The 129556-nt window shown below is 43.2% G+C and overlaps 3 protein-coding genes and 2 long non-coding RNA genes across 6 annotated transcripts; 3 read left to right on the top strand and 2 right to left on the bottom strand.

Annotated features, from left to right (window-relative positions):
* Positions 1 to 20972: 20972 nt before the first annotated feature.
* tmem70 (transmembrane protein 70) lies at positions 20973 to 27740 on the top strand. The gene is made up of 3 exons (XM_074652402.1): positions 20973 to 21233; positions 23586 to 23679; positions 27069 to 27740. Exons 1-3 carry the CDS (start codon positions 21069 to 21071, stop codon positions 27512 to 27514), a joined length of 705 nt encoding a protein of 234 aa, XP_074508503.1. The 5' UTR covers positions 20973 to 21068; the 3' UTR covers positions 27515 to 27740.
* Positions 27741 to 31467: 3727 nt separating this feature from the next.
* On the bottom strand, positions 31468 to 108417 carry LOC141777811 (contactin-associated protein-like 2). The gene is made up of 25 exons (XM_074652397.1): positions 107936 to 108417; positions 94775 to 94885; positions 90559 to 90752; positions 86924 to 87071; positions 84758 to 84961; positions 84456 to 84640; positions 79438 to 79581; positions 62279 to 62537; positions 62013 to 62162; positions 58839 to 59001; positions 58553 to 58659; positions 58362 to 58481; positions 57955 to 58070; positions 54107 to 54191; positions 53273 to 53429; positions 51085 to 51212; positions 50730 to 50900; positions 49304 to 49522; positions 42269 to 42505; positions 41877 to 42110; positions 41623 to 41756; positions 40796 to 40889; positions 34106 to 34336; positions 33915 to 33989; positions 31468 to 32686 (listed from the first exon to the last, which is right to left on the bottom strand). Exons 1-25 carry the CDS (start codon positions 108018 to 108020, stop codon positions 32487 to 32489), a joined length of 3951 nt encoding a protein of 1316 aa, XP_074508498.1. The 5' UTR covers positions 108021 to 108417; the 3' UTR covers positions 31468 to 32486.
* Positions 43258 to 43742, top strand: LOC141777819 (uncharacterized). 2 transcript variants are annotated; one of them, XR_012595982.1, is made up of 2 exons: positions 43258 to 43489; positions 43595 to 43742. It is a non-coding gene; the product is annotated as an uncharacterized LOC141777819 (long non-coding RNA). The 2 variants fall into 2 exon arrangements; XR_012595981.1 differs by having other exon boundaries at positions 43258 to 43493.
* LOC141777820 (uncharacterized) lies at positions 47914 to 48644 on the top strand. Its single transcript, XR_012595983.1, has 2 exons — positions 47914 to 48395; positions 48497 to 48644. It is a non-coding gene; the product is annotated as an uncharacterized LOC141777820 (long non-coding RNA).
* Positions 108418 to 115651: 7234 nt separating the features above from the next.
* Positions 115652 to 123581, bottom strand: ccr12a (chemokine (C-C motif) receptor 12a). The gene is made up of 2 exons (XM_074652396.1): positions 123462 to 123581; positions 115652 to 116799 (listed from the first exon to the last, which is right to left on the bottom strand). Exon 2 carries the CDS (start codon positions 116783 to 116785, stop codon positions 115706 to 115708), a length of 1080 nt encoding a protein of 359 aa, XP_074508497.1. The 5' UTR covers positions 116786 to 116799; positions 123462 to 123581; the 3' UTR covers positions 115652 to 115705.
* Between the last annotated feature and the right edge of the window lie 5975 nt (positions 123582 to 129556).

Raw genomic sequence — 129556 nt, 5'->3', positions numbered from 1 at the left:
GAAGAGTAGAGTAGAGAAGGGTAGAGTATAGTAGAGTAGAGTAGAGAAGGGTAGAGAAGGGTAGAGTAGAGAAGGGTAGAGTAGAGTAGAGTAGAGTAGGTGTAGAGCAGAGAAGGGTAGAGTAGAGTAGAGTAGAATAGAGAAGGGTAGAGTAGAGTAGAGTAGAGTAGAGAAGGGTAGAGTAGAGTAGAGTAGAGAAGGGTAGAGTACAGTAGAGTAGAGTAGAGTAGAGAAGAGTAGAGTAGGGGTAGAGTAGAGTAGAGAAGGGTAGAGTAGAGTAGAGAAGAGAAGAGTAGAGTAGAGCAGGGTAGTGTAGAGTAGTGAAGGGTAGAGTAGAGTAGAGTAAAGTAGAGTAGAGTAGAGTAGAGTAGAGTAGAGTAGAGAAAGGTAGAGTAGAGTAGAGTAGAGAAGGATAGAGTACAGTAGAGTAGAGTAGATAAGGGTAGAGTACAGTAGAGTACAGTAGAGTAGAGAAGGGTAGAGTAGAGTAGAGTAGAGTAGGGTAGGGTAGAGTAGAGTAGAGGAGGGTAGAGTACAGTAGATTAGAGTAGAGTAGAGAAGGGTAGAGTACAGTAGAGTAGAGAAGAGAAGGATAGAGTAGAGTAGAGTAGAGTAGAGTAGTGAAGGGTAGAGTAGAGTAGAGTAGAGTCGAGTAGAGTAGGGTAGAGTAGAGTAGAGAAAGGTAGAGTAGAGTAGAGTAGAGAAGAGTAGAGTAGAGAAGGGTAGAGTATAGTAGAGTAGAGTAGAGAAGGGTAGAGAAGGGTAGAGTAGAGTAGAGTAGGGTAGAGTACAGTAGAGAAGGGTAGAGTACAGTAGAGTAGAGTAGAGAAGGGTAGAGTACAGTAGAGAAGGGTAGAGTAGAGTAGAGTAGAGTAGGTGTAGAGCAGAGAAGGGTAGAGTAGAGTAGAGTAGAGTAGAATAGAGAAGGGTAGAGTAGAGTAGAGTAGAGAAGGGTAGAGTAGAGTAGAGTAGAGAAGGGTAGAGTACAGTAGAGTAGAGTAGAGTAGAGAAGAGTAGAGTAGGGGTAGAGTAGAGTAGAGAAGGGTAGAGTAGAGTAGAGAAGAGAAGAGTAGAGTAGAGCAGGGTAGTGTAGAGTAGTGAAGGGTAGAGTAGAGTAGAGTAAAGTAGAGTAGAGTAGAGTAGAGTAGAGTAGAGTAGAGTAGAGTAGGGTAGAGTAGAGTAGAGAAAGGTAGAGTAGAGTAGAGTACAGTAGAGTAGAGTAGAGAAGAGTAGAGTAGAGAAGGGTAGAGTATAGTACAGTAGAGTAGAGAAGGGTAGAGTACAGTAGAGTACGGTAGAGTAGAGTAGAGAAGGGTAGAGTAGAGTAGAGAAGGGTAGAGTAGAGTAGAGTAGAGTACAGTAGAGTAGAGAAGAGAAGGATAGAGTACAGTAGAGTAGAGTAGAGTAGAGAAGGGTAGAGTAGAGTACAGTAGAGTAGAGTAGAGAAGGGTAGAGTAGAGTAGAGTAGAGTAGGGTAGAGTAGATGAGGGTAGAGTACAGTAGAGTAGAGTAGAGTAGAGAAGGGTAGAGTAGAGTAGAGTAAAGAAGGGTAGAGTAGAGTAGAGTAGAGAAGAGTAGAGTAGGGGTAGTGTAGAGTAGAGAAGGGTAGAGTAGAGTAGAGAAGAGTAGAGTAGAGTAGAGAAGGGTAGAGTAGAGTAGAGTAGAGTAGGGGTAGAGTAGAGAAGGGTAGAGTAGAGTAGAGTAGAGAAGGGGTAGAGTAGAGTAGAGTAGAATAGAGAAGGGTAGAGTAGAGTAGAGTAGAGTAGAGAAGGGTAGAGAAGGGTAGAGTAGAGTAGAGTAGAGTAGAGTAGAGTAGAGTAGAGTAGAGTAGAGTAGAGAAGGGTATAGTAGAGTAGAGTAGGGGTAGAGTAGAGAAGGGTAGAGTAGAGTAGAGTAGAATAGAGTAGAGTAGAGTAGAGTAGAGAAGGGTAGAGTAGAGTAGAATAGAGAAGGGTAGAGTAAAGTAGAGTAGAGTACAGTAGAGTAGAGAAGGGTAGAGTAGAGTAGAGTAGGGTAGGGTAGAGTAGAATAGAGAAGGGTAGAGTAGAGTAGAGTAGAGTAGAGTAGAGTAGAGTAGAGTACAGTAGAGTAGAGAAGGGTAGAGTAGAGTAGAGTAGAGTAGGGTAGGGTAGAGTAGAGTAGAGGAGGGTAGAGTACAGTAGATTAGAGTAGAGTAGAGAAGGGTAGAGTACAGTAGAGTAGAGAAGAGAAGGATAGAGTAGAGTAGAGTAGAGTAGAGTAGTGAAGGGTAGAGTAGAGTAGAGTAGAGTCGAGTAGAGTAGGGTAGAGTAGAGAAAGGTAGAGTAGAGTAGAGTAGAGAAGAGTAGAGTAGAGAAGGGTAGAGTATAGTAGAGAAGGGTAGAGAAGGGTAGAGTAGAGTAGAGTAGGGTAGAGTACAGTAGAGAAGGGTAGAGTACAGTAGAGTAGAGTAGAGAAGGGTAGAGTAGAGTAGAGTAGAGTAGGTGTAGAGCAGAGAAGGGTAGAGTAGAGTAGAGTAGAGTAGAATAGAGAAGGGTAGAGTAGAGTAGAGTAGAGAAGGGTAGAGTAGAGTAGAGTAGAGAAGGGTAGAGTACAGTAGAGTAGAGTAGAGTAGAGAAGAGTAGAGTAGGGGTAGAGTAGAGTAGAGAAGGGTAGAGTAGAGTAGAGAAGAGAAGAGTAGAGTAGAGCAGGGTAGTGTGGAGTAGTGAAGGGTAGAGTAGAGTAGAGTAAAGTAGAGTAGAGTAGAGTAGAGTAGAGTAGGGTAGAGTAGAGTAGAGAAAGGTAGAGTAGAGTAGAGAAGAGTAGAGTAGAGAAGGGTAGAGTATAGTACAGTAGAGTAGAGAAGGGTAGAGTACAGTAGAGTACGGTAGAGTAGAGTAGAGAAGGGTAGAGTAGAGTAGAGAAGGGTAGAGTAGAGTAGAGTAGAGTACAGTAGAGTAGAGAAGAGAAGGATAGAGTACAGTAGAGTAGAGTAGAGTAGAGAAGGGTAGAGTAGAGTACAGTAGAGTAGAGTAGAGAAGGGTAGAGTAGAGTAGAGTAGAGTAGGGTAGAGTAGATGAGGGTAGAGTACAGTAGAGTAGAGTAGAGTAGAGAAGGGTAGAGTAGAGTAGAGTAAAGAAGGGTAGAGTAGAGTAGAGTAGAGAAGAGTAGAGTAGGGGTAGTGTAGAGTAGAGAAGGGTGTAGAGTAGAGAAGGGTAGAGTAGAGTAGAGAAGGGTAGAGTAGAGTAGAGAAGAGTAGAGTAGAGTAGAGCAGGGTAGTGTAGAGTAGTGAAGGGTAGAGTAGAGTAGAGTAGAGTAGAGTAGAGTAGAGTAGAGTAGAGTAGAGTAGAGTAGGGTAGAGTAGAGTAGAGAAAGGTAGAGTAGAGTAGAGTAGAGTAGAGTAGAGTAGAGTAGAGTAGAGTAGAGTAGAGTAGAGAAGGGTATAGTAGAGTAGAGTAGGGGTAGAGTAGAGAAGGGTAGAGTAGAGTAGAGTAGAATAGAGTAGAGTAGAGTAGAGTAGAGAAGGGTAGAGTAGAGTAGAATAGAGAAGGGTAGAGTAAAGTAGAGTAGAGTACAGTAGAGTAGAGAAGGGTAGAGTAGAGTAGAGTAGGGTAGGGTAGAGTAGAATAGAGAAGGGTAGAGTAGAGTAGAGTAGAGTAGAGTAGAGTAGAGTAGAGTACAGTAGAGTAGAGAAGGGTAGAGTAGAGTAGAGTAGAGTAGGGTAGGGTAGAGTAGAGTAGAGGAGGGTAGAGTACAGTAGATTAGAGTAGAGTAGAGAAGGGTAGAGTACAGTAGAGTAGAGAAGAGAAGGATAGAGTAGAGTAGAGTAGAGTAGAGTAGTGAAGGGTAGAGTAGAGTAGAGTAGAGTCGAGTAGAGTAGAGTAGGGTAGAGTAGAGAAAGGTAGAGTAGAGTAGAGTAGAGAAGAGTAGAGTAGAGAAGGGTAGAGTATAGTAGAGAAGGGTAGAGAAGGGTAGAGTAGAGTAGAGTAGGGTAGAGTACAGTAGAGAAGGGTAGAGTACAGTAGAGTAGAGTAGAGAAGGGTAGAGTAGAGTAGAGTAGAGTAGGTGTAGAGCAGAGAAGGGTAGAGTAGAGTAGAGTAGAGTAGAATAGAGAAGGGTAGAGTAGAGTAGAGTAGAGAAGGGTAGAGTAGAGTAGAGTAGAGAAGGGTAGAGTACAGTAGAGTAGAGTAGAGTAGAGAAGAGTAGAGTAGGGGTAGAGTAGAGTAGAGAAGGGTAGAGTAGAGTAGAGAAGAGAAGAGTAGAGTAGAGCAGGGTAGTGTAGAGTAGTGAAGGGTAGAGTAGAGTAGAGTAAAGTAGAGTAGAGTAGAGTAGAGTAGAGTAGGGTAGAGTAGAGTAGAGAAAGGTAGAGTAGAGTAGAGTAGAGAAGGATAGAGTGCAGTAGAGTAGAGTAGATAAGGGTAGAGTAGAGTACAGTAGAGTACAGTAGAGTAGAGAAGGGTAGAGTAGAGTAGAGTAGAGTAGGGTAGGGTAGAGTAGAGTAGAGGAGGGTAGAGTACAGTAGATTAGAGTAGAGTAGAGAAGGGTAGAGTACAGTAGAGTAGAGAAGAGAAGGATAGAGTAGAGTAGAGTAGAGTAGAGTAGTGAAGGGTAGAGTAGAGTAGAGTAGAGTCGAGTAGAGTAGGGTAGAGTAGAGTAGAGAAAGGTAGAGTAGAGTAGAGTAGAGAAGAGTAGAGTAGAGAAGGGTAGAGTATAGTAGAGTAGAGTAGAGAAGGGTAGAGAAGGGTAGAGTAGAGTAGAGTAGGGTAGAGTACAGTAGAGAAGGGTAGAGTACAGTAGAGTAGAGTAGAGAAGGGTAGAGTAGAGAAGGGTAGAGTAGAGTAGAGTAGAGTAGGTGTAGAGCAGAGAAGGGTAGAGTAGAGTAGAGTAGAGTAGAATAGAGAAGGGTAGAGTAGAGTAGAGTAGAGAAGGGTAGAGTAGAGTAGAGTAGAGAAGGGTAGAGTACAGTAGAGTAGAGTAGAGTAGAGAAGAGTAGAGTAGGGGTAGAGTAGAGTAGAGAAGGGTAGAGTAGAGTAGAGAAGAGAAGAGTAGAGTAGAGCAGGGTAGTGTAGAGTAGTGAAGGGTAGAGTAGAGTAGAGTAAAGTAGAGTAGAGTAGAGTAGAGTAGAGTAGAGTAGAGTAGGGTAGAGTAGAGTAGAGAAAGGTAGAGTAGAGTAGAGTACAGTAGAGTAGAGTAGAGAAGAGTAGAGTAGAGAAGGGTAGAGTATAGTACAGTAGAGTAGAGAAGGGTAGAGTACAGTAGAGTACGGTAGAGTAGAGTAGAGAAGGGTAGAGTAGAGTAGAGAAGGGTAGAGTAGAGTAGAGTAGAGTACAGTAGAGTAGAGAAGAGAAGGATAGAGTACAGTAGAGTAGAGTAGAGTAGAGAAGGGTAGAGTAGAGTACAGTAGAGTAGAGTAGAGAAGGGTAGAGTAGAGTAGAGTAGAGTAGGGTAGAGTAGATGAGGGTAGAGTACAGTAGAGTAGAGTAGAGTAGAGAAGGGTAGAGTAGAGTAGAGTAAAGAAGGGTAGAGTAGAGTAGAGTAGAGAAGAGTAGAGTAGGGGTAGTGTAGAGTAGAGAAGGGTAGAGTAGAGTAGAGAAGGGTAGAGTAGAGTAGAGTAGAGTAGGGTAGAGTAGATGAGGGTAGAGTACAGTAGAGTAGAGTAGAGTAGAGAAGGGTAGAGTAGAGTAGAGTAGAGAAGAGTAGAGTAGGGGTAGTGTAGAGTAGAGAAGGGTAGAGTAGAGAAGAGTAGAGTAGAGTAGAGAAGGGTAGAGTAGAGTAGAGTAGAGTAGGGGTAGAGTAGAGAAGGGTAGAGTAGAGTAGAGTAGAGAAGGGGTAGAGTAGAGTAGAGTAGAGAAGGGTAGAGTACAGTAGAGTACAGTAGAGTAGAGAAGAGAAGGATAGAGTACAGTAGAGTAGAGTAGATAAGGGTAGAGTAGAGTACAGTAGAGAAGGGTAGAGTACAGTAGAGTACAGTAGAGTAGAGAAGAGAAGGATAGAGTACAGTAGAGTAGAGTAGATAAGGGTAGAGTAGAGTACAGTAGAGTACAGTAGAGTAGAGAAGGGTAGAGTAGAGTAGAGTAGGGTAGGGTAGAGTAGAGTAGAGGAGGGTAGAGTACAGTAGATTAGAGTAGAGTAGAGAAGGGTAGAGTACAGTAGAGTAGAGAAGAGAAGGATAGAGTAGAGTAGAGTAGAGTAGAGTAGAGAAGAGTAGAGTAGGGGTAGAGTAGAGTAGAGTAGAGAAGAGAAGAGTAGAGTAGAGCAGGGTAGTGTAGAGTAGTGAAGGGTAGAGTAGAGTAGAGTAAAGTAGAGTAGAGTAGAGTAGAGTAGAGTAGAGTAGAGTAGGGTAGAGTAGAGTAGAGAAAGGTAGAGTAGAGTAGAGTACAGTAGAGTAGAGTAGAGAAGAGTAGAGTAGAGAAGGGTAGAGTATAGTACAGTAGAGTAGAGAAGGGTAGAGTACAGTAGAGTACGGTAGAGTAGAGTAGAGAAGGGTAGAGTAGAGTAGAGAAGGGTAGAGTAGAGTAGAGTAGAGTACAGTAGAGTAGAGAAGAGAAGGATAGAGTACAGTAGAGTAGAGTAGAGTAGAGAAGGGTAGAGTAGAGTACAGTAGAGTAGAGTAGAGAAGGGTAGAGTAGAGTAGAGTAGAGTAGGGTAGAGTAGATGAGGGTAGAGTACAGTAGAGTAGAGTAGAGTAGAGAAGGGTAGAGTAGAGTAGAGTAAAGAAGGGTAGAGTAGAGTAGAGTAGAGAAGAGTAGAGTAGGGGTAGTGTAGAGTAGAGAAGGGTAGAGTAGAGTAGAGAAGAGTAGAGTAGAGTAGAGAAGGGTAGAGTAGAGTAGAGTAGAGTAGGGGTAGAGTAGAGAAGGGTAGAGTAGAGTAGAGTAGAGAAGGGGTAGAGTAGAGTAGAGTAGAATAGAGAAGGGTAGAGTAGAGTAGAGTAGAGTAGAGAAGGGTAGAGAAGGGTAGAGTAGAGTAGAGTAGAGTAGAGTAGAGTAGAGTAGAGTAGAGTAGAGTAGAGAAGGGTATAGTAGAGTAGAGTAGGGGTAGAGTAGAGAAGGGTAGAGTAGAGTAGAGTAGAATAGAGTAGAGTAGAGTAGAGTAGAGAAGGGTAGAGTAGAGTAGAATAGAGAAGGGTAGAGTAAAGTAGAGTAGAGTACAGTAGAGTAGAGAAGGGTAGAGTAGAGTAGAGTAGGGTAGGGTAGAGTAGAATAGAGAAGGGTAGAGTAGAGTAGAGTAGAGTAGAGTAGAGTACAGTAGAGTAGAGAAGGGTAGAGTAGAGTAGAGTAGAGTAGGGTAGGGTAGAGTAGAGTAGAGGAGGGTAGAGTACAGTAGATTAGAGTAGAGTAGAGAAGGGTAGAGTACAGTAGAGTAGAGAAGAGAAGGATAGAGTAGAGTAGAGTAGAGTAGAGTAGTGAAGGGTAGAGTAGAGTAGAGTAGAGTCGAGTAGAGTAGGGTAGAGTAGAGAAAGGTAGAGTAGAGTAGAGTAGAGAAGAGTAGAGTAGAGAAGGGTAGAGTATAGTAGAGTAGAGTAGAGAAGGGTAGAGAAGGGTAGAGTAGAGTAGAGTAGGGTAGAGTACAGTAGAGAAGGGTAGAGTACAGTAGAGTAGAGTAGAGAAGGGTAGAGTAGAGTAGAGTAGAGTAGGTGTAGAGCAGAGAAGGGTAGAGTAGAGTAGAGTAGAGTAGAATAGAGAAGGGTAGAGTAGAGTAGAGTAGAGAAGGGTAGAGTAGAGTAGAGTAGAGAAGGGTAGAGTACAGTAGAGTAGAGTAGAGTAGAGAAGAGTAGAGTAGGGGTAGAGTAGAGTAGAGAAGGGTAGAGTAGAGTAGAGAAGAGAAGAGTAGAGTAGAGCAGGGTAGTGTAGAGTAGTGAAGGGTAGAGTAGAGTAGAGTAAAGTAGAGTAGAGTAGAGTAGAGTAGAGTAGAGTAGGGTAGAGTAGAGTAGAGAAAGGTAGAGTAGAGTAGAGTAGAGTAGAGAAGGATAGAGTACAGTAGAGTAGAGTAGATAAGGGTAGAGTAGAGTACAGTAGAGTACAGTAGAGTAGAGAAGGGTAGAGTAGAGTAGAGTAGAGTAGGGTAGGGTAGAGTAGAGTAGAGGAGGGTAGAGTACAGTAGATTAGAGTAGAGTAGAGAAGGGTAGAGTACAGTAGAGTAGAGAAGAGAAGGATAGAGTAGAGTAGAGTAGAGTAGAGTAGTGAAGGGTAGAGTAGAGTAGAGTAGAGTCGAGTAGAGTAGGGTAGAGTAGAGTAGAGAAAGGTAGAGTAGAGTAGAGTAGAGAAGAGTAGAGTAGAGAAGGGTAGAGTATAGTAGAGTAGAGTAGAGAAGGGTAGAGAAGGGTAGAGTAGAGTAGAGTAGGGTAGAGTACAGTAGAGAAGGGTAGAGTACAGTAGAGTAGAGTAGAGAAGGGTAGAGTAGAGTAGAGAAGGGTAGAGTAGAGTAGAGTAGAGTAGGTGTAGAGCAGAGAAGGGTAGAGTAGAGTAGAGTAGAGTAGAATAGAGAAGGGTAGAGTAGAGTAGAGTAGAGAAGGGTAGAGTAGAGTAGAGTAGAGAAGGGTAGAGTACAGTAGAGTAGAGTAGAGTAGAGAAGAGTAGAGTAGGGGTAGAGTAGAGTAGAGAAGGGTAGAGTAGAGTAGAGAAGAGAAGAGTAGAGTAGAGCAGGGTAGTGTAGAGTAGTGAAGGGTAGAGTAGAGTAGAGTAAAGTAGAGTAGAGTAGAGTAGAGTAGAGTAGAGTAGGGTAGAGTAGAGTAGAGAAAGGTAGAGTAGAGTAGAGTACAGTAGAGTAGAGTAGAGAAGAGTAGAGTAGAGAAGGGTAGAGTATAGTACAGTAGAGTAGAGAAGGGTAGAGTACAGTAGAGTACGGTAGAGTAGAGTAGAGAAGGGTAGAGTAGAGTAGAGAAGGGTAGAGTAGAGTAGAGTAGAGTACAGTAGAGTAGAGAAGAGAAGGATAGAGTACAGTAGAGTAGAGTAGAGTAGAGAAGGGTAGAGTAGAGTACAGTAGAGTAGAGTAGAGAAGGGTAGAGTAGAGTAGAGTAGAGTAGAGTAGGGTAGAGTAGATGAGGGTAGAGTACAGTAGATTAGAGTAGAGTAGAGAAGGGTAGAGTACAGTAGAGTAGAGAAGAGAAGGATAGAGTAGAGTAGAGTAGAGTAGAGTAGAGAAGAGTAGAGTAGGGGTAGAGTAGAGTAGAGAAGGGTAGAGTAGAGTAGAGAAGAGAAGAGTAGAGTAGAGCAGGGTAGTGTAGAGTAGTGAAGGGTAGAGTAGAGTAGAGTAAAGTAGAGTAGAGTAGAGTAGAGTAGAGTAGAGTAGAGTAGAGTAGGGTAGAGTAGAGTAGAGAAAGGTAGAGTAGAGTAGAGTACAGTAGAGTAGAGTAGAGAAGAGTAGAGTAGAGAAGGGTAGAGTATAGTACAGTAGAGTAGAGAAGGGTAGAGTACAGTAGAGTACGGTAGAGTAGAGTAGAGAAGGGTAGAGTAGAGTAGAGAAGGGTAGAGTAGAGTAGAGTAGAGTACAGTAGAGTAGAGAAGAGAAGGATAGAGTACAGTAGAGTAGAGTAGAGTAGAGAAGGGTAGAGTAGAGTACAGTAGAGTAGAGTAGAGAAGGGTAGAGTAGAGTAGAGTAGAGTAGGGTAGAGTAGATGAGGGTAGAGTACAGTAGAGTAGAGTAGAGTAGAGAAGGGTAGAGTAGAGTAGAGTAAAGAAGGGTAGAGTAGAGTAGAGTAGAGAAGAGTAGAGTAGGGGTAGTGTAGAGTAGAGAAGGGTAGAGTAGAGTAGAGAAGAGTAGAGTAGAGTAGAGAAGGGTAGAGTAGAGTAGAGTAGAGTAGGGGTAGAGTAGAGAAGGGTAGAGTAGAGTAGAGTAGAGAAGGGGTAGAGTAGAGTAGAGTAGAATAGAGAAGGGTAGAGTAGAGTAGAGTAGAGTAGAGAAGGGTAGAGAAGGGTAGAGTAGAGTAGAGTAGAGTAGAGTAGAGTAGAGTAGAGAAGGGTATAGTAGAGTAGAGTAGGGGTAGAGTAGAGAAGGGTAGAGTAGAGTAGAGTAGAATAGAGTAGAGTAGAGTAGAGTAGAGAAGGGTAGAGTAGAGTAGAATAGAGAAGGGTAGAGTAAAGTAGAGTAGAGTACAGTAGAGTAGAGAAGGGTAGAGTAGAGTAGAGTAGGGTAGGGTAGAGTAGAATAGAGAAGGGTAGAGTAGAGTAGAGTAGAGTAGAGTAGAGTACAGTAGAGTAGAGAAGGGTAGAGTAGAGTAGAGTAGGGTAGGGTAGAGTAGAGTAGAGGAGGGTAGAGTACAGTAGATTAGAGTAGAGTAGAGAAGGGTAGAGTACAGTAGAGTAGAGAAGAGAAGGATAGAGTAGAGTAGAGTAGAGTAGAGTAGTGAAGGGTAGAGTAGAGTAGAGTAGAGTCGAGTAGAGTAGGGTAGAGTAGAGAAAGGTAGAGTAGAGTAGAGTAGAGAAGAGTAGAGTAGAGAAGGGTAGAGTATAGTAGAGTAGAGTAGAGAAGGGTAGAGAAGGGTAGAGTAGAGTAGAGTAGGGTAGAGTACAGTAGAGAAGGGTAGAGTACAGTAGAGTAGAGTAGAGAAGGGTAGAGTAGAGTAGAGTAGAGTAGGTGTAGAGCAGAGAAGGGTAGAGTAGAGTAGAGTAGAGTAGAATAGAGAAGGGTAGAGTAGAGTAGAGTAGAGAAGGGTAGAGTAGAGTAGAGTAGAGAAGGGTAGAGTACAGTAGAGTAGAGTAGAGTAGAGAAGAGTAGAGTAGGGGTAGAGTAGAGTAGAGAAGGGTAGAGTAGAGTAGAGAAGAGAAGAGTAGAGTAGAGCAGGGTAGTGTAGAGTAGTGAAGGGTAGAGTAGAGTAGAGTAAAGTAGAGTAGAGTAGAGTAGAGTAGAGTAGAGTAGGGTAGAGTAGAGTAGAGAAAGGTAGAGTAGAGTAGAGTAGAGTAGAGAAGGATAGAGTACAGTAGAGTAGAGTAGATAAGGGTAGAGTAGAGTACAGTAGAGTACAGTAGAGTAGAGAAGGGTAGAGTAGAGTAGAGTAGAGTAGGGTAGGGTAGAGTAGAGTAGAGGAGGGTAGAGTACAGTAGATTAGAGTAGAGTAGAGAAGGGTAGAGTACAGTAGAGTAGAGAAGAGAAGGATAGAGTAGAGTAGAGTAGAGTAGAGTAGTGAAGGGTAGAGTAGAGTAGAGTAGAGTCGAGTAGAGTAGGGTAGAGTAGAGTAGAGAAAGGTAGAGTAGAGTAGAGTAGAGAAGAGTAGAGTAGAGAAGGGTAGAGTATAGTAGAGTAGAGTAGAGAAGGGTAGAGAAGGGTAGAGTAGAGTAGAGTAGGGTAGAGTACAGTAGAGAAGGGTAGAGTACAGTAGAGTAGAGTAGAGAAGGGTAGAGTAGAGTAGAGAAGGGTAGAGTAGAGTAGAGTAGAGTAGGTGTAGAGCAGAGAAGGGTAGAGTAGAGTAGAGTAGAGTAGAATAGAGAAGGGTAGAGTAGAGTAGAGTAGAGAAGGGTAGAGTAGAGTAGAGTAGAGAAGGGTAGAGTACAGTAGAGTAGAGTAGAGTAGAGAAGAGTAGAGTAGGGGTAGAGTAGAGTAGAGAAGGGTAGAGTAGAGTAGAGAAGAGAAGAGTAGAGTAGAGCAGGGTAGTGTAGAGTAGTGAAGGGTAGAGTAGAGTAGAGTAAAGTAGAGTAGAGTAGAGTAGAGTAGAGTAGAGTAGGGTAGAGTAGAGTAGAGAAAGGTAGAGTAGAGTAGAGTACAGTAGAGTAGAGTAGAGAAGAGTAGAGTAGAGAAGGGTAGAGTATAGTACAGTAGAGTAGAGAAGGGTAGAGTACAGTAGAGTACGGTAGAGTAGAGTAGAGAAGGGTAGAGTAGAGTAGAGAAGGGTAGAGTAGAGTAGAGTAGAGTACAGTAGAGTAGAGAAGAGAAGGATAGAGTACAGTAGAGTAGAGTAGAGTAGAGAAGGGTAGAGTAGAGTACAGTAGAGTAGAGTAGAGAAGGGTAGAGTAGAGTAGAGTAGAGTAGGGTAGAGTAGATGAGGGTAGAGTACAGTAGAGTAGAGTAGAGTAGAGAAGGGTAGAGTAGAGTAGAGTAAAGAAGGGTAGAGTAGAGTAGAGTAGAGAAGAGTAGAGTAGGGGTAGTGTAGAGTAGAGAAGGGTAGAGTAGAGTAGAGAAGGGTAGAGTAGAGTAGAGTAGAGTAGAGTAGATGAGGGTAGAGTACAGTAGAGTAGAGTAGAGTAGAGAAGGGTAGAGTAGAGTAGAGTAGAGAAGAGTAGAGTAGGGGTAGTGTAGAGTAGAGAAGGGTAGAGTAGAGTAGAGAAGAGTAGAGTAGAGTAGAGAAGGGTAGAGTAGAGTAGAGTAGAGTAGGGGTAGAGTAGAGAAGGGTAGAGTAGAGTAGAGTAGAGAAGGGGTAGAGTAGAGTAGAGTAGAGAAGGGTAGAGTACAGTAGAGTACAGTAGAGTAGGGAAGAGAAGGATAGAGTACAGTAGAGTAGAGTAGATAAGGGTAGAGTAGAGTACAGTAGAGAAGGGTAGAGTACAGTAGAGTACAGTAGAGTAGAGAAGAGAAGGATAGAGTACAGTAGAGTAGAGTAGATAAGGGTAGAGTAGAGTACAGTAGAGTACAGTAGAGTAGAGAAGGGTAGAGTAGAGTAGAGTAGGGTAGGGTAGAGTAGAGTAGAGGAGGGTAGAGTACAGTAGATTAGAGTAGAGTAGAGAAGGGTAGAGTACAGTAGAGTAGAGAAGAGAAGGATAGAGTAGAGTAGAGTAGAGTAGAGTAGTGAAGGGTAGAGTAGAGTAGAGTAGAGTCGAGTAGAGTAGGGTAGAGTAGAGTAGAGAAAGGTAGAGTAGAGTAGAGTGGAGAAGAGTAGAGTAGAGAAGGGTAGAGTATAGTAGAGTAGAGTAGAGAAGGGTAGAGAAGGGTAGAGTAGAGTAGGGTAGAGTACAGTAGAGAAGGGTAGAATACAGTAGAGTAGAGTAGAGAAGGGTAGAGTAGAGTAGAGAAGGGTAGAGTAGAGTAGAGTAGAGTAGGTGTAGAGCAGAGAAGGGTAGAGTAGAGTAGAGTAGAGTAGAGTAGAATAGAGAAGGGTAGAGTAGAGTAGAGTAGAGAAGGGTAGAGTAGAGTAGAGTAGAGAAGGGTAGAGTACAGTAGAGTAGAGTAGAGTAGAGAAGAGTAGAGTAGGGGTAGAGTAGAGTAGAGAAGGGTAGAGTAGAGTAGAGAAGAGAAGAGTAGAGTAGAGCAGGGTAGTGTAGAGTAGTGAAGGGTAGAGTAGAGTAGAGTAAAGTAGAGTAGAGTAGAGTAGGGTAGAGTAGAGTAGAGAAAGGTAGAGTAGAGTAGAGTACAGTAGAGTAGAGTAGAGTAGAGAAGAGTAGAGTAGAGAAGGGTAGAGTATAGTACAGTAGAGTAGAGAAGGGTAGAGTACAGTAGAGTACGGTAGAGTAGAGTAGAGAAGGGTAGAGTAGAGTAGAGAAGGGTAGAGTAGAGTAGAGTAGAGTACAGTAGAGTAGAGAAGAGAAGGATAGAGTACAGTAGAGTAGAGTAGAGTAGAGAAGGGTAGAGTAGAGTACAGTAGAGTAGAGTAGAGAAGGGTAGAGTAGAGTAGAGTAGAGTAGGGTAGAGTAGATGAGGGTAGAGTACAGTAGAGTAGAGTAGAGTAGAGAAGGGTAGAGTAGAGTAGAGTAGAGAAGAGTAGAGTAGGGGTAGTGTAGAGTAGAGAAGGGTAGAGTAGAGTAGAGAAGAGTAGAGTAGAGTAGAGAAGGGTAGAGTAGAGTAGAGTAGAGTAGGGGTAGAGTAGAGAAGGGTAGAGTAGAGTAGAGAAGAGTAGAGTAGAGTAGAGAAGGGTAGAGTAGAGTAGAGTAGGGGTAGAGTAGATAAGGGTAGAGTAGAGTACAGTAGAGTACAGTAGAGTAGAGAAGGGTAGAGTAGAGTAGAGTAGAGTAGGGTAGGGTAGAGTAGAGTAGAGGAGGGTAGAGTACAGTAGATTAGAGTAGAGTAGAGAAGGGTAGAGTACAGTAGAGTAGAGAAGAGAAGGATAGAGTAGAGTAGAGTAGAGTAGAGTAGTGAAGGGTAGAGTAGAGTAGAGTAGAGTCGAGTAGAGTAGGGTAGAGTAGAGAAAGGTAGAGTAGAGTAGAGTAGAGAAGAGTAGAGTAGAGAAGGGTAGAGTATAGTAGAGTAGAGTAGAGAAGGGTAGAGAAGGGTAGAGTAGAGTAGAGTAGGGTAGAGTACAGTAGAGAAGGGTAGAGTACAGTAGAGTAGAGTAGAGAAGGGTAGAGTAGAGTAGAGAAGGGTAGAGTAGAGTAGAGTAGAGTAGGTGTAGAGCAGAGAAGGGTAGAGTAGAGTAGAGTAGAGTAGAATAGAGAAGGGTAGAGTAGAGTAGAGTAGAGAAGGGTAGAGTAGAGTAGAGTAGAGAAGGGTAGAGTAGAGTAGAGTAGAGAAGAGTAGAGTAGGGGTAGAGTAGAGTAGAGAAGGGTAGAGTAGAGTAGAGAAGAGAAGAGTAGAGTAGAGCAGGGTAGTGTAGAGTAGTGAAGGGTAGAGTAGAGTAGAGTAAAGTAGAGTAGAGTAGAGTAGAGTAGAGTAGAGTAGAGTAGGGTAGAGTAGAGTAGAGAAAGGTAGAGTAGAGTAGAGTACAGTAGAGTAGAGTAGAGAAGAGTAGAGTAGAGAAGGGTAGAGTATAGTACAGTAGAGTAGAGAAGGGTAGAGTACAGTAGAGAAGGGTAGAGTAGAGTAGAGAAGGGTAGAGTAGAGTAGAGTAGAGTACAGTAGAGTAGAGAAGAGAAGGATAGAGTACAGTAGAGTAGAGTAGAGTAGAGAAGGGTAGAGTAGAGTACAGTAGAGTAGAGTAGAGAAGGGTAGAGTAGAGTAGAGTAGAGTAGGGTAGAGTAGATGAGGGTAGAGTACAGTAGAGTAGAGTAGAGTAGAGAAGGGTAGAGTAGAGTAGAGTAAAGAAGGGTAGAGTAGAGTAGAGTAGAGAAGAGTAGAGTAGGGGTAGTGTAGAGTAGAGAAGGGTAGAGTAGAGTAGAGAAGAGTAGAGTAGAGTAGAGAAGGGTAGAGTAGAGTAGAGTAGAGTAGGGGTAGAGTAGAGAAGGGTAGAGTAGAGTAGAGTAGAGAAGGGGTAGAGTAGAGTAGAGTAGAATAGAGAAGGGTAGAGTAGAGTAGAGTAGAGTAGAGAAGGGTAGAGAAGGGTAGAGTAGAGTAGAGTAGAGTAGAGAAGGGTATAGTAGAGTAGAGTAGGGGTAGAGTAGAGAAGGGTAGAGTAGAGTAGAGTAGAATAGAGTAGAGTAGAGTAGAGAAGGGTAGAGTAGAGTAGAATAGAGAAGGGTAGAGTAAAGTAGAGTAGAGTACAGTAGAGTAGAGAAGGGTAGAGTAGAGTAGAGTAGGGTAGGGTAGAGTAGAGTAGAGGAGGGTAGAGTAGAGTAGAGTAGAGTAGAGTAGAGTAGAATAGAGAAGGGTAGAGTATAGTAGAGTAGAGTAGAGTAGAGTAGAGTAGAGTACAGTAGAGTAGAGAAGGGTAGAGTAGAGTAGAGTAGAGTAGGGTAGGGTAGAGTAGAGTAGAGGAGGGTAGAGTACAGTAGATTAGAGTAGAGTAGAGAAGGGTAGAGTACAGTAGAGTAGAGAAGAGAAGGATAGAGTAGAGTAGAGTAGAGTAGAGTAGTGAAGGGTAGAGTAGAGTAGAGTAGAGTCGAGTAGAGTAGGGTAGAGTAGAGAAAGGTAGAGTAGAGTAGAGTAGAGAAGAGTAGAGTAGAGAAGGGTAGAGTATAGTAGAGTAGAGTAGAGAAGGGTAGAGAAGGGTAGAGTAGAGTAGAGTAGGGTAGAGTACAGTAGAGAAGGGTAGAGTACAGTAGAGTAGAGTAGAGAAGGGTAGAGTAGAGTAGAGTAGAGTAGAATAGAGAAGGGTAGAGTAGAGTAGAGTAGAGAAGGGTAGAGTAGAGTAGAGTAGAGAAGGGTAGAGTACAGTAGAGTAGAGTAGAGTAGAGAAGAGTAGAGTAGGGGTAGAGTAGAGTAGAGAAGGGTAGAGTAGAGTAGAGAAGAGAAGAGTAGAGTAGAGCAGGGTAGTGTAGAGTAGTGAAGGGTAGAGTAGAGTAGAGTAAAGTAGAGTAGAGTAGAGTAGAGTAGAGTAGGGTAGAGTAGAGTAGAGAAAGGTAGAGTAGAGTAGAGTAGAGAAGGATAGAGTACAGTAGAGTAGAGTAGATAAGGGTAGAGTAGAGTACAGTAGAGTACAGTAGAGTAGAGAAGGGTAGAGTACAGTAGAGTAGAGAAGAGAAGGATAGAGTAGAGTAGAGTAGAGTAGTGAAGGGTAGAGTAGAGTAGAGTAGAGTCGAGTAGAGTAGGGTAGAGTAGAGTAGAGAAAGGTAGAGTAGAGTAGAGTAGAGAAGAGTAGAGTAGAGAAGGGTAGAGTATAGTAGAGTAGAGTAGAGAAGGGTAGAGAAGGGTAGAGTAGAGTAGAGTAGGGTAGAGTACAGTAGAGAAGGGTAGAGTACAGTAGAGTAGAGTAGAGAAGGGTAGAGTAGAGTAGAGAAGGGTAGAGTAGAGTAGAGTAGAGTAGGTGTAGAGCAGAGAAGGGTAGAGTAGAGTAGAGTAGAGTAGAATAGAGAAGGGTAGAGTAGAGTAGAGTAGAGAAGGGTAGAGTAGAGTAGAGTAGAGAAGGGTAGAGTACAGTAGAGTAGAGTAGAGTAGAGAAGAGTAGAGTAGGGGTAGAGTAGAGTAGAGAAGGGTAGAGTAGAGTAGAGAAGAGAAGAGTAGAGTAGAGCAGGGTAGTGTAGAGTAGTGAAGGGTAGAGTAGAGTAGAGTAAAGTAGAGTAGAGTAGAGTAGAGTAGAGTAGAGTAGGGTAGAGTAGAGTAGAGAAAGGTAGAGTAGAGTAGAGTACAGTAGAGTAGAGTAGAGAAGAGTAGAGTAGAGAAGGGTAGAGTATAGTACAGTAGAGTAGAGAAGGGTAGAGTACAGTAGAGTACGGTAGAGTAGAGTAGAGAAGGGTAGAGTAGAGTAGAGAAGGGTAGAGTAGAGTAGAGTAGAGTAGAGTACAGTAGAGTAGAGAAGAGAAGGATAGAGTACAGTAGAGTAGAGTAGAGTAGAGAAGGGTAGAGTAGAGTACAGTAGAGTAGAGTAGAGAAGGGTAGAGTAGAGTAGAGTAGAGTAGGGTAGAGTAGATGAGGGTAGAGTACAGTAGAGTAGAGTAGAGTAGAGAAGGGTAGAGTAGAGTAGAGTAAAGAAGGGTAGAGTAGAGTAGAGTAGAGAAGAGTAGAGTAGGGGTAGTGTAGAGTAGAGAAGGGTAGAGTAGAGTAGAGAAAGGTAGAGTAGAGTAGAGTAGAGAAGAGTAGAGTAGAGAAGGGTAGAGTATAGTAGAGTAGAGTAGAGAAGGGTAGAGAAGGGTAGAGTAGAGTAGAGTAGGGTAGAGTACAGTAGAGAAGGGTAGAGTACAGTAGAGTAGAGTAGAGAAGGGTAGAGTAGAGTAGAGAAGGGTAGAGTAGAGTAGAGTAGAGTAGGTGTAGAGCAGAGAAGGGTAGAGTAGAGTAGAGTAGAGTAGAATAGAGAAGGGTAGAGTAGAGTAGAGTAGAGAAGGGTAGAGTAGAGTAGAGTAGAGAAGGGTAGAGTACAGTAGAGTAGAGTAGAGTAGAGAAGAGTAGAGTAGGGGTAGAGTAGAGTAGAGAAGGGTAGAGTAGAGTAGAGAAGAGAAGAGTAGAGTACAGCAGGGTAGTGTAGAGTAGTGAAGGGTAGAGTAGAGTAGAGGAGGGTAGAGTACAGTAGATTAGAGTAGAGTAGAGAAGGGTAGAGTACAGTAGAGTAGAGAAGAGAAGGATAGAGTAGAGTAGAGTAGAGTAGAGTAGTGAAGGGTAGAGTAGAGTAGAGTAGAGTCGAGTAGAGTAGGGTAGAGTAGAGAAGAGTAGAGTAGAGAAGGGTAGAGTATAGTAGAGTAGAGTAGAGAAGGGTAGAGAAGGGTAGAGTAGAGTAGAGTAGGGTAGAGTACAGTAGAGAAGGGTAGAGTACAGTAGAGTAGAGTAGAGAAGGGTAGAGTAGAGTAGAGTAGAGTAGGTGTAGAGCAGAGAAGGGTAGAGTAGAGTAGAGTAGAGTAGAATAGAGAAGGGTAGAGTAGAGTAGAGTAGAGAAGGGTAGAGTAGAGTAGAGTAGAGTAGAGTAGAGAAGAGTAGAGTAGGGGTAGAGTAGAGTAGAGAAGGGTAGAGTAGAGTAGAGAAGAGAAGAGTAGAGTAGAGCAGGGTAGTGTAGAGTAGTGAAGGGTAGAGTAGAGTAGAGTAAAGTAGAGTAGAGTAGAGTAGAGTAGAGTAGAGTAGAGTAGAGTAGGGTAGAGTAGAGTAGAGAAAGGTAGAGTAGAGTAGAGTAGAGAAGGATAGAGTACAGTAGAGTAGAGTAGATAAGGGTAGAGTAGAGTACAGTAGAGTACAGTAGAGTAGACAAGGGTAGAGTAGAGTAGAGTAGAGTAGGGTAGGGTAGAGTAGAGTAGAGGAGGGTAGAGTACAGTAGATTAGAGTAGAGTAGAGAAGGGTAGAGTACAGTAGAGTAGAGAAGAGAAGGATAGAGTAGAGTAGAGTAGAGTAGAGTAGTGAAGGGTAGAGTAGAGTAGAGTAGAGTCGAGTAGAGTAGGGTAGAGTAGAGTAGAGAAAGGTAGAGTAGAGTAGAGTAGAGAAGAGTAGAGTAGAGAAGGGTAGAGTATAGTAGAGTAGAGTAGAGAAGGGTAGAGAAGGGTAGAGTAGAGTAGAGTAGGGTAGAGTACAGTAGAGAAGGGTAGAGTACAGTAGAGTAGAGTAGAGAAGGGTAGAGTAGAGTAGAGAAGGGTAGAGTAGAGTAGAGTAGAGTAGGTGTAGAGCAGAGAAGGGTAGAGTAGAGTAGAGTAGAGTAGAATAGAGAAGGGTAGAGTAGAGTAGAGTAGAGAAGGGTAGAGTAGAGTAGAGTAGAGAAGGGTAGAGTACAGTAGAGTAGAGTAGAGTAGAGTAGGGGTAGAGTAGAGTAGAGAAGGGTAGAGTAGAGTAGAGAAGAGAAGAGTAGAGTAGAGCAGGGTAGTGTAGAGTAGTGAAGGGTAGAGTAGAGTAGAGTAAAGTAGAGTAGAGTAGAGTAGAGTAGAGTAGAGTAGAGTAGAGTAGAGTAGGGTAGAGTAGAGTAGAGAAAGGTAGAGTAGAGTAGAGTACAGTAGAGTAGAGTAGAGAAGAGTAGAGTAGAGAAGGGTAGAGTATAGTACAGTAGAGTAGAGAAGGGTAGAGTACAGTAGAGTACGGTAGAGTAGAGTAGAGAAGGGTAGAGTAGAGTAGAGAAGGGTAGAGTAGAGTAGAGTAGAGTACAGTAGAGTACAGTAGAGAAGGGTAGAGTAGAGTAGAGTAGAGTAGGGTAGAGTAGATGAGGGTAGAGTACAGTAGAGTAGAGTAGAGTAGAGAAGGGTAGAGTAGAGTAGAGTAAAGAAGGGTAGAGTAGAGTAGAGTAGAGAAGAGTAGAGTAGGGGTAGTGTAGAGTAGAGAAGGGTAGAGTAGAGTAGAGAAAGGTAGAGTAGAGTAGAGTAGAGAAGAGTAGAGTAGAGAAGGGTAGAGTATAGTAGAGTAGAGTAGAGAAGGGTAGAGAAGGGTAGAGTAGAGTAGAGTAGGGTAGAGTACAGTAGAGAAGGGTAGAGTACAGTAGAGTAGAGTAGAGAAGGGTAGAGTAGAGTAGAGAAGGGTAGAGTAGAGTAGAGTAGGTGTAGAGCAGAGAAGGGTAGAGTAGAGTAGAGTAGAGTAGAATAGAGAAGGGTAGAGTAGAGTAGAGTAGAGAAGGGTAGAGTAGAGTAGAGTAGACAAGGGTAGAGTACAGTAGAGTAGAGTAGAGTAGAGAAGAGTAGAGTAGGGGTAGAGTAGAGTAGAGAAGGGTAGAGTAGAGTAGAGAAGAGAAGAGTAGAGTACAGCAGGGTAGTGTAGAGTAGTGAAGGGTAGAGTAGAGTAGAGTAAAGTAGAGTAGAGTAGAGTAGAGTAGAGTAGAGTAGAGTAGAGTAGAGTAGGGTAGAGTAGAGTAGAGAAAGGTAGAGTAGAGTAGAGTAGAGAAGAGTAGAGTAGAGAAGGGTAGAGTATAGTACAGTAGAGTAGAGAAGGGTAGAGTAAAGTAGAGTACGGTAGAGTAGAGTAGAGAAGGGTAGAGTAGAGTAGAGAAGGGTAGAGTAGAGTAGAGTACAGTAGAGTAGAGAAGAGAAGGATAGAGTACAGTAGAGTAGAGTAGAGTAGAGAAGGGTAGAGTAGAGTACAGTAGAGTAGAGTAGAGAAGGGTAGAGTAGAGTAGAGTAGAGTAGGGTAGAGTAGATGAGGGTAGAGTACAGTAGAGTAGAGTAGAGTAGAGAAGGGTAGAGTAGAGTAGAGTAAAGAAGGGTAGAGTAGAGTAGAGTAGAGAAGAGTAGAGTAGGGGTAGTGTAGAGTAGAGAAGGGTAGAGTAGAGTAGAGAAGAGTAGAGTAGAGTAGAGAAGGATAGAGTAGAGTAGAGTAGAGTAGGGGTAGAGTAGAGAAGGGTAGAGTAGAGTAGAGAAGGGGTAGAGTAGAGTAGAGTAGAGTAGAATAGAGAAGGGTAGAGTAGAGTAGAGTAGAGAAGGGTAGAGAAGGGTAGAGTAGAGTAGAGTAGAGTAGAGTAGAGTAGAGAAGGGTAGAGTAGAGTAGAGTAGAATAGAGAAGGGTAGAGTAGAGTAGAGTAGAGAAGGGTAGAGAAGGGTAGAGTAGAGTAGAGTAGAGTAGAGTAGAGTAGAGTAGAGTAGAGTAGAGTAGAGTAGAGAAGGGTATAGTAGAGTAGAGTAGAATAGAGTAGAGTAGAGTAGAGTAGAGAAGGGTAGAGTAGAGTAGAGTAGAATAGAGTAGAGTAGAGTAGAGTAGAGAAGGGTAGAGTAGAGTAGAGTAGAATAGAGAAGGGTAGAGTAGAGTAGAGTAGAGTAGAGAAGGGTAGAGTAGAGTAGAGTAGAGTAGAGTAGAGTAGAGTAGAGTAGAATAGAGAAGGGTAGAGTAGAGTAGAGTAGAGTAGGGTAGAGTAGAGTAGAGTAGAGAAGGGTAGAGTAGAGTAGAGTAGAGTAGAGTAGAGGTAGTGGACGGGTAAAACCAGAAGGAGGCAGCAATGCAACACAAAGGATGGCAGCTGCCGTAAACCCCAAAGAAGAAGAAGAAGCGGAAGCGGAAGTAGTTCAGCGTGTGTAAACTTCAATGACTGAATCAGCGTCGTTAACAAACCAACTATGTTGTCTGTGAATAAACTGCAGAGATTAGGACCCGGTGTTCTTTCTCAGTCCTTCCGGAACATTCACATTACGGCCGCGTTGTGTACCGTGTCCTGTCTGAGAGGAGAGAGTGGGAAGCGGCTCCGTGCTGACACCAGGTCGCTCCTCAACACACACAGCGAGGTAGTGAACGCACCACACACACAGCGAGGTAGTGAACGCACCACAGCCTCACAGCCGGGGCTCTCACACAGAGGGCTTATAGAGGGCTGCATGGCGCTGTCAACAAGTTCATATACGTTTAATTTACGGGATTACTCGACACACGCTCCAGAGCCTCGGGCACAGCCTTGGGCACAGCACGGCACGGCACTAAGACGCCAAACTAGAGATTAGCTCCACTAACTAGCAGCTAACATCAGCCTGTCTGTCATCACATGTTGATCTATTGTGAAGCGCAGAGACAACCTGTGGTTGAACACCCATCAGAACATGAACTAACTATATCTGACCTGTTTTAATAGAATAAACCATATTACTATATCTGACCTGTTTTATTAGAATAAACCATCTTACTGTATCTGATCTGTTTTATTAGAATAAACCATCTTACTGTATCTGATTTGTTTTAATAGAATAAACCATATTACTATATCTGACCTGTTTTATTAGAATAAACCATCTTACTGTATCTGATCTGTTTTAATAGAATAAACCATCTTACTATATCTGACTTGTTTTAATAGAATAAACCATCTTACTATATCTGACCTGTTTTATTAGAATAAACCATATTGTGGTTGTGTAGACTGCAGGAGGAACCACAGAGTGTAGCACAGCCTTCAGACAGGAATGTCTGCAAGATTACTTCAAGTCTTCTTTTCTTTCCTTTCAACATTAACAGTATAAAGACTAACAAAGGAGAAAAGTTGATTTATTTTCTGTGTGTTTTATATATATATATATATATATATATATATATACTGATCATCCATAACATTCAGACCACTGACAGGTGAAGTGAATATCATTGATTATCTGGTTACCATGGCACCTGGCAGGTAGGTGGGGGGGGGGGATATATTAGACGGCAGGTGAACATTTTGAACTTTGAACTTTGTGTTGGAAGCAGAAGAAATGGGCCAGCGTAAGGAGGACTTTGACAAGGGCCAGATAGTGCTGGCTAGACGACCGGGTCAGAGCATCTCCAGAACTGCAGCTCTTGTGGGATGTTCCCGGCCTGCAGTGGTCAGGACCTACCAAAAGTGGTCCAAGGAAGGAGAACCGGCGACAGGGTCAGACCCGAGGCTCAGTGATGCCCGTGGGGAGCGAAGCCTGGCCCGTGTTGTCTGATCCAATAGAAGTGAAGAGAAGAGAATCAAACTGATGAAAAAGTGAATGCTGGTTCTGATAGAAAGGTGTCAGAACACACAGTGAGGAGCAGTTTGTTGCGTATGGGGTTCGTAGCCGCAGACCGGTCAGGATGACCGTGCTGACCCTTGTCCACCGTCATAAAGCGCTTACAATGGACACGTGAGCATCAGAACTGGACCATGGAGCAATGGAAGAAGGTGGCCCGGTCTGATGAATCACGTTTTCTTTTACATCATGTGGATGGCAACAAGTTGGAGGTGTTGACTCGGCCTCCAAATTCTCCAGATCTCAATCCGATGGAGAATCTGTGGGATGTGCTGGACAAACAAGTCTGATTCATGGAGGCCTCCCCACCTCGCAACTTCTAGGACTTAAAGGATCTGCTACTGACGGCTTGGTGCCAGATACCACAGCAGACCTTCAGAGGTCTAGCAGAGTCCATGCCTCCACGGGTCAGACCTTCAGAGGTCTAGTGGAGTCCATGCCTCCACAGGTCAGACCTTCAGAGGTCTAGCGGAGTCCATGCCTCCACAGGTCAGACCTTCAGAGGTCTAGAGGAGTCCATGCCTCCACAGGTCAGACCTTCAGAGGTCTAGAGGAGTCCATGCCTCCACAGGTCAGACCTTCAGAGGTCTAGTGGAGTCCATGCCTCCACGGGTCAGACCTTCAGAGGTCTAGAGGAGTCCATGCCTCCGAGGGTCAGGAGGGGGACCTAATCAATATTAGGCAGGTGGTCATAATGTTATGGCTGATCGGTGTATATATATAACCAGAACATTATAGGCATTATAAAAGTAGACTTTTATGGTAGTACATACTCTCTAATCCCATTGCTTCACCATCACATACATGCAGACAGAAAAAAGGCGTTCTTGTGGTATGGAATTCAGAACCGATAAAACCTTTACTGAAATGTGCCTTTTTCCCTCTTAGTGTCCTGTATCTGCGACCTGATAGCAGTTTGTTTTTAGATAGATATATAGATGTATAGATAGATAGATAGATAGATAGACAGATTGGAAGCTATTTAGAATGATAATGTGTACCACATGTATACCTTACGGGACATCACAACGGACTTTTGGTCTAGACTTCTAACAGAGTAGCTAAACCCTGCTAAAGTAAACTTCTATTGTGTGTTTTTCTTCTGTTTCTTTGCAGTCCCACTGTTTGTCAAACCGCTGTCTTTCCACAGCGACCCACTCCGAGGATGGGAACCTCATTTACACTGGCAGCCTGGGCAGTGCTGTTCGAGGTGAGTCACGTTCATCTTGTTACATCTTTGTCTTTCTTTTCCTTTATCTAGTACTTTATCTAGCACTTTACTAGTTGTTATTAAGATACAATTCAGTAGTCAAAAGATTGCTAGGCTTTCCCACATAGTACCAGGTAAACAGTTTATGACATTATGTCATTAAAAGTAGTCACTGTCTGTTCCATTTTGTGTGGACACATTCCTGTGTACACCACAGAGCAGGACACACATTGTGCCGAAACTTGTATGTTTTCGCTCCCTCGCAGCTGGGAAAGACAGACACAGGAAGTTGTTGGGTCTTGAGGAGCTGCAGTGTTTATTCCTAAGGCAAACTGTAACCTACACTGTACATTTACTAGCACCACTCTACAACTTTACTGCTACTTTCTCCTCTGCTCTGATCACCAACAGCTGTCTGCTCTGAGCGCAGCCACCACGCCTCTCTCTCAACCACACACTACGTACTGGCCTGTTGAGCCACGCTACTCCTATGACACAATCATATGTGTCAGTGTTGATGGAAAATAGATCAGGAATACTACCTTTCAAAGGAAAACTGCACACTGCACAGAAAGTTTGGCTGCTCAGTAGGGGTGTAACGATGTGATTTCCATGGTTCCGATATGATTCAAGGACAGTATTTGGCTCATCTAGAGCGATACAATACGATTCAATGATTTGAAATCGATACAGTAACTTTTTTTGCCAAAACGTTCAGTCAGTGTGACTGTGAAATAAATATGTGATACTGGACTGTCAGGATTCCTCAAAGTTGTTCTAGTAAGGGAATCCGGGATAAATGAATTATGGATATAAACAAGTAGACAACGATTAATGGCAAATACATACAGCTTTTATTAGAAAATAATAAAAAGTGCAACTGCAGGACCTGCTGCTTCAGTTCTCAAGATACAAGGCAGTGCAATATTTAACACTACATATAATAAACCAACTTCTATTCAAGTTAAATGAACAGTGGTTTAACCTGCTGCTTCTGTCCTCATTTTCAATATAAACGGTAGATCAATAATACAGAGATCAAACAGCTGATAGTGATCAAACAGCTGATAGTGTTCAACCACTGATAGTGATCAACCGCTGATAGTGATCAAACAGCTGATAGTGATCAACAGCTGATAGTGATCAACAGCTGATAGTGATCAAACAGCTGATAGTGTTCAACCGCTGATGGTGATCAAACAGCTGATAGTGATCAACAGCTGATAGTGATCAAACAGCTGATAGTGATCAAAACAGCTGATAGTGATCAAAACAGCTGATAGTGTTCAACCAACTGATAATGATCAACAGCTGATAATGATCAAACAGCTGATAGTGATTAACAACTGATAGTGATCCAACAGCTGATAGTGATCAAACAGCTGATAGTGATCAAACAGCTTTGGACAGAATCATTCCTCTACAAACGCTGTTTAAATAATCTGCTGATAGTGATCCAGTAGTCCATTTACAGGGTTCATTTGGGCTCTTTTCATACATGAAAACATCTGGAACAACATGTTTTTTACTTTACTCCCATCGTGATAATCTGCCTCACGGACCGTCTGCTCTCCGGAAAGTCATTTTCTCTGAATGAAAAAACGCGCACGGGGAAATCTCTGGTGGAAGAAGCCGCCCCTCGTCAAGCGCCTGAAACTCTGCCGACCGGCTCCAGTGTGCCGTTTGTCTGCATGCACTCCATGGATGCGTGCTCGCGCTGCAGAGGGCGGAGCTGGCAAGCTTGCACATGTCTGGAGAGTGAACCGGAGTAACGTTTAACATTTCTTTACTAATAAAAGTGCTTAAAAACACTGTCATATAACGTTTGTCGTCCTTAAATACAAGGTGCAACTCCTTAGTATCCATACAATGGATTTCTGCATTTCAAATAGATTTTATATCGATATACGTCCCCCGTGAAGGAGAACTTGCCGAGTACCTATCGATGTAGTTGGATCGTAGGAATATAAATCGATCCATCGATGTAGTAGATGAATCGTTACACCCCTACTGCTCAGTCAGAGCGGAATATGTTGCACCTTCTTATCTCTTCATTTTAATACTTAATATACCATGTTGTTGAGAATAGTTAAATAAGTAAATGTTGCAGGATACATAGAAGGCTTCAAACAGACCCCGTGATCAGTATCGGCTGATACTGCTTCCAGAGATGATCTGTGATCGGCCCCAAAACTCCTGAACGGAGCATCCTGAGTCCCATTTAATGACTGTGTGGAAATCTGATGTTTCTGCATCACAGATGATGAACAAATAATAATAATAATAATAAATTCAACTTATTTTGCGCTTTTCAGGGACTCAAGGACGCTTTACACTATAGGGGGGAAACGGTGTGAGACGAACGGTGTGAGACAAACGGTGTGAGACAAACAGCAGACAAACAACACACACAGGCGCACTCTCATACATACACACGGACGAATGGGTAAGGGGCGGGGGGGTTAGGAGTAGGCAGAAGAGAAAAGATGGGTCTTGAGGCGGGACTGGAATAGGGGGAGGGAATCAGTCTCTAATGTGTTGTGGGAGGGAGTTCCAAAGCTTGGGAGCTGCCCTGGAGAATGCTCTGTCCCCAAAGCTGCGGAGGTGGATCTGAGGGACCGTGGGGGTTGGTAGGGGGAGAGGAGGTCAGAGAGGTGGGGGGGGGTGGGGCAAGGTGCTGGAGGGCTTTGTAGGTGAGGGTTAGGATTTTGTAGGAGATCCCATGGGAGACAGGGAGCCAGTGGAGATCTTTGAGGACTGGGGTGATGTGATGCCAGGATTTGGTGTGAATTAGGAGTCGGGCGGCTGCATTCTGGACCAGTTGTAGTCATAGTTCAGTAATAAAATCCTAGCACACCACAGAGTATCTCTCCTGCTGCTGACAGCCTTTTTTATACTTGCTCTCTCTATACACACACATTAGGCTGCAAAGTGACTGCATAAAACCAGAGCTTGCATATAGTGGACATCATGGCATTGGTTCAATTATGGAAAGAAAGTGAATGAAACAATGTAAACACAATTACTGTGTAGTATACACAATATGGCATGATACCGTGTAGTGTTGCAGTGATACTGTATGAACATGTGAAATCCACTGAACTATAAATGAGTTTGTATACCAGAGGCACCTAGTGGCACCCAAATATAAATCTATTTTTAGTGTCAAATAAGTACTTTAATTGTATATCATTTTTCAGTTTCTGCATCAAACTGCAGGTTTAGGGGAATTTGACTGTGCAGTGAGTGATGCATCAACTTAATGCTGAAGGACATGCGTACAATACTTGGTTAAATGGGATGTATGCCTGATGATAGCAGTGTGTGTGGACATGTGTAACCCAGGTTCACATCTGTAACCTGTGTTCTGTGAATCTTCTCTTCGTCAGGGGTGAAGCTGTTTTCTTACAGCACCAGCGGGGCCAGCCTCTTTCTCATGCCCCACATCCTCCTTAAGACTGGACTAGTAGTCCAGAGCTTCGCCGTGCAGGCCGCTTTCTGTGGAGTCATTGGATTCTTCACCTTCCTCACCCCTGTCCTCCTCCACTTCATCACCAAGGGCTACGTGATCCGCCTGTACCACAACTCAGACAGAGACACCTACACTGCCATCACCTACAGCGTCCTTCTCACTGAAAAAAAGAGTGTGTTCCACCAGAGGCAGGTTAGGATCCCAGCCGTCAGCCAGATGTTCACCACCTTCTATGCTGACAAAATGGGGCTGCTGGTAAACCCAGACATGTTCTCTATTCCACAAGACTACAACCACCTGATGGGCTACGATAAGCCCTTCAGCTTCGACACAGACGACATCGATAGACCTGATAAGAGCTGAACCATCGACTGCAAACAGGTTGAATGTGGTGTCAGTATATGAATTATTTCCACAACTCCAAACTGCACAGTACATACACTCACATGTCTGTCAGGGTGGAACATTCACAGAGGACCACAATATGCAGCCACAATCAATTCTCAACTAGATTTCCAGCTTTTTTTTTTCAATATTTTGATGGATGTTTCATATTAATAAATTATAACTCCATTATCATGACCTGTTATCTGTTTGAAACAGTTTCCTTTTGTTGGTCTTTGTAACTGTCATGACCGTGCACATGTCACTGCATGAGGAACATACAAATGTTTTTGTATAAACCCATTTTTCATTAAACAAAAGTAGCCAGATTTCACAAATGTTAAACACAAGCAGCTGTATAGATACGATACAGTCTAATAGTCTGATTAAAGAATATGCATCTGTGTCGTAAGATGGCGTAAAGTGGTGGTAAACTGGTTTTAGTCGGCCTCGTTCAAAACCTTTGAGTTGTACATAAATCTAATAAAAAGAGCTATCGGACTGTCTCCAGTGCGCTCTCCAGCGCTCAGGGTGTAATGGAGGCACTGCGGTGGCTGCCTCATACACCCAGCCTTCTCAAGTCACCTCAACCACCTGCACATACAGACTGTGGAAATAAAGCCAGTGACTTCTCTCCCACAGGCGTTACACTCCATGTCCTCATTATGAGTCCTATCAAAACTTCAATAATGAAACAAATTGTGTTCACCTAACAAACTTCCATTTTCAAATGATATCCAGTGTGGGGGATATTACTGATTGTAGTGACCATTTTGACGAGTTGCGAAGCGATCAGTCTGATTCCAGCAGTATTGCAGTAATGTGTAATGCTGCAGGATTCCCCGGCACTGTGAGGATACGTGAATGGTAGGATTAGGAGGGAGCAAGTGTTCAGGGACCTCCTCTCCTACAAGCTCCTCCATCTCTGTGTCAGAAGAATTCCTTTTCTTGGTCTTCCTCTCGGTAGTCACCGTGATTCACCGTGAGATCCACTGATCAACAGGCTGATTTCTATATAAAAACATTCATGAGGTGCTTTGCATCGACCATTTCTGGCTGAATGTAGGCGTGTAGAGGATATGAGGCTGATCCACGTGCGGACAATTCCAAGTTGATTTGGGATTTATAAAAAGAAATTGTGCACTAGCAGGAGTACGCATGGTTTTATAAATTGGAATATTTTTGGGGGTATGTACATTTCCTCATTTGTACGTACAGAGTTTTATAAATGAGGCCCCATGTCCGCCCGGTGTCGATGGCACTCGGCCCCGTCACCGGCCTCCAAACACCTTAAATCTGGAGTTTAAATAGATGCAATGCAACCAAACAGCACTATGCACCAATGGAGCAGAGTACATAGTACAATTTGAAATTTTTCTGTCCATGTCGGTGATGTCTACACAGCACAACAGGCGGTACCATGCTCACAGCTAGCATCCAGTCACAAGGACACATTGAGGTAGCTACATCAACTTCCCCGTACCTTTCAGTTGTGAAATTGGTGAACATGTTTTCTTAATCTGCAGTGCGTGGAGCTCTCGGGGCCACTGTGGGTATACAGTAAAATCAAGTTTATAGTATAATATGCAGGCAGATGCAGGTTGTATTTGTCTCTAGATGAGTGCATCATCAACATCAGCAGACAACAAATAACTTGACACATTCTAATCAGTACTAATCCATTTTTTCTGGGTGAATATTTAGTTTCTTCCATGAAATCTGGTGATTGACATCAACCAGCGTCTGTCTGCTTTTTCAGGGATGGATTGGACCGTCTTCCAAAGTCTTGATTTTGAATAATGTGTTCATGTTTTCAGATGTTATATGTAGCAAATATCTCCTTGTACTGATAATCTTTTTTCTGAAGTGTGTGAGATCTGTACTCATATTTTACTGCTCTTCCCAATAAGTGTCGTGGCAAAATAAAATTAGTTGCTGTCCAGGGTGATGAGATTGAGGCAACAAATTGCACAAACACAACATTTGTCTATCAGTTCTCTTACAGATCTTTACAGAAGCATACAATTTTTCAAGACAACGAGAAAAGCACAAAGAATGAGAAATCAGCTATAAAAAGAACAGTTAAGCTAAGTTTTATACATATAACATGAAGAAAAAGCAATGTGATGCTACGGTGGCTTATCAAACAGAAATACGTGTCATTCAGTGTCAAACAGCATGCCATTACACTGCAGCGCAGTCAAAGGAATACAAATGCAATACAATCAAATGTCAGGATGTATGCCATAGTTTTGCATGTGAAACATTCTTTTCCAGAAATGTCATCCTACTTCATAAAAAAGAAAGAAAGATCAGGTTTTTAAAGGACAGGTTTTAGAAGAACCCTGAACTAAGAGTCAGTTCAGTCCATCTGAAGAGTTGTTAGTGTAGGAAGAGACCTCAACATGGCCTCACACATACTGTACTAACCCCAACTTCACTAAACCCAAACAAATCAGTATCATTAACACTGGGGAATCATTCCAAAACACCATGTTCAATGGAAATAATAAAGACTTTCTCGGTAGCTGGGAAATGATAATTCCTAACATGCTGCCAGTAGAGGCTGATTACCTAGAGTAATATTGTGCTAGCATTTTGGCAAGTTACTTGTTTTGCTTGTTACTTGCCATCTTGGACAAGATGATCATTATCAGTTTCATCTGTCCTCCAGCAGAGAGATAGGTCAAGGACATGTTTAGCCCAGCATAACACAAAGGCTGGACGCAGAGGAAACTGCTAGTCTAGGTCAACTTCCAACCAGAGCTGTGGTACTCCAGATGTTTTATTCGGTTATCTCAGACTTGTCACAATCTTGAGGATGTTTCGATTTGGACTTGTCTCGATCTCAGCCTCCAGTCTCACCTTGTCTTTGGTCTGGACCGGGCCGAGACCAGCATGGCTGGCTGCTCTCTTAGCAGACTGGAGAGGCTGATCTGCTAACTGTCACATGTTCATAGTAAGCTTGTAACACTGCGCAAGAATATTTTGCTTCTAATACAATTCAATTTTTTTGCAGAGAGTTGTTCCTTTTGAAGTTGTTTCCTGTTGCTATCACATTTGAAACGTTTCTAAATTCAAATGACTGAAGTTATATCACAGTTGACTTTCACTTAAAGAAACAGTAGGACTACATTCTTTTCATTTTGATGTCAAACCCAGAGTTGACAAACCCCCTTGTGGACTTGGTCTTGAATTTATCTCAAACCCGTTTGGACACTGACCTTGACACACTGTATGTGACCTTGACATACAGTATGTGACCTTGACATGCAGTATGTGGCCCTGACACACAGTATGTGACCTTGACACACAGTATGTGACCTTGACACACAGTATGTGGCCCTGACACACAGTATGTGTCCTTGACACAGTATGTGGCCCTGACACACAGTATGTGGCCCTGACACACAGTATGTGACCTTGACACACAGTATGTGGCCTTGACACACAGTATGTGGCCCTGACACACAGTATGTGGCCCTGACACACAGTATGTGACCTTGACACACAGTATGTGGCCCTGACACACAGTATGTGACCTTGACACACAGTATGTGGCCCTGACACACAGTATGTGACCCTGACTACAGGCCTGCTTCCAACAACTCAAACCTGTGTGTCACACATTGTATCTTGTGTAGAAATGGATACAAAGACATAATGGTTCTAAGTGCCAGCAGTGTTAAAGATGTTTCTTGACCAACCAGAACACATAAAGTCCTGTCCTCTCAGTGGGGTTGCCAGGTTTGAGCTCTTGGATGGAGCTTGCCACTAAACGCAGAATAAATGAATCAGGGAGTTGTTGGAATGTGTGTTGGTTCACTTGTGATTAAGCTAGGTTAGCGGTTACCTCCTGCTTCCAATCTTTGTGCTAACCTAGGCTAAACTCCTCCCCCACCTGTCTCCGTACTGGACCAAGATAAACTTCATCTTATTTGACTCTCAGTCAGATGGCACACAGGAAGATAAAACAGATTAAATAGAAACTTTGTGGTACGTGGTATCAGCATTTTTCATTGCAAACTAAAGACAACATCTGCCTCAGAAATCTGAAAAACATAAAGAAACTAGTGAGTGGAGCTCTCGTGGACTGACAGGACCCATTTCATTCTTCAAAAGCTGAACTCACCCCTGATCTCATTTGGCATCAGAAACAGAAAAATAAATGATGCAATCATTAAAAGTTTCAACAATCAATGCTCAAAAGTCACTAAGAGACACTTGTCATGTAGAAGTGTGACGTTTCCTTTCCGTTCTTAGTCCAAAAGATGCGGACAAAGTCGTGACTACATCTGCTTCACAGAAAAGCGAGCCAGTCAGTGCACAGACACACGCCAACAAATGTACTGAAATCAATTTAAATAAGGCAATAATACAAAAAACGGTAATTTATGAGCATTGCTGCAGACGTAGAGGATTATTGGGATTAATGGATTAATGATCATTACCATTAATGCCATACTTTTCTGAAATACCAGCAGATTGCACAAAGGCATAAAGATATGAATCTATAACGTAAACAAAGTAAGACCTTTTACAAAAAATATATTACTTAAATATGAATAAATAAATTTAACTGAAATCAAATGAAAAATTCAATAAATAAATACTAAAATAAAAGCTAATGAACACACTCGCTCATCCAAGGCCTGTAACTTCATGGCGCCATCCTCTACACCATCTGAAGGCTGACATCCTGTCACACTGTCCATTGTAAATCAAGTTAAAATAAAGCACTCCACAGCTCCACACGGGCTCTGCCAGGCAGCACTGTGCCCTGTGCTTTAATACCCACACTGTAATGCCACGGTGTCCGTTGTCCATAAAGTCTTTAAATAAACCACTCGGCACGTCCTGGAGGTTCCACAGGTGCTGACCTCACTACTACTCCCTATGCTTAGAAAACTACATACATCCTAACGTCATGTGTCCAAGTTGTTGAGAGGGTTCAGATGAACCACTCCTTCTTGCTCTCGTCAATGGTTTCGGTGAAGGCCGGGTCGTTGACGATGATCGCAGCATCGGCACAGTCTGCTGACTCCGCTCCCTTGGCCTCGTTGGTGTGGTAGGAGCCTTTATGACGGAACATATGACGGATCACAAACACCATGATGCAGAGGACGGTGAAGATCACCATGGAGATGATGCCTGGAAACAAAACAAATCAGCACTTCATTTATAACAATAGACTAGAAAGATGAAATGTGATTAGTAAACTGACCATGTGTCAGAGTCCCTTGGACATTTCAGAATAAGAGCCATTGCTGCAATCCAACAGCTATTTGTTCTTTTCACCACTGATGTGCAGTAGTAGTGTTAAGTGTAGTAGAGGTCCTTATGAGTCCAAAATGATCGACCCCATCTGAAACAGATCTGTGAAAAACCTGCCAGAACCCATAAATGTGCATCAATGTATTCTTTTTTAAAAGACAACTGATCCGGACAGGAGGAGGATAATAAGACCTGGTCTAAACAACGAGAGAACACCAACGCTGGTAGCAGCACGATGCTCCTCCACCTAACGGGCCGCCGTGGTGGAGCAGTAACACCACATGATCAGCGCTGATAGACAGCGCGCTTGGACCCACTCAGTTATTAGACACAGAGTCCTGCAGTAATGAAACAGGACCCTACCACACCTGATTAGACTGAGTATAATTTAGACGGCTCAAATCTATGAGGTACCGAGCGGACCTGTGAAGACCTCTACGGTGTTGATTAGGTTTAACAACATGCCAGGTAGCAGTTAAGCAAAAATAAATATGAAAAATAATACAACGAGCCTTGGAAACACCGTTAGTGATATCTGTAAATCAGTTACAGACAACAGAAGGCACTATTAACCCCCCCCCCCGCTGCAGACAGAGATGAGGAGTTTGGGTAACTTAAAGGTTACGTTACACAGAGCTGTCATCTCATTGGTAGCACAAAAAAACTGACTGAAATTTGACTGCAGCAGCAAGTTGTTCAGATCCGATCAGAGCCGAGTACAACACCAGTTCAGATGAGTATCTCTCTCCTGCAGGTCTGCATTTACAATGTTCCTGTTTCTTTGCTTTTGCCAACAAACCAGCAGCATTAATGAGCGAACTGCTTTTGATTGACGTTCATTTCTGCCTTTGATACGGCAACATGCATTCTCGCATTTCAAAGGTTGTTCGAATCATGGTCCAGTGTATTGTCCTCTGTATTTACTCTATCTATTTTCTATCTTTACTTTTATGTGTGCTCTTTTCTGATGGTCGAGACTAAAAAAATCGGTCTATGTTGATGCAAACAGTCATGTGTGGAGTGTCTGGTCTTTGTAGGTTTCAACAGTTTTACGGCCTGTTCTCAGCTGCAGCTCGAAGGTAGCTGGAAGTTAAATGAGATTTACCTCCAATGATGGCAGAGTTGCGATCCACTCCATCCCCAGCAGCCTTGTGCTCATCGAAGGGGAAAACAGCTCCAGCTGTGGACAAACATTTGTTATCTGTTTGAGTTCTGACATCCTCCCCGTTCTTTTGGATTTTGACTTTGTTTCTGATGTTCCTTGAAAATGGATTATCTGTCAGTGTGTGTCTCTACCTGCTTCTACGTGCCAGGGGTCACTAGCCGAGGCCATGGGGGAGATGGTCAGGGGTGAGGCTCCACAGTTGGAAGGGACCAGAATCCCATGGGTACTGACGGGTGCTGCCAGGCCTGAGCGCAGCGCAGCTTTCAGCGGTGCCAAGCTGTTCAACTGAACTCTGGACAGACAGCCCACAAAGCCCGGCGTGTTGTAGCGCTCGATTAGGATGGGGTCGATCTGTCCTGTTTCTACAAGAAAGACGCAACAAGGGTTTAATCTTCTCTAACACTTTTAGACCACAACAAAACTAACCAAGCAACACAAGTGAAGCTCTTCTCAGGGCCAGATGCGTCCAGTCGGCTGTTCAGTAGCCAGAGCACATCTAGATGATCAAGTGGGTTTTAAAAGGGTTTTACAAGAGGTGGGAGAACACTCGTATGTCTATATACATCATCATTTATGGACAATAAATAAATAGCTTCACAACACTTTACATACTTGACATTATTAGCCAAATGTATTATATTTCATTGCATGCAATATCATTTCCAATATAGCAAAGATATTGTAAAAAAGGGAAGAGGATTATGGTTATGCCAGCACACTGCTGGGTTTAATACTGTCCTCATATACCACAGTGAGGCACACTGTCCTCATATACCACGGTGAGACACACTGTCCTCATATACCACGGTGAGACACACTGTCCTCATATACCACGGTGAGATACACTGTCCTCATATACCACAATGAGACAGTGTCCTCATATACCACGGTGAGATATACTGTCCTCATATACCACAGTGAGACACAGTGTCCTCATATACCACGGTGAGATACACTGTCCTCATATACCACAGTGAGACACACTGTCCTCATATACCACAGTGAGACACACTGTCCTCATATACCACAGTGAGACACACTGTCCTCATATACCACAGTGAGACACACTGTCCTCATATACCACAGTGAGGCACACTGTCCTCATATACCACAGTGAGGCACACTGTCCTCATATACCACAGTGAGACACACTGTCCTCATATACCACAGTGAGACACACTGTCCTCATATACCACAGTGAGACACACTGTCCTCATATACCACAGTGAGACACACTGTCCTCATATACCACGGTGAGACACACACTCATTTAACAGTAAGCAACAACATGTATACCTTTCACATGTTAGCTCCACTCACACAACACATACTGTATGTGTGTACATGCTGACACGTCACACTTTGGCTCTACATGGTTAAATGTGGGAGTTAGCATGTTCCCTCTGTGTTAGCATGTTCCCTCTGTGTTAGCATGTTCTCTCTGTGTTAGCATGTTCTCCCTGTGTTAGCATGTTCTCTCTGTGTTAGCATGTTCTCCCTGTGTTAGCATGTTCTCTGTGTTAGCATGTTCCCTCTGTGTTAGCATGTTCCCTCTGTGTTAGCATGTTCTCCCTGTGTTAGCATGTTCTCTATGTGTTAGCATGTTCTCCCTGTGTTAGCATGTTCCCCCTGTGTTAGCATGTTCTCTCCCTGTGTTAGCATGTTCTCTCCCTGTGTTAGCATGTTCTCTCCCTGTGTTAGCATGTTCTCTCTGTTAGCATGTTCTCCCTGTGTTAGCATGTTCTCTCTGTGTTAGCATGTTTTCTCTGTGTTAGCATGTTCTCCCTGTGTTAGCATGTTCTCCCTGTGTTAGCATGTTCTCTCTGTGTTAGCATGTTTTCTCTGTGTTAGCATGTTCTCTCTGTGTTAGCATGTTCTCCCTGTGTTAGCATGTTCTCTGTGTTAGCATGTTCTCCCTGTGTTAGCATGTTCCCTCTGTGTTAGCATGTTCTCTCTGTGTTAGCATGTTTTCTCTGTGTTAGCATGTTCTCCCTGTGTTAGCATGTTCCCTCTGTGTTAGCATGTTCTCTCTGTGTTAGCATGTTCTCCCTGTGTTAGCATGTTCCCCCTGTGTTAGCATGTTCTCTCCCTGTGTTAGCATGTTCTCTCCCTGTGTTAGCATGTTCTCCCTGTGTTAGCATGTTCTCTCTGTGTTAGCATGTTCTCTCCCTGTGTTAGCATGTTCTCTCTGTGTTAGCATGTTCTCTCTGTGTTAGCATGTTCTCTCTGTGTTAGCATGTTTTCTCTGTGTTAGCATGTTCTCCCTGTGTTAGCATGTTCTCCCTGTGTTAGCATGTTCTCTCTGTGTTAGCATGTTTTCTCTGTGTTAGCATGTTCTCTCTGTGTTAGCATGTTCTCCCTGTGTTAGCATGTTCTCTGTGTTAGCATGTTCCCTCTGTGTTAGCATGTTCTCCCTGTGTTAGCATGTTCCCTCTGTGTTAGCATGTTCTCTCTGTGTTAGCATGTTTTCTCTGTGTTAGCATGTTCTCCCTGTGTTAGCATGTTTTCTCTGTGTTAGCATGTTCTCCCTGTGTTAGCATGTTCTCTCTGTGTTAGCATGTTCTCCCTGTGTTAGCATGTTCCCCCTGTGTTAGCATGTTCTCTCCCTGTGTTAGCATGTTCTCTCCCTGTGTTAGCATGTTCTCTCCCTGTGTTAGCATGTTCTCTCTGTTAGCATGTTCTCCCTGTGTTAGCATGTTCTCTCTGTGTTAGCATGTTCTCCCTGTGTTAGCATGTTCCCCCTGTGTTAGCATGTTCTCTCCCTGTGTTAGCATGTTCTCTCCCTGTGTTAGCATGTTCTCTCCCTGTGTTAGCATGTTCTCTCTGTTAGCATGTTCTCCCTGTGTTAGCATGTTCTCTCTGTGTTAGCATGTTCTCTCCCTGTGTTAGCATGTTCTCTCTGTGTTAGCATGTTCTCTCTGTGTTAGCATGTTTTCTCTGTGTTAGCATGTTCTCCCTGTGTTAGCATGTTCTCCCTATGTTAGCATGTTCTCCCTGTGTTAGCATGTTCTCTCTCTGTTAGCATGTTCTCTCCCTGTGTTAGCATGTTCTCTCCCTGTGTTAGCATGTTCTCTCCCTGTGTTAGCATGTTCTCCCCGTGTTAGCATGTTCTCTCCGTGTTAGCATGTTCCCCCTGTGTTAGCATTTTCTCTCCCTGTGTTAGCATGTTCCCTCTGTGTTAGCATGTTCTCTCCCTGTGTTAGCATGTTCCCTCTGTGTTAGCATTTTCTCTCCCTGTGTTAGCATGTTCCCTCTGTGTTAGCATGTTCTCCCTGTGTTAGCATGTTCTCTCTGTGTTAGCATGTTCTCCCTGTGTTAGCATGTTCTCCCTGTGTTAGCATGTTCTCTCTGTGTTAGCATGTTCTCCCTGTGTTAGCATGTTCCCTCTGTGTTAGCATGTTCTCCCTGTGTTAGCATGTTCCCTCTGTGTTAGCATGTTCTCCCTGTGTTAGCATGTTCCCTCTGTGTTAGCGTGTTCACTCTGTGTTAGCGTGTTCACTCTGTGTTAGCGTGTTCCCTCTGTCTTAGCATGTTTTCCCCGTGTTAGCATGTTCCCTCTGTCTTAGCATGTTCTCTCTGTGTTAGCATGTTCTCCCTGTGTTAGCATGTTCCCTCTGTGTTAGCATGTTCTCCCCGTGTTAGCATGTTCCCTCTGTGTTAGCATGTTCCCTCTGTGTTAGCATAGGTTCTCTCCGGGTGCTCAGGTTTCCTCCCACAGTCCAAAGACATGCAGGTTAGGTTCATTGTTGACTCTAAATGTCCCGTAGGTGTGAAATGTGAGTGTGAATGGTTGTCTGTCTCTATGTGTCAGCCCTGTGATAGTCTGGCTGGAGCTGATCCCAGCTGACATTGGGTGAAGGCGGGGTACACCCTGGACGGGTGTGTACCCCGCCTTCACCCAATGTCAGCTGGGATCAGCTCCAGCCCCCCCGCCTTCACCCAATGTCAGCTGGGATCAGCTCCAGCCCCCCCCCCCCGCCTTCACCCAATGTATCAGCTCAAGCCCCCCCCGCCCCCCACCTTCACCCAATGCCAGCTGGGATCAGCTCCACTGCTGCACACTGCTCACTACTGGTGAGTACACATCACTCTGCACCACCTTAATGTTGGCCTACCTCTGCATGGGCAGATCAATACTTCAGTAGATGCTACTCATTACCACGACGCCTTATTGGAGTAGATTTTCTTTTCTAGTGGCCTAGGGGGGGTGAGAGACTGATCATCGAATTACAATTTTAAAGCCTGAGTTGGAGTCCCCTCATTTCTTATCAGCTCTCAACTGTCTACTGTTAAAAAAAGTACATTTAGTTGTTGTTGTTGGGATTCAGTCCCTCAGATGATGATGCTGCTGTCTGCATATTGCAGCCACTCTAAATTATGAATTGGATGAGATTAATATTCTAGAAGGAGGTGGGTAATAAAATATTTGCCATGCTCGCCGTAACTTGATATTCTGGATGACGGGTTTCACCATTGTGATTCTGTAATAGACAAGAACACTGTGTTCAGGTGACCCTGTTCAACAGTGGGCCTCCGGTTCTTACAGATACACTTTAAAATAGCAGCTGTAAATGATGGACGGATCCAGGAGCAAACTGAAAATCATCAGGACTTAATGAAGAACTAAGCCTGGCGTGTTTTTTATAGCCTGAACCAGCCGCACTCGTTACTTTACCACATTGCTTGACACAGGCTATTTACTATAGTTTTCAATAGGAGACGATATTATCATCTATGGTGGGGACATTCTTTATCCCCTCATGTATGTCTCTTTTATCTATTGATAATGGGATTGTAGCTCACTGGCATTTAAGATATTTAAGACCTTTTTTGATATTTGGATGAGGGGAGGAATTTATCTTTGTCGTTATTTATCACTATTATTACAATTATTTTTGATATATGTACATGGATGTAGTCACTGAAACTGCTGTTTATATACATACTTTTGCTTCTCTCTTTTTATTATTATATGATATATAATTGGTTACCTGCCTACACGCAACGTTTTGTTCCCTCCCCATGTGTTCCAGCCTGTGCTGAATCAGTTTCCATCTAGGGAGGCTATTTAAGTGGATTTGAGTCTCAGATCTGTTTGACTCTGATGAAGTTGGCGTCGAAACATTAGTCTTTAATGAAGTTGACTGCCTTTAATACGTGTGCTCCAGTGTGCTAGGGACCTGCTCTCTGAAGTCTCTGCTGTTACTAGATTGGCCTACTCTGTGAGCACCAGACAGGCCTACTATTCCTTGTGAGGCGGCTGAAGCACGTTTAACCTTCCTTCTTCGAGATCATATTACGCCTGTATTAGCTTCTCTACACTGGCTGCCTGTAAAATCCAGAACAGATTTTAAAATCGTCCTCCTCACCTACAAAGCGCTAAACGGTCAGGCCCCATCATATCTTAAAGAGCTCATAGTACCCTACTACCCCACTAGAGCACTGCGCTCACAGAATGCAGGGTTACTTGAGGTTCCTAGAGTCTCCAAAAGTAGAATGGGAGCGAGAGCCTTCAGCTATCAAGCTCCTCTTCTCTGGAACCAGCTCCCAGTTTCAGTCCGGGAGGCAGACACCGTCTCTACATTTAAGAGTAGGCTAAAGACTTTCCTCTTTGATAACGCTTATACTTAAGCTGCTATAGGCCTAGACTGCCGGGGGACTTCATATGACACACTTAGCTCCCCTCTCCTTCTGTATATACTCATGTCCCATGTCCATGTTGTTACTAACTTCATTCCTCCCCAGGAGTCTTTGTGCCTCCTTGTCTCGCAGCTAATCGTGGAGCGGGGTCACACCTGGAGCGAGGTCATACCTGGAGCGGGATCACACCGGGAGCGAGGTTATACCTGGAGCAGGGGTACACTTGGAGCGGGGTTTCACCTGGATCTTGGTGGTCTCCGGTATTGTGGCTGCATCTGCTACCGCGTCCGGTGCCTGCTTGACACCAACTGCTACCATCATTAATTAATTCCGTCTGTACGAGGGACTACCAGTGCTAACGAGGGATTACCAACACTTAGTGACAATGTGGCAGCCTGGAGAATAACACTTCTCGGTCACTGCCAAAGACATCAAGAACTCCCAGCAAGCATGCTGATGCTGCGGGAACCAACGCACGGGCATCAAACACAGGGACGTCCCACACCAACACACATGGACGTACTGAGGAGAGATGCTGGACAGTGCTGGCGAGCTAGCCAGATGTATGGTGGACTGAGACAGCTGGAAGCTCCGCTTGAAAGCCCGTCTGAGGACGACCCAATGACATCAATTCCGATATTTGTATTATCACTCTTTCCATCCACCTCTATTGGTTTTGTGTTATCAGTCCTACTTGTATTAGCTATTACAGCTGCTAGGCTACTATTGTGGCTGCTTCTCTCTCTCTCTCTCTCTCTCTCTCTCTCTCTCTAGCTATCTATCTATCTATCTATCTATCTATCCCCCCATCCGGTCTCGGCAGATGGCCGCCCGCCCTGCGCCCGGTTCTGCTCCAGGTTTCTTCCCAGTAATCGGGGAGTTTTTCCTGGCCACAGTGCGCTTGGTGGATCTTGTTGGGTCTCTAAACTATGGTGTACGGTCTAAGACCTGCTCTATATATAAAGCGTCTTGAGATAACTTCTGTTGTGATTTGACGCTATACAAAAATAAATTGAATTGAATTGAATTGAATTCTTCACCAAACTGAAAATCAGTTGTTTTAATTAATACTGAGGTAACGTGATAGTGGAATAGGAGGAGAGAAATCACACATATGGACAGGATTTAAATCACAGAACATCCTGAGAAATCAATCTGCACAAACACATCTTCACACTTACCAAAGACCTTTCCAAGAAAGATGCTTTTGACCAAGTTGAACTGGGTGTCCGAGGCCTCAGGTAGAATGTATGTGGACACCGGGTAGTGGTCCAGCTGGAGAATATGAACGGAGGAAAGGAACAATGACAATGTCCAACTTTAATCTGCTCGGTTGTCATTACTACCAACAACTGTTCATCTTCCAATGTGGGCTTTAAAAGGCAAGTTCTACCCTTTGTTGAAACTTGTTTGTGCCTCTCACAGCATGGAAAGATTACATTTTAAAAAGCCAACAACATCTTTACAGAGTCAGTGTCCATGCTCTTCTGGATAATCCACAGAATGTGCTGTGTGTGCTGTTACAGCAAACAAGACACATCATGTTAATAAGTCCGATTGACAGGTGTTGGTAGGTGTATTTTGGAGCTATGAACAGAGCTGGCTTCCAGTCTTTATGCTATGCTAAGCTAACCATACCATGTCCTTTTGCAGATCAGTAATTAACACACAGACAAGAGACTGATATCAATCTAAACTGAAAATATCACATCATTCAAATCCCTCCTCAAAACCCACCTGTTTAAACTGGCATACTCTCTCTAGCACTCATCATCACCCATCCTATGTGTCTGTACAAATATGTCTCTGTCATGTCCTGTTGTTTTTATATTGTTTTATCTGTCTATGTTTTAATTAATTCTTGTAAGGTGTCCTTGGGTGTCCAGAAAGGCGCCACCAAATAAAATGTATTATTGTTATTATTATTAAACATCTCATCTGACACACGTGTTCTCCTTGTTTGCAGCATAAAGTATTTGGTACTAATGTAGCGGCAGGAAGCACTCACCTGTAGTCGGATCTCCCTGAAGTTCCTAGTAATGTTGACAGAGTGTGGCTGTTCGTTGGCCATGTTACGATGGTCCACATCTATGGTGTAAGGTTCTGTGAGCCCCCCAAGACTGTAGCGGATCTGGAGAGTGCCTGTACACATACACACACACACATACACACATAGGATAATAATGTAACAGCAGTTCATAAAATCTATATTGTATATATATAAATAAATAAATGGATCAGGTATGATGTTGATGAGCACACCGTTGTGTCTGAGCACCACAGCTAGATAGTCCTGAGTTCTGGAGCTGATGTAGACCAGGATGCTGGGAGCGCTGGCGGTGCTGAAGCTGAAAACCAACTCCTCCTGAGTCAGGTTGGCCTCACCAGGAACACCGATACCTGATCCGCTCTTCATCTCCTGCAACACAAATGGTCCCGCCTCTGGCAAGAAGTCATACCGCACCAGGGTTCCTGGCTCAAAGTAGCCGCCTACATCTAACACACAAAGCAGAAGGAAGGGGAATTAAAACATCTTCAAAATGTTGACCACTCTTTGTTGCTGCATCTAATCTAATCTAATCTAATGAAAAATGGCACCATCTAATCTAACATGATGTCATCTACTCTAATCCCATCAGTGTTGGAGGCCGTACCATCGGTGCAGAAAGGTCCATCGTACGCAGTGAGGGAGCAGTCACACAAGTATCCACTGTACTGCTCCACACACTTCCCTCCATTCCTGCAGTGCATCCCGTACCGGCTGCAGTGGCCCTGGCAGCCTGGATTCACCCCTGGAGTCATCTTTGCCCTCTCCTCCAGGTCAAAGGTCACACCATTTATCTTCAGAGCCCGCATGCAGCCCAAAAAACCCCTGTGACCACCCGAGGCACCTTGGAATAAGACATGAAGCATAGCATTAGTTTAGGCACAGCACTAAAGTCTACAGCTGTTTCATTCATGCTTCACAACCACTGGCTCATTAGCAATGGTGTAAATCATACTCACGCAGGTGTACAGCACGACGGACACTTTTCACTACTCTTCAAATGTGGTGGTGTTTACCGTGTTTACGAGATGAGTCCATATGAACGTTTTGAAAGTTTCTGAAAGCTCTGAGTTCACGAGTTGTGACGTGTTTGTTGACGTTGTGAGAAATGACAAAGCCCATGGGAATTAATTTTTCGGTGCATATTAACTTAATATATTGTAATTTTAGTTGTATATTGTTTTTCTTGGTAATTTTGGAAAATGTTGATATTCCCAACGGCCTCATCTTTCTCCTCTGTCATTATACCTTTGTAATTCCTGCATTATGTTACCCACTTCCTAGCTTGCTAAATTGTTAGCCTCTGTGGCTTCTAGACGCCAACGTTAGTAACGTTAATATTGCCGTTGCTTAGCAATGGTGTTCTCACGACTTAACCACTTGAACGCTAAGCATATCGTGTACACGACTTCCCATGTTGTAAACACGAGCTCACCAGTTTCATTTGAAGGCACCATTTCTCTAGAATTTGTTATTCCCAGTTGTTAGTCCCACGGAGCAGATTGAACCGCGACAAACATCCATTCTTGCCGATGTCTATTAAACTTCTCAACAACTCGTAACATAAAGCTATCATAAGGACAGTGCAATGTGTTGTATCTGTCACGGCTCTGGCCTTGACTCCAGTAGTTTTCCGGTGTTCTGCTTCCCCTGGGTCTCCTCCTCCCCTGCCTGTCTGTGTGGGTGTGGCAGGGGCGCGGCTTCCTCATCAGGCACCTGGTCTCACTCTCCACTCTGCACTCTGCACCTGTCAACAATCACCTAATCAACCCACAGTACAAGAACACCAGCTTTCCTGCCAGTCCTCGCCAGATTGTTCTGCCTACCAGTTGGTATTCTCTCGGCCACTCTGTATTATAACTACCAGAGTTATTCTTGTGTTTCCTTGTGCTTCTGGTATTAACATTGTGTTCTCCTGTGTTCTGGATTCCAGTGCCAGCCTCCCATCGAGCCATCCTCACGCCGCCTCAGCTCATTCCTCCAGCCACTCCACCCTGCTCAGCAGCCTGCCTGTCCCCTGCCTTCTCCAGCACCCTCACCACCTTTATTATAATAAATCCACCTGCTTTTCAACCACCATCCAGCTGTGTCTGCATCTGGGTCCTAACCAACAGCCCTCACAGAACAATCTGGCCACCCAGCAGACACAGATTCACTCCGCCAAGCTTTGGCCTCCCAGGGTGCTCTGGTTGGACAACATGACAAAGTCCTCCATGAATTGGTGGAGAATCTGCGAGCCCTTTCCTCCAATGTCATTCGACTCGGCAGCCAAATGGACCAGGTCAACGCCCATCTCACAGCCTCATATGCCTCGTCTGCCACAGCAGCTTCACCAGCTGACTCCCCACCAGCGCTCCCCACGCCTCCACCAGGGCATGCCACCCCAGCCCCACTAGCCCGTGAGCCTTTCATTCCGACTCCAGAACGCTACTCTGGGGATTTAGGGGCTTGTGGGCGGTTCCTTCTCCAGTGTTCTCTCGTGTTCCAGCAGCAACCTACCACCTACTTATCAGATAAGTCACGTGTAGCATTTATTTTGGGGTTACTTACTGGTAAAGCTTCTCAGTGGGCTACAGCTTTGTGGGAGAGGCAGTCTCCTACTTGTGATTCTTACCTGTTATTCATAGCTGAGTTGAGAAAAGTTTTTGACCATCCTGTTCAGGGTAAAGAGGCTGCTAACCGTCTCCTCTCCCTCCGTCAGGGCTCTAAATCAGTCGCAGAGTATGCAGTTGAGTTTAGGATCCTGGCAGCAGAGAGTGGGTGGGAGGAAGTTTCTTTACAAGGAGTGTTTGTTCTTGGGTTAGCTGAGAATATTAAGGATGAGTTGGCAGCAAGGGATGAGACTGATAGTTTAGACTCCCTCATTTCCCTGTCCATTCGTTTAGACAACCGTCTTCGTGAACGCCGTAGGGAGAGAGCCAGCCGCCCGCATGCCCCCACTTCTCCATTCCTGTCCAAATCTGCCCCCCGGGTGATCCCAGACAGCCAGTCCTTCATCAGCCAGCCCCTCAGTTCCTCAGCTCCACCCTCAATGGAAGAGCCCATGCAGTTGGGACGAGCTCGCCTCTCACCCTCAGAGCGCCAGCGGCGAGTCCAGGCTGGTGTGTGTATCTATTGTGGCAAGGCTGGCCACTTCCTCGCCTCTTGTCCTCACCTGCCAAAAGATTAGGCTCATCCGGAACTGGAGAGGCCCTGATGAGCCACACCTCCACCTCTCCATCAGCCCCTCACCCCCGAATGCAATTTAATGCATCCCTTGTGTGCCAGGGTGACTCTATCCCCCTTCTTGCTCTGGTTGATTCTGGGGCTGATGATAATTTCATTGACTCCACCCTCGTTACCCAAGCTGGGATCCCTGTTGAAGCCCTTCCTGCTCCTAAGGATGTCAATGCGCTGGATGGAAGGCTCCTGGCCCGCATTACTCATCACACTGTTCCCCTGAGTCTCATCCTATCAGGTAATCATCACGAATCTATAAAACTGCTAGTTATTCCCTCACCTCATGCTCCTGTGGTCCTAGGTCAGCCCTGGCTTAAACTCCATAACCCCCATATTGATTGGTCCACCGCATCTATTGCTAGTTGGAGCACCTTTTGCCACTCCCACTGTCTCCAGTCAGCCCTAGCTCCCTCTCATTTAACTGCTGCTCCTACTTTTGAGCCCCCTGACCTCTCTTTAGTCCCTCCTGTGTACCATGACTTAGGTGAGGTGTTTAGTAAGCAGCGGGCCCAAACCTTGCCCCCACATAGGCCCTATGATTGTGCTATAGACCTGCACCAGGGTGCCCCCCTTCCCTCGAGCCGTCTCTATAAACTCTCCCGTCCCGAAAGGGAGGCTATGGAGAAGTACATCAATGACTCACTAGTTGCTGGCTTTATTCGACCCTCCTCTTCTCCTGTTGGTGCCGGCTTCTTCTTTGTTGCAAAGAAAGATCACACTCTACGCCCCTGTATTGATTTCCGTGGCCTCAACGACATAACTGTTAAAAACAAGTATCCACTACCCCTCATCGACCCCTCTTTCGAGCCCCTGCACAAGGCCACTGTTTTCTCAAAGCTGGACCTCCGGAACGCCTACCATCTGATCCGAGTCAGAGAAGGAGATGAGTGGAAAACTGCATTTAACACTCCCCTGGGCCATTTTGAGTATCAAGTCATGCCCTTTGGCCTCACCAACGCCCCTGCAGTTTTCCAGGCCTTGGTTAATGACATCCTCCGTGACATGCTGAACCACTTCATTTTTGTTTATCTTGATGATATACTCATCTTCTCCCAGAACATGGAAGAACATGTTCAACATGTGAAGTTAGTGCTCCGTCGTCTTCTGGAAAACAAACTATTTGTAAAAGCTGAAAAGTGTGACTTCCACGTGACTTCTGTGAGTTTTCTGGGCTTCATCATCGAGCAGGGGCAGGTGAAGACAGACCCAGCAAAGGTTCAGGCGGTGGCTGAGTGGCCCAAACCCACTACACGGAAACAGTTGCAGCGGTTCTTAGGATTCGCCAACTTCTACAGATGGTTCATTCGAGATTACAGTAGAGTGGCGGCCCCTCTCACACAACTCACCTCCCCAGCCATCCCCTTTACTTGGACGCGGGAGGTTGACACAGCATTTGACACTCTGAAACAGTTATTCACTAGTGCTCCAATTCTAACTCACTCTGATCCCTCTTTGCAGTTTGTTGTGGAGGTGGATGCCTCTGATTCAGGTGTGGGGGCCGTCCTCTCTCAGCGGTCTCCTAAGGATCACAAGCTGCACCCCTGTGCCTTCTTCTCCCGGCGCCTTTCTCCGGCGGAGCGCAACTACGATGTGGGAAACCGTGAGCTGTTGGCGGTGGTTCTGGCACTTGAGGAATGGAGGCACATGCTGGAAGGGGCTGAGCAGTCATTTGTAGTTTGGACAGATCACAAAAACCTCTCTTACCTCCGCTCTGCTAAACGGCTAAATTCCCGCCAGGCCCGGTGGGCTCTGTTCCTGGGAAGGTTTAACTTCACTCTCACTTACCGTCCTGGCTCACGCAACACCAAATCTGATGCCCTCTCCCGCCAGTCGGTCCCAGAGAAGTCCTGCTCTGAGCCAGAAACCATTCTACCTCATTCCTGTGTGGTGGCCGCAGCTACATGGGAGATTGAGACCTGCATACGGGAGGCACAGCGCTCTCATCCAGACCCAGGTAATGGCCCTCCTAACTGTCTGTTTGTGCCCGATTCAGCCAGATCTCAAGTTCTACAATGGGGCCATTCATCTAAGCTCACCTGCCACCCTGGCTTCCACCGCACCCTCTCCTTCATCAAACGGCGGTTCTGATGGCCATCCATGACCCGCGACACCCGTGCCTTCGTGTCCGCCTGCTCCGTCTGTGCCTGCAGCAAGGCCTCCCATCAACCCTCAGCTGGTCTCCTGCGTCCTCTGCCCGTCCCCAGCCGACCCTGGTCCCACATAGCTGTGGACTTTGTCACCGGTTTACCCCCGTCAGAAGGTAACACAATCATATTGACTGTGGTAGACCGTTTTTCCAAGGCTGTGCATTTTGTCCCTCTCCCTAAATTACCTTCAGCCACAGAGACTGCGGACCTCCTAGTCCTCCATGTGTTTCGTCTTCATGGCATCCCCCAGGACATCGTCTCTGACCGGGGACCACAGTTCTCCTCCCAGGTCTGGAAGGCCTTTTGCCAGGCTCTGGGTGCCACAGCTAGTCTCTCCTCTGGGTACCACCCTCAAACGAATGGGCAGACGGAGCGGGCAAACCAAGATCTCGGGGCAGCCCTGCGTTGTGTCACCACCCGTCCTCCTGGAGTAGACAGTTACCCTGGGTTGAGTATGCCCATAACTCACTCACCAGTGCCGCCACAGGTATGTGCCTTCATGGCCTCTCTAGGCTATCAACCTCCCCTCTTCTCAGTCCAGGAGGAGGCTGTGGCGGTGCCATCAGTCCAGGCCAACATCCAGAGGTGTCGGCGGATTTGGAGAGAGGTCCGGTCTGCCCTTCTCCGTTCAGCTGCCCGGAATCAACGCCTTGCTGACCGCCATCGATCCCCTGCACCCACTTACCAACCCAGTCAAAAGGTATGGCTTTCCTCCCGTGACTTGCCCCTTCAGGTGGAGTCCCATAAATTGGCTCCCCGATACATTGGACCTTTTGAAGTTGACAAGATCATTAATCCCACTGCTATCAAGTTAAAGTTGCCTTCATCTCTGAGAGTCCACCCCACGTTCCATGTTTCGCTGCTTAAGCCTGTGTCTTCCAGCTCCTTGTGCCCTCTAGCCGAACCCCCTCCACTCCCCCGGATCATCGACAATCACCCTGCCTTCACTGTTTGGCGGATTCTGGACGTCCGTCGCCGAGGCCGGGGGTTCCGGTTCTTGGTGGACTGGGAGGGTTATGGCCCAGAGGAACGCTCATGGGTCCCGCGCAGCTTCTTTCTGGATGCCTCCCTCATTCGGGACTTTTATCGGGAGCATCCAGACAAGCCTGGGGCGCCTGGAGGCGCCCGTTGAGGGGGGGGTCCTGTCACGGCTCTGGCCTTGACTCCAGTAGTTTTCCGGTGTTCTGCTTCCCCTGGGTCTCCTCCTCCCCTGCCTGTCTGTGTGGGTGTGGCAGGGGCGCGGCTTCCTCATCAGGCACCTGGTCTCACTCTCCACTCTGCACCTGTCAACAATCACCTAATCAACCCACAGTACAAGAACACCAGCTTTCCTGCCAGTCCTCGCCAGATTGTTCTGCCTACCAGTTGGTATTCTCTCGGCCACTCTGTATTATAACTACCAGAGTTATTCTTGTGTTTCCTTGTGCTTCTGGTATTAACATTGTGTTCTCCTGTGTTCTGGATTCCAGTGCCAGCCTCCCATCGAGCCATCCTCACGCCGCCTCAGCTCATTCCTCCAGCCACTCCACCCTGCTCAGCAGCCTGCCTGTCCCCTGCCTTCTCCAGCACCCTCACCACCTTTATTATAATAAATCCACCTGCTTTTCAACCACCATCCAGCTGTGTCTGCATCTGGGTCCTAACCAACAGCCCTCACAGTATCTGTGTAATATTGGGCTATTGTCTGTGCAATATGGGCAAGATGGTAGACGGTGCAGTGCACTACCTGGGTGCACCTGCCATGGGGTGTGTGATAGTATGTTCCATTATGTACGTGGACTGTGTATGTGTTGAAACATCTCTTTCTGTGAAACTGTTTCCCTGTCTTGTGTGGAATCGTTTAGTATTCTTGTTGATGTTGTTTTAATTCAGTGTTTGGAACTGCAGTTGGACGGAGTCAAGGAAAAATGTCCCCACGGGGACAATAAAAGTAAATCTTATCTTATCTTATTAACACTCTGGACACATTTTTCATCACAACACCGAATGTTACAGATAAATTGTAGTTATACAGACATACATAGCTATCATTAACTGGTACATAGTTTATTCATCATGTTTTGTAGTGAAACGTCACAGGAACCAGCAGCATCATCCCACAAGTATCCCAGTGGGACTTCCTGATGTGGTTCTGGAACATCTAGTCAGAGTCTTTACAGCACATTCAACACTTTAAGATCTCTGTTGATGCACCCTGAAGACAGTGGTGAGTGTATGACATCACATGTGACAGCTGTGGCGAACAGTACAGTACATGAGGTGTACATGTGTCTTACCAACATATAGCTCACTGTAGAACTCCAGTTTTGTGTGTCCCTGTGGTGGCGTGGGTCGGACCTCTTTGTACTGTCCATTAAGCTGCAGCACTGATTCCTTGATGTTCTTCTCAGCCTCCACCCGATGCCATTGGTCATCGTTCAGAGGCACCGGCGAGTGGACGCTGAGCTCCACTCGCTCACTGCCCACGTCAAAAGAGAAGAAGACCACTGAGCCTCCTGGGAGCCCCGGGATCAAAATCAAACATGAACAGACTTCAGGATTAAAGTTTCACCAAACACAAGGTCCATCTCTGATTTCTCATCTGATTGGAATTAATTCAACCAAAATGTATTAAAAACATAATCTACTTTGGGCAACTGAAGATATTTCAGTGGCCTACTGTAAGTATTTGGCCAACATGCCCTTTTCAGTCCAGACCGGACAGCATATTTATCTCTTTATTCTTTTTTTGTTTATCCATTTTCTTTATCTACTGTCAAGCACATAAATTACTCTGTTCTTTCTGTGAATTAGTGCCTGCCATACCAAGTGAAAACATTTCTTACATTTGCTTACATCCCTCCTGTCATCAGTAAGCACTAATCCTTTCAACAACCTGGCCAAATAAAGCCTTCTTCTGAGTGAACTAACCTGATTACATGTCTTAGTCAAATACTGTCACATAGTTAAGGGACTTTCTTAAAGTCAAAATATGTTCCTGGTTGACTAGATTGGTTAAAGGGGAGGTATCCTGCTCATTTTCAGGTTCATACTTGTATTTTGTGTTTGTACTAGAACATGTTTACATGCTGTAATGTTAAAAAAAAACTTTATTTTCCTCATACTGTCGGCCTGAATATACCTGTATTCACACTGTCTGAAACGCTCCGTTTTAGCTCATATCAACGGAATTGCAACGGAATTACGTTGCTAGGCAACAGTTTGGGTCAATGTTTACTTCCTGTCAACTGATGTTATTTACATACACTGCAACAGGAAATAAACTGGGACACATTTAGAATGTTTACATATAAAACCGCGTAATGGTCTAAATATTGTACATTTGTGACATCACAAATGGACAGAAATCCTGACGGCTTGTTTCACACGCACAATTTCTGAATACGGGCTGTGTGTGTTGTTCCGTATATTGAACGTTTCAATACTTTCACAGTATTTATATGGCACTTAAACCTGCTTTATACTATAACAGACATGACAATCTCCCTTTTTACAATATGGGACCTTTAAATAAAAATTGGGGTGTTATTAAAGCACCTCTCACTGACTAAAGCTACTTCCTGTATGTTGGTTTTGGACATTTCTAATGGCAACTCCTAGTGGTACTATTAAAGAAAACATTTTACTCATATCTCAACTAGGAATGTTTGATTGTCAAGAAGATTCTAGAAAATTGTGTAAAGTGTACACACACAGACACACCTCTGAGTTCAATGTGAAGGAAGTCAGCGGTTCCCAGGTTCTCCAGAAAGACTCCATGAGTGGACGAAGTCTTAAAGTAGAAGGAGATGTCAGTGCTGGTTTCTCCTCTGAAGGAAGGGAAGTGGAGGGACGAAGCAGGGCTGGTGAAGGACGCTGCGTTCCAGAAGTTCCCTTCAGATAACAACAGCAGGACATGGATATAAATATCTCTGGTGTCTCTGGTGAAAGAGTGATGTGTGCTTGTTTGTTGAGTATTGTGTGTGTGTGTGTGTGTGTGTGTGTGTGTGTGTGTGTGTGTGTGTGTGCGTGTGTGTGTGTGAATGTGTGTGTGTGAGAGAGAGAGAGAGTCACTTACGGTCCCCCTGGCATTTGAGTGGCCCTATTGTCAGTTTGGCCTCAGATCCAGCTCTGCTTGTATCACCAACCACAACCTGACTGACTGGCAAATGGTCTTTATACACTAACAGGCCCGCATCCTCCCTCCTGTGCACACACACACACACACACACACACAGGGAAACAAAACACCCGTCAGTCAAGTCCAGATCATATTACACTAGACGATATCAGAAGCAGTTTTACACTAAAACACTGATTTCCAAGTCAAACAGTGTTTTTTACAGCCTTGGTCTGTTAGGACTCTACTAACTGATTGGATTTGGGCACGCAGCTCCAGCAGTAGACACAGCTTCATAGTAGAGTCCAGTAGGGCATCAACATGATGAACCAATCACACATATTTTATAACTATATTTTTAATTAGAACCACTAATTTGAAAGTAAACACAGCTGACCTATCTGCTAAAATTGTCTACTGCAGTGGTTCTCAAACTATGGTACGTGTAACACTGGTGGTACGCGGGTTCCCTCTAGTGGCACGCAGAGGAATCTCTGAAATATTTTTTTTAAATGTTATAAAATTAATTTAAAAACCTAATACTATGAAAATACTACTACAAATGAAAATACCGTAATCATGAGATCTTTGAAATGGGATTTAAAATTAGTTTTGGCTTTGCTGTAATTTTATTTTGAAATGTATGCACACGCTACTACCCACCATGTAGCAGCTACGTATTTGGGTAGTAGTGCTTGAAAACATCCACAATCAGTTACAAGCTAAACTGTGATGGCTAAGGTAAAGCCCTTCCACAATCGGCACGATCTTGAGAAGGCAATTCATGCTTTTATTAGCTCGAGACTTGCTTATTGTGATGCACTGTATGTTGGTCTCAACCAGTCTTCCCTCACGCTCCTCCAACTTGTGCAAAATGCTGCTGCTCGCTTTTTAACTGACACTTCCAGATGATAACACACTTTACTCACTCCGTTGGCTTCCAGTTCGCTTTAGAATCGATTTTAAACTATTGATGTTTGTTTTTAAATCCATTAACGGCATCGCCCCACCTTATTTGTCCCAGATTTTAACTCTCCGCGAGCATAACAGGGCTTTGTGGTCATCGGGTCAACTTTTTATAGAAGTCCCGAGGTTGAGGTATAAGCTGTGGGGTGATCGTGCTTTTGCTGTTGCTGCTCCTAAACTATGGAACAAGTTCCCCCCTGATATACGCACTATCACTGACCTAGTACTCTTTAAATCTAAGCTCAAGACTTTTTGATTTAGATTGGCTTTAATACCTAGTAACCCGGTGACATTTTCCCTCTGCTTTTTATGTACCTTTTTATGATTTTATATGTTATGTTTTTATTCCTGTTATTTCTTGATGTTAATGTAAAGCACTTTGGGTACCTTTTGGTTATTGTAAAGGGCTATACAAATAAATGTTGATTGATTGATTGATTGATTGATAAGATAGTAAGCGGAGGTAGCTAAAATTATGAAGGGTTCAAAAACACTGCAATCGTGGCTCCAAACGGGAACTATTAGGAGGAGAAGTGCGGATCAGGAGGAGAATATTTCGAGCAGCCCTGTAGAAACTGAAGTGGACGACAGTGAATCGAGCACAAGTGCTAGTGACTACTTCAGCAGTGAAGTCTGCACAGCACCTGCTAGCTGCAAACAGCGCAAAACAGTAAGGAAATATGGCCCTTGTGTAGTATGAGAGATGTGTGGAAGACTTTAGGTGCCTTCCTGGCATTTGACATGTTGAACAAAAACAAAAAAACAAAACTCAATTAACAGGTTTCAGAAGTGAAACATTTCTGTCTTATGTTGGATGTCCAACTAAAATTTTAGAAGCATATCAAAAAGATGAGCAAGGTTGCAAAAGCAGACTTACAGAACATACTGTACATTTAGACTAATCACAGTATAAACAAAAATACATGAAGCAGACTTACAGTACAGTACAATACATGATGACAGATTAGAAACAAACAACACACAATAAGAAGGAATAAAAGCAGAATCCGCAGACATCCTGGTTTCTACTGACAGCATACAGCAGTCATGTAGTAATAGTGTTGTTAGCCAAAGCATTAACAAGGCAAGTGCTGCTTCAGTGAAGGTCAGGACTACAGTTCAGTGTAACTTGAACTAGCAAAAGATAAGAAGCTGCTCAGCTGAGCAGTGGTCCACTCACCAGGTGCGCAGGTCAGCGTCACAGTTGCAGTAGTGTTTGGGGTCAGTACAGTTGTGTTCGATACCACAGGAACACTTCTGTATGCCTGGTCCTGAACCCCCCCAATAAGAATGCCTCTCATTGGCTCGTCCTACCCACCAGGTAAACGGGATGCCATCTGGGAGTCAAAAATACAGCCTGGAGTCACTTTACTTTCACTTTCATTAGATCAATTCTCAAGTCAGACTCATTTTAAACGTGTGGATGATATACAGTATAGAAATATGTGGCTTTGAAATGCTTGGTAACAACAGGATAAATAGTCAGGTAGTCACAACTGTAAATCATGTGCACCTTAGCTCTGTTTTCCACTGTAAAGAGATCTATGGAGTTTAATATTATATGTGCTGACATCATCACACACAGTGTGCCTGGAGGCTATAACAGGCTGTAACAGGTTATAACAGGTTATAACAGGTTGTAACAGGCTGTAACAGGCTGTAACAGGCTGTAACAGGTTGTAACAGGTTGTAACAGGCTGTAACAGGTTGTAACATGTTGTAACAGGCTGCAACAGGCTGTAACAGGTTGTAACAGGCTGTAACAGGTTGTAACAGATTGTAACATGTTGTAACAGGCTGTGACAGGCTGTGACAGGCTGTGACAGGCTGTAACAGGTTGTAACAGGTTATAACAGTACCCCACACTAGAGGCTTATGGTCAACCAAAGCTGAAGGTGGACCACAACAAGGAGCACACACAAAAAGCCCCAAAAGATCTTTTATTAGACTAGTCTAGAGGTGACAGCACAGCTGAAGCTCCTGATGCTGATGCTAGTTCTGAGGGATACTCTACCAGGAGTGTTGAGCAGACGAGACATTCGACAGGCGTAGGCTACATACTGGTCACAGTACTCTGCACTGCTGGTGACTGACAGCACCTGGACACACACACACACACACCCACACACACACCCACACACACACACAAACACAAAGGAAAGAGACAGACAGTTGCTTTTTTATTATATACAACACATGTTTAATTTTCAACAAATAGTTTTTTAGGGGCAATTATTTGGAATTGATTACAATACACATTGTGCACGTTACAATACATATTATTTGATCAACTTTTAGCTGCACTAGCATGTGTCAGGTATCCAGTTATTCCATTAGTGAAGGGCGGAGATCGATCCAACCCTAACAATTATTGGCCATTATCCAAATGTTGGATATTATCCAAATGTAATGTTCATTTAGTAAACTATGGTCCCATTTAGAGTCAGATAGACCATAAAGCAGGGGATGCTTTAGGGCGGGGCTACCGTGTGATTGACAGGTCGCTACCATGGCGTTGTCTGGTCTGGGTCTGGGCCTGTCTGTGTTTTCGTCTTAGAACTTTAACCCTTTTACAGTGTGTTTTCACTTCATGGAAGTTAATTATAACTTTTTGGTTGTCTAAAATGTCTTATTTAGCGTTCGGTTGTACTTAGCTCCACCCTCTCAGGTCTCTGCTGGTTGCAATCTTTACATCTTGCAAAAGATGGCGACGGACAAAATTCTGAACTCGAGGCTTCAAAAAGGCAGTCCACAAGCCAATGGGCGACGTCACTGTGACTATGCCCACTTCTTATATCTATTCTATGGTTTTAGCTAAGGTTTTGGAGTTTTTATCAAGACATGGCATTCTCAATAACATACAGTCTGGTTTTAGAAAGAATGCAGTTCTATGACGGCTGTTTTGATAAACAGTCTGGTTGACAGAAGATGGAAGATTATCATGGAAGATTTTAAATCAGGATGAAGGACTATTTGACTACTGAATGTACATGTCCTGATACTGAAAACTGCTAAATCAACCCAGGATTTCTCAATCTGGTTATGAGCTGACATAAAGGGGGCGGTGTTTGCAGCATCTGACCAATCACAGACATGGACACGTCTACTGTCAGCTAAGCGACACATTTTACAAACTATAATATCAGACAAATACCATGAAGTTAAACACATAATCCAGAATAAAAGTGACACAGCTGAAGCTGCCAAATGCAGGAAGGACGGCTGGCAAAAGAAAAAATCACCGATGTGAATGCATAAATGAACAGACTTATTAGTTAAAAATAATATAGATATAGTATAATATAGATAAAGAATAGATATAGTGGTCTAGATGGGGCAGTGATATAGAAACAGGTTTCAGAATATACTGTGAAACGGACTTGATAGCATAGCCGTGTTTCAAGTGGGGGGTGCTGTATGGATGACGCAATATGTGTGACTTGCGTGATTTTGAGCCTTAACCACTTCATTTCCTGCAGTCTGGTGATTTATTATGCAACACTTTATGGTGGAAATGTCTTTAATTATGTAAAGTAAAACTCAAAATTAAAAATATGAAAATATAATGGAATATAATTCAGCAAGGACCTCAGGCATTCTGTATTCTCCTGTAAATCAACTTCTCTTATTTAATTAATTCTCTGCTGAGTCAGCACATGTAAACATGATTTAATTCTTTAAATGTGCACGTGGCACCACATTCAAACTCAATAGTAGCCTTCATTAATTCATTTGAATTCATTTACAAACCCCTGGACTTTAATCAATCATATGCGTTTCAGCAAGATTTCTGCTCATGTTCAAAACGTTCTGCATATTCACAGCATTTCCTCATATCTGTGTAATAAAGTCGCAGGTTAATGAAAATATAATCATAATATTTCAAGAAAAAATCGACCTGCCATATACTGTAGTCTACTGTGCATGATGCTCTGCTGGTAGTAATCCCTTCACACCGTCTGACAGACACAGGGACTGTTTGGGACTCTGGTCTCTGGATGAGACAAAGTTTAGGGAAGCGGCAGTGCCTGATGATATTATCATTATCGGTTGTAGAAATGTAAAAAGATAACATCGAATAGCAATAGAGAATTGCAGAACAGAGCGTCGGTAGTTTTCAATAATATCTTCTAATACTGTGCATATACAGTATATATGACAAAGTACAATTTTAGAGCTCTCTGTCAGACAGATCTCTGACCGAGAGCTGTGTGACCGATAGCTGTCTGACCGATAGCTGTCTGACCGAGAGCTGTCTGATGTGACCGATAGCTGTCTGACCGATAGCTGTCTGACCGAGAGCTGTCTGATCTGACCGACAGCTGTCTGATCTGACCGATAGCTGTCTGACCGACAGCTGTCTGACCGATAGCTGTCTGACCAATAGCTGTTTGACCGAGAGCTGTCTGATCTGACCGATAGCTGTCTGACAGAGATCTGTCTGACCGATAGCTGTCTGACCGAGAGCTGTCTGATCTGACCGATAGCTGTCTGACCGAGATCTGTCTGACCGACAGCTGTCTGACCAATAGCTGTCTGACCGAGAGCTGTCTGATCTGACCGATAGCTGTCTGACGGATAGCTGTCTGATCTGACCGAGAGCTGTCTGACCGATAGCTGTCTGATTTGACCGAGAGCTGTCTGACCGATAGCTGTCTGATCTGACCGATAGCTGTCTGACCGATAGCTGTCTGATCTGACCGAGAGCTGTCTGACCGATAGCTGTCTGATCTGACCGATAGCTGTCTGACCGATAGCTGTCTGATCTGACCGAGAGCTGTCTGACCGATAGCTGTCTGATCTGACCGAGAGCTGTCTGACCGATAGCTGTCTGATCTGACCGAGAGCTGTCTGACCGATAGCTGTCTGATCTGACCGATAGCTGTCTGACCGATAGCTGTCTGATCTGACCGAGAGCTGTCTGACCGATAGCTGTCTGATCTGACCGAGAGCTGTCTGACCGATAGCTGTCTGATCTGACCGAGAGCTGTCTGACCGAATTAATTAAACATTTTATTTATTATTACCTTTTTTTTTTAAATGTATAGTTGTGAATGTGCAGCACCCAGCCAGCTGTCCTTCCTGCATTTATCAGTTTAAACTGTGTTGTTTTTAGTCTGGATTATGACTGTAACTTCTTCGTCTTTGTGTAATATTATCATACGATCTGTGCACCGAGCTGGTCAGATCAGGTGTTCAGCATCAGTTACCATGGTGATCTACCCCGGTAAGAAGTGAACCACCGTCGTAGGACTGTAAACCCTGAAAGGTTAACCCTGACGTTACCTCGCTGACCCTAAATCCTGCTGTATAGTCCAGGCCTCAGGTCTCCCTCTAAAAAGAGATTTTAGAACTGAATGAGACTGTCCAGGAAAAATAAAGGTTAAATAATCATTTTTAAAAGAAACTAAGGGCAGCAGAGTAGTGAGTATGACATGACATTTTTGTACCGATGGAAGTGGAAATATTGTGCTGTGGAAGAAGACATCATACTGACTTTGCCATGTGTGCCAGTAGAGTATACATGTCGGTATTAGTGACTGGCCTGTTTTTGTTCATGCTGGCAATGCGCCCATTTTTCGGTACTTGTATATTGGCTTTTGTTGGAGAATTTACGGTAATCCCATACACATTATGACCTCATATTTTCTAATGTAAAATCGGCAGTTAAACATGTTTATAGAATCTGCATTCACTCAGTTTTTACTTCAATTGAACTTAAATTGACTTCAACTTGTGGCTGTATCTTCTGACTATTACACAAAGAAACTGATGTGAACTCAAAGTGCTCCACTCTGACATAACAAAACAAAGTGTGCAGCAGGTGAACTAGGTCAAAGGAAGTGCGTATTCATCGTGTACCTGTTCATCAGTCACATTGTAAGTGATCTGCAGCACTGCCTTCCCCTCCTGGTCTGCACTGGTGACTGATGTCTGAGGAGATAGGTTGTTCTTTAGCGTGGTCCAAACCTTTTCCTCTAAAAGACCAGAAAAAATACTGTCAATAGTCTCCACGCCTTCTTCAGCAAAGATTACTTTGCACTATACAATATGTTAGCAGATGCATAATAACTTGTTATATACGGAGAAAAATAGTATGACAACTGCATGTTTCCATACCACAGTGGCTACTGTCACACTCACAAACACATGATTTACAAACAGACACGGGAAGACTAATAAGCATAGCTGCTAAAGAGAAGTGTTGAGAGTAGGACTCAAGTTTGTGCAAAATTCTGGAGCAAGCATTGACAATAGTGACATCTCACCTGTCATGTCACAGCTGACTCTGAAGGGGGTGATAGGTCCACTGCCGTCTGGGTCGATCCAGTAGCTCCCTGAGCTCTTCCCCTGGTGCTTATACTCCTCACAGGACTGCTGATACATCGCTACAGAGGAGACACACAGCTTAGCAGACGTGTGTGTGTGTGTGTGTGTGTGTGTGTGTACGTGCACTCACATGTATGGCAGGTAGCTCCAGTGTATCCAGTGCCACTACAGTTGCAGCTGAATGTATCCCACGTCTGAGAACAGCGCCCACCGTGCTCACAGTGATTAGGAACACACCTGACATGACACACAGATGGACAGTGGAAGGAACCCAGTGTGAACGCAGCCAGAATACAGCAGGAACCATGAACCAGCAGTTCCTAACCCACAGTATTTTTTCATAAGGCAACAGATGTACCTGCCTGTGTTTTCTCTTAAGTGATGACAATCTTATTGTGACTGAGTTGTATACCTACCTGTCTATAATGGCACACATATCCAGGCTGACGTTCTCAAAGGTTCCAATGAGGCCCTGCTCGACAGCCCTGAGGTCAGCTAGGTGGTCGTCTATGTGGATCATCTGCATGCAGCCCTGGAACGAGCGCTGAGGTGATCGGGTGTTAATGTGCAGGAAGTTACCTGGAGACAAGCGCAGGAGGTCAAAGGTCATTTGTCTGTGCTGCACTCCCTGTCAGCCCCATGGCTGTAGCCGGATTTTAGAAAGAGCATGAGTTGATTAATTAGTTAAACCTGCAGTAGGCAGTATATTTTTTATAACCTTTCAGTATATTGTAGTGCAAGTGTTCTGAGAGAGAACTAGACTTCTGCTCCTCCTCATGGCTCTGTTTTCAGGCTTTAGATCATCTAGCCTGTGACGGGAGACTTTGACCAATCACAGATCAGTTCAGAGAGAGAGTGTTCCTATTGGCAGGAGGACACCAGGGGACACCGGAGGACACAGAGGAACATGAATTTTTTCAGATGACCTGTCTCATGCACTACTGTCAGGATATAGCGATTGCGCTGCAGCTTTAATTAAATTAATTAATTAATTTACTATTATTATTATTAAGTTATTTTGTGCCTTCTTATTATTATTTATCATCATTATATCACTGTCATCTAGCTCCTTTTGAAACTACATTAGCAAATTCATTTTCTTTTTGTTTGCTTGTTTATTATTATTTATTCGTTGCTGCTCTCACGGTTATTAGTTTTTCTAAAGTTGATTATTATTAATATTAGTATTATTATGGTACTTATTTATTACTTACCTAGACTACATTTGAGACTCATGGCAATCATCCCCCAACATGCATACACATACTGTACAACTACAGTATATCCTATTACACACTCTGTGTACACCAGCATCAGCCCATTATCTCTCTCTGTATATGTGTATATGTATATTTATATGTGTAGATATGAATATGAATGTGAACGAGTTCATACGGGTTCTATTGGTACCCACCAGTCTCCCCTGACAGACATGCCCACTTTATGATAATCACATGCAGTTTGGGGCAAGTCATAGTCAAGTCATCACACTGACACACTGACAGCTGTTGTTGCCTGTTGGGCTGCAGTTTACCATGTTATGATTTGAGCATATTGTTTTATGCTAAATGCAGTACCTGTGAGGGTTTCTGGACAATATCTGTCATTGTTTTGTGTTGTTAATTGATTTACAATAATAAATATATACATATATTTGCATAAAGCAGCATATTTGTCCACTCCCATGTTGATAAGAGTATTAAATACTTGACAGAGCTCCCTTTAAGGTACATTTAGAACAGATCAAAAAAAATTGTTTGTGTAATTATTAATAAATAATAATAATAATAATAATAATAATAATAATATATGAATAATTGTGTAATGGTACATGTCAACAGACTCCGTCCTTTCCACGCTTCCAATTAATTGTCTATGTAAGCAGTCGTGCAATGCATTCTGATAGCGTCGCGGCGTGATTCGAGAGATGGGTTACATCGCCCGCTCCTTATTTGCATAAAGTTGAGGTCTAGGCTAATTTTTGCAAATCAGGGGCATCCGACGCGACTCGCCGCCTCTGGAAACTCAAACTAAGCTTCGTCGATATAAAATAAAGACAGATTCATCAACTGCATGACTTATTTCTCGCCTCAAATGTTTTCAGAAACACATCTTGGTGAACTATTTTCGTGAAATAAGATAAGAAAGTTTCCAAACGAGCCGCCATATTGTTTCCAGTTTGAAAGCTGGAGCAGTAGCCCACGGAGGGAAAGTGTTCGTCCAATCCGGTGCCGAGTGCCTAGTGTCTAGTGGCAGCCCACCAAGCGTCCAATGCTGGGAAGCGGCGCGTCCCCTCGGATAAAAAACGCCCATGTGGACACGTAGCATCAGGAGCAGATGTACTTGCTCCCATCTGTGCGCCCATGAGCGTGTTGGTCTTAAAATGAGGTGTGGTCTGGTGCTTTGTTGGCGCATCGCTATCTTGAGGCAGCAGAGGGCGATTGTGTCATTGACCAACAGAAACCTGGTCTACAGCCTGGTCCAGTATTTAAAGGGCTCATTATTCAGATAGTAAGATGAGTCTACAGGCAGGTTCACAATACGCTCTGCTGGTTCCACACACAGGGATGCAGCAGCAGCTCCTCCTCACTTAAACACAGTGTCGGCGCCAGAACAATGTTTTTATTCATGTTCAGGAAAACACTCAATTCAGAATATGATGAATAGAATGACGTATAATGAAGTAAGGCTCTCAGGCATTCTATATGATCAACCTGCAGCACGCCGTGACCAGAGAGATCACGGTGGTCACACGCCTCTGTCCGTCTCCTCTCATCATCCCTCGGTGTGTGTGAGTGTAGACGTAGGCTACTTCAAAGTTTACGGGCTCTCTCCTCCTAAACGGCGGCGTTTTGAGGCTGATGGATCCATGTTACACACAGCCTCTCCAGCAGCGCCCGGCTGCAAGCCTGTGCATAATGGATCTCCGGAGGATTCCACTCAACCCGTGGGTTGCATCAGACAGTAATAAACTTTTCAGTATTCATCAATACATGTTTAATATATTTAGCCGAGTGCTTATCATCATATGATGAACTGCCCCCCCCCGATGGAGTTCCTGATGGGACAGAGGATTTGGAGATGGCTGAGGCAGAGGGTCCACCGGCCGAGCACCTCATACATCTGCTCGCTGACTTTCAGTTCACCCACGATCAGATCTGTTCCCTCAGCAGAAAACTGCCTTTAAAATAGCAATGCACCAATGTGCCGGCGCACCTGGCTTTTAAAGGGAATGGGAGATGACACTCTGGTTGGTTTAATTCCTGTTACACCCAAAACACAGCTAGGATTAATTAAGAGACTAAACACAACCTCTTTGCCTCTTGTGCCTTACTGTCCATCCAGATTATGTGCCGCTTAACTAGAAAAAGGGGAGTTGGACACGCCCTAAATGCACTTTAGACCATGCGCTATAGATTGTTTAAATAGGGCCCAAAGTGATAACACACTTTAAACACTTTGACTTGAAACTAACTAAGGTCATTGGATTACATGATTCACTGCCTGAAAATAAAAATATCCTTCTCTGCCACCTTTTCATGAAACATAAACACTACTCTGGATGGTTAGTTATCTTCCTGAGGAATCACCTCCAAAGTAGTAGGTTCCTCCGGTCTGGATGTGGATGGGGATGGCTGTTCTGACTGTGGATGCCTCGTCTCCATCGACTGTCAGCATTGCATAGTTCTCCAATGCATTCAGATGAACACTGTGCCACAGGCCATCATTCAGACCTGAGCCTGAAGGAAAAACACATTTCAGTCTATAAACGTAAAGATAAAATGAACTGAGGAAAGCAGCAAAATAAAAACGGAGCTAACTAGTTGAAGTGACGGAGGGCTCCTGCTGAGCTCACCTGATGAGATGTCAATACGTGTGTTCTTCTTCTGTGTCACATTCATGTAGACGGTGACCTTGCCCTCCGTCAGTCCCACCTCCACCCAGCCGTCAGCCAGCGGCGTGAACATCAGCAACCCGTTGGGGTTCCATGTCCTGAAAGACAGACTGACTGAAAGAGTGTCGCTGTCACTCTGACCTGGCAGCCGCAGGAAGGACGTGGAGTTGAAGAAGACGGAGAAGGAGTTGGACTCAGCACATGAAAATGTCAGGTTACGCTACAGAGAGAGAGAGGAGAGAGAGAGAGAACAGAACAGACACGTCTTCAGAAGCACTACTTTACCAGAGCTTTAATTGTGAGCAGTAAGCTGTGTTGAGTACAATATAAAACTGTACAGTATTGAACTCACCACACAGACATGAATTATGCAAACCTTTTCCAAAGCAGTACTAAGCATTTCTTTTTTTAAATTAACTATGTGTAAAGGTATAACTTGTACTGTAGTGATGAACTAACCATCGCCCCCTGTTCAGTTCTCATATAAGCGTATTCAATTATTTTTTAACCCAATTATTTTATACTTAAGGTACTGTTTGTAACTTCTTACACGTATAAATCATTGCGGGTCGGAATCCCATTCGCGCTCGCGCGTGGCTACGCTGTTCAGTATGAGGGGCCGTACAAGACATAATTCATTCTGGCACTCACACACACATTAATTCTCCTTTCACATACACATATTCTCCTTTCACATACATACATTTTCCTTTCACATACACACATTCTCCTTTCACATACGCACATTCTCCTTTCACATACATTTTATTCTCCTTTCACATACGCATATTCTCCTTTCACATACACATATTCTCCTTTCACATACGCACATTCTCCTTTCACATACATACATACATTCTCCTTTCACATACATACATTCTCCTTTCACATACATACATTCTCCTTTCACATATGCATATTCTCCTTTCACATACATAAATTCTCCTTTCACATACACATTCTCCTTTCACATACGCACATTCTCCTTTCACATACATACATTCTCCTTTCACATACACACATTCTCCTTTCACATACGCATTCTCCTTTCACATACATATATTCTCCTTTCAAATACATATATTCTCCTTTCACACACATACATTCTCCTTTCACATACATACTGTATATTCTCCTTTCACATACATACATTCTCCTTTCACATCCATATATACTTTACTTTTCAACACATACATATATATTCACTTGCACACACATACATTCTCCTTTGTTGGAGCCTTAATGTAGTTTTTTGTTTGTTTTACTTTTATCTGTGGATGACAATTAATGTATGCCTGCAGTTCTAGCACTGACCACAGGGTGTAAAATGGACATGAAAGTCCATATAGGTAAGCTCTCCTGATTAGGATCGGGTGTGTGAGATGGAGAGCCAAACAGTTTTTGACCGTGCCGAGCCGTGCCAGGCCGAGCTGTGCCGAGCCAAGCCTTGCCATATGAACATTGTTGAATTAGATCCCACTGAATGGAAACAAGGGATGAACATGATGGTGAGATGTTAAAGTGTAAATAAATGTAACTGATATAACGTTACACAGCGCACTGGACATTGGATTTGTTTGTAGAGCACGCGTCCGAACAAAATCTCCCGTCCGCCCCTCAGTGGCTTATAGATTTACATATTTGTTTGTTAAAAGTCACTACATTTAAGTCAAAAACTGGCTTTATTTGAACTTGTGTGGATCGTCGTTCACGGAAACAGCTGATCGACTCGACATTGCTGAAATCAAACAGCTGATCGACATCACGGAAACAGCTGATCGATTGACGTCACGGAAACAGCTGATCGATTGACGTCACGGAAACGGCTGATCGATTCCACGTCGTTGGATTTCTTTGTTTCGCTCAAGGATCAAAGTTGGACAAGGCACCACTGCCAGAACACAAACTACTTTTTGCGCACAAACGGACAGCGAATGGACGGAGGTATGTAGCGCTACCAACAACAATACATGGCCATTGATTAAAGTTGTGTGCACACTTTTTCTTTTTTTTTTAGTGCAAATCCAATTCAATGGTTTCCAATTTATGCCTAAGGTAAATTATGTGGTGTGGTTTATATGTGAAGTGTATTTGATTGATGATGGATTCAGATGTAAGGGTTCAAAATCATGATTCTATTGTTAATGAGCCCGCCGCGGTTGAAACACAGCTCAATGTGGCACAATTTGTGTGGCAAATGGTGATATGGTAAAACAATCTGTCACTAAATGTCCTATTAAACTGACACAAAAGGCATTAATGGACAAACTGGACAAGCTACAAAAGGAGAGGAAGTTCAAACTAAACAAAGAATCTAACCTAAAAAGGACAATACAAGACTTAATGCATGACAGAGCATATGAAAGGGAGGTGCATTGTACTTTTGAAAAATACAAAGTGTTGTGCAACGACGCAAAAGAAACACATGAATCTCTGTCAACATTTTTACCTCAAGAAGAAAAGGAGAAACATGAGATATGGTTCAAAGCAAAAATGTTGAGTGTCAATGACTTCACGGATGCTGTGAATAAGTGGTTGTCAAGTGCAAACATTTCCAAACCTGCTGAAATGAAGATGAAATTGAGAGTGAAGTAAAACCCAGTGACAGCATTTCCAATGTTGAAAAAAATGTTTCCACTAAAAAATCAAGCCGGAAAAGTCACACCAGTTCAAGATCCAGCAAATCCTTTACTTCATCTGCACGCATTCAAGCAGAGGCAGAGAGAGCCGCACTTGTAGCTCGCGCTGCAGCTTTAAAGGAGAAACACGCACTCGAGGAGCAGAAGAGAAAGGAAGAGCTGGAGCCCAATACAGAAATGGCAGCTACCGCTGCTAACTTAGCAGTGTTAGCAGCCTCCAGTCACCAAGCGTTCCCAAATACACCATCAAATGGAATGGAATCATATTTTCAAAAAGAATCAAGGTTAAAGGAAACCTCTACCACTCTCAGCCCACATGCCAAAGAATATCCACCAACATTTGTGGACTCACAACAACAACAAGATAGATAGATAATAACTTAATTGATCTCGAGGGAAATTCAAGTTTCCAGCATCACAGTTCCAGAGTGCAAACAACATGCATATAGGAATGCAACACAAGACAACAGTCAGGACAGTCAACTGAATAAAACATTAAAACAGGAAAAAACAAAAAGCAAACCTCTCTTTGATCACCCTCATGTGCAGCTAACAAATCCAAATGTCATTCAGTCTCAACTTTCTCAAGGAAATGATGAAACATCAGCTCTCTACAACTTACTGCAAAGACAAAATTAAATAACATTGCTAATACAACATTGTATGGAGCGTAATGCAAGCAACAGAGGGGACTGTCTGTATTTCTTGGATAAGTACACAAGAGGTCAACCAAGAGAGCTGGTCCGTAGCTGTCAGCATATGGCCCCAGACAGAGGCTATGCTACAGCTAAGAATTTGCTACAGGAACACTTTGGTAATGAACACAAACGCACTGCAGCATATGGAGAAAGCCCTCTGCTGGCCAGTGGTGAAACCTGAGGATGTAAAATCTCTTCAAGCATATTCCCTCTTTCTGCATGAGTGTTGTAATGCAATGGAGGACATAGAGTACATGAAAGAACTGGATATGCCAGCAAATATGAGAACAGTGATTCTGAAGCTTCCATACAAGCTAAGAGAAAAATGGAGAACCTCTGCCTGTGAGCTGTTGGAATGACTCAATCGCAGGGCACAGTTCACTGATATTGTCACATGTGTCGAGGGTCAAGTCAAAATAGTGTCTGACCCAATCTTTGGAGACATTCAGAACACACAACAGGGTACAGTAAGCAAAAATGCAAACAGGATGAAATCACAACTCCAATCAAGATTTAAAGGAGACAGTTTTGCAACTACTGTTACCACCATTGAAACCCCCACATTTGAAAAATCCAGAAAGTCTAGCCAGGATATATGGCAAAGTGGTTCATCTGCAAATAACAGCAGCTTTTGTATGTGTTGCTCTCGAGGCTCTCACACTGGAGCAGTGTCCACGGTTGGAGGAAAAGACACACAGGGACGAGATTAACTTTTTAAAAGGAAAAAGGAATCTGTTTTGGCTGCCTTCATATCGGACATAGGAGCAAGGATTGTGATAAGCGCTTGACTTGCAAGGAATGTGGCCAAAACCATCCCAGTGTTCTTCATATCCACCAAAGAGTAAAAGCAGTCAACACAAACCCAAAACCGCCAAAAGAACCATCATTGAGCAGCGCACTTGTCTCTCTGCAAACAGGTGGTCATACAGGGGCCGGGAACAGTGATGGGATTCTATCCATCTTACCGGTACAGGTGAAGTCCAACAAGGGAGATAAAATAATACAGACGTATGCATTTCTAGATCCAGGCAGTACAGCCACATTTTGTACAGAAAACCAGATGAGGAAGCTGAATCTGAATGGAAAGAAAACCCAAATCAGCTCAAGAACCATGAGCTCTAGAGCATCAGTTTCCAGCTACATGTTGACAGGTTTGGAGATTTCAAGTCTCCCTGGAAAAAATTTTACGATCTTCCAGAGGTCTACACCCAGAAGAGGATGCCTCTGACCTCTGATAATATTATCAAAGCAGAGGATTTGGCTAAATGGGCATATCTGGATGGTGTTCGTGTTCCTCACATTCAAGCTGACGTGGAGTTGTTGATAGGTACCAATGCCTCCAAAATGCTTGAGCCATGGGAAGTGGTCAATAGCCATGGAAACGGACCCTATGCCATTAGGACCCTATTGGGGTGGGTTATTAATGGTCCCCTTCAAGGATGCAGTGACGAGCGGTGTAAGAGTGGCTGCCCCGCTGTTACTGTTAACAGGATCTCCATAGAAAACTTGGAGAAGTTACTGCATAAGCAATACACCCATGATTTTAATGAAAAAACATCAGAAGACAAAAAGGAGATGTCAAGAGATGATGTGAAATTCACGGAAATCATGAGTGATTCTGTCAAGCTTCAAGATGGACACTATAGCTTGAACCTTCCCTTTAAAAAAAAAGAGGTCTCTCTGCCAAACAATCAATGTGTTGCAAAGCAGCGCATTCTTGGATTGAAGAGGAGATTTGAGAGAAATGAGAAGTTCCCCCAGGAGTACACCAACTTTCTCAGTGATGTCATCAGTAAGGGTTACGCTGAACGTGTGCCTGAACATCAGGTGGAACGATCTGATGGAAAAGTGTGGTACATTCCACATCATGGAGTGCACCATCCAAAGAAAGGAATTCTTTGTGTTGTATTTGACTGTGGAGCTGAGTTCAGAGGTAAATCTCTCAACAGTCAACTTCTACAAGGCCCTTACCTCACTAGTTCTTTGTTAGGAGTCCTCACACGTTTTAGACAAGAGCCTGTGGCTTTGATGACTGATGTTCAAGCCATGTTCCATCAAGTCAAGGTGGCTGAGAAAGATATGGATTTTCTTCGATTCTTGTGGTGGCCTGAAGGAGATCTAAAGCAAGAACTTGTGGACTACAGGATGACTGTGCATCTGTTCGGGACAGTGTCTTCACCCAGTTGTGCTTGTTACGCCCTGCGAAAGACTGCAGAAGATAACCATAACAGTTTCCCTGCCGAGTTAATTGACACAGTCAATAGAAACTTTTTCATGGATGACTGTCTTAAGAGCTTGCCGTCTGAGGAGGAGGCTGTCGAAATGGTCAAGAACTTGACAGCTGTTTGTCAGAAGGGAGGCTTCCATTCACAAAATGGATTAGAAACAATCGTGAAGTATTGCTATCCATTCCAGAAGAGCACAGATCTAAGAACCTGCAGGAGTTGGATCTGGACAGAGACCAACTGCCAGTTGAGAGAGCCCTTGGCCTGCATTGGCGTGTTGAGACAGACACTTTTAAGTTCAAGATGGCACTCAAGGAACAGCCCCTTACTAGATGTGGGATTCTATCTGTGGTCAGCTCAGTTTACGATCCTTTGGGATTTCTGACGCCACTCACACTCCCAGCTAAGCTCATACTACAGGATCTATGTGTATGGATGGGACGACAAGATTCCCCCAACTCTCCAACAGCAGTGGATCAAGTGGCTGAGAGACCTGGAAAGAGTGACAGCATTCAAGATTGCTAGATGTCTCAAGCTGACAAATTTTGGACAAGCCACTCGTGTCAGGTTACATAATTTTTCAGATGCCAGTGAAAGTGGATATGGCACTGTGACATACCTTAGGATGCAGAACAACCACCACAGTACACATGTCTCTTTCCTGATGGGAAAACCCATAGTGGCACCTCTAAAGCAAGTGACGATTCCTCGTTTAGAACTCACTGCTGCCGTTCTTGCCGTTCGAGTGGACACGATGCTTAGAGCGGAATTGCAGCTTCAACTTGAGAAATCACGTTTCTGGACTGATAGTACTTCAGTTTTGAAGTATATCAGAAACGAGGACAAGAGATTTCAAACCTTTGTGGCGAACAGGATATCTACCATCCGAGAAGCAACTGATGTCTCACAGTGGAGGTACATTCATACCACACAGAATCCTGCAGACAAAGCCTCAAGGGGATTTAAGATGGATAATTTGCTGACAAACAGAAGATGGATTGATGGCCCTGACTTTCTGTGGAAAGCAAAGGAGGAGTGGCCAGTTGTCAGCTTGGATTCTGACATTGCTGCTGATGACCTGGAGGTCAAAAAGGATCTCGTAACCAATGCAGTGATTGTTGAGGATACACCAAGTGCCACCCATCAACTGCTAACATACTTTTCTGACTGGAAAAGGTTGAAGAGGTCCGTTGCATGGATCTTGAAAATAAGGAAGACTCTACTGGAGATGAGTCAAAAAAGAAAACAAATGAGTCAAGAGGATGCAAACACGAATGGCAAAGTGGAACAGGAAATGCAACGTATCAAAGCTGCATTAGGAGGTCAGAGTTTGACTCCAGACGATCTTTCGGGAGCAGAAACATCCATCATTCGCTTCACTCAGCAGGAAAAGTTCCACGATGAGTTGGCTGTAAAATGTGCAATGTGAAGTGAAAAAGGAAAGCACCATCTACAACTCTGGACCCTGTTCTGGAAGATGGATTGCTTAGAGTCAGAGGCAGATTGAGCAAGGCAGCCATGCCTGAGGAGACCAAACATCCAGTCATCCTATCTAAAGACCAACACGTATCCACTCTAATATTAAAGCACATTCACAAACAGGTGGGCCATGGTGGAAGAAACGATGTTCTCTACAGATTGCAGAGAAAATACTGGATTACCAGTGCTAATGCAGCAACAAGAAAGATCCTGTCCAACTGTGGCTTCTGCAGGCGCCATAAAGGGAAGTTGGGTGAGCAAAAAATGGCAGACTTGCCTCTAGAGAGAATTGCGCCTGATCTTCCTCCATTTACAAACATTGGGGTTGATTATTTTGGACCGTTTGTGGTCAAGAGAGGACGTACTTTTGAAAAACGCTATGGAGTCATTTTTACATTTATGGCATGTAGAGCAGTCCACTACTTTGGATACTGACTCATGTAAAAACGCTCTACGCAGATTTGTTTGTAGAAGAGGACAAGTCTCTCATTTAAGGTCCGACAATGGAACCAATTTCATTGGTGCTGAAAGGGAGTTGAGGGAAGCTCTTGCTGCTTTAAATCACAGCAAAATACAGGCCGCTTTTCTACAGGAAGGAATAAAGTGGAGCTTCAACCCACCAACAGCTTCTCATCATGGAGGTGTATGGGAGCGCATCATAAGGCTAGTTAGACGGACACTAACATCAGTTTTACATCATCAAACCCTGAGTGACGAGGGATTCCATACAGTTCTATGTGAAGTCGAAGCCATTCTAAATGACTGCCCCATCACAAAGTTATCTGCAGATCCCAATGATCTGGAAGCTCTCACACCCAATCACCTGCTCACAAGGGAAAGAAAAGCAGTCTTACCACCTGGTCTGTTTGAGAAGACCGACCTCTACATCAAAAGGAGATGGAGACAAGTACAGTACATCTCCGACCTTTTTTGGAAGCGCTAGCTAAGAGAATACTTGCCTTTGCTACAGGAGCGTCAAAGATGGAGTAAAGAGAGACGAAGTCTGGTTCCTGGAGACATTGTACTTGTTGCAGATGCTACAGCTCCACGTAGTTCCTGGTTACTCGGAAGAGTTATAGAGACCTATCCAGACAGGAAAGGACTGGTGCGTTCTGCAAGAGTGCAACCCAAAACCAGCACACTGGATAGGCCAGTGACCAAACTGTTTTCTTCAAGAAGCTGCAACATAAATTGTGATTATACAGTCATTATTGGTGACCTCTTACCCATAGAGGATTTTTTGTTTGTTTGTTTTGTTGATTACATTTTTCACATTTGGCTCCATACTATAAATATGTATTAAACTGTTGGATGAACATGATGGTGAGATGTTAAAGTGTAAATAAATGCAACTGATATAACGTTACACAGCGCACTGGACATTGGATTTGTTTGTAGAGCACGCATCCGAACAAGTTCTCCCGTCCGCCACTCAGTGGCTTATAGATTTAGATATTTGTTTGTTAAAAGTCACTACATCCTTTAACATACATATATTTTCACTCACACACAGATACATTCTCCTTTCACATACATATATACTTTGCTATCAACAAATACATATATTTTCACTCTCACATACACATATTTACACATACACACATGTATTCTTTACTCTCACCAGTGGTGGCTGGTGACTCCAAAAATTGGGACAGCCTGTCACTGAAAAAAATTTTTTTAATAACGCACGGGGGGAAGCAGCGCCTTTTATAGTCCATCCTCAGAACATTGTAGTTTCACCATAGCAGACCCGCGTCACTAACATTTGCCGCTGTTGTATCATAATTACGGATTCTTTTAACACCACGGTTGTCTTTTCCTAAGTCCTTATGAATTCTCCTTCACATCTTTCCTTGACCTCATGGCGTTTTCCATCGCGGTCAAGGAAAAATGGTTAGGAAAAGACGTTAGGACGTAATTTTTGGACTTTTCGACCGCAGCCTTAAAATTTTTCGGTTCCAGAACAGCTGATCAGGGTCAGTTCAATCAACTCTGAGTAGGTTCATCAATAGAGCTCTGATACTACGATTCACATGGCGACAGGTAAATGAGAGGCGGAGCCTCCATTTTAATCCAGTCGACGTAGAGATTGTAGTACATGTACGTACAGTATATGCTGACTGTGCACATTTATCTATAAAAAAAGTCAGAGCGGGGAAAAGTGTAAAAAATATGATACAGTTTTATTCAGTGTTGTCCATTAATTCATCTTTTACCAGACTCACATTTCCTTAATGATAAAGTGGTGGAATCTGTGTGTTGCCTTTAAGGCAAAATGATGGGCGGACTTTTATTTTGAGAAGGCTTTTATTTTGATAAGTGTGAGTCATCACTTCCTGTCGGCCATTTGAGAAAGCTGGCTGAATCTGTCCCAAACCCCCAGGAAGAGCGCCGGTAGACGATCCGGACTTTCGTAGTGGCCAAACGGTGGTACTTCAGTCACGTGATGCCGTTGGGCCCAAAAATACTTTTTCCCATAGACTTACATTGGGAAAGAGACGTCTGTAACTCAGCGGATAAATTTTTTTGAGGTGAATCAACTTCCCAGTACGAACACTCCAATAGCCCTTATTTAAAAAATTTAGTTTTTAAAGTTGTAAAATGCACTAATAGCTGAATCCAGAGTTATTTCCCTTCCTCCGTTCATGTGAGTGAGACCCAGACCATGACGTTGGGACCCCGTGACCGAGTCATGTGACCAAGCGGACGCTACTGCGCATGTCCCAGTTGCCCATGGCCGCCAAGATACGTGTACTTTTCCAGATGGAAGTCGAGCCATTTAGACTTCATGCGCCAATGAGCAGCTCTCATAGCAATGACCGGGGCCCCGCCTCCAACGCTGTATCCAGTTCTCTTCATACATCCATGATCTGTCCACATGCCTTCCTGTATCCACTGTCATCCACACTGTAAACGCCACAGAGGCAATGTCGTAATTAAATAATTAGATTTTTGTACTTATAAGTTAATGTTAAAAATGTTATTTACATAAAAAAAAACATTTGATTGTTTATAATTGGAAGGGTTGTATTTACATGTAGGCCTATGTACATTGGAAAAACTCATGTTGCCAACAAAATGGTGATTGTTTATTCTGTTTTCGTTACAGTTTTCACTCTGTCTCTGTAAGATGGTGTAAAGAGCCACAATAAAGAGCAAGTGAAGCTTACTACGATTCAAGTCATTGTCGTTTAACTAGTTGGATAGCTGCAGCTTCTATGCTGTAGTGAGGACTGCATCATCTGATTGTGTATTAGACTGTAGCCTACATTACATCTACAGTATATTTGTTCAGCTCTGATGGGGAAAAAACACAGGAGCAGCAACTGAAGATGAAAAATATAGTTGAAGATTTAAAAATATATTTAAACATAGAGACACAACTCCCAGTCTGATCCAGTAATAATGTGTTTGGTGATTTAAAGGTTAAATAGAGTAGATGAAAATAGACACCTGGGCTATTTGGATCTTGGCTCAACAGCATTCAGTGACTTTATTTCAGCTACTTCAACAAATGGAGTCAATTTAAACCCAGTCAGTGAAATACTGTTAAAACACTTTAAAAAAAACCAAAAAAACAAATTTTCTAACTCCATTCACTCACAAATATTAACATATAATCTACAATATTTTTATGTTCCATCAGTGTGACCAATCATACCGTGAGTGACAGAGATCATTATTCATTGATCCTGTGGCTGAGATTCATACAGATTTTTACTAGCATATTTAAACTGAGATACACAATATGTGCAATGAACTTGTTAGTGGTGTAGTGATGGGTCCTAATACGTCACACAGGAACTGTCCTTGGGGTGTATTGTTTTGCACACCGGAACAAATAAAGGGTCGGAACCAGAGACATGAGGCTTGCAGTCGAGCTATTTAGATCAGATAAATGCTAGGTTTCGGTTGTACCTATAAACTACTGAACATGGTGTCAGAAGTTAAACGGATAATGAGCGTGTTTGCGTGTTAAGAGTAAAAAAAAAAAAAAGAAGTGTCAAATTACACGTATCGAAGAGTTGGCGATAGTTAGCTAGACACAGGTAGCTACTAGCGGCGTGACAACATGAACCAGTTCCAAGTCAGCCAAGCGGAGAAGTTTTCGTTCAGAGCAGAAGACTGGCCCAAGTGGATAAAGCGTTTTGAGAGATTCCGTATCGCTTCTGGATTAGAAACACACGCGGACGAGAACCAAGTCAACGCTTTGATCTACACTATGGGTGAGGAGGCGGAGGATATAATAGTTTCCTTACACCTAACTCCTGAAGAAGCGAGTGAGTATTCTACTGTCGAAGAAAAGTTAGATGCTCACTTCATAGCTTGCAGAAATGTCATATTCAAGAGGGCAAAGCTTAATCAGCGGAAGCAAGAGATGGGCAAGTCAGCTGACAGCTTCATTACTACGCTGCATTGCCTGGCGGAGCACTGTGGATATGGAGCTCTACATAATGAAATGGTGAGGGACAGACTTGTGGTGGGTCTGAGAGACAAACATTTATGTGAACAATTACAGATGGACCCAGAACTGACACTTGTGAAGGCTGTTACGCAAGCCAAACAAAACGAACTGGTGAAAAGGCAACAAGAAATGCTAAAGACTCATTTTAAGGGTGACATCTCAAACACGCAGCTCGACAGCGTGCACGCGCAGCGGCGCAGCAGCGCAAGATCAGTGCAAGCCAAAGCTCAGTCCAGACAGACGACTCAGAAAACCCCAGAAAGACAGGCAAGATGCAAAACAACAATGTCCAGCAAGAGAAGCAACGACCAGAGAGGTCAAGAAAAATTCAGCTGGGGCCAGGAAGAGCACCTCTGAAAGTAAAGGGCAAGTTCACTGCCACTCTCACCAAAAAAAACCAAAAGCACTACAGAGGTCATATATGTCGTGGAGGGGCTGAGCACGCTACAGCTGAGCAGGCCGGCTGCCAACGCCCTGCAGTTGGTCGTCAGACTAGATGACATCAGCCTGGACTCCATAGAGACTGTAAAGCGGGAGTTCCTGAAGCTCTTATGTGGACTTGGAAAAATGGAGGGTGAGTACAACATTGTTCTGAAGCTGGGGGCAAAGCCTTTCTCCATCTCAATGCCCAGGCGCATCTCCCTCCCTCTGTTACCGAAGAGGAACTGAATCGCATGGAGCAGCGGGGGGTGACCTCAAAAGTGGAGTAGCCCACAGAGTGGTGTGCGCCCATGGTGGTGGTGCCAAAGCACACAGGCAGAGTGAGGATATGCTCTGACCTCACCGAACTGAACAAATCAGTGATGAGAGAGAGGCATCCACTACCTTCAGTTGAACACACACAGCTTGCCGGAGCCAAAGTGTTCTCAAAGTTGGATGCCAATGCTGGCTTTTGGCAGATTCCACTCTCAAAAGAATCTTCCCTGCTGAACACATTCCTCACACCTTTCGGGCGGTATCGCTACAACCGTCTCTGTTTTGGGATCTCATCAGCACCTGAACACTTCCAGAAACGCATGCAGCGGGTCCTGGAGGGACTAGAAGGCGTTCTGTGTCAGATGGATGACGTGCTCATCTGGGGAGCCACACAGACGGAGCACGACGAGAGGCTGCGGAGAGCTCTGTCTCGACTCCAAGAGCAGGATCAAGTTCCTGGGGCAGATCATCGAGGAGACAGGGGTCAGCCCGGACCCTGACAAGGTGAGCGCTGTGAGAGCCATGAAGGCGCCCACCAACGTCAGTGAAGTGAGAGGTTTTCTGGGGATGACAAACCACCTTGGGAAATTCCTGCCTCACCTCGCTGAGAAAACACGCCCACTCAGAGATCTGCTAAAGAAGTCAAACATGTGGGTGTGGGGGTCACAGCAGCAGCAGGTCTTTGACAGCATAAAAGAATAACTTACACTCCCCCAGGGCTAGCGCTGTATGATCCTAATGCTGAAACGCTAGTCTCTGCCGATGCGTCATCGTAGGGGATGGGAGCTGTTCTCGAGAGAGCGCAGACTGGAAACCGGTGGCAAATGCTTCGAGAAGTCTCAGCAGCACCGAACTGCAATATGCCCAGATCGAGAAGGAGGCGCTGGCCACCACGTGGGCCTGTGAGAGATTTGCAGAGATTGTTATCGGGAAAAGCTTCCTTATCGAAACTGACCACAAACCTCTGGTTTCTCTGCTGGGCTCAAAAAGTCTGGATGAACTTCCACCACGCATACAACGTCTGCGTATGAGTCTAATGAGATTCTCCTACACCATATCTCATGTGGCCGGCAAGGACATCGCGACTGCAGATGTGTTGTCGAGAAGCCCTGTGAACAGCACAACAGAGGGGCTACAAGAGGAAGAAATCAACCTGTATGCCGATTCTGTCTTTGACGAAGGATGGCCTGTTCTCCATTGGAGCAGTATTCCAGCCATATATGCCTTTCTCAGGTGAGCTCACTGTTCAAAATGGCCTACTACTGTTTGGCAGCAGCATAGTAATCCCAGCATCACTCAGAGAAGACATGCTGACCAAGCTTCACGAGGGTCATCTTGGTATAGCCAAATACAGGGAGAGGGCTCAGTTTGGTGGCCAGGTCTCAACAGGGAGCTGAAAAAAATGATAGAGAGCTGTGACACGTGTCCACGTGAGAGAACTAACCTCAGAGAGACAATGATGCCTACTGAGTTCCCGTCAAGGCCATGGTTTACTGTGGGAGCAGACCTGTTTCAGACTGAAGACAAATATTTCTCAGTTATCGTGGATTATTTTTCACGATACTTTGAAGTGGCCAAACTCACATCCACAACATCAGAAGCTGTGATAGTGCACTTCAAGTCCATTTTTGCACATCACGGGATACCTGAAGTGGTACGGTCTGACAACGGACCACAATTTGCATCTGAATGCTTCAGACAGTTTGCACAGGAGTGGGGCTTCAGCCATGTGACATCTAGTCCACATTTCCCACAGAGCAACGGTGAGGCGGAGCAGGCTGTAAGGACGATCAAAAATCTCCTCAAGAAATCAAGTGATCCTTATCCTGCCCTCATGGCCTACTGTGCCGCTCCACTGGCAAATGGACACAGTCCCGCTGAGTTACTCATGGGGAGGAAGCTCAATCCAGCATGTGCAGACATGGAGAAACTGGAAAAGACAAAACAAAAGTACAGATTGAAACAGCAACAAAACTACAACCGACGACACAGAGCACATGACATGCCACACCTGCAACCTGGCGATCATGTGTGGGTCAAGGACATGCTCGAAAGACCCACGGTGGTGTCTTCAGCAAACAATCCGAGATCCTACGTCATCGAGACGCCCAGGGGCATGCTGCGAAGATACAGATTCCACCTCTCGCCAACCTCTGTGGCGCCTGAAACACCTACCAACGCACCTGAAACATCGCAGGAAAACAACACTCCAGTTGCTGTCAGTACACCTGCTCCACCAGTCACACCGGAAGTCCAGCGTGACTCCAGTCAACAGACTCCATTGTGTGAGAAACGTTATCTGGCTACAGTTAGAGTGACTCCAGCATTCTTGAAGGACTATGTGAGATGAACACTAACACTGAGTGAAAACTGGGGCAGAATAATCCCCACACTCAGATAAAGGGTTTGGGCAGTCTACCCCATCCCTTATATGCACACACAGACACAGAAAAAAAAGAAAAGAGAGAGAGAAGTTGATATTTGAAAAGATTGTGTTGATTATTGTGTTAATGTTTACAGAAACATATGTTGGAAAATGCTTCATACCCGTGGTATATGGTAATGGGTTCATATATAAGCTACTGAGTGAAAGTGAAAAGCCAAAAGGTGTTCTTATTGATAGAGATGTCATTGTTTAAATAATACTGTTAACATGTTACAATATGTTGCGGTATGGAGAAGAGTTTTTCATCACTGTGTTCAGTAAGGTTATTTCTGCATCTCCACAAGAAATGTCTCTTAATTAGAAGGGGGGGTGTAGTGATGGGTCCTAATACGTCACACAGGAACTGTCCTTGGGGTGTATTGTGTTGCACACCGGAACAAATAAAGGGTAGGAACCAGAGACATGAGGCTTGCAGTCGAGCTATTTATGTAGCAGATAAATGCTAGGTTTTGGTTGCACCTATAAACAACTGAACAAGTGGAACTGCTCCAACAAACTGACCGCTGTTTCAGTCAGTGTGATAAAAATGAACTTCGCAAACAGAAGAACAAGCTGAGGTTTTATTCTGAGCTGAGGGTGACTTGATTCTGTGTGATATTTGAATGTGAGGGCAAAAAAAGCTGTTCAGAAATGACTGACTGCACATAAAAGCTGTAACTTTAGATAGTCAGGCTGCTCCACCCGAAGTGTGTGAAGGAGCGCTATCGCAGGTCCTTCCTTCCTGCAGCTGTCAGACTCCACAACCAGCACTGCTCCCAGTAGACCACATACACACCAAAAACTGACAAGAACTGCACTATACTGTACACTGACTGTGCAATATCATTGCTACTCAGGTGTAATTCTTACTGTGCAATATTTTCAGGTGGAATTTCATTTCATTCTCACTGTGCAATATCATTTTTCCAGTTGTGTCATTTTTTATTGTCTGTTTATTGTCGATACTGTATATACTGCTCCTATTTTTATACATCTTTCTATTTAAATGGTTCAAATTTTGTTACACTTTGTTTAGCTCTTTTTTTTACTGTGTTAGCTGATGCTTCTTGTTTTTTTTCACTATCCCCTTTGCTGCTGTACACTGCACATGTCCCCACTGTGGGAATAATAAAGGAATATCTTATCTTATCTTATCTTAGTACTGAGTAACAAACTAATATCTTTAAATTCTGACGCAAATATGCTTCGATACAGACTGAATGAATGAGGAAATAAAGCAGCGTGTCTGAGCGCCGGTGAGCGACTGTCGTCTGTGTGTGTGGTGGGGCGGGGGAGTGGGGGTTGAGATCGGGGTTGTGTACTGATCCTGCAACATAGGAGGCATCAGGAGAGAGTGTGAGTGAAAATATATGTATGTGAAAGGTATGTGTGTGTGAGTGCCAGAACGAATTATGTCTTGTCCGGCCCCTCATAGTTCAGACTCAGACTCCAACACAAACTACAAGGAAGCACCAGAACCGCAAAGTTCTATCTAGTGAAGCCCATCTGTTAAACATTGTACACTCTTCCTGCTTCAGCCTCCCGACCGCGGTCAGAAGACACAGGGGAGACCGTAGCTTTGGTCTCCAGGACCGGAGTCTCTGCTGTACTCTGCTCCTCTGCCTGTCTTCACTCACACACCGCACTCGTTCTCACTTGTTCTCATTCGCTCCACTCTCACGTGCATGCGTGCACACTCCACACTGCAGAAGAGTTAGTTTAGCTCTGAGAATATATAGTAAATGTACAGTGGACGTTTGTGCAGAAATAACTGCTGCAGCTCCTCCAGACCAACAGAGGTTTCCCGTGTCTTGTGAAGTGACGGGGCTCCGCAGAGAGAAACGTTATCGTCTACGACCAAAACTCCGGTGTCTCTCGTTCCCTCCGGCCGCGGTCGGGAGGCTGAGGCAGGAAAAGCCAACACTAGGATCAGCATTGATTCATGGAGAGACCTTGGTCTGGTCAGCTAACATTACTGCCAAGCAGCTGAAATATAGAATGATATTGTGCTTTTAGCTGACGTGTGTCGCCTCACTGTGTTGAGTGATGCTCCTTGCGAGCACAAGCGCCAGCAACAGGACGCTGACTTTCGTTGACTTAACGGCAACAGGTGTCGCTGTTAACAAGACATTTAGGATTCTTACAAACAGTCCCTTTAACTGATAACAACATATTCAAAGCCAACCGGCGTGCACCTGCACATACTCACATGATTTCCAAAAATCAAACAAGCCATCAAAGCTGCAGTTATATTTCAAGCAAAATGATTAGGCTAGTTGTTAGACTAAACATATTGAAATATGCCAGTTCTGATATGTTCACAGTCAAAGCCTATCAAGCCTAAGACATGGAAATCTCACTTTCACAATAGGGGACCTTTAATGTAGTATTCTACTCTAAAGACGGATAAATAAAATACAATGTAAGCTATGTCTCTGTCACACACACACACACACACACACACACACAACAGCCAGAGAGAGTCTGACTTACGAAGCTGGAGGTGTCCACCTTCTTCCTGCGGACCAGGTTAGTGATGTTGTCTCCGTTGTAGGTCATTCCCTCCATGCAGCCCACAAAGTTCTCTCGGCCTCCTGAACTTGGCTTCGCTGATACAGGTAGCCCTCCGAAACTGATCTGAGGACACACAGCAGAGCAGAGCAACAGTGATCCTACTGTACTGGGACGTTTATAGTGCTACTGTGACCAACAAACACACCTGACTGTCAGCAACTCATATCAGATCATTAGCTTTCAATTCAGAAAATGCAATATTACAATCAAATGAAACACTGATATTATATTGTATTGCCAGGTGGAGTAGAGGCTCAGCCAGACCCCAGACAGAATGTTGCATTAGTCAGACAGATGTTTTCACCTGTAAGCCTGCTTATCTTATATATCAGTCACAACAACTTCTTCAGACGTGATTTAAGACTGATAAGACGACTTCCAAAGTAGAGACTGCCACCAGGGAGGGGCTTGGGGTGCTGTAGGATAGCCATAGCAGGCCCAAGGACATTTCTGTGGTGTATTTAGAATGTTTAATGCCTTACATTAGCATCTATTCTTAAGTATACTCGTGAGTCAAGGTGTGCGTGCACATGAGTTTCTGGCGGGTCAGTGCCTGGAGCACATTGGACAACGCCTAGGTGCTAGAAAAACTAAACTAAACGGTCATCACAGTCAAAGCATTATTTGTTTAGCCTACATTTATTAATCAGAGCATTGAATAATCACTCAAAATCAGCTGGCGTGTAGAAACAGCTGTTAACACCAGCCTCTCTCTCACTCTCACTCTCACTCTATCCATCTTTCTCTCTCTCTCTATCTATCTCTCTCTCTATCTCTCTCTCGTTGAACATGGGACGCGATCACTATCCGATGCTCATTCATATAACATTAGCTCTATGAAGCGAAAAAATGTTGATTCATTGGTGGAGGTGTTGGTAATTAGCAGGATTAGTTTGTGATCTCAGAACCTGAGGCTGAAATGTGCACAAACCAGTCTGTTGCTCGCTGCTTGTGTGCCTGTCCGTGGCAGAACTGAGTCAAAGGTTATATTGAGTTGTGTTTACGTAGACTGGCAGGCCTAATCTGTATCCCTTGGGCTGAATATCTCGCCTTGTGCTTAACACAGAATGACATTGTAACCGTTGCGGAGTGGGCAGCCTACTGCGTATATGTGCGTGTGTGCACATGTGTATATGTGTCAGGGGTGTGGAAGTAGAAATTAATCTGTGGTGACTGGCACATTAATGGGAAACCCCAAATTTCAGCGCATCCTCACTGAAAGGTGGAGCAACCACGTCGACCCTTTTACTGATGACGTAGATACAGTAGGTGTGTGCACGCATTGTGGCAACGGAAGAACAGCGGACTGCAATAGCTTGTCAAGCTATGAAGGGCGTTAATCCCCAGAGATCACAAATATAACCTAAACAAATAGACTTTCCCAATCAGTGTGCTCATAGTGAGTGTGTAGAAGACATTAGCAAGTGGCCAGAGGCCTGTACTATGAAGCCAGTTCAACATATCCAGGCTACCTTCTCCTTATCTGGCATCACTAACCCTAAGAAACGCGGCCCGCCAAGCGGTCCTACGACGCTGGTTATCATCTCGGTAAATCAACCCAAAGTTTATCAATCTGGTTATGAGCGTGTTCACAAAAAGGGGCGGGGTTTGCAGCATGTGACCAATCACAAACATGGACAAGTCTACTGTCAGCATTTTACAAAGGAAGAGATATTAGACAATTACGAAGAAGTTACACACAAAATCCATACTAAAAGTAACACAGCTGAAGCTGCCAGATGCAGGAAGGACAGCTGGCTAAAGAAAAACTCTCGATTTGTGAATGTGTAAATTAACAGACTTACTAATTTAATTTAACGGAACACTCAAAAGTCAGATATAGTGGTCTAGATGGGGCAGTGATATATAAATAGCTTTTAGAATATAATGGATGAATAGTTATACTTCATTTTGGCCTTTGACAAAGTTGTGGTGTGTGTGACTACTTCAGCCTTCTTTCAGCTGCGTCCTGTCTCCGGCGGTGTGAAACGGACTTGAGAGCAAATAAATTAAACATAAAAAAATATAATTCAAAACGGTAAACGCACAGCATAAATCCAGCTGTCCTTCCGGCATTTGTCAGTTTAAACTGCGTTGTTTTTAGTCTGATTATGACTGTAACCTCTTCATCTTTATGTAATATTATCATACACCGAGCTCTGATTGGTCAGTAGGAGGTGCTTTCATATGAGTTGATCTCTTATCTGGAACATAACCTGCTGCGGAGCAGGTTAGCTGTTCAGCATCAGTTACCATGGCGATCTACCCCAGTAAGAAGTGATACACCTTCGTAGGACTGAAAACCCCGAAGGGTTAACCCAGAAGTTACCTCACTGACCCTAAATCCTGCTTCCTAGTACAGACCTCAGATATATACACATATTTGGTGGAGAAATCTAGTGTGTAACCTTACACTAAATGCTTCCAACTACGTTATCTGTGGTCATGTACAGAATGTCAAATACCATGACAGACTCAGGGTTTTGAGTTTATTACAACACAAACACAAGCATTTTTGATGGTATCTTCAGTCCAGACGCCGCCGGTGTTTAGGTTTAACGAGTGACCGTGTTAACAGCCAAATGGGTGGTTGCTCGTAGTGACGACGGCTATTGAAAACACAAACAGAACATGTAGGTGTCCTCGTAAAAGCCTTTAATCACTTTGAAGTACATACTCATCTGTGTCTATTATCTACACCTAGCATTTACGTAAGTCACTACGAGTGACCACGCAAGCATTTGGCTGAAATTCACCTGTTCACACGGCCACTCGTCAAACTGAAACACCCTGTTGCTCTGAAACGTCGTAATCCTGTCGGAATTCTGTAGAACTTGAGCCCTCTGTTTGAATATTGATAATGACAGGCGAACACATAACAACCAGACTTGTTGATGCTGGTTACAGTTTTAATTCCATGTTTGAAGCTCGCTAACTCCAACCACTTCTGTTGCCAACATGTGTGTTGCTGATGTTGGCTGTAAAAGGGTCTATAGCACCAGCAAAAGAAAGTCTCTGGCTCTGCCCCTGGATACTGAACACTGCCCTTAATATATATAATAATAATAATAATAATATAAGGCAGGCTTTTCTCTGAAATGAGATTTAAAAGGTGCAGTCAGCGATTCTAATCCAGTACACTCTTTGTCACTCTTCGGTGTTCATACACAGCCCTGGCTCTGTAAATGGGAAACAAACAGAACCACACAACACTATTCCAGCCAATCAGCAACAGGGTCGTTCATGCTCGTGCACAGGACAGGGGAAAGGCCATGGACGTACAATATAAAAAAAGAGAGGAAGTGGGAGTTCTCCAGAATCGCTGACTCCCCCTAAAGTTCATAATGTCCAGACACGTTTCCTGTTCTAAAAGATTAAATGGTTTCTGTTAAAATAGATTTTGGACTGATGGGGTAATGGACATCGAGGACATACAGTAGTCCTAGCTAGCAAGGTACCCATGAACACAGGCAGACTGTCTCCATCATCTTCCACACACACACACACACACACACACACACACACACACACACACACACACACACACACACACACACACACTGTGGCAGCAGTAGCAGTAGATGACGCAGCTTTCACGTCTAAAATGACCCCATATATCAACTCAACCAAACTGTTACATTGCAGATCAGGTCCTGTATAAGAGTACATCCACACAAAGATGGAAACATTTGAAATGACATTGTTGTCTCTCCATTTTGGAACCCCATCCACACTAAGAAGATGTTTTTCTCACCTAAAGACTGAGCTTTTGAAGAAGAGTCTCAAGATGTTCCAATGTGGATGCAGATCTTCAAGAAGAATAGACACACTAGAGTGCACGTATATCGTTTCCACGTGCTAATTTTCATCTTAAAGGACTTCTATAACTCACAGACCTCTGAGCAGAGAGCAAAGTCCCAGGATTGTGACATGAGGCTTAGATAATAATAATAATAATAATAATAATAATAATAATTATACCTTTATTTATATAGCACTTTTCAAAAACATGTCACAAAGTGCTTTACAAATACATAAAAAGCAGCATAAATTAACAGGTAGTAATAAATAAAAATACAGTTGATACAGTAAAAATGACAAGCAAGGTATGAAGTACTAAAACACAGTAAAAACAATTAGAATAATAGCAAGAATAACCAATTAAGAGAAAGCAATTCTGAAAAAGTGTGTTTTTAAAAGAGATTTAAAAGACTAAACAGAGCTAGCCGGCCTGATCTCCTCCGGCAGGATGGTCCAGAGTCGGGGGGGCGTGACTCCAAAGGCTCGTCTCCTCTGGGTTATAGCTTTGACCTGGAATAACTAAGTTCTCTCAGGCTGCATTCAGGCTCCTAAGGGGTTAGTAGGTCAGTGATATAATCAGGGGCTAACCCCAACCGTGCTTTAAAAGTAACCATTACAATTTTAAATCAATTCTAAAATGTACAGGTAACCAACGGAGAGATGCTAAAACAGGTGTTATGTGTGATTGTGTGAGTCGTCTTGCTGCAGCATTTTGAACTAGTTGAAGTGTGGAGAGGTTGTGTAGGGTGAGACAGGAACACAGTGAGTTACAGCAGTCTAAACGGAATGTAATGAAAGCGTTGATGACTGTTTCTAAATTCTTAGGAAATAAAAAAGATCTAATTTTTGAGATATTGCAAAGTTGTAAAAAGCATGATTGAATAACGGACTTCACCTGTTGGTCAAAGTTAAGTTTGTTGTTGAAGATCAAACCAAGATTGCTACACTGGGTTCTGACAGAGAACCTAAGTGACGGAAGAAGTGCTCGCCAGAGGAGTCTGGACCTCTGATGATGGCTTCAGATTTATTGGAGTTTAGCTGGAGAAAACTTTGTGAAAGCCAGTTTTTAACATCTGTGAGACAGGATCGTATATTGACCAGTTGTGTCAGATGATGAAAAAGGCCTGAGTCTTTACCTCATAGTCCAGGTCCAGGTGGTCAAACTCTCCATTGGTCCTGAACTGCTGAGTGTGATGGTCCAAAGTGAAGTTGACATTCCTTCGGTACCGCTGTATGACAACTGAGTGCCAGTGGTCATCATCCAGTAAGCTCCCACTGGTCACAGACGTGTGACCCTGAATGGAACCGTGCTGGTTACTGCCTGGAGAGAGGTGAGGAAATCACACAGGAACAGGTTGTAGATAATACACTCCTTACAACTTCAATAGAACAGAATAGGCTTTTGCTAGAGAAGCACACAGACTTGATAGAAGGCTACCTAAGTTGATGCTGAGCTGCAGTCTTGCCCTGCGAAGCTCCAGGGAGATGTAGTCTCCCTGCTGTCCCTCTCCATGGAGCAGGACCCCGTCTCCAGCCGTGGTTCTAAACTTCAGAGAGATGACATCCTTCACAATCTTTATCTTCTTACTCCTGAAGCGGTGGGAGATGACACCATGGCCGTCAAAACTGATCACATCTGCCCCTGGAAGACAAAAAAAAGGTCTTGTAGTGTACTGTTTAACTGTAAAATGAGAAAGTTTGTGATCAGCCATGTTGAGATCTGTTGAGGAAACACCAAGCACCGCCCATCAGCCGACAACATATTTGTCACCGTTTAAACGTTACCTATTATGCAAAATGCACTTTTCCATGTCTTTTAAACATCAATATCTGTCCCCAGTGTGTCTACAGGCCCCCCTAGTATCATAAAAGACCATCCTCTCTCTTTTTCTCCTGCTCCATCTCCAAGTAAATGGGTCTGAAAAGACGCTGAGCAGCACTTCCTTAAGCTGGTGACGTTGGTAACATTTTTCAGGCCATATAAGGGTTTCCTGGTGGAACAGTAGAACCACGAGAACAACCTCCAGCTAGGTGACCACGCCCACAGAGTGGCTGTTGAAACTGTCCTGTCCGCCATTGTTTTCCTAACTATAATCACATACCACCTTTACCCTCTGTCTTTTTATTGGGGGGGAGGGACGGGGGGGGACGGGGGGGGATCTCTCTTATCTATACCAGCTTAACTGCCTGTCTTTTTATTGGGGGGGTAGGGGATCTCTCTTATCTATACCAGCTTTACCCTCTTTCTTTTTATTGGGGGGGTAGGGGATCTCTCTTATCTATACCAGCTTAACCCTCTGTCTTTTTATTGGGGGGGTAGGGGATCTCTCTTATCTATACCAGCTTTACCCTCTGTCTTTTTATTGGGGGGGTAGGGGATCTCTCTTATCTTAGGGGGAGATAGCACGTCAACAGTAGATGTCACATAGAAGTGGTGTACATCATCTGAAAGCTGGAAACTGAAGATTAATCTGAGATGCTGCTCAGCACTGAGGGTCAAGAAATAAACATGAATTAATTGATTAATTAAAATAAATTGTGACAGTGTTTAAGGGTTTAGAACATTATGATAGAAGGATATGATGGCAATCTCCACGCCCTATTATGTCTCATGAGTTGTTGCAGCAATTTCGGGGTTGATACCATTTCTCACACAGATGACGGTATTTGTCTGGAACCCCCAAATCACTAAATCCACCCCTGTAAAACATACCCAGATCTCGACTATTCACAGTCAGAAACATTGATGAAAACACTTAGTTTGGGTAATTAGTAGTGCTTTGACATAATCACCATGGTGATAAAGTAGAGCATGGATTTAGTTAGTGGAGGTATCTTGCTGGCGGTATTGGTATTAGTGTTTATTAGTTAGTATTAAGTCTGACACCAGGGACATACAGTCTTACTCAATGGGGAAAAACACAAGGAGATATTTGCACCAAATTCGAAAAAAAAAAACACTCCCATGGGTCCACAGCAATACACCTGCCAAGTGTGAAGTAGATCGGATGAGCAGTGAAAATAACACATTCATACTGGATGCAAAAAACTGCATGGTTTTTGCCCAAAACTGCATGGGATTGCATAAAGGGGAGACTCGTGGGTACCCATAGAACCCATTTTCATTCACATATCTGGAGGTCGGAGGTCAAGGGACCCCTGTGAATATGGCAATACCAGTTTTTCTCCACTAAAATGTAGTCCTTGGAGCGTTATCAAGCCTCCTTCCCCTTCCTTAGATTTTCTAGTTTCATATGATACCAGTATATTCCTAGCTTTGAGGCTGAGCCCGCTACAGCCTCTTAAGACAGTAATGTCAGTCGGGAATGCTGGCGATCCCATGGGTCTCAGAGGGTTAACTTTCACTGGGTCACAGGGGCTGGAGCCTATCCCAGCTCACAGTGGGCAGGAAGCACAGACAGAGACAGACAACCATTCATATCCACACCGACAGGTAACTTTTATAGACACGTTGGGCTTTTTAGTATGAGGTGGCGGTATTAACCTGCCTCCCCTCCTCAAAAAAAAACCTTTACTGATGCAACATACTGTGTAGAACAGAATAGCTGGCTGGTGGAATCAGGTTTCCCTCACTTGTACTCACAATATGAGCAGCCGTAGAGCTCCAGGCGCACTCCGATGCGTCCCTCCTTGCTCCAGTCCACTGGGATAAAGCGGATGTAGCGGGCCAGGATAGCGTGCTGCAGCTCATAGCGAACGACACCCTCACTGTTCACATTCCCCTCAAACGTCTGAAACACACAGAAACAAACATGCTGCAGAATTGTGGCAGGAAGGCCTCCACGGTCCTATAACTGCAGGCAGTTACATTTTCCACATGAGAAGTCAAAAAGAAGTTGGAAAAATATTTTTTATTCATCAGATCAAATGTAATGGGGTTTTGGAATTGTTTTTTTATTTTATATCTATGGACTGTTGGGCAGAAAAGTGGGGAAATTAAATTGGAAAATTGTAAAAGGTGTATATTTTATTCATCAGATCAATGTATTATTATGATTTTGGAATAGCTTTTAAAAATGTCTAGCTCAGCAACTTTTGGCTGGACAAATGAAAATAGGAATACTTTTATTTCTATTCATTACTTGGGTTGGCTGGTCCGGTCACATGTCAATGTGTCCTTGAGCAAGACACTGAACCCCAAACTGCTCCTGAAGGCTGAGCCATCGATGTGTTAATGAGTATTTAGATCCTTATGGGCAGGTTGGCTCCTTGTATGACAGCCTCTGATATCAGTGTATGAATGTGTGTATGAATGCTGACATGTCGTGTAAAGAGCTCTGAGTGGTCGGAACACTAGAAAGGAGATATAAACTCGGAAAAAAAGTTTGGAAATTTGTGTTTGGCTGATTATTTCTCAGTTTTTACAATGCTGATTGGCATTGTATTTTACATGGTTGGAAAGCCTGTTTATTTACCTTCACAATGTTGTCCAACTTGTAAGGATCATGCATTTGTAGGATGAGCAGCACAGCTGATTATGTGGGTAGCGCCCAAGAAGAATTTGCCAAAATGCTCTGCCAATGGTAAACAGTGTATTCTCCTGTTGGTGTTGACTCTTGTTTTGAGTTGTTTGGTGGATTGGATGATTGAACTCTCTATCAGTAACAAGGAACAAACAAGACATATTGGCTATTTTACACTTTATTCATTTAATCCACCGTCAGGAGCCTCAGTAGCGGTGGAAGATCCATACGCAGCCACAACAGCCTGGCACCTCCTCCTCATGCTGGTCACCAACCTGGTCACACGTTGCTGTGGGATGGCGTTCCATTCCTCAACCAGGATTCGTTGCAGGTCAGCCAGCGTGGTTGTGTGTTCCCTCAATGATGTCACTAACAAAACAAAGCTTGTCATCATTGAAGGCCATCTCAATGCAGAGAGATATCGGGATGAGATTCTGCAGCCAGTGATGATCCCATATCTCCCCAATCTGTGACCTAACTTCATCCTCCAAGATGACAACGCTCACCCCCACAGAGCCAGGGTTACCCAAGCTGTTGTGGCTGCGTATGGATCTTTCACCTGCTACTGAGGCTCCTGACGGTGTATTAAATGAATCAATATGTCTTGTTTGTTCCTTGTTACTGATAGAGAGTTCAATCATCCAATCCACCAAACAACTCAAAACAAGAGTCAACACCAACAGCTGTGCTGCTTATCCCACAAATGCATGATCCTTACAAGTTGGACATCATTGCAAAGGTAAATAAACAGGCTTTCCAACGATGTAAAATACAATGCCAATTAGCATTTAACAGTAAAAGTCCTGCATTCAAATGTTATTCAAGTAAAAGTACAAAAGCATCAGCATCCAAATATACTTAAAGTACCAAAAGTAAAAATAATCATTACGCAGAATGTCCCATTTCAGAATAATATATATGATATCATTGGCCCGAAATTATTGATATGAATGTGTTCATCTCTTAAAGCAGGTAGAAATGGAGCAAATATGATTAAAAAAAGTTATTTTTATAAAACGATCACTATATCCTGACAGTAGTGCATGAGACAGGTAATCTGAAAGAAATCATGTTCCTCTGTGTCCTCCGGTGTCCTCCGGTGCTCCTAACGGCATCTGCACGATTTCACAGACCGGAGGAAAACAACCAATCAGAGCTGATCTGGAGTCTGCCGTCCAGCTTCCGTCTCTGAGCAGCTGTCTCCTAGGGATCTTAATAATTAACCGTTTAACCATTAACTGACATTAAGCATTTTAACCGATTAACGCTATCGGTTAAACGGTTAACAGAAATATTAATGATTAATTAAAAAGCTGAGCAAAACTCAGAGAAGCGGCTTGTCACTTAAAGGAAAATATCTGGTCCACCTTAACAGTCCACCTTAAGAGAGTCTGAGCCGGCGTTACAGAAACAGGAAGTTGGCTCGAGGAGTTGTAGCATTTATTCACCAACAAATAAACTGTACACACACTGCTACAGCTACGTTCACAGCTAGAACGCCACCAACAACCCCACACTCACCGCCGTCACACACACGGTCTGTCGGACACTCATTAAAGTTATACCGGGCAGACACACAGCTGACAACCTACTGAACTAAACTAAACTAAATGATGTGGTGGAGACTTTTACTGGTAAAGTGGCTGCATGTGTCCTCGACACTACACGCAGCACCGTGGCTGCTACAGTAACTCTCCTGATGGTGAACTGGGGACAGTGAACGCAGCACCGTGGCTGCTACAGTAACTCTCCTGATGGTGAACTGGTGACGGTGAACGCAGCACCGTGGCTGCTACAGTAACTCTCCTGATGGTGAAATGGGGACAGTGAACGCAGCACCGTGGCTGCTACAGTAACTCTCCTGATGGTGAACTGGAGACAGTGAACGCAGAACCGTGGCTGCTACAGTAACTCTCCTTACGGTGAACTGAGGACAGTGAACGCAGCACTGTGGCTGCTACAGTAACTCTCCTGACGGTGAACTGGGGACAGTGAACGCAGCACCGTGGCTGCTACAGTAACGCTCCTGACGGTGAACTGGGGACCGTGAACGCAGCACCGTGGCTGCTACAGTAACTCTCCTGATGGTGAACTGAGGACAGTGAACGCAGCACTGTGGCTGCTACAGTAACTCTACTGACGGTGAACTGAGGACAGTGAACGCAGCACCGTGGCTGCTACAGTAACTCTCCTGACGGTGAACTGAGGACAGTGAACGCAGCACCGTGGCTGCTACAGTAACTCTCCTGACGGTGAACTGGTGACAGTGAACGCAGCACCGTGGCTGCTACAGTAACTCTCCTGACGGTGAACTGAGGACAGTGAACGCAGCACCGTGGCTGCTACAGTAACTCTCCTGATGGTGAACTGGTGACAGTGAACGCAGCACCGTGGCTGCTACAGTAACTCTCCTGACGGTGAACTGGGGACTCAGTTGTCTGTTGTGCTCATACACTGCAGCTGGTGCAACGCTACATGAGATTTAATAATCGGTTAATGAGGGTCGTTATCGGTTAAAAAAATATTCCGAAATCAGCATCCCTACAACCGCCATCTAAGTTACTGTATGTAACGTTAATACACTGACCGATATATACTGCATCATCATGCAGAAACCAAGCGGCACTGATTCCTGCAGAATGTGAATGACGACTTTGTGCAATTTTTGACAATTGCATCAAATGTTTAAGGGGTTAAAAGGAAAGTTTAGATGAGATGAGATGACATTAATATATAACATAAGATTCTTCCTTACCCAGATGTTTCCATCCTGTAGATAAGGCCTCCAGTTTTTCTGAGTGTCACTGTAAAGCAGCCGATACTTGCTAGTCCAATCAGAGCTACTGTAGCGACCCTGCGTCACTATGGCAACCACCTGCTTCCTAGAACCCAGGTCCACCTGTAACCACTGGTAACGGTCTGTATCCAAGGGCGACCAGCCTCCAGCACCTAGTTTTGTGAGTGTTGTAGGGTGTGTAGGGTGGACAGGGTGAATGATTGGAGGAGGGGAAAAGGAAGAAAAGCAGAAAAATTGATCTGAACATTTGGAACAAAATGATTGGAAGAGTACTGTCTTCAGCATTAGGCACAGTTGTGTATGTACTGTTTCTTTATGATGGACGATGTCATTGCAAGGAGTTTAGCAAGTACAGTCAGTCAATCCCTAGTTTCTGTCAGATGGAACAAACAAAGAGGCACTAGCAGAATTCCTTTATGTTGGGAGCGTAAACTCGGCACAAAATGGCGGAGGGTCCGCAGGGATACAACCTGAACACTCACACTTTGAATCTAAAGTGGTAAACACTACACATACAGTAAAGGATGGAAACACTTTGGGTTTCACACATTGTCAGGAAAAGCAGAGCTACACATCACGGCTAAAGCTGCATGCTAACTCTGTCAGGGACAGGAAACGTTATCGTATCGGGGTAACGTCGCTCTCATCTCCATGGTCAAATGGGCCGACGCTACAACTGTAGAGCACCCAGATACTGACATTTGTGTTCTCTGCATTGAAACGGCCCCGATGGAGCTGACCATGGATGGATAAAGAGAACGGAGCTGACGGGAGAGCTAGAGACCACCTTGGAGAAGTTAGAGGAAGTAGACACGTGGGACTACGTCTGCTTTTCAAAATAAGGTGTTGACAAAAGGTACTGTATCTACAAAATACATCTATGGAAATAAGATTGATTGGATTATATTCACCAGAAGTATAAAACATTACATGTCCCTTATAAATTAAAAAAGAAAATACCACGAATTTGTTAGGAAAAATTCTTTATTCTTTGATTTTTGGGTTGCTGGAAAAAACAATTCCTGACAATGACTGATATATATTACTTCAGGATATCTGTCTCTATGCATACTTGAAAATCAAACATTTTTACTGTCTCAGTCCCTAGAAGTGTATGATTCAATTTTTCCCGTGGTCTAGTATTAAAAAAGTTAGTAAATCGTAATACCGAATCGCAATACTCTGATGGAACCACAGCAGAACAGGTAAATTGGATCTATTCAATAATAAGATGTATTTATTAATAGTTTCTGAGCTTTTTTTTGGCAAATTCAAGCAATACCACTGGTCAAGCATTTGTCCTGTTCCAAACAGGCATGTTTTGAAAGGGCATTGCACTAGTAGGAATGGATGCAACAGTGAGAGTTAGCACTCATCACCCAGGACCTGCCCTATGGTCCTCCAAATTCAACCTGCAGAAGAGCAGGGCAGAGAGGAGAGTCTTCCAAGTGCACAGACATCTGCGGTAAAGACTTCAGTGGAGAAACATGTTCCAATATGTGTCTTGTTAAGAATTTTCCCAATGACTAATGACAGAAAGCAATCAAGGTCTATGCTGTCCTCAATGACAAAATCAATCCATTTTTCGTGAGGTAAGACTTAATTAACCTTTTTGACATTTAAGGTCGTAGCTCACCTTGCTGCCATGATGGAAATGGAAGGGAGGAGAGTACATGGCATTCAAGTAGAATCTATGGATGGACAGGTCACCCTTCCCCTGCCAACTTGGACAGAGTGTGTAACCCCAATCCTAAATGACTGGCCAATGATTATACCTCAGGTCGCCCTTTGCCACCCACACCTACAATTTCTCGCAAAAGAGATACCAGAACTCGACCCCGAAGCTCCAATAACGCTGCTATTTGAGAAAGATATAGGCTAATAAGAATCCACAATGTGAGGAAGCAGATACATGGACCCCACGGTGCCCCCACAAAAGCAAAAGTCTACAGGCCGGTTCCATTAGGTGACATCCTCAAGAGGGCAAAGGATGATTCAAAGTTAGCGCCTTCCGTTGAAGACCTTACTTTCATCAACATCATGGAGGAAGGTTTCTACAAAGATGAAGTAAACAATTGGGCAGCTCCTCTTCCATTTAAGCAACATAGATGCTGTCGGCCTAGTAACAAGGCTCAGGCACAATGAACCCCAAACAGGAAACCTGTTTTGGGGGTTTACCATCCAAGAAAACCAGGCCAAATCAGAGTGGTCTTTGATATAAGCAGCCAGTTCAATGGTGTTTTATTCAATGACATGATTGTTGGCAGGCCCCGCCTTAAACAACAGTCTTCTTTAGATAGATAATGATCCCAGCAAAGACTTTACTTGGTTACTGGTTTGAGGATACAAACTAGGACATTTTCTTTGATAACTGTGCAAATGCAAATAAACTGACCTCATTTATTATTTTCTGTGAAAACAATATTGTGACCACTAACACCATTATGGTATACTCCAATGAAAAGGTATGGTTCTCATGTGAAATTCAGAAATGTCTCAGCGAGAAAAGGGCTGCCTTTGTTGGCATTATTTAAAGAAAACAGGGCTGAACTAAAAGATCCAGACAACAGCATAGACACAAAATGGAAAAACAATGCATTACTGGTGATGCAAAGAAAGCATGGAGCAATACAATATAATATAATGATGGGCAGAGAGAGGCTAGGACACAGCACAGATTACCCTTAGATACTGTCTTCTTTGCCAGTGAGTTAAACCCGTTCTACAGTAGGTTTGACAAAGACACTCATGGGGACATGCTTGACAATGAATGTAGCCCAGTTTGGGATCCTATCACACTTACTGAAGAAGAGATAGCAGGCAGTCCTGCTGAAATAAGGCCACACAAAGCTGCAGGGCAAGATGGTCTCAGAGGAAGAGCCATTGCAGGGTGCACTTATCAACTTAAAGGTGCTTCTACAAGATTCCTGCCAGGTCTGCTTGATGAACATGTTAAGCCACTCTCATGGAAGAGATCCACAATCTTTCCAGTGCCTGAAAAAAGTCGCCCCTCCTCGCTGACTACAGACCCATTGCTCTTACCAGCATCTTATGCAAGTGCATGGAAAGGGTTATACTGGGGCGCCTACCATCTCCTCATGGTCAGCTAGACCTCCAATCTGCCTATAAAGCACAGAGAGGTACTGAAGATGCTACATTAACACTACTACACATGGTCACCAAACACACCCAGTATCCCAAGGCTTATGCCAGAATTTTCAATCAGCACTGGCTTTTAAAACTTTAAAATTTACAACAACATCACATGCTGGTACGGAAATTTAGGGGCTAGGAACAAATTACCAGCATGATTATAGGGAACCCCCAGAGACAGCTGGTGGAGCTATACACTACACAAACCCTTCACATCCTTTATTTAATGAATTTGAAGATGATACAGGGTACCAACAGCAACAAGAAACAGCTTTAAGATCTTTTATTCTATTCTCTGTCATCTTACTAAAAAAATATTTTATTAGATATCAGTGACTTCTACTGTTTTTATGATGTCTATTTAAGATATGCAGTAATTGTTAATATTAACACTTTTATCCCAACCATTTGGCCACACATTTATTGTTTTTATGTCATGCATTCCAAGTAACCCATGGCAGAGGAAGTTTTTCAGTGTATGTATGTCTGTGAAGTTAAAGACAAATTTTCACGCGAGTGGACAAGATGTCTATTCTATTCTATTCTATTCTATTCTGTGTCAACAGATGCAAGGAGCATAGGGTAGCAGACTAATAACATTCAGCAAATCCTTTTCCTTTCATAATTCATATTCATTAATTTATATAAATCACTTCAAAAATCATTAAACACATAGTAATGAAAAGAACAATTCCATCTGATCACATGTGATAGAGCTGACCACTGATCCCTTTGACTGGGAAAGGTCCAAAAAGAAAGGAGGTTATGATTGAATGAATGCTGGCAAACATACACTCATGCCCTGACCCAGACAAAGAGGACCCTCCCTCTCTATGCATATGTGTTGCTATTTGCAATGCATTATTGGAAGAAATACACCACTAACCAGAATCACCAGTCCATGCAACAGCATGCAGTGATAATTTTTCATCAGAATACCAACCAATAAAATCTAGAATATGATCCCATGTGCAGATACAACAGCAGGAAATACACAGTACCTGCCATTAGAAAGGCTTACCTTGTTTCCGGTTGAGTTTGGCGTAACCAGCTCCATATCCTCGGGCAAACACCGATGAACTGGTGAAGGAGCTGTAGGGGAGAGGAGTGGCCAAGCTGTCCTCACACTTTTCTGAATCAAAGAGACAAAAATCAGACACAAAGTTCAGCTCATCCTCATCATCAATGGCAGTCTGCAGAAGCCCACTGACTTCGGTGATCCTCTGACTTTTCCTCTAGCACCACTAGCAGGTCAAAGTTGGAAGTAGTCCAATACTGTGGTTTAATAAATTAATAAATACCAGCAAAAACTACTGACATTCCTCAGCTGTACATTTTGTTAAGTGCTAATTAGCAAATGTTAGCATGCTAACTCACTAATGGTGAACATGGTAAACATCAAAGCAGGTACAGCCTCACAAAGCCACTCACATAGTTGTAGACTCTTAGTTCTTCTCCCGTCAGGTGGATCATATAGAGCCTGCCTACTAGGCCTGGGCGGTATTACAGTATACCAGGGTATTTAGAAATCCAGACGGTATGATCTTCAATACCGTCATAAATGCTGCTTGGTATTTCTTAAACTGATCTCAACATGGCTGCCGGGTCATCCTGTTTTTGGATGGTCAATTTCCATCAAGGCCATCAAGGCCAGACACACCAAACCGTTATCAAAGAACAGCGACGAAGGCCGACTGTTGCGTCGCCTCACGTCACGTCACCTGTGTATTGGACAAAAAGCTGCACTTGAACGCACTGCAAAAACTACAGCCATCGGCCAACTGGCATGTACGTTCTACGTGAGAGGAAATAACTCTCCACACATTACAGGAAGAGCGAGGACTGCAGATATACAAGCCGTATGATACATCCTGTATCATACATTACATTACATACACTGAGCTTCATCCCAGATGTTCATGTCACTGTGAAAATATCTGTATGTTGGAATGATCAGATGAGATGAAGATGAACAATGAGAAGAGACTTCTGTGTGTGTCCTCTTGACTTTACTTGCTGGCTTACTTTCCTCACTTCTGTTTCTCTTCTCGTGCACTGATTCACTTAAGCTGAACAGCCAATCAGAGTGATTTCTTTCACCGACGGGCTTCGCCGCCGATTCTACACGCTGAATCAGCTAAAAACCCTTCGACACGGGCAGACTAGAGCCAACTGCGCGGGACACACTGAAAAACTAGGGCGACAGACGCTCACCGACGGCCCGAAATTTGCCGACGGCCGACCGTCGAGACTCCAAAACTGTTTCCCTCCAAAATCTGCACAAACTTTGCCTGAAGTCTCAGAAAACCTATTTCTGATGTGATGTGGGAGAGACATTTTGAGCTCAGCTTTCACAGGATCCTTCACCTTTTCACAGCGGTGTGTGAAACCCTGCTCATGTACCCAGGCTGCCGACGAAGTCTTTTTTGCTCAGGAAGGGTCCTAACTGAGTGAAATGAGTGGCAGCCACGATAAGAGCTGTTCCAATTCTTTAAATGCTGAGGAAAGGTGCTTCCATGTTTCGTTTCTTATCTCCTTTAGCATCTCAGGTACACTGGACCATCCTTTACCAAAGGAAAGGAGATAATGCTGTAATTTTGGGTATAGTTATTAATTTAATTAATTGGCTATCATTTTGTCCCGAGGTGATTTAATGTAAAGTAAATCACATTGATCAACATAATTAATACTTCAGTTTGATCATTATTAATTACTCCTGAGAGCCATTTAATGCCCTTTTGAACTACTGCACCTAAATCATTTTGGTGCCCCGTTATTATTAATATTTATTGATCATTTTTAGCACCGATCCGATTTTTTCAGTCCCGATAGCGAAACCTGGGCTTCGGGTATCGGCCATTACAGAGTACCGATCCGATACCAGAGTTTAATTAATCACTGTATGCCTCACTGTGTGGAAGAGACTGGGATCATTCTGTATGTGTAAGACAACATCAGGCTGGACTTAAACATCGCTTTTCTAAATTTGTAAAACAAAATGTAACAAATAAACACACACACACACACACATATATATATAAATTTATTGAATTGTTACTACCTCCGCCAAGGCCGAAGGCCTAGGAAGGAGGTTTATGTTTTCACCGCCGTTGGTTTCTTGGTCTGTCTGTCTGTCTGTCTGTTAACAGGATTGCTCCAAAAGTTTGCGATGGATTTGAATGAAATGTTTTGGAGGGGTGAGGTGTGGCACATTGAACAATCCATTAGATTTTGGTGGCGATCCAGATCATGGATTCCGATCAGCCTGAGCATTAAGACCACAGGGTATAACACATGCACAGTGTGACTGATGATGTGTTGATGACGCATGGCCCCGCCTTCTTCGTCCTTCTTCGAGCAGAGAGATACACACGTGGATCTTAATACATCCATGGTGTGGATGTGTGTGCGGGAGCTGCTGTCCGTCCGCGATGAGAAAGAACAAAGCGGTAGATGACGGGATGAGAGACAATATAGTGTAACATTCTACAGACATAACAAAGCTGCTGAATGAGAGAGGCATCCGCCGATACGTCACACTGAAACACACCGTGTTAATAATAAGCCGACCACCTCACGGTGCCGCCAGCTGGGAGCTGGGATCTGTTTTAAAGTCACGCACCTTGGCGGAGGTCTGTGCTCTCCGAGTGCCATTCTAGTTATTATCAAATAATAAATAAATGTTACTGATATTAAGACTTCCATACCCATTCCCAACACTGATATTACTAGTATAAATGTGTGTATTTATTATTATTATACTGTATATAATTGGAATGTTTTGTGCATTTTAATTTCCCTATGGTCTGGTATTTCAATATCTCTGCTGTATATTACATCAGTAATTAATGTCAGTCTAACTTCTATTTCCACTGGCATGTCATGTTTGATGGCATTTAATAAGAGAAGTAAGGAGAGTTTTGGGGAAGCTATGTTCAAATGTATATATGGTATGATAAACATGATATGTCCAAATTTGAGTATAGGAACATCTGTTAATTGTGGTGTAACTTTAAGACTCCCCCGGTCGTTGTGGTCCCCTTCAACCCAAAACTACAACTGGTTTGGACATCCTTTCCATCGTAGCATCCATAAACCATTATACATATCTCACATATCATTAGATCTAACTTAATTTTTTTTTATCTATTTCCTTATCTGAATCTATTCTAATCTATTCAAAAAATGTCAGCATGTTTTTCTAGTGAGGACATTCTTGGGCCGACAAGTATACAATATACAGTCAAGTCAGTCAAGTTTACAGTATACAGTCAAGTCAGTCAAGTATACAGTATACATTCAAGTCAGTCAAGTATACAATATACAGTCAAGTCAGTCAAGTATACAATATACAGTCAAGTCAGTCAGGTCAGTCAAGTATACAGTATACAGTCAAGTCAGTCAAGTATACAATATACAGTCAAGTCAGTCAAGTATACAATATACAGTCAACTCAGTCAAGTATACAATATACAGTCAAGTCAGTCAAGTATACAATATACAGTCAACTCAGTCAAGTATACAATATACAGTCAAGTCAGACAGGTCAGTAAAGTATACAGTATACAGTCAAGTTAGTCAAGTAAACAATATACAGTCAAGTCAGTCAAGTACACAATATACAGTCAAGTCAGTCAGGTCAGTCAAGTATACAATATACAGTCAACTCAGTCAAGTATACAATATACAGTCAAGTCAGTCAAGTATACAATATACAGTCAAGTCAGTCAAGTATACAATATACAGTCAAGTCAGACAAGTATACAATATACAGTCAAGTCAGTCAAGTTTACAGTATACAGTAAGTCAGTCAAGTATACAGTCAAGTCAGTCAAGTATACAATATACAGTCAAGTCAGTCAGGTCAGTCAAGTATACAATATACAGTCAACTCAGTCAAGTATACAATATACAGTCAAGTCAGTCAAGTTTACAGTATACAGTCAAGTCAGTCAAGTTTACAGTATACAGTCAAGTCAGTCAAGTTTACAGTATACAGTCAAGTCAGACAAGTATACAATATACAGTCAAGTCAGTCAAGTATACAATATACAGTCAAGTCAGTCAAGTCAGTCAAGTATACAATATACAGTCAAGTCAGTCAAGTATACAATATACAGTCAAGTCAGTCAAGTATACAATATACAGTCAAGTCAGTCAAGTATACAATATACAGTCAAGTCAGTCAAGTATACAATATACAGTCAAGTCAGACAAGTATACAATATACAGTCAAGTATACAATATACAGTCAAGTCAGTCAAGTATACAATATACAGTCAAGTCAGTCAAGTATACAATATACAGTCAAGTCAGTCAAGTATACAATATACAGTCAAGTCAGTCAAGTATACAATATACAGTCAAGTCAGACAAGTATACAATATACAGTCAAGTCAGTCAAGTTTACAGTATGCAGTAAGTCAGTCAAGTATACAGTATACAGTCAAGTCAGTCAAGTATACAATATACAGTCAAGTCAGTCAGGTCAGTCAAGTATACAATATACAGTCAACTCAGTCAAGTATACAATATACAGTCAAGTCAGTCAAGTTTACAGTAAACAGTCAAGTCAGTCAAGTATACAGTATACAGTCAAGTCAGTCAGGTCAGTCAAGTATACAGTATACAGTCAAGTCAGTCAAGTATACAGTATGTTGTCACTTCTCAAACATATTTTTGAAAATGAGTAGGAGCAGCATTACAGCTGTGCTCAACAACAGTGTCTAAGGAAGTAATTCTGTACCATAAAGGCTATTCTAACACTTCTGTTGGTGTTTATTATCATGTCACTGCTAATTATGTGGATCATTAATCGTTAAAAAAAGAATAAAGGCCAAATACCATAAATAGTCTTTGAATTCACCTTAGCAATCCATAAGTAACAAATACAAAAAAAATACATGCTACTTTGATTTGGTTTTGATGAAGACTGTTCAGCAGTTGGTCAGTAAACAGATAAAACTGCTTTTTTATCTTGTAATTGGAAAGATTCGGAGCATAAGGCTGTATGTGTGTGTCTTTGTTCTCCACACGTTCATCAGAATTGATATAAGATGGAGTTTTGGGCGGGGGAGGGGTCACAGCGTGTGCATGACAGGTGCGGAGTATGGTAATGAGCTTCCTCATATGCATTACAAAACAACAAGCCACGCATGTCTCAAGCAGTTTAAAGGAACAAGAAAGAGATTATCTGCTCAACAGAGAACCTGGAAAATAACCTCAACACTCCACCGACAGCTCGTCTTTCTGAGGAAAAAACTCCTTCTTATTTGGTCATTTGAACAATATTGTCCCTTTTGTGCTTCCTGCTGACAATTCTGCAAAACTCCAGATAACATCCAATGACAACGTTTTTTTTAGCATTTATTTCTACTAGTGCAGCGCCCGTTGAAAACATGCCTGTTCAGAAGGACTGAATGCTCGGCCTGTGGTGTTATTGGTGTTGTTGCTGCTTGCAGCTTTCTGGAAAACCGATCATACAAACAGCTTCACACTCGACACTGACACTGCACTTCCTTGGGTCCTGAATAATACACCTGCCATGACATTGTCACACACCCAAGTCGGTGAAATACACTCTGGTTCATGGGAAAAACACCATGGGCAGACTTTACATTGGCCCCATGCAGTGTCATGGGGCCCCCAACCAAAAGGGCCTGTGACAGCTATAAATTTATTATGATGTTTAGATAGATATGAACAATATTGTGTGCACAAACACACACAGACAGACTTAATATAAGCCTATAGCTATATGTTATTTATGTTGACAACCACTTGTTGTGAAGTGAATGCAATGGAACGGGGGAGGGAGAAAGCGACAGCTAGTGACTGAATGTTATCAATGTCATCAATTGCAACTTAAATTAGCAGAGGTATTTTGCTGGCGGTAATTAGTGTTATAAGTTAGTATCAAGTCTTAGACCGGGGAAATACAGTCTTATTCACGGGGGAAAAACACCCAGGTCGAGGCTCACTCAACATCAGAAACACCAGTGAAAAACACTCTGGTTCCATTCTGCTTCCTGTTGGTTTTCTGCTCTTGCTGACTCCAGGGAAGTTAAGAAGAGTTCTGTTGTTAAGTGAACGGCAGGAGTGCGTGCCCATTCGGAATGGGCCGATTGCTTGGTATTGCTGCTTGCAGCGTTGTCGGGGGCTCATGCCCATTCGCGGAGCCACAGTCTGCCCGCTGTCGACGACATGCTTGTCAGTCTGCAGAGCTTTAAAGCTCCGCCCCCGCTGCTGCACAGGGCACTGCTTGTTTATTCAAAGTTTATTAATATTGAACGTGTCGCGTGACCAAATCGCGCTACATTGGAAAAAGCACTCCAATGTATCCTCAGCAACACACCCACCACATGACAGACAGACAGAGATTCCTCGCATTATAGTTAGATTATATCCAAATCATATCAAGAGGGTAGTTTGAAGTTGATGTTTGAAATAATGTGAATTTTATGATATTTATTTTTTCATCATTATATTCAAAAATAGAATTAAGAATGAGCTGATGCAGGAGTTCAAACGTGTACTTGTTTGCCAGCTTTACGGGGCATTAAGACTTCACTGAAGCAACATCCAGAGCACACAGATAAGAAGTGGAGAAGTGGATTCTGCTGAGATGGTTTCAGAAGTTTCTTTGAATGTTTGGGAACTTCTTTTCCACTACAAAAACCTGTCACTATTAAAATCCCTTTTAATTGAGCTAAATTCAAGCTGACCACAGCCCTTTGTGCTCCATGATGGAACAAACAAAATATTTTTTACAGCCACCTTTCTGATATATGAAATATCCCTTTTTATTCTATTACTGTGGCTTCCTGTTCACAAATCCGATATGATGTGAGTTTTCAACCATGTAAACTGGGAAAAAAAGTTTGTAAACTTGTGTTTGGTGGATTATTTCTCTGCTGTTACAATGCTAATGGTCATTGTATTTTACATGGTTGGAAAGCCTGTTTATTTACCTTCACAATGATATCCAACTTGTAAGGATCATGCATTTGTGGGATTAGCAGCACAGCTGATTATGTGGGTAGCGCCCAAGAAGAATTTGCCAAAATGCTCTGCCAATGGTAAACAGTGTATTCTCATAAGGCTACCAGGAAGCCTGCAATGACTGCCCTTCACCGTCAGGCCCGTTTGCGCTGGTGTCGACAACAAAGACAATGGAACCTTAACATGTGGGGGAATGTCATGTTCAGTGATGAGTCCAGGTTCTGTCTGCCAAAGTTGGATAGCAGGGTCAAAGTATGGAGACGACGTGGAGAACGCTATGCTGATTGTTGCACCGATTGAGTAACAGCTTTTGGTGGGGGCAGTGTCATGGTGTGGGGGGGGGGCATCTCCCTCACTAGCAAAACAAGGTTTGTCATCATTGAAGGCCATCTCAATGCAGTGAGATATCGGGATGAGATTCTGCAGCCAGTGGCGATCCCATATCTCCACAATCTGGGACCTAACTTCATCCTCCAAGATGACAACACTCGCCCCCACAGAGCCAGGGTTATCACAGACTACCTCCACAATGTGGGAGTAGAGAGAATGGAACGGCCTGCCAAGAGTCCACACCTCAACCCAATTCAACACTTTTGGGATCAGCTTGGGCGTGCTGTACGTGTTAGAGTGACCAACACAACCACGCTGGCTGACCTGCAACGAATCCTGGTTGAGGAATGGAACGCCATCCCACAGCAACGTGTGACCAGGTTGGTGACCAGCATGAAGAGAAGGTGCCAGGCTGTTGTGGCTGCGTATGGATCTTCCACCACTACTGAGGCTCCTGACGGTGTATTAAATGAATAAAGTGTAAAATAGCTAATATGTCTTGTTTGTTCCTTGTTACTGATAGAGAGTTCAATCATCAAATCCACCAAACAACTCAAAACAAGAGAGGAGAATACACTGTTTACCATTGGCAGAGCATTTTGGAACTTTTTCTTGGGTGCTACCCACATAATCAGCTGTGCTGCTCATCCCACAAATGCATGATCCTTACAAGTTGGACATCATTGTGAAGGTAAATAAACAGGCTTTCCAACCATGTAAAATACAATGACCATTAGCATTGTAACAACAGAGAAATAATCCACCAAACACAAGTTTCCAAACTTTTTTTCCCCAGTTTATTTAACTCATTATTGTGGTTAATTATTAGGTTCCAGACTTCTGAATCCTCACACACATATCTGACTTGTTCAACGATTCAAACAGGTTTTGCTGTTGTGCTCATTGGCTCATTAGCCTTTTCCTCCAGCTGACATCAACCACACAACAGTTATTGTTTTTTGCAAAATAAAACTTCATAGTGCAAAATCATACAAATAAAATACATTATTTTTTCAATGAAACAAAAAATGAAGACTATACAACGTTATGGTGTTGATCCAACCAGATACCGAAGAGCTCTTAGATGAGGGGAGAGCCAGGCGTTTCCCATCATGCCCTGAGGTTTTGTCGTCGGTGGAGACCAACTGACTGCCCAGCACCAAAAACGGCAGCTGCCTTGAATGTGTGAGGTTATCGTTGCTTACGTTTGCATGACATCTGAGCAAGTTGGGATCAAGTCGAACAGATATTTAACCAGCATGCATTGTACAGTGATCGCTGGTGATCGATTCTGCTCCTACCAACCACTATCATAGCCATGAAGAAAATGACAGACAGGAGGAATACCTCACTCACTCATTGGTTACGGCAAAACAATACAAAGTAACCCCCCACCTAGCACAAAGTTGGCTAACATGAACACAAGGTCAAGCTGAATGAATAAGTGAAACGATGTCGGGATCCAGTGTGATTATCAGGCTACATTATCTATAATTATTATTATTATAGTGTGCTGCTGCTGTATTTCATCATAATACAGTTTGAATTATACTCTCATTCACTGCTAATATTGTTTCACTTGGTAAAGCTACTGTGTTAGTAACAAGTGAAAGTAAGTAGTGCAAAAGTACTATATCTTTCTCCATCACTGCCAGTAACCATACGACACTATGACACATTCAAATGAAATCACAAACTTCAACATGATCACATTTCACTGTAGTACACATGAAATGGGAGCCTTTGTTACCAAAAAACTGAATGTCCTTCACTGACTGACTGACTGACTGACTGATCAGAAATGTATGAGCTGCACCATCATGTTTTGGTAAGAGAGGTCTAATAAAGATTAACAATGGTTGATACACCTACGGATTCAAGGGATTGTCAAAGCAAAGAAATCATAGCATCTCCACCATGGTCTTGCCCTCTTCTATCACTTTTGTGATAACTTGTGTTTTACGTTATAACATCATATTTCTTGACAGGCACTCCAAGGCAGAAAAAGGCAGCATCAGTCAGAATGTATAGTGACAGCTCATATTCTAATCAGCATTTTATGCCACACCATCTATTTTAGTGCAGAATCAGATAGCATTGCTCAATGTCCTAATAATGTTGGTCAATAATGAGGAAATGTCCTCTGGATTCGGTGTAAACGGCAATCAAGCACAAAGTCAGAGTGAAAGTTTTCAGTTTCTAACAATGTTCCCTTTAATGTTTCCGGCTGTTTCATCTTGTCTAGTCGACAGATACCACTCTGATGCCACCCTCTGCACACTTTAAGCTTTCTGCTAGTATCAAAAGTCCCCATGAAAAGTTGGAGCGTCTTTAGCTTCTATACTGACTTATCTCACAGTGACATGAAATATTTGAGCGGTGTACAGTTACAAGATGGATTTAAATCAAATCCTTAACATTAGATTGGACAGCTAAAAAGTGGGCGGGCTTAGAGTTTAGCTTGATACGGAGCTGCAGAGGACTGCTGGCTTCACACACAGATGGAAGGGAAACTGCTCCGCGGTACCACAGCGCAGGCAGCACACGCAGATGAACGACGCCCGGGGCTCACCCGCCGGCAAAACTTGATCCAGAACAACAAAATCCAGCGTTCATCTGCATGTACTGCAGTGACAAGGGGCTGGCCGAAAATCGGAAAAGCCTCCCTTGAGTAAATGAGACTTCAGCCACATTGTTTTGTAAAGGGTGATTGTGTTATTTACTTAATTTATTTGTGTCTTCTAATCCAGATAGAGCTTGGGTTGTTGTATATGGTTACAGGGTGACATGCAACATACAGGAATGTCAGTAGTAATATCCTACATATTGCTGAATTTGGATACATTTTATTAACATAAAAATTACAGCTGTCAATTAGGGATTTTCATAATTAACCGTTTAATCGTTAACCGACATTAAACATTTTAACCGATTAACGCTATCGGTTAAAACAGTTAAAATAAATATTTATAATTAACTAAAAAGCTGAGCGGCTCAGAGGAGCGGCTCGTCTCTTTAAGGAGAAAAGCTGGTCCACCTTAACAGCCCACCTTAAGAGACGGAGCCGGAGTTGCAGGATACAGGAAGTCGGCTCCGGTCTCTCCGGCTCGCTTGAGCGGAGCGGAGGAGTTGTAGTTTCGTAGCATTTATTCAGCGACAAATAAACTGTACACACACTGCTACACCTACGTTCACAGCTAGAACGCCACCAACAACCTCACACTCACCACCAACACACACACGGACACTCGTTAAAGTTACGTCGTGCTGACAGACTGTATGTGTGTGGCGGCGGCGAGCAAGAAGCCTCCGACAATGCTAGAGCTGCTAATGTAGCACAAATACACACACTGTTTATCAGGCAATCGCTATCGTTTAATCCGGGCAGGCAGTGTCGTTACGCCGGGCAGACACACAGCGGACGCGAGGCACAAATCTCGTCGGTTAACGGTTAATAATCGGTTAACGAGGGTCGGTTATCGGTTAACATTTTTTTTCAAAATGAGCATCCCTACTGTCAATCGATTAGTGTAATAATTAGTGTAATATTGGTGCTTTCAAATGAAACTGGTGAGCTCTTTTTTACAACATGGGAAGTCGTGTACACGATACATGCAACAGCAATATTAACGTTACTGTCTGGACCCTGCTGTTGGCGTCTAGAAGCCACAGAGGCTAACAGTTTAGCAAGCTAGCAAGTAGATAACATAATGCAGTAAAGGCAAAGGTATAATGACAGAGGAGAAAGATGAGGCCGTTGGGAATATCAACATTTTCCTCAGACATATTATAAAATTACCAAGTAAAACAATATACGACTAAAATTACAATATATTAAGTTAATATGCACTGAAAAATGAATTCCCATGGGCTCTGTCATTTCTCACAACGTCAACAAACACGTCACAACTCGTGAACTCAGAGCTTTCAGAAACTTTCCACTTACGAGGTGGTGAATACCATCAGAGGGGGGCGTTCATATGGACTCATCTCGTAAACACGGTAAACACCACCACATTTGAAGGCACCATATATTTGACCATGATATGTCGTCAGAGATTAAGGAAACATGCTGAATTGAAATACTGGCTTCTCCAACAACAATGCTACAGCCAGTATGTTCTCCTTTGACATTTCCATTCCGGTCCAGAACGTTTTGGTTTTGGCCGGTGTGACCCGTCCACTGCCCATTTCAACACACTGTTGGCACATATGAAAGAAATTGTGCAGCCATGGAAACAAGCAAACAAACCACAGAGATATAGTAATGTTAACGTTAGATCCTACCGACCTGAAAAGCCTCAGCACATCTGTCTGTGGTCCGTGTGCAGCTGGTTATCAAGGCAGCGAGTATTTGAGACACACAGCGGCTGAAGTGATTCCAGCTACCGCCGGTGGCCAGAGGCTAACACGGACGTGTCCAGAAGGTAACCCTCAAATTGCGAAAAATTTGTGCTAACTGCTATCCCACCTGATGAGCAGACGGGCCACGGCTCTGATGTTTTGAATTTGGACCGCAATACCCATTTTAAATGCTAGCTGTCAGTGCTACATGTTGTTATTTTAAAGGGAGATTAGTCAAGTATTTAATCCTCTTATCAACATGGGAGTGGACAAATATGCTGCTTTATGCAAATGTATGTATATATTTATTATTGGAAATCAATTAACAACACAAAACAATGACAGATATTGTCCAGAAACCCTCACAGGTACTGCATTTAGCATAAAACAATATGCTCCAATCATAAGATGTCAAACTGCAGCCCAACAGGCAACAACAGCTGTCAGTGTGTCAGTGTGCTGACTTGACTATGACTTACCCCCAAACTGCATGTGATTATCATAAAGTCGGCATGTCTGTAAAGGGGAGACTCGTGGGTACCCATAGAACCCATTTACATTCACTGATCAGGAGGTCAGAGGTCAAGGGATCCCTTTGCAAATGGACATGACAGTTTTTCCTCACCAACATTTAGTGTAAGTTTGGAGCGTTATTTAACCTCCTTCATGACCACCTAGTATGACATGGTTGGTACCGATGGATTCATCAGGTTTTATAGTTTCATATGATGCCATTAAAAAAGCTTTAAAACGGAGCCCGCTACAACCTAAAAATTGCATTAACGCGTTAAAGAAATAAATGGCGTTAAAACAAGTTTGAGTTAACGTGTTCTTATCACTTTAACTCTGACAGCCCTAATAAAAATAAAAGACATCATCAGGGTTTTTTCAGACACAAGAAAAGTTCCCTCCAAAACCATTATATGACATTATATGGTTGATTTTTACAGGCTGAGAATAACTGATGAGTTAACTGACATCAATGTGAAAATTTGTGCCCCTTTCTCATAATTTTGTTGCACAACAAATTATCATTTTACAGTAGCATTTCAAAGCAGTACGTGAACAAAACCATTGTTCATCATAACACACTATAATATAGGCTGGTTGTATACAACTATATATACATATATACACATTCCTCACACATTCTGTTTTAAAGCGCCTGTGAATGTACATTTACAATTAATAAATGCTTCATAAGAGATAATGTTGGTGTGTGCGTGTGTGCGTGTGTGTGTGTGTGTGTGTGTGTGTGTGTGTGTGTGTGTGTGTGTGTGTGTGTGCGTGTGTGTGTGTGTGTGTGTGTATGTGTGTCGCCATTATTACAGTAGGCTACTGTGTAATCTCCAGCCCTGCTGTCTGGATGCTGCTGGTTTGGCCTCATGCTGAGTCCTGGCTGCAGTCAGAGAGCTGAACCGGCCCAGCAAGAGCAAGACACCAAATATTAGCCACGGCTGCGAGTGTGTGTGAGTGTGTGTGTGTGTGTGTGTGTTAGCCTACTTACGGGATGCTGAGGATGCAGCGCTGGAGGTGTTTCTGATGCTACACAGGACTGGCAGCAGCAGCAACAACACTGTGAAATAAGACATCTTCACAGAACATCCACAGCCAAAGAGACAATAGACAAAAGACCGGGTCCAGAAGGGTCCAGACGGGTCCAGGCGGGTCTCAGTGCGACGTCTGTTGTTCTGAACGCTGCTTTCTTGATTAGCAGCGACGGTAAGAAGCGCTGTGTGTCCGCCTGCTGCGCCCTGTAGGCTACCTATCGTCTGCGCTCTCCTCCCTTATCAACCTGCCCAGCGGCACTCCAGCGGGGTTTCACCGACAACCTCCGGAACCAGCCTGTGAACACAATGCGGTTGTATTGCGGGCTGGGCCTCGCGCTCCAGGTGCATGGTCAGTCAGACAAACAGACGGGAGCTGTCCAACCGCTGAGCTACCCGACTAATCAATACACCCCCACTCTCTGCCACACTTGGTACGGTCTGATACGCACAACAATACAGGGCTTCCTGAGATGGGGGGGGATGTATACAGAGAAGGAGGGTCTGCACGGGCCCCCAGGAGGGAACACAAGAGAAAGGAGTAAAGACTGAACCAGTGTTTGTCCTCAGAGCTACATGGAGGGTTCAGTAGCCCACATGGAGGGTTCAGTAGCCCACATGTTTGTAAAATAGAACAGAACAGAAATAGAATAGGAATTTATTCCCCACAGAAGTTTAGAAATCTATGTAATACATCCATTATCTGTAACCACTTATCCTATTCAGGGTGTGTGTGTGGGGGGGGGGGAGCTGATCCCAGCTGATCTCAGCTGACATTGGGTGAAGGGAGGGGGGGGGGGGGGGGGGTACACCCTGGACAGGTCTCCAGACTACCACAGGGCTGATAGAGACAGATATCCATTCACACTCACATTCACACCTACAGGACATTTAGAGTCAACAATGAACCTAACCTGCATGTCTTTGGACTGTGGGAGGAAACCTGAGCACCCGGAGAGAACCTACGCTAACACAGAGGGAACATGCTAACACAGGGAGAACATGCTAACAAAGGGAGAACATGCTAACACAGAGAGAACATGCTAACACAAGGAGAACATGCTAACACAGAGGGAACATGCTAACACGGGGAGAACATGCTAACACAGAGAGAACATGCTAACACAAGGAGAACATGCTAACACAGAGGGAACATGCTAACACGGGGAGAACATGCTAACACAGGGAGAACATGCTAATACAGAGAGAACATGCTAACACAGAGAGAACATGCTAACATAGAGGGAACATGCTAACACAGGGAGAACATGCTAACACAGAGAGAACATGCTAACACAGAGGGAACATGCTAACACGGGGAGAACGTGCTAACACGGGGAGAACATGCTAATACAGAGGGAACATGCTAACACAGGGAGAACATGCTAACACGGGGAGAACATAATAACACAGGGAGAACATGCTAACTCCACACAGAAGGGCCCCAAGCCGGGTTTGAACCCGCAACCATTTATTGCTGTGAGGCTGCACCCCCATGCAGCCCCAATCTACAGTATATCATCATTTCAATATAGAAGATACAACACATTACATAGGCTTCAATAAAAACATGATTTACCAGCAGCAGGTGCATCAGGCATGGATTCAAAATCAGTTTCAAGATATCATTAACGTTCCTTTTGTCCAGGTTCTTAATGGTTCTCAGGCTATAGCGCCACCTCAAGGAAGCACATCAAAATCATTAACAAAACAAACAAAAACAGGCTTTACCTTAATGGAATTTGGTCAAAACTAGAAAGGTTTTGTGATTTAAATCTCCAGATGTCAGAGATAAAGTAAACAAGCCAACAATCTCCAAGCACCAGCTTTTGATTATTTTCAATGCTCATGTTTCATCGCAGAGTAGTAGCCTATATCTCCCCCATAATATTATTCCTGGCGGTGTGAAGAAGGTTTTTAAGACATAAACACCTGGCAAAGTACTCTAACCTCCTCTGTACAGTACAGTAGGTGTCTCCAGGACCACACCATGGCCCTGCCTCATCTGCATGTGATGTGCCCACTTTGTTTCTGTTCTTAACTCTAGGTTTACAGAAACTACATTCAGAACTTACCGTAAAGCTTAGAGTCACAAAGGGTGACAGAGAACTACGTGTTTATGTCTCCCTTATTTGCTGGTGACCATTGCTGTTAGAAAAACTACACTCTCATGGTCTTGTGTTTTTGTGACACAAATCTCATTTGGTGAAATAACGCAGAACATGAATGAAGCGATGTGGTATTTATTCATCAAGTTTATTAGATCTCGTTTCAGCACCAGGAGCTGTCCACAGAATGCCTGTTTTGCGGGCGACACGTCACAGTAGACACAGGATCTGTTTGCTGATTGGCTGCGTGCTAAAAGTTAAACGTTTCTCGAATTTGCTTGGCCGCACTTCGCTGCAGCTTTTCACAGACATTGCATGGCAGCTGGTCACTGGCTGCATTTTGCCACTGCTCTGGTGTGAATCCGGCGTTAGAGTATTTGTAATGTTTGTGCTTCTCAGTTCATTCACTGGGTAGAAGCAGGGTTAGCTTTTTCATCTAACGGTGCTAACAATGAAAACAACTGCATCACTGCTGCTGACAGAGCTTTCAGTGTTAGGCTGCATTCACACAAGATCAGGTGGTGCGGGGAAAATGCCAGTTTTTCCATTCCTATTGAATGGGGTAGTTCATTTGGGCTCCGCAGCCCTGTGGCATCAAAGACCTGAACACAGAGAGAGAGAGACTTCATTCTCTGCTCAGGTAGACATTACTCCTCTGACTTCATTTTGACTACTGCTGGCCAGAGACTAACGCCATAGTGCTAACACACGCTAACTGCCATCTGTCACAGCGGAGGAGAGGACAGGCCACGGCTATAATGTTTTGAATTTGGACTGCAGTACCCATTTTAAAACATTAGCTGTCAGTACTAATTATTGTTCCTTTAAATTAATAAATCAAACCCTAGCTACAGACAGTTTGCCCTCCTCCCCTCCGTGAGGCGCTACAGGAGCCTCCGTTCTGGGACCAGCAGGCTCAGGGACAACTTTATCCCTGCAGCTGTCACCCTGAAGAACTCTATATCCCAACAATAGCCCTCTCCCTTCAGCCCCCTCCACCACCACAAGCAATGACTGCACCCCCATCCCCGTCCCCCAAAGACTTTTAATTGTCTGTTTATCTCAGACAGTTTTTGCACAAGTGCCATTTTGAACAATCACTGCTGCTGCTACAGTGCTAATTTTATATATTTTCACTTCCCATTATCTATCTGATTGTACCGAACTCTCATCCTTTGTGACAGAAATGTCTTTCCTCTTTTCCACTATACATATTACATAGCTGCTCGCTGTTTATACAGTATCGAACATAACCACGCTCATTCTACTCTATATACTGTCACCATCAGTAAGTGGGGATCCAAACGCAGAACACAGGGAGTGAGGTTTAAAGGAATGGGATTTATTGCAGATGGAGATAGAGGAATGATGTCCGGAGGGTTGCTGGGAGGAATGATGAGTGATGGAGCGTGGCTGGACCGGAGCAGGGAGAGGGTGAGAGCGTGGCTGGACCGGAGCAGGGCAAGGGGGAGAGCGCGGCTGGACCGGAGCAGGGCGAGGGTGAGAGCGTGGCTGGCTGGAGGGAAGCAGTGGTGAGGAGGTAGGTTTGGCAAGCGGGCAGGTTAGGCAGGCAGACGGGAGTAAGAAGAAACCCCACTCAACTAATTCTCCCTTAATCTTGGCAGGAGGAACTGTTATCTTATTCTTACTAAAATCTATGACCATCTCTTTCGTTTCTTTAATGTTGACCTCAAGAAAATGATCTGAGCACCATTGGATAAAGCTCTGTGTTTCTCTCTCGGAGTAGAAGTGGGTAGGGAGAGGGTGTCGGAGGTGGTTTCAGAAAGGCCCAGAGAGAGACAGACATGGGAGCGTTGGAAGCACGGGGGAGGGGGTGACACAAAGGACAATGGGAAATATGCTGGGGCATGGCCACGGCTATTTTTATTATACTATTTTTATTGGTTTCTGACATAGGTTTATATTGTAGTTACATACACATATCATAGCTGCATTAATTGATACTGTACATCTTACAGTTACATACCTACTATAATAACCTCATCTTTTTATTCTGTACATTTGTGAGTAGTTACTATGTGATGAGCTGCTATAGTACAGACTGTGAGATACTGAATCATTAGGTAATGATTAGCTCATCTGTGAATCGACAAAACAAAAACCTATCCAGACAGAGAATGTCGTTAACCACACAATACATAAACTAATTGTGATGCTAATGCTAGCTGTTGTGTGTGTTCTGTGACCAACATAGCATTCGCAAGTGCATATCAGCTACATTACCATCCTCATTGTATCCCAGCAGCTGGGCAATCTCAGGCCACATATTGTCCTTTATTTTGTTGTTGAGGTAGTCGTCGCAGTGTTTGTCGTGTATTATTGCTCATTGTTATTCCGAAACACCAATAGTCCGAAAAATGTCCCATTGGACTAAAAAAAAAAACATTTGTCCGACGGTCCGTTAACAAACGTCAATTGTTCCAAGGCCCTATTGCTCTGAAAATACAACCCCTTCATGCAACAAACAGAAGCACATGGCTAATTATTATGCAGAATGACAGTGTTCCCAACAAGCACGGATTCTCGTCTGAAAAATTTGAATGGAATTTTATAAAAACTGCTTTTGTGGGTTCTTATGAATGCTTGAACACCCTTGCAAAACATTCGTACAGGGGAAAATTCTGGTCCAGTGGCTCACGTCTCTCATGGGTTCTGATTGTGGATATGTAGACAGCCAATGCAAGGAGAAGTGCACACCATGGTAGATTGTTGGGGACTGTGCATGAGGGAGGCAACTGATGAGGAGAGGTTTGACTTCAGCTCAGGCTTTTTTATCCATGTCAGATCAGACTTTAAACTGTAAATGGACAAGCCCCTTCTCACCTGCCTGATCTCCTTAAACCTTTTACTCCAACCAGGACTCACTGCTCTCAGAATACAGGACTCCTGTCTGTCCTCAGAGTGAAAAGAAGTGATCAGGTCAAAGGGCCTTTTCTTATCGAGCCCCTTTCCTCTGGAATAACCTCCCTATAGACATCAGACAGTCTGAACCTGTGGAGGTCTTTAAATCAAACTCAAAACCCATCTTTTTGCCCAACTTTCAATTAGTTAGGTGGTGGGTATGTCCTCAAGGTGAACAAAATCAGCAGGTCAAAGGGCCTTTTCCTATCATACCCTTATCATACCTCCCTATGGACATCAGACTAACATCCCCCCCAACCTTCAAAATAAAAGCCCCACAGAGTAACTGTTCCTTAACAAGAAGCTCAGGATGAGGCTTGTTTTTCTAAATAAAAGCCCCCAACTCTCACTGTGTGTCAACAGAAAACAAGGGATGGACCTAATGTTTCAAAATAAAAGTTCAAAACACCCAAATATTACTTTGTCTAACGAATTAGAGTTTTAAAGGTTCATTCCACTCAAATACTTTATGTTTAATGACTTATAGTTTTAAATGTTTATTCCACCCAAATATTACTTTCTAGAAGTCTATTCTGCATTTGCGCTCTAAAATGTCTGTATTGTATGACTGTATGATTAATTTCAGCTGTCAGCATTCACACGCATTTTATGCAATCATCTAGTTTTCAATATGTGTTTTCGGTGTAATGCATCAAAGGAAATGTTTAAATCACCCATTACTATCATACGTACTGTTTTTCATGTTGTTTTTATCAGTGTTTAAACATCTTGCAACTATGTCCACACACTTCATGTTGTTTCCCCAGACTTGACTGATTAATCAGGGGACTGTGCTTAGCTGACAGGAAACTGATCCAGATGTTCTATCAGAAAAGGGAAACGATCTCATCATTCCGCCCACAAAATACAGCAGTGCAAAGAAGTAGAAAAAAAAATAGTTTTCATAAAATGACAGATGTCACAATAGATTGAGTGGCATATTTATTAAAGGGTCAAGATATAGTTCATTCTACAAACATACACTTTGCATTCAACATTGATTCAACAAGATTGGAACAAGCAGATACATAAAATCATTCAGCCACACATCGAAACGTGGACTAAAGTTCCTCAAGAGAAGCAGTGTTTAACAATGACTTTGCACAAAATTCTTATTGTGTCAGACAAGGGTCTTAAAGACCTTACATTTTTAATTAAATTAGCACAAACCATTTTTCAGGGCCCCTGAAGTTGGCAGCTTTGCACGGTTGGTAAGTCTTGACTTACCAATCATAACCACATTATATCTACATATGATCAACAACATAATCACGTTGCAGCTGTACACAGCAGCTATTGCTTTCCTGTGGAGAGAGAGCGGCGACGCTGGGGTTTGTATACTCAAAATCTAAACCTCACTGATCAACCATGTGACGAGACACACTGATATCAAATTCATTCTTGACATTGGACACAGCAGATGAAAAAAACTATATTTATTTTGTTGTATTTATTTTTCTTGAATTATATTTCATAGTAGCATGGGTCTCGGAATACACGTATAAAAAGACACAAAACAAGCCGTCATCATGTAACCTTTTTCAGATAAGGCTTTCTTGACAATTTTAACTCAAACGCAATATATGCTATAAAAAAAGTATGGTAAAAGCTAACAATTTGAATGTGAGAAGTAGATCTTAAGCAGTCCGTACTACGATGGCGTATTAGGGCCAGGGATGTAATATTCCGAGATTAGAGTCGAGAAAAAAGTTGGAAAACTGAGCGAGGCGAAGGTCCTGAAAGGTACATATACTGTACACATTTCTTTTCGTGTTCGTTCTGTGTTCTTTTATAAACATGCGTAAATACTAATATTGTAGAAGTTACAGGAAAGTAGAGCTGAACAACTTATATCTTTGACTACATGAAGGTGTGTCTTTTATTTCACACTAAAAACAAGCCGTCGAGAAGACGTCACTCCAAACACTCTGCGTTGCCATGGTTACACACTGACGCTTTTAACTGTCACTGTGTCAGTGTGAAGGGAAAATAACACAGAAAAGGCACATACTTTGACATAACTGCTTGTGTTGAACCACACATTATGGCTAATGATGCCCTTAGAGTTTACTGGGGAGAGGGACGTCTACATTACCCTGCTTATCCTGCTGCCCCCGTGACCCGGCCCCGAATAAACAGCTGGATGGAGAGTCCACTACAATATACAGTATAATGTAGGCCTATAGTAATAATATATTTTGCACTTTGTGGCCCACGTTACCGCAGTGATTAATGGTGTGTGTTGAGCTTGATCCGACCTTGCACAGTGTAGCGATATGGTTCCTAAACAAAGATACTCCACTATTTTTCATTACCACAGTTTTGTACTATTTGTTTTTTTTCCTCTCAAATTTATAACTTTATAATCTCAGGGAATATCTGAGTTTTATTTTTCTTGTAAATGTATGACTTTAATCTCGGAAATTCTGAATTTTGTCTCGGAATATTACACCCCTCCCCGGCTCCGTAAATAGTTTTATTGACCTACAATGGCCTTAACGCCACCGTAGTGGAGCAGTCTTGAAACTGACTTATCTAATTAAGTTAATGATAAAAAATGTGATTGTTTCTAACTGACAATAAGATTTAACCATGTGGAAGAGTCTGGCAGGAAGTAAACATGGAGTCAATCATGTGTGTGTGTGTGTGTGTGTGTGTGTGTGTGTGTGTGTGTGTGTGTGTGTGTGTGTGTGTGTGTGTCTAGTACTCATAAGCAGAGTGTGGCGTCCTCTGTGATGTGGTTCTGGTGCTCTGGCTGCTGAGGCTCATGTGTCTCTTCAGACAGGGGATCCTCTTAGACATCAGCCTTCTGAAGTGGCTCTGGAACTTCTTTCCCACAAATGTGTAAAACATTGGACTGATGCAACAATACAAATAGGCTATGTTTCGGGTCACATACAGGGCATAGTCCAAGGTCTTTGCATCAGAACAATCCTTACTGGAGCTCGAGATCTGAATAGCTCGAAGGAGGATCACGATATTGTAGGGTGTCCAGCAGGCGAAGAAGGTGAAGATGATGACAAATATGAGCTTGATGGAGCGGCATTTCTCCTTCATGCGGGTGGACAGGATGCGGACTGTGATGCTGATGTAGCAGTACATCACCATGAACAGAGGGAGGAGGAAGAAGAGCAGGAATTGCTGGTAATAACTGACCAGACTCCAGTGCTCCATGGTGCTCTCAGGGTATCCTGACTCCTCACATATCAGTCCATCGTATGGACTCTTTCTCACATTTTGGAGAACCAGCTCTTTCACACTCGCTACAATACTGGTGCACCAAACTGCCACTGATGCAATGATGGCATATGCTTTTTTCCTGCTCTTAGCAGCTGCCACTGCATGCACCACTGCAAGGTATCGGTCAAATGTCATGAGTGTGAGGAATAGGATGGAGCTGTAGAAGCCGATGAAGTAAGCACTGCTGACCATCTTACACAGAACCAGGCCAAAAATCCAGTCAGACGAATGGTACATCGCCCAGAATGGGAGACTGGAGGCAAAGAGAAGGTTGGAGAGGACCAAATTCAGGAGGAAGATGTTTGTCACTGTGCTGAGCTTCTCAAACTTGAAGATAATGAAGAGCACGAGCCCGTTACCAAGGTAACTCAGGAGGAAGTTGGCATAGTAGAACACTGGGATGAATCTTGCACCAAACTGATTGACATCCTGCTTTGGACAGAGCACGACACGGTCACTGAGCACATAGCTCGTGTCAGTCGTGTTATCGTCTTCACCGAATAGGTCCAAGAAGTTTTGATATTGGTCTTCAGAGCTCATGGCTGGGGTTTGACCTGTGAGACATTAAGATCCATGTTAGTCTGGTAGTTGAAGAAATTGCTCATAAAACACAACTGAACTGAATATAAGATGAACTGGACATCAGTTCAACCCTCACACGCAACAAAGAAGCCAGATGTCTAGCCTCCACTGCAATATGGGTGGCCAAATCTAACTCTAGTAAACTAATCCATAAAACATCTGGGTTAATTAAAGAGGACCTATGATGCTTATTTCCAAGGTCATACTTGTATTTTGGGTTTCTACTAGAACATGTTTACATGGTTTAATGTTCAAAAAACACTTTACTTTTCTCATACCAACTGTACTGCAGCACCTCTTTTCACCCTATTTCTGAAATGCCCCCCCTCCTCCGGAAAAGCCCCCGTGGGCTCTGATTGGTCCACTATGGTGATTGGTCAACCGAACCAAACTCTTCGGACTCCCCTCCAGCTCCGCTCTAACTAGCTTTGTTTGAGGGCCTGCCAAACTAGGCTAGGCAAATGTGTTACTTGGTGACATTACCATGTTACGGAAGAAAAGGCGGGACTTCAAGCGAGGCGTTTCAGGAGCAGTATTTCTGTGGGGGAGAGTAACTCCCTTTGGCATGGACTTTGGGCTTTGTAACTTTGCAGACATTTTACATTTTACACAAATAACTATATAATACACTAAAGGAAAGGGAAAAAGCATAATAGGTCCTATTTAGGTCAGAATCATCAATCTCGCCATGAATCGCTGTCACTTTTTATACAAACATTTTGATAAACTTGATGTTTGATCTATAGTAGCCCCTTGTCAAGGACACTCAACTCACAGTTTTGGTTAATGCACATTGATGAAGACCAGAAGGCTGTTTTTGTTGTGTTTTATGAGCTTTAATAAAGGTCAACGGTGATGGAGATGGTTAATTCATCTCAGGTGCTTTATTCCTATAGAAGAAGGCAGGCAGAGGGGAGAGAGAGCACCAGGAACATTACCACACCGGCATACGCCTCTGATGGGTCAAGTAGGCGGAGCCTGCACACATTTTAACAGATCTCAGCACGATTTGTATTCCTTTTATTTGTCTCAATAATTTTCATTTGGCTGTTAATATCCTTTACTCCATTCCCTGCCTATTTGATTATTTTGATTATTTCAATAAAACATTTGGTTCATTCTGAAAACACATCTGTGTTGTGTCAGTAATGAGCCTGATACATTTTGAGACAGTATTTCCTGGGGTGCAATTCCCTAGGTGACGTTGTTGTTGTTTTTTCTCATTCTCCCCTTATTGCCCTTGCCACACTTACATGTTTTTATTTGTAGCCTATTATGCTCACGTTTCTCTAGCTATGTTGTCAATTGCTAGCAATATAATTTTATTATAGTGTAGCTTGGATACTCAGCAAGTAACCAGGCTACACTGTAACAAAATTATATCGCTGGCAAGTGACAACAGCTAGGGGAAAGTGAGCATAATAGTTGCCGATGATAGATGCATATGAGGTTATAATGTAACTGCAACATAATAAAAACTTTAATTCCTGTCTCCTCATGTTAGATTTACTAGAGAGCCCATAAAATGCACCTGTCCAGAGACAAACACCCCTGTACCAGCAAAGAAGAGTGCCAACATGATGGAACACTACTTCAACAATTGCACAATTAATGGTGATATCTACATGAATGATAATTATCACCCCGATCTTTATAGGTCTTATTGATTTTATGTAGAAAAATATTTAAAAAAAATAAATTATTATTATTATAATAATTATACATCCACAGAGCTTTTAGAAAGGTGCCGAATAAAAGTATGTTTTTTTCCTAAAAATTGATTATGGCAGTGAATTAATCATTTAAAAAAAATTTACAGGTCCAAAATGAATGTTTTGTTTATATTTGTGGAAGATATCAGATGCTTGGTTTCCACTTCTAACAAGGCTTGTGAGCCAATAGTATAACATGGTATCTCTGTGTTGTCAGCGATCAAGTTCCAAGGTTAATGTGAAAAAAAACAGATTATGGCTGAGTTTGACACTGGTGTCTCCATCAGGCTGCAGGAAAAGTGAATATTTACAGTCGAAACAAGTGACCACTGACGTTAGCACATATTAGCTGTTTTAGCTTAATTGTCCCAACAACAACTAGAATGGCACTCGGAGAGCGCAGACCTTCGCCAAGGTGTGTGACTTTAAAAACAGATCACAGCTCCCAGTTGGCGGTACCGTGAGGTGGTCGGCTTATTATTAACACAGTGTGTTTCCGTGTGACGTATCGGCGGATGCCTCTCTCATTCAGCAGCCTTGTTATGTCTGTTATGCCTTGTTATGTCTGTATAACGTTAAACTACGTTGTCTCTCATCCCGTAGGCTACCGCTTTGTTCTTTCTCACCGCAGACGGAAAGCAGCTCCCGCACACACATCCATTCACGTATCTCTCTGCTCTCAGAAGGAGGCAGGGTCACGCGCCATCAGTCACACCGTGCATGTATTATACCCTGTGGTCTTAATGCTCAGGCTGATCGGAATCATTAAAAAAATTCCTGAATCTGGATCATGATTCGGATTGCCACCAAAATTTTATGGATTGTTCATTGTGCTACACTCCACCCCTCCAAACAATTTCATTCGTATCCATCGCAAACTTTTGGAGTAATCCTGCTTACAGACAGACGGACGGACGGACGGATGACAGACAGACAGACAGACAGACAGACAGACAGACAGACAGACAGACAGACAACCGACTGACTGACCGACCTACAAACGCCAGTGAAAACAATACTTCCTAATAACCCATAAAATTACAATTTGGCATATTTAAACAAAACCAACAATAACTAACAGCAGCCATCGTCCTTACAAACTGAACTAAGATGTGCATCCGAGTACAGAGTATGACATAACTGCCCGTTGAACCAATGACTCATGCATGGTCCGTCATCTTATGTTGATTCTTTTTGTCACCCTCTCAAAACAGAGAACTGACACTGCTGACTGAGCAATAAAAAATTCCTGACTCTCTCAATTGCTGTGCAATAGTTGTTCCCAGAAATGAGTTAAAAACAGGTTTGAGTTATATACTTCGTACCTCTGAGCTTAATGAGTAGAATTTCTGAGGAGTAGGGATGCACCCATACCGGATCAGATACCAGGCCGATACTGACTCGGTGACAATGGGGCCGATCTGTTCAAGTCAATTCTATGTGTATATACTGTATACATTATATACAGGAATTTGAATTCCTGTTTAAGTTTTAAACAGGAATTTGAATTCCTGTTTAAAGTTTAAACAATTTGTTGCTGCATTAAAAAGGTTTACACTTGAAGGTACAGCAGGTACAGCAGACGCCGTACTGAACTGCCTGTCCGTCTCCTGCTCCATTTTACCCTCATTCATGAACAAGACCCCGAGATACTTAAACTCCCTCGTTTGGGACAAAGAAAGGGTGTAATCCACCGGCAGAGAACTATGGCCTCAGACTTGGAGGTACTGACTCTCATCCCGACCGCTTCACACTCGACTGCAAACCTCCCGAGTGCGTGCTGAAGGTCACGGTCTGATGAAGCCAACAGAACTACATCATCTGCAAAGAACAGAGACGCAATTCTGAGGTCCCCAAACTGGACACTCTCCTCCCCCTGGCTGCGCCTCGAGATCCTGTCCATGAAAATCACAAACAGGATCGGTGACAAGGGACAACCCTGGCGGAGGCCAACACTCACTGGGGGACACGGTCATAACGGCCTTTTCCAAGTCCACAAAGCACATGTAGACTGGATGGGCAAACTCCCATGACCCCTCCAACAGCCCCGCGAGGGTAAAGAGCTGGTCTACTGTTCTACGGCCACACACAACAGTCAGAGATTTCCTTGCAGCAACTCGCAGTCGCATCAAGGCGACCCTCTCGTTTTCCGGGGAGAACTCCAACACAGCGTCTCTCAGCGGGGGGCTCGTAAGTATCCCCACACCCACCCGGCGCCCCTCACCCTGGGCAACTCAGGGCCCTTTCCAGGAGTATGGTTTGAAAACCAGAGCTATGCGTGGAGATGAGCCCAACTATAGCTAGTTGATACCGCTCCACCTCCCGCACCAGCTCCGGTTCCTTCCCCAGAGTGGTGACGTTCCATGAACCAAAAGCCAGTCTGCGATCAGAAAGCCTAGATCCCTGCCTTTGCCTGCCGCCCGGCTGACATTGCACCCGACCGCTATGCCTATCCATGCGGGGGGCGGGCCCACAGGGTTTAACCAAAGTTGAACTGAGTAAATATGATAAAAAAAGTATTTTTTTATAAAACTGTCACTATATCCTTACAGTAGAGACAGGTGATCAGAAAAAGTATGTTCCTCTGTGTCCTCCTGTGCTCATAATGGAATTTGCAAGACTTCACAGACCAGAGAAAATCAACCAATCAGAGCCAAAGAGTCTCTACAGCAGCTGTCAATCACTCCTCGGGAAGCTTGTGAACTCTGATCAAATTGTCAAACTAGGCAGCTCTGGCCAGTGGGCGGTACTTGGTTTTGTCTCGACTGATGTCAACATGGCTCCCGGGTCAGAAACTTTCTCATTTTACAGCTAAACCGTGCACTAGTAGATGATTCTGAAAACATTTGAAGAAAGAAATTGGCATTACAGAATATTGATTCATATTTGAGCGCTGTCTAGTTTGACAGGTTAGTCAGAGTTCGCCAGCTGTCCAGAGACTGCAAGGCTCCAGCTCGGCTATGATTGGCTGTTTTTATTCGGGCATGGTAGGAATATGCAAATGTCATTAGGAGCATGAATGGGAGACAGAGGAACCTGATTTTTTTTTCACAGATTATCTGTCTCATGTACTACTGTCAGGACATAGTTACAGTTTTACAAAAATGACTTTTAATCATATTGGCTCAAAGTGAGCGACTGCAGCTTTAAGATCTGTATCAACTAGGAAACAGGAAGTAGTTCCTATGGTGTCAAAACAGTCTCATAAGTATTCACAAATAAATGTCAAGTTATGTAAAAAAACACAATGCACAAATAAATGTAGAGTGATTTGTATTTGTTTTCAACACGAGTCATGTGATATTTTATGAGTCACTTGCTCACTGTATTTGTGGATTTTGTGTGAAAACAGCATGGTAAAACAGTCTCAAAAGAATCCACACAAGCAAGTGGAAATTCTCAAATATATTTTCCTCCGTGTTACATTTTTTTGTGACTACTTGTGAGACTGTTTTGACAACATATAGTTCTTCTTCCTCTCTACAGTTTCCATAGTGAAGGCAGAGCTAGGTGGAGCTCATGTTAAGTTCTCCTTTCATTTCCGGTGTAGATCTTAGAAAGCTGAGTTTATTTTCTTGCACACTTGTTTGTGATCGTATATTTATATTTATTGCGGGGATAATTTATATTGACACATGATGAGGCTCTGTTTGTGAGAGCTATCAGTGAGCCAGTAGTTAGCTATTAATACAGTATAGATTAAAGATAAGTTACGAAGTAGATGTAAATTTGGTTTATTCATACCTCCTGACTATGTATTTTATGTATTCTTACACAAATTCGTCTGTCCTGTGTATCACTGTGAAAGTTAAATAAAGGAGCACGGTGGCTCATTTCCTGACTCACAACTAGTAGCATCATCATCAGTGTTTATCATCTGTTTTGATCAAATGTTTTAGCAACAACATATCTGTGGGTATCTAAATAGTATTAATGTCGTTATTAATGTTAATAATCCATCAATAAATACTCATCAGGGTTTCTCTTTATAATAAGCAATACAATTTAGTTACGAATGTTATTTATGTATTATTTGAAGACCTTATGAACTGTATCAGGACTCCTCTTAAATTAGTAAATCAATAAAGAATATATTTGACTTAAAACTTAAAGTTGTCATTTTGTTTTCTATTATTGGTTAGTAAATGCTTTGTCTGATGCTGTCCTAAATTCTATCAACTGGGGCAGCTGTGGCTCAGAGGGTAGAGCAGGTCGTCCATATTGGAAGGTTGGTGGTTCGATCCCCGACTGCTCCGGTAACATGTCGATGTGTCCTTGAGCAAGACACTTAACCTGAGCCATCGGTGTGTGAATGAGTATTTAGATTAGATCCTGATTGGCAGGTTGGCTCCTTGCATGGCAGCCTCTGCCATCAGTGTATGAATGTGTGTGTGAATTGGTGAATGCTGACATGTAGTAAAGAGCTTTGAGTGGTCAGAAGACTAGAAAAGCACTACAGTATATAAATGCAAGTCCATTTAACATAACTGTATCACCCTTTAAAACGTGAGCATCCTTCACTTATATTACATCATCAGTAGCAAATATGCACGCAATGGCATTATTAACAATCAGAAGAAATCTTAAGATTATAAATAAAATATATATTACAACATTCACTAATGTGTCTTGCTCGGGCTTACAATTGTGCCTTGTTTACTACTCAGGAGTTTTGTCTATTTTACATTAAAGAATGGTCACAACGTGTTTTATAGTTATTCATAATGACCTATGGATGTGATCATAAACTGTTACTGTCATCCTCACCATGCCAAATACCATAAAAATGCCCTTTTCAAATCAGAATTAACCAGCAAAGTATGCATCTATACATTTCATAAAGAGAATTAAGTGTTAAATACAGACAGATTACTGTAAAAAAGACTAGTGATGTCACTGTCGTGAAGGCGAATTAAACTCACCAGTAGTGCAGTGAGAGGAGGACAATGAGGAGCACAAGGAAGCACTGAGGGACTCTGAGTGTTCACTGAGTTTTAGTGCCAAAGAGGCATCTGCTAAAGGGGCAGTCCTACAACAGAGTAATGTGTGTGTGTGTGTGTGTGTGTGTGCGTGTGCGTGTGCGTGTGCGTGTCCGTGTGCGTGTGCGTGTGTGTGTGTGTGTGTGTGTGTGTGTGTGTGTGTGTGTGTGTGTGCGTGTGCGTGTGTGTGTGTGTGTGGGTATGTGAGTTTGTATTTCTATTCTGGTGGGATCCATGATCTAACATACCACTCATGCCGTGGGGACCGATTTTTCCCCACAGATTTCGATTTTCAGTACTTAGTGTGTGCCCTAGTGGTCATGGACATTTGCGGTGTGGGGACATTTTCCTGAAAAAGTGTTTAAGTGTGTAACTGTGTGTAATCATATCATCTTCATATTTTATGAATATTATTACAATCTGTGCACTTTTATGTGATCAGACTGTTATGTTATCTAATTAGTTTTCCTAAAATCAACAAGGGAACCAATTTAATCATTAAACTTCCCTTCAAAGAAGTTTTATTCTTTGGAAGAAACTGGTGATAACATTTTTGTTGGCCTGAAGAAGACAAATATATGAATTAATATCAGTATTAATAAGTATAAATAATAATTTTTAATTTAAGTAAATAAAATGCCCATAGACAACAATACTTGGTATTTGTATAAGGGAATTCCTAAACGTTAATTGTTATGAAATGTTTAAATTCAACAGAACTTTATTTATTTATTATTATTTATTTATTATATTTATCTCATGATTTACAAGTATTGACTGATATGAAAAAAAAATACTGATACAAATTTGTACTACATAGTAAACTGTAAATCAGGGTCCAAAGAAGTGTTTAAAGTGAAACTTCTGAGGGTAGTAAAGGCCAGATAGAGGACAAACACAAGACACACAAAAGCTCCACAGTACTTGGATGACTACATTTTGAATGCAATAATTAGATACTAAAGCACAATGATTGATGACTGTGACAGAGTACATGATGTACCACAAATCTTTAGGGGAGGCATTTCAATCACAGATGTGAGTAAATGCTATGAAAAAGGAAATGGGTCCACTCACGGAGAAAGACACATTCACATGAGTGGATGGTGGTTTGGTCCATGCAGTGTAAAACAATACATACAAACTGAGGCCTATAAGTTAGCCAGTTTTGGGATATTAATAAAACTGAGGCTATAAGTAAGCAGTAGTCTATATTCATACAACCTGAGGCTATAAGTTAGCCAGTGTTCTAATATTCATTAAAGCTGAGGCTTTAAGTTAGCCAGTGTTCAGATATATATACAAACTGAGGTTATAAGTTTACGGTGACCAGACGTCCCGGTTTGTCCGGGACCGTCCCGGTTTCAAGCTGACGTGTCCCGAGTCCCGACAAATATCTGTAAAACACTCAAATGTCCCGGTTTTCAACAGTCACTAACAAATTTTCCCGGTTTTCACGACAATTAAAATAATAATATTATACTTACATAGACGTTTATCATATTCCACTCATTAATTAATTTGTGCGAATGAGATAAGAGAGCCAGCACAGCGCAACCCACTGCAGTCTGTAACTAGAGTGATGCTGTCAAGCCACAATTAGGCACGAACACAACAGATATCCGCTGGTTACATTAAGTGTAGTTTTGATTCACAGAGCCCTCCGTGCTTATGTGCACATCAAACGTGTCATTTTGATTAATTATACGACACAGTTCCTTCTGCGCATCAACAGGCAATTAGCTCCACTTATAACTCCCTGTGCTCTGTGGTCTGTGCTCCACATTTTACATTATAATAGTCTGTGACGAGCAACATGATGTGATAGAGATGGTTCAGGTTCAAAACTAAAGTTGAAAAATAATGTACAGTACATAGGCCCAGACAAGGGAAACTCTCTACAGGACTCCCAAACTGTCAGTACGTCATGAGGGGCATAGTCCTGTGATTAAAGGGGGAGAAAGTAGTGAATGTAATTAGTCATGATTGTCGCAGCCTTTAATGCACCCCCCTATAATAATGCCTTCTTTCTGATCCCACTCTGTGCTCAAATGCACCACAATTGCACCAAGTTAGCAATCCTGATGAAAACGGCTATGGTGCGTGCATATTAGCGTGTGCACGTGCGTGCGCATGAACCCGCACATGCGTGAACATGCGTGAGCATGACCGTGCGGTACATTTAAGGGTCCCGCTTCGGGGGTTTAAAAATATGGTCTGATATGCATATAAACTGAGGCTATACGTTAGCAGTGGTCTGACATTCATACAAACTGAGGCTTTCGGTTACCCAGTGTTCTGATATTCATACAAACTGAGGCTATAAGTTAGCCAGTGTTCTGATATTCATACAGACTGAGGCTATAAGTTAGCCAGTGTTCTGATATTCATACAGACTGAGGCTATGAGTTAGCTGTGGCCTTGTGTTCTTACAAACTGAGGGTATATGCCAGCTTTCTGATGAGACTATATGTTAGCAGTGGTCTGGTATTCATAAAAACTGAGGCTTTAAGTTAGCCAGTGTTCTGATTATCATACAAACTAAGGCTATACGTTAGCAGTGATCTGGTATTCATATAAACTGAGGCTAAATGTTAGCCAGTGTTCTGATAAGGCTACACGTTAGCCAGTGTTCTGATATTCATACAAACTGAAGCTATAAGTTGTCGGTGTTCTAACATTCATACAAAATGTGGCTATATGTTAGCCAGTGTTCTGATGAGGCCATACATTAGCTGTGGTCTGATATGCACAAAACTGAGGCTATACGTTAGCTGTGGTCTGGTATTCATACAAACTGAAGCTATAAGTTGTCGGTGTTCTAACATTCATACAACATGTGGCTATATGTTAGCCAGTGTTCTGATGAGGCCATACATTAGCTGTGGTCTGATATGCACAAAAACTGAGGCTATACGTTAGCTGTGGTCTGGTATTCATACAAACTGAGTCTAGGCCTATAGGCTACGGTGACCAGACGTCTCGGATTTAAGCTTGGGGGAACTAGTAAATGTGATAAGTCATGATTGTCACTCCCAGCCTCTAATTCTAATGCATCCACCTATAATAATGCCTTCTATCTGATCAGATGACAGCGGACCTGTGATGACCCACAGATTGAGGCCATATTGCACTAACACAATTACACCACAGCAAACCAAACACACCTCAAATGTAACACTTTAAAGTTTCTTTGACTATTTATCAGTCACTTTTGGAAATCCACATGAACCACTATTCATATCACATAAATTAGATCCACTGCACAACACTTATTTAAAAAGAAAATATATCACTTTTAAAGCTGGTTGGCCTGTTAGTCATGTTATTTCTTTCTTCCTAAACAGTTGTGATGAACACCAAATCCAGTCAAATGCCAGAAGTTGAGTTTTCATTCAAACTAAATTATGACTTAATTAATCAGAGCCCACAAGGCCAGATAGCCTCCTAAGTTACTGGTTGCTGACAGGCAATGTAGCATTTAAAAGGCTATCTCTTAAACAGAGTCCGGCGCACTGCTCACTCCACATAAAACACACCGGGCTACATTACATTGCCTACAGTAAACTTCACTGAGAACAATGAGGGCAAAACAGCATCACTGATCTGTTTTAACCAAATATTCTCTGGTCTAGCTCAGCTAAAAACACTAAAACACAGAATCCGTCAGCATGTTAGTGTGGCGTTCTCTACCGAGTCTGTTTGTAGAAATCTTGTAGAAGTCTTTTTACTAGGTCTACTAGTACAGGAGGATAAATACACTGTGGTCAATTAAAGTTAAGACTGAGTAGCTTATTTTAAAATCGACACACAGCAGCAGTTGTCTGTCTATTCTGTTGACAGTAATGTTAGGTACTGTGCAGAGTGCGTTTACATGGCACTTAAATAATCGGGGTATCTGCCACTGTGAAGTTGTCCATGTGTATTAACTTTCCTGGTACAAACTCAACAGTTGACCTTGTAAATAAGATAATTTCCACAGCTGACCGTATGAAACTCCATGAATCTGAAAACATCAAGCGCTGTTTGTGTTAAATGTCTTGACTTAAATCTGCTTCAAAACATGACAATGCAGATCTGAAAATAAGCATATACAGGAATGGGTGGGAGAGAAATCTGGTTACTGACCAACTGCAGGTAACAACAGGTTTTTAGAGTCTCAGTAAGAGATAACACATCTGTACTCACAGCAGGACATAACCTGGTTACCAAAGTGTTATGTAAATATAGTCCGTTTTCTGTTGTCAGCCACTAAGTGCCGACAGCTCACCACTCATAATATATGAAATATATATTGGGGTATAGAGGTTGGGTACCACATCCGTCATTACAACGGATGCTGTAAAGAATTAGGTTAGGTTAGTTTGACTTAGTATCAGAATATCAGCTTTCTTGATGAAATTACACATTTGATCAAATTAATACAGTAAGACTGATTGATCAATGAATAATCTTATACATTGCTAGTCTACACCCCTGATTGTGTTTTACTTTTTATCTCTTTCTTTCTTAGAAACCTGGAGGAGGAGTTGGTCATTTGTGGGGGTCCACGCTGTGGAAAAGACACTAATGGCCTTAATAAAATCCAGTAAGGTACCAGGAAAGTTGGAGTGTGTTGCCTGTATTAAGGCTTCACCAGAAGCACTTAACAAAAGAAGCTGGACAGCGGTGAAGTTCTATGTTAAAAATCGTATCACTGCCATTCAGCGTGAGAGTGCAAGAAGAATTTACTGAAGAAAGACTTTGCACTTGTTCTTACATCCGTTGATACATGTGATGCTCTGCATTTGTTTTAACTGTTGAACGGCGTGTTTAAAATGCGTTGCTCTTTGGCACCTAGTATTCTCAGAGATACAGAGCAACGTGATGCCGTTCTTTCTAGTTCTATCAGTGTTCTTTATTCAGGCCCGAGAAGAACTTTTCTCCTACTTCCTCTTCTTCTCGAGCTCCTCTGTGCACATCTGTCCAAATATCTAACTTGGTTGGTTGCGTCACCACCAAAGTCCAGAGACCAGTTGTTGAGTCGGCTCATTGATACACTGTACTGTGGAGGGAACACATCACCAGTACAACTGTAAAGTCCATCGATGTATTAGATTATGCGGTTTGGCCAAATATGAATAATGCTGAAATCATTGTTGCCCCCCACTTGCATGGAGGTGAAACACAGAAATAGAGTTCTTGTTGTTTTGACTGGTTGTTTGTGCGTCCCAAAGTTCTGCTTCTCGTGAAGCAAAGTTAAAATGGAGGCAGAGTGAGGCTTGTAGGATGCAAGGTGATGAATGTTTAAAATAAGTGCAAAAGACCGGCTTAAAATAAAAGCTTTGTGAAAATATGAGCTTAATTTGTCCCTCCATTTTACACAATAGGTCTAGGTGTTTTCCCACCAGATGCGTTTTGGAAGAAAACATATCTGGTAGTTTAGATCGTCAGATTCAGTACAAAGTCATAATGTAGGTCTGGTGTTATCAATTGACAAATCAGTATTCAAATTTAAAATGATTTTATTTGCAACATGTGTTCAGTCATACTAAGTAAAGTAGCAGCTATAAACATAATCTAAAAGTGAAATCATCTTGCTTAACTTTTAGCTATTGAAAGAATGTTAAAAGTGGACGGTAGTGTGTTGTATAAATTGATTGTTAGGTGTTAAGGGCAACAGTGTGCTGGGGTGGAAATGACATCTTGTACGTAGAACCAATATCACTGTTCAGGTGAAGCAGCACACCTGATTTGTTACAGAGGCCAGGAACACTAGTGATGTTACGTGCTGTGCCGAGGCTTCGGAGCGTGTGACGAGTAATCCCGGACGTTTTCCGCGATGCGCGTATCGAGGCTTGTATCGTTTTAGACCGATGACGTCATTGATTACGTCCGAAGCCTCGCTGCCCAGCCGTACCGCGTGACTGGTTCAGGAAGTGGTTCGGATCTTGGCGCGAGGTTTTGACAGCAATATAAACCCCATGGGATCCCTTCAAAATGTGTGGTTGTGATAGAGGCGAGTTTGGATAGTTGGAGATTTGGATAGTTGGAGATTT

The sequence above is a fragment of the Sebastes fasciatus genome, chromosome 11 (assembly GCF_043250625.1).
Source record: "Sebastes fasciatus isolate fSebFas1 chromosome 11, fSebFas1.pri, whole genome shotgun sequence".
NCBI lineage: Eukaryota > Metazoa > Chordata > Actinopteri > Perciformes > Sebastidae > Sebastes > Sebastes fasciatus.
Note: the sequence above shows the minus strand (reverse complement) of the source record. Positions and strands in the feature narration are given on the sequence as shown.

Excerpts from the sequence above, each read along its gene's own strand:
- tmem70 (XM_074652402.1), top strand. The coding sequence starts at position 21,069 with ATGTTGTCTGTGAATAAACTGCAGAGATTAGGACCCGGTGTTCTTTCT. Across the intron at positions 21,234-23,585 it reads TCCTCAACACACACAGCGAG|TCCCACTGTTTGTCAAACCG; the intron begins GTAGTGAACGCA and ends GTTTCTTTGCAG. Across the intron at positions 23,680-27,068 it reads CCTGGGCAGTGCTGTTCGAG|GGGTGAAGCTGTTTTCTTAC; the intron begins GTGAGTCACGTT and ends TCTCTTCGTCAG.
- LOC141777811 (XM_074652397.1), bottom strand. The coding sequence starts at position 108,020 with ATGTCTTATTTCACAGTGTTGTTGCTGCTGCTGCCAGTCCTGTGTAGC. Across the intron at positions 84,962-86,923 it reads GCTCTACGGCTGCTCATATT|GGGCAGATGTGATCAGTTTT; the intron begins GTGAGTACAAGT and ends TTTGTCTTCCAG. Across the intron at positions 84,641-84,757 it reads GCAGCTCAGCATCAACTTAG|GCAGTAACCAGCACGGTTCC; the intron begins GTAGCCTTCTAT and ends ACCTCTCTCCAG.
- ccr12a (XM_074652396.1), bottom strand. The coding sequence starts at position 116,785 with ATGAGCTCTGAAGACCAATATCAAAACTTCTTGGACCTATTCGGTGAA.